The sequence below is a fragment of the Salarias fasciatus genome, chromosome 22 (genome assembly GCF_902148845.1).
Source record: "Salarias fasciatus chromosome 22, fSalaFa1.1, whole genome shotgun sequence".
Lineage (NCBI taxonomy): Eukaryota > Metazoa > Chordata > Actinopteri > Blenniiformes > Blenniidae > Salarias > Salarias fasciatus.
Window position 1 is genome coordinate 29980888 of NC_043765.1, and position 120724 is coordinate 30101611.

At 51.3% G+C, this 120724-nt stretch overlaps 1 protein-coding gene across 2 annotated transcripts; it reads left to right on the forward strand.

Moving 5' to 3' along the window:
- The first annotated feature begins 45024 nt into the window (after nt 1-45024).
- Nucleotides 45025-104216, forward strand: phf14 (PHD finger protein 14). 2 transcript variants are annotated; one of them, XM_030120955.1, is made up of 17 exons: nt 45025-45121; nt 49928-50038; nt 54203-54942; nt 57138-57270; nt 68522-68681; nt 70659-70770; nt 71209-71346; nt 71710-71856; nt 71918-72209; nt 73318-73424; nt 83196-83291; nt 89090-89196; nt 89718-89849; nt 93417-93567; nt 100675-100737; nt 101015-101136; nt 103988-104216. In XM_030120955.1, coding segments are annotated over exons 1-17 (2619 nt in total). In that variant the 5' UTR covers nt 45025-45120; the 3' UTR covers nt 103995-104216. The 2 variants fall into 2 exon arrangements, with proteins under 2 accessions (XP_029976815.1, XP_029976816.1); XM_030120956.1 differs by having other exon boundaries at nt 71939-72209.
- Nucleotides 104217-120724: the final 16508 nt, after the last annotated feature.

The window sequence follows — 120724 nt, forward strand, 5'->3', positions numbered from 1 at the left end:
TCAGTATCAGTAGCAGTAGCAGTATCAGTAGCAGTAGCAGTATCAGTAGCAGTAGCAGTAGCAGTATCAGTAGCAGTAGCAGTATCAGTAGCAGTAGCAGTAGCAGTATCAGTATCAGTAGCAGTAGCAGTAGTAGCAGTAGTAGCAGTAGCAGTATCAGTAGCAGTAGCAGTATCAGTATCAGTAGCAGTAGCAGTAGTAGCAGTAGTAGCAGTAGCAGTATCAGTAGCAGTATCAGTAGCAGCAGTATCAGTAGCAGTATCAGTAGCAGTAGTAGTAGCAGTATCAGTAGCAGCAGTATCAGTAGCAGCAGCAGCAGTAGCAGTATCAGTATCAGTAGCAGCAGTATCAGTCCCCCTACACTCCAGACAGACGTCCCCCTCAGCTTCCTCCTGGGGTCTTCCTCCTCAGCGGCTCTCGGGGTGATGGTTGTTCATCAGTCATGGCGGGTGAGGCTGGGGCCTCTGAATGGGGTAAATAACGCCGCCGCTCACCGCGCAGGGAGACATGCCGTCAAACAAATATGATCAAAACAAAGCTAATGACGTGTAAATGGTTTGTGATGTGTTGTGAAATGAGCGCGCCCAGCGCCCTGGCTGGCAGTAATCACAGACACCAGAAAGACACAATCAGGAGGAAATGAATATGAGCGCAGCCCGAATGGGGCAAGGTGTGAGATCCAAAAGTGAGCGTGCAGCGGCGGACGGGTCACACGTGGCCGCCGACAGACAGAGGCTGCTGGAGGAGTGAATTACTGCCATGAATGTGTTCCTCCGCTTCACAGAGGAGCAATCACAGTGCTGAATGGAGGGCTATTTGTCAGAGGGGGCAGCTGTATTGAATTTCCTCAACCAGCTGCTATTGTGCACTGATTCAATAAATGAACTCCGAGGGCTTCATAACAATACACTTCAATTAGACAACACACACACTGCAATGCAAACACACCAAACTCTTCAGCCGAATCCACCCGCCTGGGAACGCCCGCTCACAGATCTGTTCTACTTTTCCTGGACAGAAAGGTTCGGTTTTCATAGGATTCCGAAGTTTTCTCCACAATCATTTAGTATTTCCGAGCAGTAGAAGCATAGACTCGGCCGCTGTGCTCGGGTATATCCTTCAGCGGAGCACGATGCCTGTGCAGATCTGTGTGCATCAAAACGCTATTTTAAGGGATTGAAAAGAAAACACGTCTTTTAAAATGCTTTATAACCATTCGGGTTTACTTGGCGTGCTAACACGCCGTCCCCTGGACCACTGGAAGGAGGATTTTGTCCACTTTCTCAGTCTGGCTCTGTCTCCTCTTTACCTGCCGTAGTTGAGCTAAGCTAACTACGATGCTAACAGCTGTTAGCCAGGCACTGGACGAACGGACACAAAAAGGTATTTATGAGCTTATCTCACTCTGTAAATGATCGGGATAGGGCGTGGGTCCAAAATCTTCGGAGTATTCCTTTAAGGTGAGTGTATCTGACCTGAAGACGTTCGCTGAGCGGTTTGTTGTAGCTGGTCAGTGCCGGGTTCTACGCTGCTGCTGGAGAAGCCTTGCTCCCCTGAGATCCTCCGAGGCACTTGGTGGTACTTTTTGCACTTCATATTCTTTTGCACAAGAAAAAAGTGAGAAGTGAACCACTCAACCTTTGACTCATCTTCTCTTGGTGCTCACCACTCCACCACTCGAGCTACACTACTTACACAACAAAATGTAACTGTAATCCTTTACTGGTTACTGGTCGATACACCTGTAACCAGGTGTATCGACCAGTAACCAGGTGTGATCAGTACAGGTGTGATCTAATCTAACCTAATCTAATCTAATCTAATCTAATCTAACCTAATCTAATCGAATCAAATGTAATCTACCGTATCGGCCCGAATATAGTACGACTCTGATTATAAGACGAGCTCTATTTTTCAAATATCATTTTGTGAAAATAAAAATATGTTGAAGACAATAAGGTAACTCATAAGAGAACTTTTTATTGTACAATTATTCTAAATGCAAAAACTCACAACAGAGAAAACATTTCACCTGATTTAAGATAAAAAATATCACTGCATTATTAAATCAAAAATATATTCTCCTTCTCAAAATAAGCAACAATAAGCAACAATTAAGAACCTCAAAGGTTCAATAGCTGCATTAATGATGTAAATAACTTTATAACCATCAAATTCAAGTTCTATTCAACTTCATGAACATTAATAATTCAGCCCTCCTCAATGTTGGGTTCAGTTTGGCCTGTAGAGAACAGTTCTTCAGAGAGAAAGCAGGAGGTTTCAGCTGCTCTGAGCTTTTATTACTTTCTCCTGACGGCTGTAAAACTGAGACAAACCAGATATACGAGGGTGAACCCAAATGAAACCGGAATTTGGTCATAAAGTACTAATAATAATGAGTTCCGACTTCTGGCCGTCAGATGTGCTGCAGGTAAGCCTCGTGCACATCTGTGAAAAAGCTGAGCTCCCAGAGCGACACTGACGCCTGTCAGGCGCTATTTATAGTAACAGAGTGTCGCCCCCCCTCTGCGATTTCTCCACAATGGCGACAGTGACTGTGAAGCCAGAGCAGCGCAAACATTAAATTCTGCTTTTTGCTGGAAAAACAGCAGCAGAAACACTCAGCTTGTTGCAGCAAGCCTACAAGGATGCTGCTCTGGGGAAGACTCAGGTCCAGGAGTGGTCCGGGGGTTTGAGAAGGGCCAGATGTCCATTGAGGATCAGCCCACATCAGGACGACCCTCCCCCTCCCGCACAGCCGACATTGTCGGGGAAATTGAAGAATTGAAGCAGCTGTGATGGCAGATCGACGCCGGGGCGTTGGAGAGGTGGCTGATCTGACGGGGGTCTCCTGGGGTTCCTGCCAGAGGATCACAAGCCAGGATTTGGGGCCGCGCCGGGTCTCTGCCAAAATGGTGGCACGCGGCGCTGCGCGTCACGCAGTTTCTGACAGAGAATGGAATGACTGTCCTCCCCGATCCGAATTATTCGCCGGGTCTAGCCCCGTGTGACTTTTTCTTGTTCCCCAGGTTGAAGAAGCAGCTGAAGGGACGGCGGTCTGCAGACGTGGAGGAGGTGACCGACAAATCGCAGCGGCCCTTAAAGGCACAATTACGCACGAGTTTGCCGACACATTTGTGAAGTGGGAAACACAGTTGGAGCGTTGCATTAATGCGAATGGAGATTATTTTGAAGGCGACGGTGGTGTTTTATTTTGAAATGTCAGAAATAAAAAGTTACAACCAAATTCCGGTTTCATTTGGGTCCGCCATCATACATATGAGTGAACAAATACACAAGATGGACGACAGCATACATCACTGTCTAAAAACAAAACAAGTCAGTATTTAAAATCAAAGCTGCTAGCTCAATGCTAACTATTAATGGAAATGCCATTGACATGCTAATGGAATTAGCATCTGTGTTGAAACTTCAAAACGAACAGACAAACTCACAAGTATCAGTTCCACCTCCATCCTGAACATCAACTAAGTATACTCGAGTACTTACAGGCAGGTATTCTCGATGCTGTTTGAGAGGAACCTTAGAAAAACCACCAGCAGCCACACTGCTCAGTCTTCTTCTCTCACTGCTGCAGGCTGATACTCTGTCCAGCTCACCAGCTCCCCTAACGGGGGGCGGAGCCACTGCATGAAGCAGAGGCAGGACAGCTCCCCGGGACTCTGGCTCCATCCAGTCCTCCATTAGAGCACCACCCCGTTTTTTAAAATACCATTTCTGGAAAAAAATCTCGTCTTATATTCAGGCCAATACGGTACATTTATTTATAAAGCACCTTCAATACTACAATGAAAACAACTCAAAATGCTTCACAGCGGTGTAAACAAGGATCAGCGCCCGATACGATTAAAACAGTAAAGGCCCGTCCATGCTTCACATGTCCGAGTTGCGCATTGGTCCGCGTGACGTAAAAATTGTCATGAATTCCTGTCCACTAGGGTCCGAGGGGACCGATCCACGGACGTCCACACAGCAGCCAGATTTTGAGGCCGTGTTGCGTGTAGGTCACAGTGGTGTGCGCCTGCACCAGAGCACTACAGCAAACCAAACATGACGGTAAAAGTGAAAGTAGACGGAGCTCCAGCCTGATGGCTCCACTCAAAGACACCGAAAGAGTGACAAACTGGTGGAATTGCGTGGAGTGTGTTGTGGTCAGCTCTAGTGACAAACGGACCGGTTGTCCATATGAAGGATTTCTTTTAAGCGGCTTCAAAATGACCTGAGAGATCTTCCGAGCACAAAATAGAGACTGTCCATGCATGAATGAGAAGACGCAAAGCGGAGAGTCCCTCATTTTCGACTCGTTCATGATGACAGAGTTGGTGTATAACTCTGTAGAGACAGCGTATCCTGCTCTGGGCCCGGCCGAATTGTGCATTGACCCACTTGAAACCATTTTCGCGTGTGGTTTGTTTTCTTTTGTCTTTTCTTTCTTTCTCTTTTTTTTTTGGGTTCTTTGCCTGAGGAAGATCGACAGCGGTCGAAACCTAGCGCGAAAATAAGATAAATAAACAAAATATTAAGTCAAGAGGATCAGCAAACCTTTTAATGCCTCATGTCTGCTGTATTAATGCCTCAAATCAGGTTTTAAAATGTATTGAACTTTTTACAGTGCGCGTTTGCGCAGCGTCACCTCTCACTCACACTCCGCGCACTCATTTCCCTGATAAACACGCACACACACGCCAACACACACAAAATAGTTGTATTATTAACCGTCAATAATAATCAAGAACATATTAAAATTAGCAAAATAAGTCTCCCCGGCTGCGCACCAGGACGGACCCCCCCCCCACACGGTCCGTCCTCACCCTGCTCAGTTGATTCTGGGACTGCAGGCTCCACAGGACAAAGGTATTTATTCAGAAAATATGTTCGTTCTAAAATTAATTTTTGGAAACGAAAAATACATGGTTTGCTGTACTTTGATGGAGGATATAATATTTTACCTGAATCTGTAATTGGCACATCTGGAGACGCTGCAGTGCTCCTGCTGTCAACTACAGTGTTCACTGTTGTGTTGAGATTTATTACATTAGTTGATTTATTTTTTACACCATTTATGCTATTATTATTTAGTTGTAAACTGACAGCAGCCTGCAGTAATTCTCTATATCTGGAGGTGACGCGTGAGCGCTTCATGCTCCACTGCAGGTTCTGCTGGACTGTACAGCAGCTGGAGGTCGATTGGGTATTTTTGGGGCAGGATTACATTTTTTTCGCTGTTTGGCCCGTGGCTGTTCTGACTGTGATTCAGAACTTTCCTCCTCTTCACTCCAGTCAAGATCGCTGATGTCCGACACGTCTCCGCCATCCGACTCCCCCTCACTGACCTCCTGTATCATTGCTAAAGCTTCTTCCACTGAATATCTCTTATTTATGCCTCTTTTTATTGTCTTTCTTTTGGGATTTGGTTGATATTTTTGGCCGCCTGTCTGATTATCTGCTGTCAGAGCTAGCTCCCTGTTCAGATGCGAGCATGAACCAAAACAAATCAAGAGCAGAAAAAAAGCCCCGCGAAGTGCATCTTTTTTTATCAGCACTCTGTGAGACTGTTGGCCTTTGGAGGTATAAATGCTTTGTAATATTATGTGTGTCATTGTTAGGACCTTATTTGCTTCAGAAAAACATACAAGACACATATTTAGGAAAAGCCAAAGAATTAGAGGACAGGGGAATTATTTTAATAGATTTATTTGAATTCTAAAAACCCAAATGGTCTGTCAGACCGTCTTGGCTGCTCTAGTGTTAAAGAAGATAATAAAAACAATTATGTGCTTCATGAGTGATTTTGTGTATCTTTCATGACACTGACAAGCTGAAATCCTGCCTCTGAGGTTTTCTCAGACAAATTATCATCGGATCCTCCTCCCCAGCCTGCTCACACCTTCTGGTAAATGGACTACACTTTGTATAGCGCTTTTTACCCTGCACTGACAGAGCCCAAAGCGCTTCACACTGCAATATCACATTCACCCATTCACACCATACTGGGTGGTGGTAAGCTACTATTGTAGCCGGTGATCAACGGCCAAGTTGCGCCGTCACATTAGAGCCTTTAGTCTGGAGGGAGGAGAGGGTCTGCTGACAGAAGTGAAAGTAACTAATCGCCCCGCGATTCAGAAACAGAAAAAAAAGGCTAAATACATTTTATTCCTTAATGATAATGTACTGACAATGTACAGTATGTGCTTAATGTTCTCTAAATAATCTGTAATAAAGGAGCAGATAAACAGTCTGTAGTGCTGGAAAAGTTTCTCCAGGATGCGTGGATCAGTGACCTGAATGGAACGCTCACAGCTGAGCCCAGAGTGCATCCTGGGAGAAAGCGCGTGGCATCGGTGACGTGGGAACGTGGACATGTGAAGCACTAAGACACTCACCACCACACCCTCACCACAACCGCACACACACACACACACACACACACACACACACACACACACACACACACACACACACACACACACACACACACAGAGTCCAATTTTCATCACTTACAATAAGGAGACGTCATGGCACTGAGCATCATGGGAAACTCCACCAATGTGGCCGTCCATACAGGTCAGGTCAGTCATGGGTCAGGACTGCCGGGGCTCCAGGGTCTTGGTTCTGATTCTGGTCCTGGTCTGGATCAGAGGCCACTGCCAGAGCACCCCTGGGCCCTGAGGGTCTGGATGGTAAAATCCGATGGGCTAACTAAGAAGGAGCGAGAACGTGAAGACCTTTAGAACTCGTGAAGAACCTGAAGTCCAGCTTGTGGTGTTGCTGGTGTTGATGGGGCGCAGCTCACAGTTCAGTGTGTATTGATCTCCCTCAGCAGTGTGTGTTTGCTGTGTAGAGTTGTCACCACACTGAGAGGACGACACAGTGTGTTTGTCCTTGTCTTTATTTATGTTTGCTGGTGAAGTAACTAAGAGTGATCTGGTGTGTTGCTTTATTTCAGCAGTGATCTTATCAGGGCTGTTCTGTTATCGTTTCTCTTGATCAGTGTTGTCACAGATTACTTGAAAAGGTAATCCAATTACTGATTACTGATTACTCATCAAAAAGATAATCTAGTTACTTTACTGACTACTTCAGTATCAAAGTAGCTAAGTTACTTTAAAAGTAACTTAGGTACTTTTTACCGATTTCCTCCCTTTGCTGCCTCAACATAAGAATGACAACTGGTTGTTTAAATAACACGCTGTTGAAAGTGCAGAACCTGAAACATGAGCATGTTTTTTGTTTCTGTTTCATCGGCTTTACAACACAGAACCTGGTGTAAAACAGACAGTGTATGAAATGCAGACTGAAGCATAACACCACATGCATATCAATACAAAACCAGCCAATTATATCACAGGAAAACAAAAAATGACCTTTGCAATATGTGAACAATAATATCTGAAAAATTCACATCAAGAAAAACCCAAAAACAATGTGCTGTAGAAAAGCACAATGAAGATAAATGTTCATGTTTCAGAATAAAAAATTGCCAAATGTCACAGAAATAGTAACTGTTTGCCGTTCGGTGCCTCATTCAGCAGCACTGTGCGGTTACGCTCAAAGATGTCTCCCAGCTGGATGATGCCTCAGTCACGCGTAACATATCGTTCGAAAGCTTGCAAGACGTACAACGTCAGCAAACTTTATTTAAACTCCTAAAATTAACGACAGGCCCACAAGATGGCGACAAGGGGCAGCAGCATGGCGCTCTTTCACTACTCCAGAGGATTATGAGGTTAGTTCTGGTCAGAGGAGCGCAGATTGATGGGAAATGATCACAAAACGGTGAGGAAATAAAACATGCTGTGTTTGGAGTGAACAGCTTTGAGATTTGGTGAAGAATGTGTGAGAAACATGATCTGAGCTGCTGCTGTGAAATGTGAAGCTGGGTTCTGGGTTTGTTTTGCCGCTGAGGGGAGCTGCTCGGCTCAGAGAAGATTCTGATGTCTCTTAAAGTGTAGATTTTCTAGTTTCATTTGATATCCAATATGTTGCGGTGGAGCAGACGGATCTTGTGTTCTGTTGCGTTTTGTCTGGAGGTGTGGGGGAGGGGGGCGTGTCCAATCGTTGCATCTTGATTTTAAAGTTGTTCTAAAACAAACACTCGGTGTCAAAGTGCAGCTGGAGCCTCAGTCAGTGAGATGAAGGCTTCTGGTTTGAGACACAACTGAAAGAAAAAGTCCACGCAGCACTTTAGTCTCTTCTGACACCTGGTGACGTGGCGCACAGCTGTCGGTCCGTCGGCCCAACGGGTTAAATAAATGAATTAAATGAAATCATAGTCGTGATGCGTGACCCGGCGTTTTGTCCTCCCCTGGGAAAACGTGACATGCGGCGTCACTCCCAAATGCAGGAGAAACATTTTCTCTTAGAAATTCACTCCTACATATATTATGAGGCAGTAACGCACAGTCACTTGGGAAAGTTACTTTAATCAGATTACTGGTTTGGAAAGATGAACGTGTTAGATTGCTCGTTACTGACAGAAAGTAATCTGATTAAAGTAACGCGTTAATTAGTAGCGAGTTAGTGACAACACTGCTCTTGATTGACTGAAAACTGATCTGTTTCCGCTTGTCTCTGATTCCTGGTGGCCAGGGACATGCCCGAGTGAAAACAGCTTCCTCCTCAGTCCGTCACAAGGAAATGCTTTCAATCCTTCTCCTGCTGTATCTTGACTTTCGTCAAACCATTTTTGTGATTTTGGAAGCAACAAGAAAGGATATGGAAGTTATCAAACATGGCTGCTTTTCTGATGATGGCTTCAGCTCCAGGAACCCATGAGCACCAAGTCAGCGCCGATGGAGACGAGTTCAAATCGCGCTCCATCACATCATGCCAGTCTGTTTTAGGCTGAGCTCGCTGATGGTTTCAGATGAAGCTGACTGCAGCCCCTCACTGTCTCCCTGCTCAGCAGCTCCCAGAACATCATGGAACCCCGAGCCGCTAAGGGCCACACAGTTTCCTCAGGAGTGATCAGAAAGCAAAGCAGTGGAGCCTCAGGAGGAGCCGGCCTGGGGGGGCTACAGGTACTGGACTGCAGATGGTTTGGCAGATGTAAACATTATGAAACAGTTGTTCATATCCCGTTGGTACATCAGGCTCCCATGTGGCCTGACCGAAGACCCCTCTCTTCACCCCTTTACGGATCTGAGATGGCGTCTGTCGGGTGTCGGGTTTGATTCCCATAACTGGCTGACTTTGCAGCATGCTGCATTTACATTTAAAGACGTGAACTGCTTCAGTCCTACTGACTGTGCTTGGTAACAAAGTTGAATTTCATTGGAAATCAATGGTTTTATGATCAGTTTCATGGTGGAAACATTCCTCATGCACTGCGGGAGCGACGGGCTGCGACGCCACAACGGCTCCAGTCAGCAGCAGTGAAGCAGCTCCTGTAGGTCTGTGTTGATGGTCCAAGACCCCCGGCAGAGCCTCCTCCTGGACCTCCTCCTGGACCTCCTCCTGGACCTCCTCCTGGACCTCCCCATCCATGCTGTCAGCGCTGCTTCGGTGGTTTTTCTGTCTTTCTTTTTCTCTCCGGCGTTTCAGATCAAGTTTGAGGATTTCGTCTTGGAGGACGAGATTCTTGATCAGCATTGAGAGAATCCGAGAGATTCGTTACGTGTGTGTGTGTGTGTGTGTGTGTGTGTGTGTGTGTGTGTGTGTGTGTGTTCTTGTATTTCTATCCTTGTCGGGGCCAAATGTCCCCACAAGGATAGCAAAACGTGGAACGACGTGCCTTGTGGGACCTTTTTCCGGTCCTAAGTAGGAGAAACAGTGTTTTCTTGACCATGTTGTTGTTACTGAAAAAAGTAAAAGTGCAAAAACATTTCTTTAGGGTTAGGCTTTGTTGTGGTGTGGGTTAGGGTTAGGGTAAGGGTCAGGGTTAGGGGCTAGACATGAATGGGAGTCAATGGACGGTCCCCACAAGGATAGAAATACAAGACTGTGCGTGTGTGTGTGTGTGTGTGTGTGCGGACAATATCAAAGCACACCACACAATCCAGCTGGATGGTTTGTCTTCCTGTGTGAGGTCTGGTAGAGATGAGAAATCTCTGGAGATTTTCTAAGTCTTTCTGTGTGGCCTGGTTAGGTTGTCAGAGTAACAGAGTATCAGAGCTCCAGCAGTAATGGAAAAATCCAGCAGGTGTGTCTGTTGCCATGGAGACGAGCGGCACTCAGCAGCCCTGACAGTGAATCAGTAGTTTTTCATCCGGTTGGTTGGGGTGAAGAAATGTTTCTCAAGAACCGAGAGGTGAATTTTAAAAGAAAAACATTTTCACTGTGAGCGTCAGAAGACTTTCATGGATTTATCCTGAAGCTTTCATGTCTGTGTGATCATCCGTATAGCGAGAATCAGTTCATAAAAATGTGTGCACTTTTGGTTTTCAGGGAGGAAATCTCTCTAAAAATGCGTTGGAGCACATTCTGCTCTCTCGTTTGGTGGAGACTCCTCAGTTCCCAGCAGCCCTGCTGAGTGAATGGATGACTGTGGCGATTGCTTTTATGCAGCTTTCGATCATGTGGGGTTAGTCTGTTCTCCCCTGTGTGTGCGTGGGTTCCAGGGATGGGAATTGTTAAGAGTTCAGCAATTCCAATTCCATTTTCAATACTGCTTATCGATACGATTCCTTATCGATTCTCATTGAGTGAAAATTAAACAATACCAATGGGTGTTTACATGAACTCTTTAATTTCTTCATCCTGAACAGAGAAAAAAATATCCATGTCATCAAAGCTTTGCAAGCGTCCCAAGTCGCCCCAGTTTCATCTTTTGGTGTGAAATCCAGCCAAACTCCGGAGCTTCTTCCTGACGCCATGTCGGAAAACTCAAAACCAAATTACAGCGGCCTCACACCGGATGCCCGTGCTGTCCAGTCCGGCTCCGGTCCGGCTCCGGTCTGGAATTACCGCAGCTCTGCCACTCACACTTCCTCTGTGCTTCTGCTGTCCGCTGAGGGAGGATGCCAGATCTGCCCCAAACATAATGTTAAAACTGTCCAGCAACAGAAAGAAGCCCAAATCTCCATCTGTGTAGAAAATACATGTTAAAACCATAAAAATCAGATTTGCATAATAAAAAAAATGTGTCACAAGCACATAACCATTTCATCAACACACCCATCGGGTTCAAAAGAAGCCTGATCGTGCAGAAATCTGGCAACACAGCCGCTCCGGTCATAGAGCTATTTTTTGTGCAATTCTGGTGTCGTTTGACTTTCCTACAACGAGTAAGTACATCATTCATTCTTCTTTTAGATCTGGGGACCAGCAGGCCTACACGAGTGCACGAAGCAACCTGAGGAGGCCATCAGAGAGGCCGAGCAGGTACTTCAAAAGTAACAACCGCAGAGGCCCGTGGCAGGGAATGAAGTCCATCACCGGCTACAAGGACAGCCCTGCAGCGACACCCTCCACAGACAGCACCGATCCAGACGCCCTGAACCACTTCTTCGCTCGCTCTGACAGGTGGAGCAGCGACCCGGGAGACACCCTTCAGCCTGCAGCGATGGCGGCGGACCCCCCATACAGCTGCACCAGAACCAGGTCAAGGCAACTCTGCGTAGAGTCAACACGAGGAAAGCCCCTGGTCCAGACAGCGTTTCAGGAAAAATCCTCAAGGACTGTGCAGACCAGCTAGAAGCGGTTTTTACCTCCATCTTCAACCTCTCGCTCCAACAGTCCAAAATTCCCACCTGCCTGAAAACAGCCCCCATCGTCCCAATACCACAGAAGAAGACAGTCAGCTGCCTGAATGACTTTGGCCCAGCTGCTCTCACTCCCATCATCACAAAGTGTTTAGAGAAACTCATCATTTCTCACTTTAGATCCGCCGTCCCTGCTGACCTGGACCAACAGCAGTCTGCTCATCAGGCAGACCGGTCAACAGAAGACGCTGTGATCACAACTGTCCACACAGCCCCGACTCCCCTGGACCAGAGGAACATGTATGTGAGGATGCTGTTTGTGGATTTCAGCTCAGCCTTTAATACTGTTGTTCCCCAAAAACTGGTCAATAAACTGAGCAGCCTGGGCCTGGGCAGCTCACTGTGCGCATGGATAAGGGACTTTCTGAGCAACAGACCACAGCATGTCAGGATGGGGGGCCGCACATCCTCCACCCTCATCCTGAACACGGGGACACCACAGGGATGTGTCCTCAGCCCCCTCCTGTACTCCCTCTTCACCCATGACTGCATCTCCATCCACTCCACCAACACCATCGTCAAGTTCGCCGATGACACCACCGTCGTAGGACTCGTCGCAGACAACGACGAGACGGCCTCCAGAGAGGAGGTCCATCTTCTGGTACGGTGGTGCCACAATAACAATCTGGACCTGAACACCGGCAAAACCAAAGAACTGATTGTGGATTTCAGGAGGACCAAACGCCCGGAGCACCCGGCCCTCTGCATCAATGGAGAGGAAGTAGAGAGGATCAGAGCTTCAGATTCCTCGGTGTGCACATCACGGCTGACCTCACCTGGGCCGTTAACACCTCCTGCCAGGTGGGGAAGGCACAACAGACTCACAAGAAGGCACAACTTTATTTCCTCAGGACGCTGAAGCAGCTCTCCTGCCCCAACAGCTGCTCATCAGCTCCTAAGAGCCCCCCCCCGGAGAGCCTCCTGTCCTGCTGCACAGCGCGGTCCGGCAGCTGGACAGCAGAGGACAGAAGGAACCTTCAGGGTCGTCAGGGCAGCCGGGAAGACCATCGGTATCACACTACCCCCCCTCAAAGACACTTTACTGGCCGCATACAGAAGAAGGCCTCCAACATTGCAGGGGACCCCACACACCCAGGCCACCTCCTGTTCTCCCCCCTCCCCTCAGGAAAAAGATACCAGACTATCAAAAGCCGCACAAACAGACTTAGAAACAGCTTCTACCCACAAGCTGTGAAAGCCATTGCCCCACCACCACCCCTCTCCCGGCCTGATTACCCCCCCCAACTGCCTCCAGCGCCCCCCCAGTCCCCCATATAGCACTGAGCCACTTTACATGTGTGCATTTACCTTGTGTCAGCTCTCCTTTTTGCTCTGCACACCGTTTCACGTTTGCTCTTTTCTTATATTTATATTATATGTATGTATATATGTTTTTATAATGTCCTCACGCTGCCACAGAGGACGCCAAACAATATTTCACTGTACGAGGGGGTACCGGAAAGTTCCCGGACTGTGTTTATAAAATTAAAACAAGAATGATTTCAGATTTCTGGTTGTTGATCTCGCTACAGCATGTTCTTGTGCAGATCTCTGCAAATCATCGTCTCACAAAGTTCCACAGGGAAAGCACAAACAGCGCCAACGTCAGCACAGCAGGACCCCCTTCTTCAGAAAAGCACAAAACAACGGAACACATCACTAAACGCGATCAGCGCGCAAGCATCAGATTTTTTTTTTTTTTTTTTGCTGGGAAAACAGCGTCAGAAACACTCAGCATGGTCCAGGAGGCGTATAAAGACGGTGTCCTGGGGAGAACGCAGGTTTCTGAATGGTATGGCGCTTTAAAAGGGGAGAAATGTCCACTGAAGACCAGCCCCGCTCCGGACGAGCCGCATCCTCAGGCACGCAGGAGAAGATCCGCAAGGATCTTTTTTTTCTGAAAGCCAAACACAGCGAGTCTGAGCCGCCTGGCAGTCTGTTCACCAGGACCACTACATCCAGGTCCTGAGGGGCTCCGAGGAGCAGTGAGGCAGCAGCGTCCGGAGCTTTGGTGGGATGGTGAGTGGTGGCTGCACCACGATAACACGCCGGCGCACCGGGCCCTGCGCGGAATGCAGCTCCTGGAGAAAAACAGGATGACCTGCTGCCTCATCCGCCCTATTCGCCGGACCTAGCACCGTGTGATTTGTTTCTCTTCCAGAGAAAAAAGAAAGAGCTGAAGGGGCAAAGATTTGAGGACGTCGAGGAGGTTAAACAAAAATCGAAAGACGCACTGAACGATATCATTACGCACGAGTTTTCAAACGTCTTTTAAAGCTGGAAAACACGGAAGCAACGGTGTATTCAAACCAGCGGGGATTACTGTGAAGGTGACAGCTTTGAAAAAGTGTTACAATTAAACACATTAAAAGTTATAACCAGTGTCCGTTTTTATTTCCGGTCCTCCCTCGTACATACCTGTTGCCGAACAAGTTTTCATCGTGACAATAAAGATCTATCTATCTATCTATCTATCTATCTATTAGGGATGTGGAGATTAATCGATATCGATCGTGATCGAGATACATACGTGCGAGATACGAGTGTATCGATTCATTCAGTGTGTATCGATGCGATGACGGCTTATAGTCATGATGCATCGTTCGCTGTGTGCCTAATCGGTAATCTTCAAAGTTGCATCGGTTTGTACACGTTGTCCTGCCTTCTGTCTTGAGTTTCCGAGGCGTCTTGAATGCACCATCATTCCCGAAGACGGACGGAAGCCGTATGCGCATGCGCACACACACACACACTGTGCTACAAGCTACAACAACATGGCGGAGTGCAGCAGCGGCAGCGCTACGTTACAAGAGAATCAGATCTTTAAAGACATACTGGAGGATCCTGCGAACCAGTCAGCGCTGTATGGTTCCAACTCGTACTTGGGCAGTCACCATGCCAGTCAATCTGGGAACGCGTTTGCGTGATGACATATCATGTCGAGTCGCCGCCTCTGTGCGCGCTCTTCCGCTCATATGTAGTTCCCAAAGGGTTATTACTGACTGATGAAGAGTCCGACATGATTACAATGTGTTTTAATCCTCTGCTAAAAGACGAAGCTCCAGCTGCGTCGATGTAAACAAACTGACATGCGGCTGACGTGCGCGCTCCCGACAGTCCTCATGGAGGGAGCCGCGCATGCGGCGGAGAATCCTCGAATCGTCTTTTAACGCACCCTCAGAGTTCAAATCCATCGTTTGGAAGTACTATACGTTTTACAAGAAAGATGGAAAACTTGACAAGACGAACGTTGTTTGTAAAGAAGGCCGAGCTTCTGAACTGTCTGGGAGACGGGGAGACGGACGCTGCAAAGCCTCACTTGAAGCCACTCATGGAGAGTGATGTGGTGTTACTGTTACTGTTCCGTTTACACTTACTCTTATAGAAGTCTTTTACTTGTTTTGTTTTACTCTTTTATTGTTACAGGACAGTAATACATAGTAAGTCATACATAGTACTGGTAGAGAGATTACCAGGAATATTTGTTCAGACAATAAGCACTTTTTTGTTCCATTTTCTACTTCTAAGGAATAAACCCAGCCTATTTTAACATACTGAATGAATTGCCATCTTCTTATTTTTTTTGTTTGCTTAATAGATAACATATGATATATTTTTTGCTTCACATTGAACTGCATTTGACTGAACTAGTTTATTAAATCACATCGCAACCAGGTGTATCGCATCGTATCGGGAACAGGGCGAATCATACATCGTATCAGGATGAGGGGTGAATCATATCGTATCGAACTGGGATGGAGGGTGAATCATATCGTTTCATATCAAAAACAGGGATTAATTGTAAGTATCGTATCGGCAGGGATTCAGTGTGTCACAAATTATATCGTATCGTTGGCAGGGCATCGAGATGCATATCTAATCGCCACAGTCATGGAGATCCACACCCCTACTATCTATCTATCTATGTATCTATCTATCTTCTAATGCATGTAGTGATTAGACGGCGGTGTTCTGTATCCTACCAGCAGAGTTAAAATAAACAATGTTAAGACAAAAACACGACACAGACATAGCGCTCCGGAAAAAAAGGATCCTTGCTTAAAGTTGCGTCGTCACACACACAGTGGAACCGATAAGCAGACAAACTCCAGTCACTGGGAACCGGTTCTACAAAAGAAAGGGTTCTGGGCTCCCATCCCTAGTGGGTTCCCTCCGGGTTCTCCGGCTCCCTCCTCTTTCCAGGTGGACCAACCTGCAACCGGCAACGCTGAGCGGATACAGAGAATCAGTCTGTCTGTCCTATAGTATAAATTAAAAAAACAAAAACCTTGCTGTCTTTGGTGCTGCATAAATCAAGTTGAGTTGACCTGAATTGGACCTTGTGGTTTTGGCCCTGATGCTGCAGAACCGGACTGCTTTCCTTCACGTCTGAGTTCTCTGGAGGAGCTCGGCCTGCACTGCTGTTCACAGCAGAAGGTTGAGGCTGGGCTCAGAGGCAGCTGTGGCCGTTCATCCTCCGCCCTGATGGCCGGGATCACGCCGGGCGCTCAGACCCGTCATCAGCTGAAGCCGATTCTGGGCTGACTGAGCCGACTGCTTCCTGCAGTCCAGAAACATGTGTTTGAGGTTAAGTGATGGATCTAAAATTAGCAGTGAGTGTGAACGGCCTGAATGCTCTCAGCTGCCACATCCTACAGTTAGCTCACACTCTACCAGACCAGTGGCAGTACGGCTCTCACCATCATGAATCACAGGATACCAGCAGCGAGCGTCGGCGCCGCTGCTGTCATCCACTCAGTCCTGCTGGAAAAACTTACTTTATCACGTTCTTCTGCTGTAGCGCCGGCTGATTCTATCATGCGTGGATGTAAAGGGTCTGAGTATTGTGAAAAGTGATGTATAAACAAATGATTATTATTGTTCTTATTAGTATTATGATCATCATGCATTGAGACAGTATAAGCATTTGTCAAACATCCAGTAAGAAACCAGACTGAAAGATGGTCACATGCTGCTGCTTACTGATTCTAAACTCCATAAACGTATAAATGTGTGTGTGTGTGTGTGTGTGTGTGTGTGTCTGTGTGTACTCATATTTCTATCCTTGTGGGGACCAAATGTCCCCACAAGGATAGGAAAACCTGCACGATGTGCCTTGTGGGACCTTCTTCCGGTCCTAATGAGGGAAACAGTGTTTTCTTGAACATGTTGTTGTTACTGAAAACAGTCAAAGGTCAAAACATTTCTTTAGGGTTCAGCTGTGTGGTGGTCTGGGCCAGGGTCAGGGTCAGGGTCAGGGTCAGGGTCAGGGTTAGGGGCTAGACATGAATGGGAGTCAATGGAAGGTCCCCACAAGGATAGAAATACGAGACTGTGCGTGTGTGTGTGTGTGTGTGTGTGTGTGTGTGTGTGTGTGTGTGTGTGTGTGTGTGTGTGTGTGTTTGTGTAAATGTATAAAACGTAAATACAGAAAATGGTCAGTTTAAAAAAAAAAACAAAGAAAGGGTCACATTTAGCAGAAATTCAGACGTAAATTTGTCAAATTACAGAAATGGCCAAGCTCGAGCTGCTGGAAATATGAAAAACATAAATATATCGCATTATAAACGATCAATCCAAATGAACGAGAAGGCCTCCAGGTAATTCAGTAGGTGCTGCTGGCGCCTTCTTTTGTTGTCTTCAGAGGGGCAGCTGCACCGCTAACTGCCTCCGTCTGGTGCAGGGGGGGCAGCTGCACCGCTAACTGCCTCCGTCTGGTGTCGGCCGTCTAACAGATCAGTCCTGTGGACCATCTTGGCATTCATCCCCCGTCCTCTGGCTTTAGGGTCCCATGTCCCCCTCCGTCCCCCGTCCTCTGGCTTTAGGGTCGCCTTGGACTTGCGACGAGGCTGTCCCCCTCCGAGGGGCCGACCGCTTCTGCTGGTTCCCCCCTGAAGTGGAGACGGACCGGGGTCCACTGTTGGATGTCCAGGGTTGGGGGGACAGACAAGTCTCTCTTCTGGCTGTCATCCCCAGAAGAACGGGCTCCGGAGAGGCTCCACCAGGACTCTGTCCTTCAGAAGCTCGTCCCCGTCCCCGTCCAGACCCCTGCTGTAACTCACTCTGTAGCTGAGTGGCAGTGAACTGCTGCTGCTGCTGCTGCTGCTGCTGCTGCTGCTGCTGCTGGAGCTGCTGCTGCTGCTGCTGCTGCTGCTGCTGGAGCTGCTGCTGCTGCTGCTGCTGCTGGAGCTGCTGCTGCTGCTGCTGCTGCTGCTGCTGGAGCTGCTGCTGCTGCTGCTGCTGCTGCTGGAGCTGCTGCTGCTGCTGCTGCTGCTGCTACTGCTGGAGCTGCTGCTGCTGCTGCTGCTGCTGCTGCTGCTGCTGGAGCTTCTGCTGCTGGAGCTGCTGCTGCTGCTGCTGCTGCTGGAGCTGCTGCTGCTGCTGCTGCTGCTGCTGGAGCTGCTGCTGCTGCTGGAGCTGCTGCTGCTGCTGCTGCTGGAGCTGCTGCTGCTGCTGGAGCTGCTGCTGCTGCTGCTGCTGCTGCTGCTACTGCTGCTGCTGCTGCTGCTGCTACTGCTGCTGCTGCTGGAGCTGCTGCTGCTGCTGCTGCTGCTGCTGGAGCTGCTGCTGCTGCTGGAGCTGCTGCTGCTGCTGCTGCTGCTGCTGCTGCTGCTGCTGCTGCTGGAGCTGCTGCTGCTGCTGCTGCTGCTGCTGCTGCTGCTGCTGCTGCTACTGCTGCTGCTGCTGGAGCTGCTGCTGCTGCTGCTGCTGCTGCTGCTGCTGCTGCTAGAGCTTCTGCTGCTGGAGCTGCTGCTGCTGCTGCTGCTGCTGCTGCTGGAGCTGCTGCTGCTGCTGCTGCTGCTGGAGCTTCTGCTCCTGGAGCTGCTGCTGCTGCTGGAGCTGCTGCTGCTGCTGGAGCTGCTGCTGCTGCTGCTGCTGCTGGAGCTGCTGCTGCTGCTGCTGCTGCCGTCCAATGTCCTCGTTAACTGTTCACTCTCTTCTTTTTATTCAGTTACTGGCTGCTGTGTCAACCAAAGTGTTACCACTGTGAGGCAATACATGGAATATCTGGCCCGGCCCGGCCCGGCCCCGTCCCGTCCCGTTCCGTCCCGTCCCGTCCCATCTTGTCTTGTCTTGTCTTGTCTTGTCTTGTCTTGTCTTGTCTTGTCCTGTCCTGTCCACTCTTGTCCAGTTCTGTCTCGTTTGGCTCTGTCCTGAAAATACCGCTGTATAATCACAGTTAAGGTCTGAGTGTAAATGCCAAACGTTCTTTAATCAGCAGATCCAGATCTACAGAGCTGTTCTCACATTGACAGAAAACCAGGGACTTTGTGGGATATGAAAGATAAAAACACGATGAACGTCCACACATCTATAAATAATGAATGGATGAATATGGCTTTAATGAAACTAGCTTCCAATCAAATCAAAGTAAAGCTGAGTGTGAGGAGAAGCTGTGAAGACCAGAGCGCAGCTCGGGATCCTGCAGCTGGCAGATAATTACTGCTGAAACGGTTAAATTAACCCTTTTACTTTTAACAACAACCGTTAAACGGAACAGACTCTGGCTGTTTGAATTAGAATGACTGTTTTCTGTGTGTATTTGTAGATTGTTCTGAAGCTCGTCAGGCCGGACTAAACCCCGGAAACATTCTCAGCTCTGTCCCTGATTGTCACAGTCGTTTCATGGATGGCGGTGCTGTTTGCCAGGAGGGTGTCCAGCCTGTACCTCCGCTGTGGGCCGCCGCCGCCGCCAGCGCTGCCAAGACGGTGAATTACCAACGCTAATCCCGCCGGCTGCAGCCGCGGATCTGACATCGGAGAACAAAAGCTCTATTTCCACAGTCTGACGGAGGCACAGGCGCAGCGCAGCTTTAGCAGGGACCGCAGGGTCCTGCCCAGGAGGCCACACACACACACACACACACACTTTCTGCAGAGATGATAAGGAAATTCTGCACACGAGGAAAGTAACAAAAGAAGACATATATTGTGGGGACGGGTCAGAATTTAAATACTGCAGCTTTTCAAGGAAAACAAAGAGACAACATGAAGACGACCCCGCCTCCGAACCGCCGCTCAGAGGGGACCGATGGTGCAAAAGGTCAGATCTGGCCAATAGCCTGACATGAGCAGATAAAGAAAACCCTATATATAATCAAGCACACATTTCATTCCCCGAAATATCAGAGCAACACCAAAAACCCTCCAACTACACCCAGTCCAGCAACATGTGGAGCCTAAGATCTGATCCCGAGAGAAACGAGAAAACACTCCCTCATTTTATAACTGAGCAAAGGAAGTGGCTCAAAAGGTTGAAATTCAGAACAGGTGCGAGAAGAGAAGCATCGCTTCACTTGACTGCAAACAAAATACTGTTAATAAAACTTAGACAATGAAGTACAAGACCTCCTGTGGTCCAGGTCTAGACTCCTCAGACCTCCTGTGGTCCAGGTCTGGACTCCTTAGACCTCCTGTGGTCCAGGTCTGGACTCCTCAGACCTCCTCTGGTCCAGGTCTGGACTCCTCAGACCTCCTGTGGTCCAGGTCTGGACTCCTCAGACCTCCTGTGGTCCAGGTCTGGACTCCTCAGACCTCCTGTGGTCCAGGTCTGGACTCCTCGGTGCTCCGACCCCGGGTCGGTGGGGGTTAGGGGGAGTGGTCTGTGGTGCTGTGCCGCTGCTCCCGCCTCCCCCCTCTGCACAGGGGCTCCGGGTTCCGGTGATTGCTCCGTGGGCCGGTATGAAAGCCAGATGCTCTGGGTGGTCGTCGCCGCCGCCCCTCTCCTCTGCCGCTGCACCTGATGGCGTCCTCCTGCGGCGGCCCGTTCCTGCTCGCCGGCTGCGGGCTCCTGTCGGCCTGACGCCGTCCACCGTGCACTTTTGAGTTATGGATCTGGATCTTTTGTGTACTTTATTCCTTTAAACACTTCCTTTTACGCAGGTTACCCGGTCTCTGTCTCCCTGGTTTTGTTGCGGCTCTGAGCCGGCCGGAACATCAGACCTCCTCTGGTCCAGTCCTGCTGGTCCAGGTTGTGGTCTTCACCAGATGTTAGTGAAGCTCCCAGATGTTGTTCTTCACCACAGGTTGGATCCAGAGCTTCTTTGACTTCCTGTCGTCTTCTGTCTCCTCCATCCAGCCTGTCCATTGACCTCTGACCTCTGTCTGCTCGCTGCAGATCTTCTGTGGTTCTCTGGAAGCAGGAGACGGTTGAAGTGAAGACTCGGCAGAGCGGACTCAGACCGGCAGCCGTGGCGGCTCAGCGTCGGAGACACGACTGTCCTCCAGTTTGGCCCCCCTGGTCGGCGGACTCCCTCCAGGCTGAGACGTTAACAAGCTTCTCTTTCAGTATGTGTTCTGTCACTTCAGGATTTTTTAGTGATCTTGAATTCTGACAAAGCCTCTGTTCTGGACAAAGCCCCGCTGAGCAGCAGACCCGCCGCTGCGGCGGAGCCGGGAGTCCTGGAGGAGCTGAGGGCTCAGCCTGCCGCTGCTGGACGTCTCTGGGAACGGATCCCGCGCTGCGCTGGCAGGAGTTAATTCAGCGTGGCGCAGATATCCTGCTCCGCCGTACCTGTTTTGATATCGATGTAAATGGTGTGTTTGAAGGCTGCAGGAAACATGATTTCTCCATACCATTTGTTGCTGCAACAGATGGATTTTCCCCCCTCCAGGATCTGAATGAAGCAAAGGAACATTCAGGATGTAATTACCTTCCGCAGACATCGTCACGCTGCTGTCAGGAATTCAATATGCTCCCATGACACCGCTGCTGCACTGCAGCGGCCAGAAGAAATGTTTGTTTGTGTCCAGGGAAGAGGGCGAGGAGCCGTTCATCACCACCAGCTGGAACTCCCGGCCTGTGCTCGGAGAGGTCGACACACACTCCCCCGACACCAAGGCGCTCCTCACACACTGTTTGTAATGGCTGTGTGGGATTTTGTCGCAATATATTTTTTATTCTTATTAACTGCTCGGGTGCAATTTATTTTCCTCTCAGGCGATGGAGGAGGCTGGGAGAGAGGGCGGCTCTGGTCGCAGCTGATAAGCCGGCGCTCACACGAGGCCCGCTGGCGGCACGAGATTTACCACCCAGACAATGTCCACCAGGTCAGACGCACACGGGCTCACACACCAGGCACACACACCCGGCACACACACCAGGCACACACACCAGGCACACACACCAGGCTAACACACCAGGCACACACACCAGGCACACACACCCGGCACACACACCAGGCACACACACCAGGCACACACACCAGGCTAACACACCAGGCACACACACCCGGCACACACACCAGGCACACACACCAGGCACACACACCAGGCTAACACACCAGGCACACACACCAGGCTAACACACCAGGCTAACACACCAGGCACACACACCAGGCACACACACCAGGCTAACACACCAGGCACACACACCAGGCACACACACCAGGCTAACACACCAGGCACACACACCAGGCACACACACCAGGCTAACACACCAGGCACACACACCAGGCTAACACAACCGGCACACACTGAAGAACGTCTGTTTCTAAAACCTGGTCTACCATTAAAAAAAACAAACGATGTGATAATCAGCAGCAGCAGTAGCAGGAGTAGCAGTAGTAGTAGTAGCAGTAGTAGTAGCAGTAGTAGCAGTAGTAGTAGCAGTAGTAGTAGCAGTAGTAGCAGTAGTAGTAGCAGTAGTAGTAGCAGTAGTAGCAGTAGCAGTAGCAGTAGCAGTAGTAGTAGCAGTAGTAGCAGTAGCAGTAGTAGCAGTAGTAGTAGCAGTAGTAGCAGTAGCAGTAGTAGTAGCAGTAGTAGTAGCAGTAGTAGTAGCAGTAGTAGCAGTAGCAGTAGTAGTAGCAGTAGTAGCAGTAGTAGTAGCAGTAGTAGCAGTAGCAGTAGCAGTAGTAGTAGCAGTAGTAGCAGTAGCAGTAGCAGTAGTAGTAGCAGTAGTAGCAGTAGCAGTAGTAGCAGTAGTAGCAGTAGCAGTAGCAGTAGCAGTAGTAGCAGTAGCAGTAGTAGTAGCAGTAGTAGCAGTAGCAGTAGTAGCAGTAGCAGTAGCAGTAGTAGCAGTAGCAGTAGTAGTAGTAGCAGTAGTAGTAGCAGTAGTAGCAGTAGCAGTAGCAGTAGTAGTAGTAGCAGTAGTAGTAGCAGTAGTAGCAGTAGCAGTAGGAGTAGCAGTAGTAGCAGTAGTAGCAGTAGCAGTAGTAGCAGTAGCAGTAGTAGTAGCAGTAGTAGCAGTAGCAGTAGTAGTAGCAGTAGTAGCAGTAGTAGCAGTAGCAGTAGTAGCAGTAGCAGTAGTAGTAGCAGTAGTAGCAGTAGCAGTAGTAGTAGCAGTAGTAGCAGTAGCAGTAGTAGTAGCAGTAGTAGTAGTAGCAGTAGTAGCAGTAGAAGTAGTAGTAGCAGTAGCAGTAGTAGTAGCAGTAGTAGCAGTAGTAGCAGTAGTAGCAGTAGCAGTAGTAGCAGTAGCAGTAGTAGTAGCAGTAGTAGCAGTAGCAGTAGTAGTAGCAGTAGTAGCAGTAGCAGTAGTAGTAGCAGTAGTAGTAGTAGCAGTAGTAGCAGTAGAAGTAGTAGTAGCAGTAGCAGTAGTAGTAGCAGTAGTAGCAGTAGTAGCAGTAGTAGCAGTAGCAGTAGTAGTAGCAGTAGTAGCAGTAGTAGTAGTAGTAGCAGTAGTAGCAGTAGCAGTAGTAGTAGCAGTAGTAGTAGTAGCAGTAGTAGCAGTAGCAGTAGTAGTAGCAGTAGTAGCAGTAGCAGTAGTAGTAGCAGTAGTAGCAGTAGTAGTAGTAGTAGCAGTAGTAGCAGTAGTAGTAGTAGTAGCAGTAGTAGCAGTAGCAGTAGTAGTAGCAGTAGTAGTAGTAGCAGTAGTAGCAGTAGCAGCATCTGTCTGAGTGACTCGTAGAATGTGTCTTACTTTAACCAGGGCAGCAGAGGACGAGGGTCTGGTTTCCCCTCTGAGGTGCAGAAACAGAGACTCTGACTCCAGCCCCCCCTGCACCTCCATCAGTAGAGACTCAGTCCAGGGCCTGAAGCCACAGAAGAGCTCTACATCGTCTGACCGATGGCTGAAGGGTCCCTGGACCCAGACCACATGGTTGCTGTTGGGTGGGACGGGGGCACTTGGACAGGTGGTCCCTGCTGTACCGGACTGCTGTGGTGAATCAGAGCCCTCTTGTGGACTGGCTGGTCTGCCTCCACCCCCACATATAGCTGTTCATGTCTGCATGTATTTTGCTGTTGTGCTTTGAGGGGCTGAGGGGACACGGTCCACTATGGAGGGTCTACATCATGGGGATCTTTGCGGTTTCTCCTGGATGCTGTCCCCTTGGACTGGATGGAGCGTGGGTCCTGGTCCCTGTCTGTCACACTGGATCATGTCCTCTGGGGTTGTGCACGTGCACTGCCACTCCCTCTGTTGGAGGTTGCGGCATTCTGGGTTATTTGCGTTGAAGGTGGTGTTTCAGAGGGAACTTGTTGCTGAGGACAGGGCGTTGACCTGCCCGGTGTCTTTCAGGGCAGGTTTCAGTGCTGTGGTGCTCACGAGTGGCTGTCCCTGTCTGTCCTGACAGCAGACGTTGGACGGGGAGTCCGTGCATGGTCACGGGGAATGTTTCTGCGGTCAGCGTATTGACGGAAACGTGAGGATTGCTCCATCAGGTGCTGGGCACCGTGCGGCCTGGTGTCTGCTCCTGACCTGAACACAAACCCTGTGCAGCGGAGGTGTTGACCCTGTCATGGTGAACTCACCGGGCCGTCAGACACGAAGCTGTGTGCTCTTCTGTGGACCGAGTGTCAAAGCGGAGATCACAGCTGACGTAGTGCGTTCACCAGAGAGAGGTTGTGTTGGCAGTGCCATCCAGGAACAGTGGGAGGTTTGAACTCGCTGCCTTGGCGCTGTTGCATGCTGCCTCTGCTAACTCCTTACAGTTATCACTCGATGTGGAGGGTAAGAAGAAAATGCTCCAGCTGTGGCGACTTCAGCATCTGGGTGGCCTCAGTGCAGAATGTTGATGATGTTCATGATGGTGCCATCCTTCACTCACTTGATTTCTGTCAGAGAAGAGCCTGAGGATGGGCTGCAGCTCACTGTCCCCTGTGAGTGGCTGACCAGAACCATGCTAACAGGCTAACATGTCACTGCAACGCTACAATAATACCCCTTTTCCCACTGGCCCAAACACCCGTTTACACCCCGCTAATACCCGGCTCCTCGTGGCAGTGGGAATGGGTTTAAGCCTTTCGACCCGGGTCGATCGACCCCGCAAACGACCCGGGTTTTAATCGGCTTGCCTCCGCTCGGCTTCAGCGGGAAAAGCCTGCCCCGTGTCGATGCTGTGATTTACGTGATGACGTCACCGTAGCGTGGCTACGCTAGCACGCCAGTTGTTTATGGACACAGCGTGAGACATCCGTCATCAAGATGGCCCAGCATTGGCAAGATATTAGGTGCGTTGGACGTGAGAAAGCCAGAGGCAGACTTTTAAGACTTCTGAGCCGCCCCGCCCAGATTTGGCCCGGCGTCACTGATACGTAGGACCTACGTAGGGCATCGAAAACTCACAAGACCCGAACGAGATCGGCCACAGAGGAGCCGTGTGAGCTGCTGGAGAGCAACTCACCGCTGCCTGGCCCAGCGCTCTGGTCCATACAGGCAGGGGATTGGACCCCAGCCCTCTCCTCATCAATGATAACATGCTTCATTTGCATAAATACACCCCCCCCCCCCCCCCCCCCCCCCCCCACGGTGGGAGTCATGAGAAACACAAACATGGAGAGCCACAGGGTTGTCTGAGTTGGAGGCAGACTTATAACTCCGCCCCACAGCTGTGCCGTCTACTTCATCTAGCTCCGCCTACCTCTGGCTTTGCCATCGTGAACGCACCTGTTGACAGGCTCATGACCGGGTTCTGCTCTGCTCTGCTCTGGAGAGAGCCTGAACATGCATAGAGCCTCTGTCGGACTGAACCACTCTGCGGCTCAGGGCCTCTGTTGGACTGAACCACTCTGTGGCTCCGGGCCTCTGTTGGACTGAACCACTCTGCGGCTCCGGGCCTGTCGGACTGAACCACTCTGCGGCTCCGGGCCTCTGTCGGACTGGACCACTCTGTGGCTCCGGGCCTGTCGGACTGAACCACTCTGCGGCTCCGGGCCTGTCGGACTGAACCACTCTGCGGCTCCGGGCCTGTCGGACTGGACCACTCTGTGGCTCCGGGCCTGTCGGACTGAACCACTCTGCGGCTCCGGGCCTGTCGGACTGGACCACTCTGTGGCTCCGGGCCTGTCGGACTGAACCACTCTGCGGCTCCGGGCCTGTCGGACTGAACTGAGGATGAGAAATTAGAGGCAAAGGTAAATATGTAGATTGTCATTTTTAACAGTGTCTGGTGTGAAATGAATGAACCATATTTTGATGAAGTGAACATATTCAGAAGGGCGTCAGGAAGCTCTCCTCTCCGCTAGGTGGCCTGTCGAGGCAGCCACATCTGTAACGCTGGAAACAGGAGAAACAGTAGGGTGTGTTACTCTGGGAACGCACAATGGTTAGGTCAAGGTTCAACTTTTACAGCTGTCTCCTCATTTAAAACCTGTTTTTATTCCACTGAGCAAAGCAGGCAGCATGGAGACACGTTTCACAGTAAAGGATTACTGCCTGGAATCCATCGAATCTGAACTTCAGTGTAAATGTAGTTCCTCGAAATGTTTGTCACAGTGTGTGACTGTCTACGCTCACTGAAATCAATGTATACATATTTTAACAAAGAGCCGAGGCCAGACGCCATGATACTCAGAGAGCTCCTCCACCCGCCTCCTCCACCTCCTCCTCCTCCTCCTCCTCCACCTCCTCCACCACCTCCTCCACCTCCACCACCTCCTCCACCTCCTCCTCCTCCTCCTCCTCCACCTCCACCTCCTCCTCCTCCTCCTCCTCCTCCTCCACCTCCTCCTCCTCCTCCGCCTCCTCCACCCGCCTCCTCCACCTCCTCCTCCTCCTCCTCCTCCACCTCCTCCTCCTCCTCCTCCACCTCCTCCTCCTCCTCCTCCTCCTCCTCCTCCTCCTCCACCTCCTCCTCCTCCTCCTCCTCCTCCTCCACCTCCTCCTCCTCCTCCTCCTCCTCCTCCTCCACCTCCTCCTCCTCCTCCTCCTCCACCTCCTCCTCCTCCTCCTCCTCCTCCTCCTCCACCTCCTCCTCCTCCTCCTCCTCCTCCTCCTCCTCCACCTCCTCCTCCTCCTCCTCCACCCGCCTCCTCCACCTCCTCCTCCTCCTCCTCCTCCACCTCCTCCTCCTCCTCCTCCTCCTCCTCCTCCACCTCCTCCTCCTCCACCTCCTCCTCCTCCACCACCTCCTCCACCTCCTCCACCACCTCCTCCACCTCCTCCACCTCCTCCTCCTCCTCCTCCTCCTCCTCCACCTCCTCCACCACCTCCTCCTCCACCTCCTCCTCCTCCACCTCCTCCTCCTCCTCCTCCTCCTCCTCCTCCACCTCCTCCACCACCTCCTCCACCTCCTCCTCCTCCTCCTCCTCCGCCGGCGGAGCCTCCTGTTAAGGAGGAGGCCGGACGCGGCGGCGTAGCGATGAGAGAAAACTCCAGCCTGCAGCTCGCGGTGAGCGGCGCCGAGATGCGTCTGAAGTGGAAGAAGCACCGCGGCGTCGGGACATGACAGCCAATCCATCAGAGAAATGGAGGCTGTCTAAAGCGCCAAGGACAGAGCGCCGGCAACTTTTATAAATAGTTGTGCCTTTTAAGGGAAATTGGAAGTTGTCAGACACATGCCATCTGCATTTTTTTGAGAATATCTCCAATGGAGGCAGTCTTTGAGCATGACTGAAACATCATCATATAGGAAGCGGCGGGGCTGAGAGCCTATCTGGAAAGGACTGCATCTCTAAGAGGAGTCTATTTCAGCGGCTCCGCTGATGAATACCGGCCCCGTGACATCTATTAACCTTGCTTACACTCGCTGTTTGTGTGTGAGTGTGTGAGGAGCTGTGAACGAGTGTGTGAGTCGCTGTGTTGAGAGAACATCTGTCTTCTGGAGGACAGCTCCAAAAAAGCAAATCCTCTAAACGACGGGACCTCGATAGCAGGAGTCCAGGGTCAGAACGGGGAGGTCCTGCTGTCTTGATGGAAACACACACAGCCGAGCCGGGAGCCCGACGGGGAGAAGAACCCACAGAAAGAGGTGAAGGTCCTGTGAAGGTCGCGCCTTTTAAAACTACAACGAAGAAGCCACACTCACTGTAAACCAGGTCAGCAGCCCAGCACACACCCCTGCAACGGCCAGCTCAGGGGCGCGGTCTTCATCCATCCATCATCCATCCATTTATCGTCCATCCATCATCCATCCATTTATCGTCCATCCATCATCCATCCATCATCCATCCATTTATCGTCCATCCATCATCCATCCATCATCCATCCATTTATCGTCCATCCATCATCCATCCATCATCCATCCATCATCCATCCATTTATCGTCCATCCATCATCCATCCATCATCCATCCATTTATCGTCCATCCATCATCCATCCATCCGTCCGCAGAGAGGCTGCTCTGAGCCTGGGTCTGCAGGTTTCCTGTCCTCGGGCTCTTCCTGCTCTCTGCTGGGTTCTCTCTCAGGTCTCTTGGACTGACTGTTGTCATTTAATAACTGAAGCTGAATTGAACCGAAAAGGCTCTGTGCTCCAGCCCGTCAGGTACTTCTGGTTTCCGTCACTTATCCTTGTTACTAAATAAAATGTCAAGGATGCTTCAGAAGTTTGAGAAGACGGAGCGTGGTTGGAGGTGAGGAGGCGCAGTCTGCTGGTAAAACCGCTTGAAACAGCATTAAGCTCCACACCAAGTTGTTTGGAGATGAGATGTTTTGTCCTGATTTGCAAAGGAGAAGCTGGAAGTGTGATGAAACCGTGTTCAGGCCAGGAAGAGTTCAGACCGGAGTTCACTGAAACGTTATTGAGCAGTCAGACATCCAGCCCTGCTCATCTGACTGAATCATCACATTTGTTTCAGATAAAAACGAGACGCTCTTAAACTCAGTTTCTTCTGCCTGCCCGGGAGTCATTTTTCAGCGGTGAATAATTTACTGCTCAAACACTTGGCCCGACGCTGCCGGCGGACGGCGTCACTTTCTGCCTCCTGCAGACGGAAATGAAATGTAAGAGCAGTGAAAGATAAACGCAGAACATCGCCGTCCTGTGATTTACGCCACGTGAAGGAATAAATATTTCAATTTAAATGCAAACGCGCGGAGGTGGCGGAGGCCAAATAGATCACACAGACATTTCACTCTCCTGATTCATAAATAAAAGCGCCGGTAATCGCTCCTGTTCAAATGAGAGTTAAAACAGCGGACGGGTCTCTGCCGTTCCATTTCCTAAACTCTCTGTTATTCTTGCTCTGGCTGTAATTGCGTCTGTCCTGCGGCTCATCGGGCTGACGGATGTCTGGGTCGGATCGCTTTCTCCACACCCTCAGCTCGTCCCGCCTCTGCTCCTAGATCAGGTTCACATCTGTCCCCATTCAGTCTGATGGCTGCAGGGATTTCAGCGTGGATTCACTCCAGATGCACAGCGCAGCAGACGCTCCGCAGCCTTTCAAAACCGAAACGCCGACACATTCCAACCGCCGACACTCTGCTGATGAGGACGACCCCGCAGGGGCCGACAGGCCCTGCAAACCCAGCAGCGTCTACTGGTCACATGACACACCAGGACCCTGGAGGGTCCACCTCGAGGTGCTGGACACAGTCCCAGGACACTGTGGACGAGGACAGGACAGGTAAGGACAGGGACACCTGGACAGGTGAGGACAGGTGAGGACAGGTGAGGACAGGTGAGGACCCCGGAGCCCCACTAGTCCTGGCTCATGACTTCTCCCGGTGTGGTGGAGTTTCTCAGTCATGGATGCACAATTGAAAGAAATCAGCACCATGGGACAGTGACAGCTGGAAATACCTTCCTGCCAAACAACAATCCTGGTCCAGGCCGATCAACCAGGGAGGCAAAAGACAATCAGTGGCCGCAATGTGTCCAATCAAGCTAAACTAAGAAAAGAAAGAAAAACCATTAAAATCAGCAAAACATTGAACACAACAATAAAACACTGAACATCTGGTCGTTCTCAACATCATCAATCAGTCATCAATGTCAGTGTTAGTTTGTTAGTAAGTTAGTTTGTCAGTCGTAACACAGTCACAGTCACATTCACCCAGATTCAGTTGAGCAGATATTTCCAAGGTTAAAGTAAAACCACAGAACATGGCTTCACACCCCGACCCCCTGCTGACAGGCACTCTGTGCTTTATTCACCAGCAGCAGAATGTGACACATGTACCACGCATCCACCGTCCTGCACCAAAACCTGCTGCAGTGATAATCTCTGCTGGAGCATCAGCTGCTCTCAGACTGTTTAGGAGCCCAGGAACCCAGTCAGGAGTCTGCAAGAGAAACAAGCATCAGGGTGAAACCGTGATCCATGATCCGAACCAGAATACCTGTAGAGAACCGTCCTTTCTCCTGGAATAGAGATGACAGGGCGGTCTGTAGCCAGGTAATCCCAGACCAGAGGCTGATGTTTAGTCTTCCTCCAGATGTTGACCCTCCTGTGACCTGGTCTCTGTTCACTCCAGTCCTGCAGAAACATCCTTGTGTGGTTGTTCTGAACACAGAGTCTACAGCTGCAAACCAAACATCCAGTGACGACAGCATTCTGCCAGACCTAGAAAAGACAACGTCTCCTCCCTTAGTCTGTAGCAGCAGATTAGACCACAGTCCAGGTCTTCCCGAAGACCAGGACCGGTTCTTCTCCTCAGAACATGTCGAAGGAACGTCACTTTCAGCTGCAGCTGGGCTCAGGATGCTCGGTGGCCTCCCTCAGGAAGACGGTTCGGGAGTAGAACAGTGTCAGGCTCTTCAAGCTTCCTTCAACCTGTTGGTGTGAAAACATCAACCTCATACTGTATCAGAGTTCCACCTGACAGGTCCAGATCCAGATCCCCTCACTGCCGATGCACAAACTCCCAGACCAGAGACAAAGTCCTGGGCCAAATGTGAAGCAGTATTTACCTTTTTAGGTGAATGCAGGTAAATATTGCCTTTCAGGATCCAATCTGAGTGAAAATAATGCAGCAGACAGGTCAGACAGGTCAACGACTGGACAGCAGCATGAGTCAGAGGTCCAAAAGACAAAATGATTTTAAAATCAGCAGATTGTGGAGTAGCAGATAGTACAGTTCAGCTGATTTCTATAACATCTTGGAAAAATGTCCACCCATCAGGTCCTCCTCATCTTGGTGTAGAAAGAGTCGGTACGCCGTTATCACGGTAGATGTTCTTGCTTCGTAATCAAACCCACCGCCTCCACAGCCTCCTCCCAGCAGCCACCAGGAGCAGCCGTCTCCAAGAATGCGTCCACTGCTTCCGCAGTCACATCTCCTCTCCTGTATGGAAAGTCTCAGCAGAACAGAAGGACAGAGAATCACCACACATGTCATCATCATAGAAAAACAATTTCCTCACTAAAATCTGAGTTTCGTCACTCCTGTGTGTGTGTGTGTGTGTGTGTGTGTGTGTGTGTACTTCCCGCCGCTGACAGAGCTCCCCCTCCTGGCTGGCTGGTGCAGTGCAGCTGGCCGTGAGGATCGGGGCTGTGGATCGGAGCGGCGAGCGCCTGTACAGGACTTTATCACAAAACAAACACTCAAGAGAGAAAAACACATCAGTATATTATGGTTATTTTTGTCTATCAAACAGTGTGCCTGGTGGACCTTCGTCTCCATTCTCTCACTACTGCTGATATTTTCTCTGGATTGTTTCCTGTTCAGGGTCCTCGGCTCCTCGGCAGTCTGATGAGGAGGAACCACTTATGTGGTGGCTCAGCGCCATGTCTCCCCAATGGAAGTGAGGAGCATGGGAATGTGTGTGTGTGTGTGTGTGTGTGTGTGCGCGTGTGTGTGTGCGTGCGTGTGTGAGTGTGTCTGTGCGTGCGTGCATGCGTGTGTGTTGGTGTGGTTATACAGGATTTCTGATTTGGTTTTCTGGGTTATTCCTTCATGCACTTGTTTTGTTGAGTTCTTGTTCTGAACGTGAAGAGCGCCTCATAATAAAGTTGGATTAGATCTGATTTGGCAGCAGTGTGCCGCGAACAATCAGAGAGCAGGATTTACAGGGAGCAGTGATGGCTCTGGTCCTGATGAGACCTGGTCCAGGACCATCCATCATGGAGCCCGGATGGCGGGGATCTTCCCCCGAGCGCGCCGGCCCATCCGTCTTCCTGCTTCCACGTATCACCATCAGTCCACACCGATTTATTTTAATTGTCTCTTATTTGCTAAACTGGCAAAGTCGACGGAGGACGAGAGAAACAAGCAGGGTTTTGTGAAAATGAGCCAAGATACAAACAGCTGCATGTTTCCAGAGGAACCTCCTCCCTTCTTCAAGACAGGAAAACCGTTGAGCTGCCCAGGAGCGGCAGGAGAAGCAGCAGAAGCTTTATTTTGATCAGGTAAACAACAAAAGTGAAGTATCAGCAAGTAAAGAAAGAACAGCATCACATCCAGTTACATCGGCAGAGCAGAAGAGACGAAGCCTCGGCTCTCTGACCGTCTGAGCTCAGGTCTGACCGGAGACTGGAGCTTTACCGGGCTCGCCTGTCCCACCAGCTCAGCGCTCCAATAAGGTGTGGATGAACATGGCGGCTGAAACCCATCGTCATACACGTCATGCACTGTAATAGTCGTGCTTCACAAGCCCCGCCCACTGAGGTCAAACAGGAGAACCGTGGCCCCGCCCACTGAGGTCAAACAGGAGAACCGTGGCCCCGCCCACTGAGGTCAAACAGGAGAACCGTGGCCCCGCCCACTGAGGTCAAACAGGAGAACCGTGGCCCCGCCCACTGAGGTCAAACAGGAGAACCGTGGCCCCGCCCACTGAGGTCAAACAGGAGACCCGTGGCCCCGCCCACTGAGGTCAAACACAGGAGAAACGTTGGCAAAAAGGTTTCCGAGCTGGAAGTTGATCCTCAGGTCTGAGGTGGAGGTAAATCAGGACGAGCTCTTTGGAAGAATAAAAACTGGAATTCAAGGAGCCAGAAACACTGTCTGGAAGAAGATCACAGCAGCAGTGAACAGCATCACCGTGGACGAACGGACACCGGCTGAGGTCTGAATGAAGTAAAGGTGGTTTAATTTAACCCTGTCAGTATTGATGATTACACATAATGAGGCTGACACGTTACACAGGCCACATTTTGAGTCTTTCATTTAACGACGTCTCAGAGCCAGACAGCAGCGGCACAACGGCCAGGTGTCCTCCTCAGGGCGGTGACGGCCCCACTGAGACACATCCAGTGAAAGGGTCTGGACCCGGGGCCGAGCTGGACCCGGCACCTGGGCTAATGCCATCTTGTCCCTGTGCTGGACCCAGACCGGCCATCATCACTCAGACATCCTGGAGAGACAAACAGAAATATCCTCTTTATTCGCTGCAGTAGTGACCAGGCTTTAGGCAATCAATAATCAATCACACACTGAACAGTAAGGACAATTTAAATGGACAAGATCTGTGAAAAACTACACCTGCATTTCCAGTTTATTCAATGCTAACGGGCCGTGAAGCATTAAAAACCTAAAATAACAGGCCAATCTGCGTATCTGTCTGTTGCCTTAACAGGCTGTGTGCCACAGAATTTGTTGCAGTTTGGGGTCCAAATTTCCCGCGCAATTGTGGGGATGTGACGTAAATTGACGCTGCATGCGCGCTGCCGAACAGGAAGAACATGGCCGCCGTGAACACGGACTCAAACGCTGCATCCCTGGTGCAGTGCTGTGAAGACGGACAGTCTGTAAAAGCCTCACGCCTGGTTCGGAAGCGGCAGCACCGCACACCGAGTTTCGGATCGGCGCCCCGGTTAACCTATCTGACGGTTCGTACAGGAGGCGCTCTGCAGCGCGCCGCTCTGCTCTATTTTCTCCCCGAGCGCCGAGAGCGCCATTTGTCAAGCTGGATCAACAGATCGCACCAGATAGAAAGTCGGGAACGGAAAATACGAGAGAATCTGGTCAATTTTCAAGATAAAATAAAGTAAAATAACACAAATTCTGTTGCTTTTTGGTTTTCCTTTTCAGATAAACACACACACACACACACAGGAAGAGGGGGCGAGAGAGAGAGGGGGGTAGAGATTCAGGTGATGTCCAGGCGCAGTTCACCAACAAGATGATGGAAAACACCGTGCTGCTTCCTTCTTTTATTGACTGGATGAACCCAGAAGAGAGCAGGACTCTCCTCCTCTCCACGGGCTCAGTCCATGTCTCCGGCGCGCAGAGCACAGCAGAAAAGGCTTCCGGCGGTGCCTCGGCGTCCTGTGTGAACCAGGCGTCAGTATGCTTCCCCGTCACAGCGACGCCGTTCCCACGCCGTGTACGTAGCACCCCACGCCGCGCCGTAGCAGTGAAATTGCAGAGGAGGGTGTTCCCTTGACGCAGAAGCAAGATATGTTCAGTAGCGGCATAGGAACGATGTCGCTGCGACGGGGAAGCATACTGAGGCCTCACGCTAGGACTTGACGCGCACCGGAAGTGTTTGTGCGCTCCTGTGCTGCCTTGGCTGGTGGCTGCAGTTCCCCACAGCGCCTATCGCGGCAGTACTGAGGGAAATTTTGCAAAGTTGCCTTAAGTCCCTTTGAAGAAGTCTCCGTAAGGTGTTTAACTAAATGTCCACTGTCTAGATTTAGTCTCCGTTGGCCAACACACTGTCTCCAGGCTGCATATTTTTAACTTTTTATTTCATTGTTTTTTAAATACAAATGAACAAAATATGTTGTCAGAGACAGGTGATCAAACTAGACAAATGCGCAGCATGTATGCATTTATACACACTTATACACATACTCTAAAAAAAGGACAGATTCACTTTATGTCAGGGCTCATTTTAATCTCTAGTAAGTTATAGTAATAACGATTGATATCATCAGATATTCCGGTAACACTTTATTTGAAGCCCCCCTGGTATAACACATTATACAACACATTTATAAAGCATCATAATGCCACTATAACACGTGTACCTGTAGTTATAAACATTCATAGATGATCACAATGCCAGGACCTAACCCTAACCCTAACCCTAACCCTATGCTGTGTAGTGCTGTATAGTGAGTTATAAAGTATTGTGATCATGTATGAGTGTTTATAACTACTTATAATGTGTTATACTGGGTGCTTAAAGTAAAGTGTTACCAATATTCTATGACTGAGTGCCATCTCTGGTTGAAAATGTCCATTTCCATCTGTATGATGCTGTCATTTGTTCCAGTATGCAGACCTGCTTCAGCTTTTGCTTCCATTCACTTACAGTTGGTGGTTTAACATTCTTCCAATTCAAAGTTGCAATTTTCTTTGCATCCAGTAGTAATATTTGCAGTACATATCTCTGGTCAGCACTGAAGAGGTCAGCCGGTATGACACCTAGCAAGTAAAACAGAGTGTTTGAACTGACTTCTGTCTTTAAGATGTTTTCAGTTTCTTCTTTAATTGTTTTCCAGTACTCATGTATCTTTGGGCAGTCCCAAAATATATGTGCGCGATCACCTATTTTACCACATTGTCTCCAACACATAGATGCTGAGGGGTTTTCAAATTAATTAGAAATGACCATGGGGGTATGAAAATATATGATTTTAAGTTTCCAGTTAGATTCTTTCCATTTCTGACCAGCGACGCCTCTATGACCAGTGGTGGGCACAGCTAACCAAAAAGTTAGCTTCAATAACCTTTCTTCCGCCAACTGAAAAGTTAGCTTCGATAACGCTAAACCAATAAACTGCTAAAATATTTAGCTGATGCTAGCAATAACCGCTAACCGCAAACTTATATGAGTGACTTGTAGACGCTGTCTATGGACTCAGTAAACGGACAAGTTAGCACTCAGGACTCCATTGACAAGCCGGCGCGTCAAATAGGAAGTCACAGGAAGTCACTATGCTACACATACAGCCGTTTGGAGTTGCTCTCCTTAAGGGATAATCCCTACATCACTGATGAAGTGTGGATCTCAAGTATTCCTGCAGAGATACTTGCTACACCTAAACCAGCAGACCAGCGCTGGTATCACAAACCGACTAGCAAACAACATTTGCTATAATTACTATTGCAACAACACATCATCAGTAGGGTAAAACTAACCTGTCTCACGACGGACTAAACCCAGCTCATGTTCCCTGTTAGTGGGTGAACAATCCATCTGCTCTGCAGGTTCAGGAAGCGCCCATACCGGCCACCACCACCAGCACTGCTTCTCACCAATGTCCGATCAATCAGAAACAAAATAGATGAACTGTTCCTCCTGCTTCAACAAGGACAACAGAGACTGCTCTGCCATCTGCCTAACAGAGAGCTGGCTGGACCACACTGTACCTGACCAGGCTATCACTCCACCCGGCTTCTCTGTACACCGTGCTGACAGGTCAGTGAGGCCATCAATGAAAGCCAAAGGTGGCGGTGTCTGTCTCATGATCAACCAGAGATGGTGCAGTAACAACACGATTCTTACCAACTTCTGTAGCCCTCATCTGGAATACATCTGTGTGAAGTGCAGGCCATATTATCTTCCCAGAGAGTTTGCCTCTGTTGTTTTCATAGGCGTTTACATCCCGCCGTCAGCTAATGCTAACGAAGCCACTTTAGAGTTAGCAACTTCCTTCAAGAGTCACAGGACCTGTATCATGCTTTTTTAGCTCGTCCAAACCCTATTATTGGCATTAACATGGTAACAGTTTATTTTTGGCGCTAAGCAAAAGTCATTTTGTGTGAAATAAAAGATTTTCTGGGGCTAATTCTGAAACCCGGAAGAGAAAACACTCTGGTTCACTGAAGATCCCACCTCTCCCCCAGTGGACTTTGACTGACAGCTACTTCAGCCAATTGGAGCTTCAAAACAAATACGTCATGCGTTAGCTTCATTAAGCGTTAGCTTTAGCTCTTTAGCTCTAGCTTCTCTACACGCAAAGACACACGAAAACGTCTTTTCCTGTTAGAAACTCACCAAGCGCAGACCCTTCAGACTCTTGCTTGATTGTTGTTTTCAGACGATGGTTAAAGTTTATCTCCGTAATCGAAGATACAAAAAGCAGCAACGCTGATTGCCGAGGCCCTGCGGGAGGGGGGGGGGGGGGGGGGGGGGTCTCCTCAGTGGAAAATGTGAATCAGCTGCTGCTGGTCAGAGGAGAGTGGCCTGTTGTCTGCGCGGGGGTGGGGTGGGAGAAGAGTGGTGGGAGGAGTTCAACTTTTGTGACGTACTTAGGTTTGAAGAGTTTCAAACGAGCTGTTTTCTACCCGAAGGGAGGGGCTGCTGTAGAGAGCAGCAGACTGAAAGAGATTACTCAGACATGCGTGGATGAAGGCAAATAACATTTTGGGGGTGGTTTTAAAGGGAAATCAACTTTGAGGCATGATTAAAACCTGAAAAAAGTGGATTTTGCATGATATAGGTCCTTTAAAGCAATTAGGTCATCATTAACTACAGAGGCAGCCAGAGTTTTTATGCATGCAATGTTTTTTTTCTCATTTTGAATACGAGTTCACTAACTGGTCATTCACTACCAAAACTGTGCTTGGTCAGGTGGAGTCGCTATACAAAAGAGCAGTAAAAATACTAGACAAAAAACCAGTAACACATCACTATTGTCATATACTTAAAAAATATGGTCTTCTTAGTTTTGACAATTTCACAACTTTAAAATATGCCTGTGCATAAAAAACTATAATTGTGATGTATTGTAAATGTTTTGTTATGATGTTTCTCTGTTCTTTTTAAAAAGAAGTAAAACAGGAAGCTCTGTAACAATTATAATTATAATTATATTTTATATAATACTTGTATTTTCTTCCTTTATCCTGTCTGTTTTTATATTTTTAGCTAGGGAAAATTAGGGAACCAATGGAACCAATGGAAATTAGCTTGGTAGCTAGAATTGGGTACATTTACATTTTATTTTTCTTAAAGTGTGTATGAATGTACATTGTCCCTGTGTCAAAAAAACTAAATTGACATTGAAACCTACATCTCCTCTGTGGGGCGACAGTAGCACAGATGGTAGAGCAGGTCGTCTTATAACTGGTAGGTTGGCGGTTCGATCCCTGCTCCTGCAGGTGTAAAACTGTTGTTGTGTCCTTGGGCAAGACACTTCACCCACCTTGCCTAGTATGAAAGTTGTGAGAGTGAATGGTTGGTGGTGGTCGGAGGGGCCGACGGCGCAGAGTGGCAGCCTCGCTTCCGTCAGTCTGCCCCAGGGCAGCTGTGGCTACAGTAGCAGCTTACCACCACCCAGTATGGAGAGAATCAATAATGCAATGTAAAGTGTCTTTGAGTGTCCTGAAAAGCGCTGTATAAAACCAATGCATTATTATTATTAAAACTGTAATCCCGACGCGTCTGTGATTGTGGTGGGCGATTTCAACCACGCCAGTCAGTCAAAGGATCTTCCAAACTACATCCAGCAAGTTAGCTGTCCAAGCAGAGGTGCCAACATCCTCGACCACTGCCACGTCCCCATCAGCGATGCATACCGGTCCTTTCCGAGGGCACCGCTGGGCAGGTCGGACCACGCCATGCTGCTGCTCGTCCCAAAACACAGACAAAAACTAAAATCCAACCGTGTATGATCCAAGGTTGTCCAGTGCTGGTCAAGCGCGGCCATCGACACTTTGAGAGGCTGTCTGGAGTGCTCTGATTGGGATATATTTCGTGCAGCTGCGGCTAGTTTGGATGAACTGACGGATACAGTGACGTCATACTTCTGCGTCGGGATGTGCATCCCCACCAAAACTGGGAAAATTCACAGTAACAACAAGCCTTTTTTTTTACGGAGGACATTCAAACCCTACGCAGGAAAACATGCTGTGCCTTTGCTGAGGGTGACATGGGGCAATACAGGGCAGCCAAGTACGAGCTCAGAGCTGCTATTAGGAAAGCTAAATCTAGGTATGCACACAAATTGGAGCAGCAGATCGCCACAAATGACGCCAGGGCTGTCTGGAAAAAAATTAAAACGACGACCAACTACAAAAACAGTTCTGCTCCCATTTCTGACACTGACAAAAACCTCCCAGAGCAGTTAAACACCTTCTATGCGAGGTTTGAGCACCCACCCATTCCTACCTGCTCCCCTCCGTCCCCCCTGCCGTCGCCTCCTTTGTCCATCCAGGAAGAGGAGGTGAGAACATGGTTTATCAGGACAAAGAAGGGAAAAGCTCCTGGTCCTGATGGTGTAAGTCCATCTGTTTTGAAGCACTGCATGCCAGCTAGCCCCAGTACACACCGACATCTGTAACAGCTCTCTCATTCAGTGCTCAGGTCCCAGATGTTTCAAGGACTCTGTCATCATCCTGGTCCCAAAGAACAATAAAATATCATGTCTGAATGACTACAGACCAATCTCTCTCACATCTGTCATTATGAAAGCATTTGAAAGAATGATCCTCTCTCACCTCAAAGAACTCTCCATCCCCCTCATGGACAGTTTCCAGTTGGCATACAGGGCCAACAGGTCAGTGAAGATGCAGCAAATCTGGCTCTTCACAGGATCCTTCACCATCTTGAGACCCCCGCACCTACGCCCGTGATGTTCATTGACTTTAGCTCCGCCTTTAATACCACTGACCCGGTCAATCTATTCAATAAACGTATGGACATGGACACTGACATTTCGTTATGCCACCGGATCAGGAGCTTCCTCTCTGAAAGGACACAGAGAGTCGGGATGGGCGGTCTCTTATCCCGACCTCTGACCCTCAGCACCGGGGCCCCTCAGGGTCGTGTCCTATCGCCCTGGTTATTCTCCCTCTACACAAACACACTCACATCCTCACACAGCTCAGTATCCATCCTCCAATATGCAGACGACACCACAATAATTGGACTTATCTCTGACAATAATGAGAAACACCATGGCGAGCAGGTCACCCAGGCTCCCTGGTGTCAGACTGAACCTTCAGCTCAACGCATCGAAAACAAGAGAACTGATCAGTGATTTTTCACGCTCACCTGCTCTCAAAGCACCATCTCCATCAGCTGACGTTATAGACATTACCCACTCATTTAAATTCCATGGGACACACATCAATAACTCACTCAAATTTAAGCAGCACTCAGACGAAATTTACAAAAAAGTCAATAAAAGACTATTTTTCCTGAGACAACTCAAGAAATTCAAAGTCAGACACAACATCCTCATTCAGTTTTACACAGCCATCACTGAAAGTATTCTCACCTCTTCTATAACAGTCTGGTACGGAAATCTGGACAGTCACTCACGCACAAAACTCCAACGCATAATCAACTAGAATTTGGCACTCAGAGAGCGCAGACCTCCGCCACAGCTCAAATCAGTCACCAACAACAATAAAAAATTCCTGGATCCAGACAGTGATCCAGATCATCACCAAAATTTAATGGATTCTAAGTTAGCCCAAGACCCACCTTTCCACAAAGTTTCATTGCAATCCGTCCATTACTTTATTCCTTAATGTTGCTAACAAACCAACAAACCGATGTGATTATATAACCTCCTTGGAGGAGGTAATAAACCCTCCAAAACCACTGGCCACACTCTTCCATCCAGAGACACACCGTACTGAAGACGCATCGCACAGTGAGCAAGGAAAACGACCTCAGACACACACACCCTGCTCACCACCTGTTCACACTCATGCCCTCCAGGAGGCGCTACAGCTCTCTGACAGATGAACCAGTCAGACTTAAAAACAGTTTTTTTCCAATAGCTATACGGACTTTAAAGCTCGGGTCGACGATCTTGGAAAACTAGCATGTAGCACGAATGTAGCATCTCCCCAAGGCTCCGCCCAGCTCCCACCCCATTGGAGGAGCTCCCGTTGGGAGATAACGCACTGGACACGGAAGCGCCGAGCGCGCCGAGTTTGTGATCGCCTCCAGTGTTATGAACCTTTCTGACTGCCGCACACAACGTGCATAGGAGCGCAGCGCACCGCTCCGCTTCCTTCTATTTTTCACGCGAGCGCCGAGAGCGCCTTGGCAACGCACTCTGAACCAGGGCCAGTGCACGCCATTGAAATGAACGCGCAGGGGGCTGGTAGAACGGTGAAGGGATTTGATTGGTTCCTGAAGAGCGGTCCACGCCTTACGATTGGTCGGAGTTTTTACTGTCCTGTGGCCGCTACAGTGATCAGATTTTTTCCGCACTTTTTTCCGTCCACATAATGTATTGACTTCTCCCAGGGGGGAGGAGCATTTCACTCAGTATGACAAGAAACGTTTTTGGACAACATCGCCTACCCTAACTTTAAACCAATCATTGCCTTGATGTAAACTGCTGTATAATCATCAGTGTTGTCACTAACGCGCTACTAATTAACGCGTTACTTTAATCAGATTACTTTCTGTCAGTAACGAGCAATCTAACACGTTCATCTTTCCAAACCAGTAATCTGATTAAAGTTACTTTCCTAAGTGACTGTGCGTTACTGCCTCATTATATATGTAGGAGTGAATTTCTAAGAGAAAATGTTTCTCCTGCATTTGGGAGTGACGCCGCATGTCACGTTTTCCCAGGGGAGGACAAAACGCCGGGTCACGCATCACGACTATGATTTCATTTAACTCATTTATTTAACCCGTTGGGCCGACGGACCGACAGCTGTGCGCCACGTCACCAGGTGTCAGAAGAGACTAAAGTGCTGCGTGGATGTTCTCTTTCAGTTGTGTCTCAAACCAGAAGCCTTCATCTCACTGACTGAGGCTCCAGCTGCACTTTGACACCGAGTGTTTGTTTTAGAACTACTTTAAAGCTATAGTGCGTAACTTCGGTCGCCCTCTAACGGAATTCTGCGTTCTTACAACAATAAAGCCGGTGCTTCCACATGACGTACGCCCAGGTGACCCCCCTCCCCCTCTCCCCCCAACCGCTGCAGGGTGATTTGCGTTTCCACCGCTGGAAACGGTTTTTATTCTGTGTGAATAACAGCTGGTGAAAAAAAGGTGGACTCTTCCAAAGAGGTAATTATTGTTTTTTCGCTACAGAAACGCAAATAGCTTATTACAAACGAGAGACAAGGTGCCTGCTAGTCTGTAACTGACAGGTTAGAGGATGAAAAGACCCAGTGGTCGTCAGAGGAAATCATTTGTTGTCCGTTGTTCTCCAGTAGCTGCTTCTTGATGAAAAACGAAGTGCTACAGACAAAGTACAGTGTTTCCTGCAGGACAAGAGTTTGGCCGGGGGGGGGGGGGGGGGGGGGGGGGTGTCGCTGCTAACGCTGCTAACGCTGCTAACGCTGCCGGTGTTCGACCGTTGGAGGGTTTTTTTTTTTTCCTCCTCTCCGTTTTCCAGGCGCTGCACAGTTTAGCGCGGGCGGCGCCCGGACTGAAAAGGTCTGGCAGAAACCCTGACAGCATGTGGCTTCCTCGGTCTGCCTGAGACTGTGAGCTGAGCCTGAACCCTCCGCCCGTCCTCCCCCTCCCTTCTTGTTGTGACGTAAAATGCGTAATTTCCTCTGCGCCAGCGCGGGAATGTCGCCGGTCGACACGCAAAGCAATTATATATATTGAAAAATCCTGCGACATGTTAGAGGAGCCGATCGGCTTAATTTGCATTTTGTCATCTCCACTAGTAGTGGCTTGGCTAAAACAGACATTAATAGACATTTAAAAGTTACGCACTATAGCTTTAAAATCCAGATGCAACGATTCGACACGCCCCCCTCCCCCGCACCTCCAGACACAAAACGTAACTAACGCAAGATCGGTCTGCTCCACCGCAACATATTGGATATCAAATGAAACTAGAAAATCTACACTTTAAGAGACATCAGAATCTTCTCTGAGCCGACCAGCTCCCGTCAGCGGCAAAACAAACCCAGAACCCAGCTTCATATTTCACAGCAGCAGCTCAGATAATGTTCCTCACACACTTCTTCACCAAATCTCAAAGCTGTTCACTCCAAACACAGCATGTTTTATTAGGGACCGAGCCCTCCGGGCATGGTGGCCCGGAGGGCTCGGTCTCTATTGTTCTTCGTTCGTTTTTTCTTCTGAGATATTATTTTCGTCACCACTCATTTGATCTCAAATTTGACCCCCTAAACATGCACGAAAACTCACCAAATTTGGCACGCACGTCATGACCGGCGAAAAATTTTATAAAATGGAAAAATTAACCCCATCTGCTCTCTAGCACCACCTAGAAACAGTAAAATTTTTGCCATGGCCCGCAGGGATGTCGTAGAGAGATGAAACCAACGTTCACGCGTTCGTCTCATCAAGATCTACATTTCACGTGCTGACACCCCTGACCTAAATCAACAGGAAGTTTGCAATTTCCCTTTCAAAGTAAAATTTTCATTAAAATCACTCCTCACGAAAAAATGATCTCCTCCGAGACCGTTTGTCACACAAACATCAGAGTCACACGGAGTGATAGAGGACAAATTTCTCTACAAACGTTTTGAACAACTTTGTCAAAAGTCTTACGGTGTGGATTTTATTAGCGCTCAAAGTTGGAAGTCTGAAATCTTGCCTTGCTCCTGCCCTCATCCGTTATAATGGGGGAAAAAAAACAAAAACTTGCCTTTTTTCAGCACCTCGAACAAGTGGCCACTGCGGCTAAACCGTGACTCCTATCAACAAACCGAGCACACGTAAACCCTCACCAGGTTCCCCCGAACAAGACGATGTAACATAAGTACTGAAAATATCATGTTATATGTATGTTTTCACAGGTATAATAAGGTGAATGAACAGAAGCTTTAATTTTCTCCGCTCTCCACTCTAACTCACATTACCATATATGGGCGTACAGTGCAGTTACACAGCTGACAGCAGCTGTCAATCAAACTCTGACACTAACAGCTCCATGTTAGTGGATGGGAGATGCTAACTACTCCATGTTAGTGAATGGGAGATGCTAACTACTCCATGTTAGTGAATGGGAGATGCTAACTACTCCATGTTAGTGAATGGGAGATGCTAACTACTCCATGTTAGTGAATGGGAGATGCTAACTACTCCATGTTAGTGGATGGGAGATGCTAACTACTCCATGTTAGTGGATGACAGATGCTAACAGCTACTTGTTAGTGGATGGGACATGCTAACAAGTTCACTGTTACAGATGCTAACAGCTACATGTCAGTGGATGGGACATGCTAACAACTCCATGTTAGTGGATGACAGATGCTAACAGCTCCATGTTAGTGGATGGGACATGCTAACAGCTCCATGTTAGTGGATGGGAGATGCTAACAGCTACATGTTAGTGGATGGGACATGCTAAAAACTCCATGGTAGTGGATGACAGATCCTAAATGCTCCATATTAGTGAATGGGACATGCTAACAACTCCATGTTAGTGGATGAGAGAAGCTAACAGCTACATGTTAGTGGATGGGACATGCTAACAACTCCATGTAAGTGGTAGACAGATGCTAACAGCTACATGTTAGTGGATGGGACATGCTAACAACTCCATGTTAGTGGATGGGACATGCTAACAACTCCATGTTAGTGGATGGGAGATGCTAACAATTACGTGTTAGTGGATAGGACATGCTAACAGCTCCATGTTAGTGGATGAAAGATGCTAGCAGCTACATGTTAGTGGGTGGACGTCTCAGTCGCGGGCTGGCGGGGAGGCTCGGTCCCGACCAATGCCGCTTGCGGCTTTAATTATAATTATAATTATAATTGCATTTTATTTAAGTTCCTAAAATATTCAAATAGTGTAGCTTCGATTTAGCACTACAATGTAGTTGCATTAACAACAAGCAGGTTATTTACATGTCTTCTAGGAAGATGAAGGAATATGGCTAAGTCCAGCGAACTTAGCTTCTCTGATAATAACACATGACTCCCAGATTTGATCATCTGTCTGGAAGTACTACTTTATCTCACCTGAACTTGCATCTGCATTTCATCCAAACGTCGTCCTCTGAAAACGTTGATCCATTTTTCTCTGATTTATCTTGGAATGATTCCAGGAGCCACATTTGGGTTGTCTGTACATTACTGTCTACACTAACCTTGCCGGCAAGCTGAATTCTCGCGTATTTGTTCTCACACACCACGAGAATCCTGAATGAATCCTGAGAATGACATGTGAAGCAATTTGTTGCTGCACATGTCAATATGGCTTTTGCCAGGTTATGCCTACACCTGGTAAATATCAAAAGTTCAGCTTGAAACACCTGATGCGCTCCCTCAGCTGTCCACAGTGCCCGTGTAAGCCTAAAAATACAGATGAATATAAATGAAGTTTCCGTTTTCCTTTGAATTGGCCCTGATCGTCTTCCGTACAAGCCTCACGGTTCCCATAGCAACAACATCCAGCCGTGCTACGTCACTGCCGCGCTGCCATTGTCTGCAGAGCATGCAGCTAGCTAGCTGCGACCGGAGCTGCCGTATTCCGCCTTCTAGAGACCGACCGAGAGTGAGTGTCCGCTCCGCCCTGCCGCTGCTTCTCCCGGTTCTCTCCGTGGTGTTCAGACGCGTCTGGGCGGCTTTAATCACCTCGTCTGTGCCTGATGATGCGAGTGAGCAGCTAAGCTAACGGAGCTAGCTGCAGCTAGTTGTGCTCGCGCTGTCACTGGACGCTGTTCTTCTGACTGGTTTCCGTCCCTGTAGTCACTTCGTTAGCTCTTCACAGCTGTTTGACCTCGGGCTCAGTTTGAAACGGGTTTTCAAATGACGGTAGAAACGCTGCTGTTGAGGCGAATGAATGGAGCTAATGTTTAGCATCGGTAGCCTCGCCGGGGGCGTGAGGCGGCGACACAGCTGCGGGAGAGAGCGGCTGAGGTCCCGGTCAGTCGGTAAACACGACTGACTGACTGACTGTCTGTCTGACTGTCTGTCTCCCACTGTGTCTGACTGTCTGTCTGACTGTCTCTCACTCTGTCAGTCTGTCTGTCTGTCTCTCTCTGTCTGTCAGTCTGTCTGTCTCACTCTGTCTGTCTGTCTCACACTGTGTCTGACTGTCTGTCTGACTGTCTCTCAGTCTGTCTGTCTGACTGTCTGACTGTCTCTCACTCTGTCTCTGACTGTGTCTGTCTGTCTGTCTCTCACTGTGTCTGACTGTCTCTCTCACTCTGTCTGTCTGTCTCACACTGTGTCTGACTGTCTGTCTGTCTCACACTGTGTCTGTCTGTCTGTCTCTCACTGTGTCTGTCTGTCTCTCTCACTCTGTCTGTCTGTCTCACACTGTGTCTGACTGTCTGTCTGTCTCACACTGTGTCTGACTGTCTGTCTGTCTCTGACTGTGTCTGTCTGTCTCTGACTGTGTCTGTCTGTCTCTCACTGTGTCTGTCTGTCTCTCTCACTCTGTCTGTCTGTCTCTCACTGTGTCTGACTGTCTCTCTGACTCTGTCTGTCTGTCTCACACTGTGTCTGACTGTCTCTCTCGCTCTGTCTGTCTGTCTCACACTGTGTCTGACTGTCTGTCTGTCTCTGACTGTGTCTGTCTGTCTCACACTGTGTCTGACTGTCTGTCTGTCTCACACTGTGTCTGACTGTCTGTCTGTCTCTGACTGTGTCTGTCTGTCTGTCTCTCACTGTGTCTGTCTCTCTCACTCTGTCTGTCTGTCTCTCACTGTGTCTGTCTGTCTCTCTCACTCTGTCTGTCTGTCTCTCACTGTGTCTGACTGTCTCTCTGACTCTGTCTGTCTGTCTCACACTGTGTCTGACTGTCTGTCTGTCTCTGACTGTGTCTGTCTGTCTGTCTCACACTGTGTCTGACTGTCTGTCTGTCTCTGACTGTGTCTGTCTGTCTGTCTCTCACTGTGTCTGTCTCTCTCACTCTGTCTGTCTGTCTCTCACTGTGTCTGACTGTCTCTCTGACTCTGTCTGTCTGTCTCACACTGTGTCTGACTGTCTGTCTGTCTCTGACTGTGTCTGTCTGTCTGTCTCACACTGTGTCTGACTGTCTGTCTGTCTCTGACTGTGTCTGTCTGTCTGTCTCACACTGTGTCTGACTGTCTGACCCTGACCCTGACCTGTCGACCCCGAGCTTCTGTCTGCCAGGTGCTGGACTTGCTAGCCTTCACAGCTGGCTAACAGCTAGCTCAGTGTGGAGCCTCACGGCCACATCTGGACCCACAGCTGCTGGTGGACACCAGGAGTTCAGTCAGCCTCTGGTGCTCAACATGCAGCCCGCGGCCCAAAACAGGTCCCGCAGAGGGGTGACTGTGCCTTCTGATGGTCAGATAAAGCCACTCTCTACCACGATGGACGGCGGTCCCAATGAAGTATGAGATGAGAAGACATAGTGGAGAGCAAGGCCGGTGTACCGCTGCTTTTGTTCACCGCCTGAATATTAAATGACAGTTTAATGTCTCATCTGGCTCACCTGTAGAACCTTTACTGGGCTCAAATGTGCCTCAAGTCAAGAAAATCACCAATCACGTCCATTGATTAGAGTCTGTTTGTATGTCATTGTACGATAAAAGTAGTTTAAGTCCACATAAAGCAAAATCAAATGCAGCTTACTTCCAAATAAAAGAGAATATAAAGAATTAACAGCGACACAATTCATCAAAACACCAACATTTCTATTGGAATGTCTGGCTGGGAGGCATGGGGGGTTTTCACCAGTCACTAGTTATCCTCATATTCATGATTGTGTGCCAGACTTGTGATAATCGTGAATTGTTTCCTTCATCCATGAAGTTGTGTGATGTAGCTGTGTTGTGCTGCTTCCTGCTGGTCTGGGTCCTGCTGGTCTGGGTCCTGCTGGTCTGGGTCAGATGTTTCCAGGCGGGGTCCACAGGGCGTGTGGGGCGCCGCGAGGAGGTCTACACATTTAAAAAACTACAGACCAGGGTTCTTACCTATAGAGCTCGCTGCACAAAACGAGCCCCAAACTCTGCGCCACAGCAGCTACCGCTACACATTTTGCGAAGGGAAAAGTGCGTGTGACTTTGCGGTCCTCACCGTCAACAAAACAGCTGCCGTACAGGACCGCACAATTCAGAGAAACTACGTGGAGACGACAGAGCAGAAGGAAACGGATGTGAAAGTCCTTTATTTGTCCCGCATGGGGAAACTGCAGGGTCGCAGCAGAAAAGTAGAAAAATACAAAGCCCAACCAGACATTGAAAGTTAAATATCATTTGTATGTAAAATTAGATATAATTAAATAACAGAAATATACTGACCGACACAACTAATTATTAAATATAAATTAAATATAACGGAAATACAATCAAAGACACATATAATCAAATAATAGATAAACTGACAGATAAACGGACAGATATGAACACTATACTAATAACAGATATAAGTTCCTTATAGTTTAAATCTACATTCAGACAGACAGTGAGTGGTGATGAGCACATGAGGGGAGACACTGAGGAAGTCACGTTTCCATCCTGAACCCTCACCTTTCTACATCTTCTACAATAAACACTACATCAATAGTTCAAAGGGAGAATCAGACACACCACGGAATAAAAACACCTTCAATGTCTTTGTCTCTGCTCTACAAACACACACTGTCACTAATGCCATAATAATTCTTCTCATGATACACACTTCAAATTGTTCTCAATTAAATGACAAATTGACACAAAAAGTGTTTGCTGTGTAGCCATGGCCATGTCTGACCTCTGAACCCGAATCCTCCGGGTTCTCAGCCTCTCTGAGCTGCAGAGCGTTAAACCTGTCGACTCCAGAGGAAAACTGTCCTGATGAAGCCTGGACGCTCCGTCAGGCTGTGAAACCAGTTCACTACATGTTGATGTTAAGTTTGTTTTAAGGTGTTTCTGCCATGTTGAGACTCTAAGAATTATTTCAACTCTCCTTCAAGTGGGACGCTTTCCTTCCCTCCAGCAGTAGAGTCCCGATGGCTCTGGTCCTGCTCCACTCAGTGTCTCCGTCTGTCCCTCCACTGCTGTGTCCTCCAGAGAGGACGGCAGCCCGGCTGTCCTCCTCACCATGAGGGCCCAGCATCAGCTCAGACCTCCACAGCAGCAGGTCCTCCTGCGGCGGCGTCTCGCCTGCCGGAGACTCTGGTTCTGCAGCCAGACGCTGAGCGGCCTTGTTTTTTTTGATTTGAGTGCTTCAACACAACCCGCCCGAATGTCATTAAAATCTTAATTTTTCGACACGTCATCCGCCCGATCCGCGGTTATCTGCAGGCTCCGCCCATTGACTGAGTCTTGTTTTAACATCTGCTGCTTCCAGCATGTGTTTACAGGAACCCGTCACTCGTTACCATGGGAACCAGTTAATCTGTCACACCGGGCGGCGGTCCGCTGGTAGTCTACCACCGAGCTCTTTCAACACCTGCCTCCAGCTCTCCTCTCCAGTGTTTGTTCTCTCAGGGGTTTTGTTAAAAGTGTTTCTCAGCCACCGTCCAGTTCTTCTGCTTCCTGTTTCCTACTTCCTGTTTCCTGTCACGTCACCACGTCACTATGTACGAGGGAACGTATGGCAGAACCAATAATCCCCGTTGAATCCGCTCCGCTGTCAGGCAGCGTTTATATGAGACAGAGCGGATTACTGATGGGTGTCGACACCTGGATCAGTCGGATCCCCCCCCGTGGTCCAGGACTCCCCAGGCTGCTGCCTCGGTGGAGGAAGGCAGGTGGCAGTTCACCTGAGCATTGCTCTACGGCACTCCAATCAGAGGTGGACGCTCTGAGGACACGGTGGACGGTCGGACTCGTTTCCTGAGGGACGGTCCGGCTCTGTCTGCTGAAGCAGGCCGGCAGCTCGCCGCCCTCTGCTCTGGGTGAGGCAGTGGCTCCTCTGCTGATTTCTGGTGGGCTGCTGCTCACAGCGCCACCCTCTGGTGTGGAGGGAGCGGCGCTGCAGCAGCGCCACCCTCTGGTCTGGAGGGAGCGGCGCTGCTGCTCACAGCGCCACCCTCTGGTCTGGAGGGAGCGGCGCTGCTGCTCACAGCGCCACCCTCTGGTCTGGAGGGAGCGGCGCTGCTGCTCACAGCGCCACCCTCTGGTGTGGAGGGAGCGGTCCTGTCCGGGTCCTCTGACGGAGGCTGAGTGTTGCTGCTCCACACCGGCTGGAGTGTGGAGGTCAGTGTTTTGACAGCTCTGCTCCTGATGTGATCCCGCTGCAGCAGCTGCTCAGCTGCCTCTGGTGACCTTTGACCCCGAGCCATGTGAGGAAGCAGTGTGCCACTCCTGTGTGCAGTGCTGTGTTCCCGGCAGTGGAACGCCACTGTCTGACGCCCCCTGCTGAGTCCTGCTGGAGGCCCTAACCCGGCTCTCCTCTTCCTCAGTGGACCGCAGCCTGAAGCGCCGGCAGGTCAAGCCGCTCACCGCCTCCCTGCTGGACGCCCTGGACTACGACAGCTCCGACGACAGCGACTTCCAGCTGGGAGACGCCTCAGGTCGGTGGCGCTCCTGCTCCTCCTGCTCCTGCTCCTCTTCCTCTTCCTCTTCCTCTTCCTCCTGCTCCTCCTCCTCTTCCTGCTCCTCCTCTTCCTCCTCCTCCCCCTCCTCTTCCTCCTCCTCTTCCTCCTTCGTTACAGTATCTAACCTACCTTATGTTATTTTCTGAGAACATTTGAACATAACAAAGTATTTTTTCAAGTGAAGCGTTAAAGTGTGATTATTTCTGACGTTGCTTCTGGAAGGTTCCAGACTGAATGACTCTTCCTCAAGGAGCTTATAGGTTTAAAGCTCCTCTTGAAAATATGATTTCTGACTTTATTCTATTGATTGGAATGCTGGTACTTGATGTTGATGGAGCTGACAGGACAGAAAGACAGGAGGACAGACAGGCAGACAGGAGGACAGACAGACAGGAGGACAGACAGACAGGAGGACAGACAGGCAGACAGGAGGACAGACAGACAGGAGGACAGACAGAGACAGGAGGACAGAAAGACAGGAGGACAGACAGGCAGACAGGAGGACAGACAGGCAGACAGGAGGACAGACAGGCAGACAGGAGGACAGACAGACAGGAGGACAGACAGAGACAGGAGGACAGACAGGCAGGAGGACAGAGAGACAGGAGGACAGACAGGAGGACAGACAGGCAGACAGGAGGACAGACAGACAGGAGGACAGACAGAGACAGGAGGACAGACAGGCAGGAGGACAGAGAGACAGGAGGACAGACAGGAGGACAGACAGGCAGACAGGAGGACAGACAGACAGGAGGACAGACAGAGACAGGAGGACAGACAGACAGGAGGACAGACAGACAGGAGGACAGACAGGCAGGAGGACAGACAGACAGACAGGAGGACAGACAGGCAGGAGGACAGACAGACAGGAGGACAAACAGGAGGACAGACAGGAGGACAGAGAGACAGGAGGACAGACAGGAGGACAGACAGGCAGGAGGACAGACAGACAGGAGGACAAACAGGAGGACAGACAGGAGGACAGAGAGACAGGAGGACAGACAGGAGGACAGACAGGAGGACAGACAGAGACAGAAGAAACAGACAGACCGAGTGTGGAGAAGGAAGACAGCAAGGATTCCTTCATTAGAACCTGAACAGAGAGAGCAGAGAACTTCCTCCGGACTGCAGCTGGAGAACCTGGTCGTGAAGCTGAGGATCCAGGTGTCAAATTACAGAGCAGGGCATCAGGAGGGACCTGATCCAGATAGCCATTAGTCTAACACCCCACAAGACAACAAGGGGACTGATCATGACCTCTGACCTCTGAGACGGCCAGAAGCAGGCCAGAGAGGCCCTCAGGGCCCGGACAGCCGGCGGCCATCCTAGATCCCAGGACCACGTCTATACATTGGTCCAGAAGGGGGCAGAGGAAGGCCCCGGGCCCCGGGCCCCGGGGGACCGACACTGGGAGGGGCTGACCCCTGCTGTGAGGAGCAGAGAGGAGTCAGGACTCTGCTCCAGGACTCTGTCTGGAGGACTGGACATGCAGCTGGCTGGACGCTACATGGACAGACTGTGACTGAACGATGCTCCAGGTCCAGATGTCCTCCAGCCTGTCTGAGGCTCTGAACCTGGTTCTGGACAGGATCTGATGTTGATCTGGACTGAGGCAACAACAGTAAACATGTGTTTACAGAAAGCAGAATATTAGTCCACTAACATGTTGATGAGAGGATGAAGAACTGGAAGACTTCCCCTTTAATGGATCCCTTTAATAGAGTAGATCAGAACTGAACGGATTCCTCAGGAGTCGGCTATGCAGTGAAGCAGATTACTGTACAAATACTTCAAATAGTGATACAAGCAACAGATTCGGCACAAATGCTCACTAGAACCTACTTTTTCAGAAAAGGGCATTAGCCACGCAGAAATTCGAGATGGCAACCATTTTTCAAAATGGCCGCCATCCACGATTAAGATTTGTTGCATAATGGTCTAAATTCACTCAAATATGCACAAATGTTTGACACAGAACCCACTGATTGGGGACATACATTGCAGTGTACACTGTCATTTCTTCAGAGAATCCATATATGGGTCAAATTCAAGATGGCATCCAACATGGCCACCGCAAAATCTAAGATATCCAATATTTGAGCAACTAATTGAGATGGAAACATTATTTTTGTCTGGTTTCTGTGTTCAAAGTATTCAACAAAAATGCTTATTAAACTGCCATCGAATAAAAGATTACCACAGGGACAGTGTTGAGTAGGAATGAAAGAAGCCCACTCCACTCTGTCACTCAGTTACCTTTGACCCGCTGCTCATACTTGATCTGCAGTTCACATTTGCGGGTACAAAGAGTTAGCGCAGTGGTTAGCGTTCTTGCCTCACAGCAAGAAGGTCCTGGGTTCAATTACCGGCCGGGGCCCGGGGCCCTTCAGTGTGGGGTTTGCATGTTCTCCCCCTGTGTGCATGGGTTCACTCTGGGTTCTCCGGCTTCCTCCCACGGTCCAAAAACCTGCATGTCAGGTGAATTGGTCACCCTAAACTGCCCCTAGGTGTGAGTGTGAGCGTGAATGGTTGTTCGTGTGTGTCAGCCCTGCGACAGACCGGCGACCTGTCCAGGGTGACCCCGCCCTCGCCCGCAGAAGCTGGGATCGGCTCCAGCCACCCGCAACCCCGAAAAGGAGAATTCAGCTTCAGTTCAGCTTTATTTATGAAGAACCAACATGGTGGTTTCTAGAGACTTACAGAGAAACCCAACAGATCCACATGAGCAAGAACCCTGCAGAACCAGGCTCAGAGGAGAACCCTGCAGAATCAGGCTCAGAGGAGGAGAACCCTGCAGAACCAGGCTCAGAGGAGGAGAACCCTGCAGAACCAGGCTCAGAGGAGAACCCTGCAGAATCAGGCTCAGAGGAGGAGAACCCTGCAGAACCAGGCTCAGAGGAGGAGAACCCTGCAGAACCAGGCTCAGAGGAGAACCCTGCAGAATCAGGCTCAGAGGAGAACCCTGCAGAACCAGGCTCAGAGGAGAACCCTGCAGAATCAGGCTCAGAGGAGGAGAACCCTGCAGAACCAGGCTCAGAGGAGAACCCTGCAGAATCAGGCTCAGAGGAGGAGAACCCTGCAGAACCAGGCTCAGAGGAGAACCCTGCAGAACCAGGCTCAGAGGAGAACCCTGCAGAACCAGGCTCAGAGGAGGAGAACCCTGCAGAACCAGGATCAGAGGAGGAGAACCAGGCTGAGAGGAGAACCCTGCAGAACCAGGATCAGAGGAGAACCCTGCAGAACCAGGCTCAGAGTAGTACAATGAAATTACATTGAAAGGAGAGAAGGAGCAGAACTGGGAGCCGGTTCCACATGGTAGAACCCGGGGTTCAGCCACTGGGTCCGGGTTCCTCCATTAATCAGTGGAGCAGCTGTTTTGTTTGAAGCCAGTTAGAATCCACCCATTGAAGCGGTTTAGAAGATGGATGGATGGATGGAGGCGCTGTGTGGCATGTTGGAGAAGAGCGGCTTTGGTTGGTGGGATTCCCTCATGGTGTCGCTGTTTCCTGGCAAATAATTCCAGCCTGGCCTTGTCCACAGTGGCAGTAGTGCTGGATCCGTCATGTAAGACAAACCTGTCCAGGATGTCCACGTCACTCTGCTCCACCGTGAGAGGGTACTGGCTACGTTTGGTGTTATGTTATATTAATGTTATATCTGTTGGTGCATCATATCATTTTGATAATAAGAATGAGAGTCTTCATTTACAGGCCTACAGGAAGAGAGAATATCATTTCAAAAGCAAAGGCGTGCATACATAAAGCAAAATGCATACATTTCGCGACTTAACTGGCGGCCATCTTGAAATAGGGCCACCATATTGTTTTTTTTGCGTGGCTAATGCCCTTTTTGCAAAAAGAGGACTATGAAGAATATGTGTGCCAAACCTGTTCCTTGTAGTTGAATTCCAGTTGGATTATTTTTATGATATATGCAATAATCCGCTGCACTGATGTGAATAATCTGAACAGTGCGATCTGAGCCTGGACAGCACGTGGTGTTGTCTGGACAGGAGTTTGTAGTTTTATGTCGATGAATACTCTGACTTTTGTTGTGAATTTCAAATGTGTAAAGCGTGACACTGAGAGAGCCGGTGCTGAGAGCGTCTTCCAGAGTCGTCCACCATGCTGTCCCCCACAGGCTCCGACGGGACGGGGAACGGCAGCGATGACGAAGGATCCAAAGTGAGCGCCGCCGGCTCAGAAAGCGACTCTGAGAACGCAGCCTCGGCGGACGACGCCATCGACGAGGAGGAGGCCAAAGACCTGGCGGCCGAGGACAACTTGACGGAGGACGAAGCCAAGAGCAAGCAGCAGGGGTCCTCGGACGCCCCCGCCGTCACGCCGCCAAAAGGCCGGCGCAAGGCCAAGAAGCCTCCGGAGCCGGAGCCGGACCCCGAGCCCCAACCACCCCAGGAGCCCGCCGCCCCCGAGGCCGCCGCGTCCGCCTCCGCCTCCACCCCCGCCGGCGCCACCGAGGAGTCCCAGGCCGAGCCCAAGAAGTGGAACTTCCGCAGAAACAGGCCCCTGCTGGACTTCACCACCATGGAGGAGCTGAACGAGATGGACGACTACGACAGCGAGGACGACAACGACTGGAGGCCCACCGCCGGCAGGAAGAAAGGCAAGACGGCCGCGCAGAAGGGGGGGGCGGAGGGGGAGGAGGGGGGCAGCGCCAGCGACGACGACAACGACGACGACGACGACGACGAGGACGACGACAACGAAGACGACGACGACGACAAGGAGGACCGGGAGGACAACAACAACAGCAGCAGCGACAGCGACAAGGACATGAAGAAACCCAAGAAGAAGAGCAAGAGCAGCAGCTTCGACGAGGAGCTGACCAACGACAGCATGTCCCAGGGCAAGGGCAACGAGGTGAGTCCCGGTCCGCCCCGCCCGCCCCGCCCCCAGAGTCCGCCCCGCCCCCAGAGACCACCCCGCCCCCAGAGACCACCCCGCCCCCAGAGACCACCCCGCCCTCAGAATCCGACCACCCCGCCCCCAGAGTCCACCCACCCCCAGATTCTACCCCGCCCCCAGAGTCCGCCCCGCCCCCAGAGACCACCCCGCCCTCAGAATCCACCCCACCCCCAGAGTCCGCCCCGCCCCCAGAGACCACCCCGCCCTCAGAATCCGACCACCCCGCCCCCAGAGTCCACCCACCCCCAGAGTCCACCCCGCCCCCAGAGTCCACCCACCCCCAGATTCCACCCCGCCCCCAGAGTCCGCCCCGCCCCCAGAGACCACCCCGCCCTCAGAATCCACCCCACCCCCAGAGTCCGCCCTGCCCCCAGAGACCACCCCGCCCTCAGACTCCGACCACCCCGCCCCCAGAGTCCTCCCACCCCCAGAGACCACCCCGCCCCCAGAGACCACCCCGCCCCCAGAATCCACCCCGCCCCCAGAATCCGCCCCGCCCCCAGAGTCCTCCCCGCAACCAGAGACCAAACCACCCCCAGAGTCCACCCACCCCCAGAGACCACCCCGCCCCCAGAGACCACCCCGCCCCCAGAGACCACCCCGCCCCCAGACTCCACCCACCCCCAGAGTCCGCCCCGCCCCCAAAGTCCGCGCCGCCCCCAGAGTCCGCCCCGCCCCCAGAGACCACCCCGCCCCCAGATTCCACCCACCCCCAGAGTCCGCCCCGCCCCCAAAGTCCGCGCCGCCCCCAGAGTCCGCCCCGCCCCCAGAGACCACCCCGCCCCCAGAGTCCACCCACCCCCAGAGTCCGCCCCGCCCCCAGAGTCCACCCACCCCCAGATTCCACCCCGCCCCCAGAGTCCGCCCCGCCCCCAGAGACCACCCCGCCCTCAGAATCCCCCCCACCCCCAGAGTCCGCCCTGCCCCCAGAGACCACCCCGCCCTCAGAATCCGACCACCCCGCCCCCAGAGTCCTCCCACCCCCAGAGACCACCCCGCCCCCAGAGACCACCCCGCCCCCAGAGTCCACCCCGCCCCCAGAATCCGCCCCGCCCCCAGAGTCCTCCCCGCAACCAGAGACCAAACCACCCCCAGAGTCCACCCACCCCCAGAGACCACCCCGCCCCCAGAGACCACCCCGCCCCCAGAGACCACCCCGCCCCCAGACTCCACCCACCCCCAGAGTCCGCCCCGCCCCCAAAGTCCGCCCCGCCCCCAGAGTCCGCCCCGCCCCCAGAGACCACCCCGCCCCCAGATTCCACCCACCCCCAGAGTCCCCCCCCCCCCCAAAGTCCGCGCCGCCCCCAGAGTCCGCCCCGCCCCCAGAGACCACCCCGCCCCCAGAGCCCACCCACCCCCAGAGTCCGCCCCGCCCCCAAAGTCCGCGCCGCCCCCAGAGTCCGCCCCGCCCCCAGAGACCACCCCGCCCCCAGAGTCCACCCCGCCCCCAGAATCCGCCCCGCCCCCAGAGACCGCCCCGCCCCCAGAGTCCTCCCCGCAACCTGAGACCAAACCACCCCCAGAGTCCGCCCCGCCCCCAGAGTCCGCCCCGCCCCCAGAGACCACCCCGCCCCCAGAGTCCGCCCCGCCCCCAGAGTCCGCCCCGCCCCCAGAGTCCACCCCGCCCCCAGAGACCACCCCGCCCCCAGAGACCGGCCCGCCCCCAGAGACCGCCCCTCTCCCAAAGTCCGCCCCGCAACCAGAGTACGTCCCGCCTCCTGACTGCCCCCTGAGTCCTGTCAGCCCCGCCCCCTGAGTCCGTCCCGCCCCCGTCCCGCCCCCGGCGGCGTCCATAACCAACCTCCTTCTCAGCGTCTACCACGCTGGGTCAGATCTCTGCTGATCCACTGACGGCAGGTTCTAGGAGGTCCGGACGGGTTGTGGATTTCGTGCTGGTCTGTCTCAGTCCTCTGCACAGCAGCATAGAGATGGTTGTAGCATTAGCATTAGCATGTAGCAACAGCAGCTGCAGCAGCTTTTTCAGAAGATGTAGCGTCAGCTGGCATCCAGACCGTCTGCCTCCCTCCCTGAGGGGCAGCAGTCTCTCTGAACCGGCTCTCACTTTGGAGTTGCGGTGTGGCCCGTTTCCCCGTCCCGTTAGTGGCTGATGGCAGCGCAGCGTGACTGTCTGGGTTGTCCCGCTCCTGCAGGATGCTCTGCTGGACCGATCCCAGACCTGGAGCGCCCAGCACATCCTGATCTGCTGCGTCTGTCTGGGAGACAACAGCGAGGACGCCGACGAGATCATCCAGTGCGACAACTGCGGCGTGACCGTGCACGAAGGTGAGGGCCGCCGGCCGCACATCTGGAAGCACTGCGGCTCAGCTGCAGAGCTTCGCTCGCTGATAACAGAAGCTGTTGAGTCTCGAGGCTCGGAGCTGACCCCCAGAGCCCTGCAGCACTCGGGATCCGGGCTTTTTGAGCGGTCTGCTGTGAACTGGAGTCCTGGCAGGCCGAGCAGAGGGACAGCAATGCGGCCTGGAGGTCCGAAATACCTGCTGTTAAAGACTTTGCAGTCCATTCAGTCGGGCTGGGCGGTATAAACGGTACAAACCTCATGTGCTATGAATTTGGCCCACGGTAGGGATTTTGGTCATACCGCCCACCCTGATAGCACATTACATCCTCTAGGTGGCAGGAATGCAACTTTTTAGACGCTCGGTTCCCTGAACAGCAGCGATGGCGGCGAGCAGTAAACCGAGGAAGAGCTCATGAAACGATTGGTGCAACATCTATAACAGTGGTCGACAACTGGCGGCTTTTGGCCTGCGAACAATAGTATGTGACCGCCAGATGATTTTGAGAATGTGAGGCAGCTGCTGGGTGGAGGCAGTAACTCCGTCCTTTAAGCTGTCAGTATCAGCTCCTCCTGAACCTCCTCCATTACCTGTGGAACACCTGGAACCCTGATTCAGAGAACAACCTGCACCATGCACCAGGTAACGCTGACTTGTATTGTGAAGCTGTGGAGTGAAAGCTCTGCTGCGCGGACTGCTCTGGAGATCTCAGACGGCCTGTTGCTGGTCGGCTCGCACCATGTGACCCAGGGAAGATTTCCTCCGCTGTGGCGTCTGGCAGAGGAGAGGCTGGCCGAGCAAGCCCGAGGATCAGAAGACGGCCCCTCCCGCTGCCGCCCTGCCTCTGACCGCAGACTGCAGGACCGTCCCTTCAGCCCTGCTGCTGCCTCTCCTGCTGTCCCAGCAGAGTCCTGTCCTGCTTCAGGTCCATGCAGAGCCTCACCCTCCTTCTCCTGTAGATTTCAGCACATGGGACCCGCCGAGGACGCGCTCCATGTGGTTACATGGTGGTTTTATCTCGGAATTGGTTTGTTCCAAACTAAGTAATTCAGAAATATATTCCCGAGCTTGGTGTTTTCATGGGAAAGATGAAGGATTAGCTCCTCTCTCACGCCGGGGCCTGTGAAGCAGTAAACTGAAATGTAGCATGTAGCATCCCTGGTGTGAGAGCCTGGAGCTATTCAGCATGTAGCATGGCTCAGAGTTATGTCTGGTTTATTCAGATTTAAAGATGAATTAAATAATCCCTCCATCATGGAAAACCCTTATTCAGCTGGTTCTGCTCCTTCTCTTGTTCTGTCGCTGTGACGCTCATATTCCAAGATGGCCGCCCGAAGCAAGTGTTTGAATTCAACGGAGACGATTTATTGAATAGAAGAACTGGATCTACTGAAGAGTGGACGGATGGAAGCATGAAAATGTGAACCTTTCTAAAGCATCAAAGTGAAATGAGACAGAAAGGGAAAAGAAACAGGAAGTGGGGGTTGTTTACTTCCTGTAAATACATCACTTCCTACTTCTGTCCAATCAGAACCCGTCACTGCATCCGGGTCTGAAGAGGAATGAAATGAATAAGAGTAAAGGAGTTGTGATACAGAATGAATGTTTCCATGTAAGTAGAGAACCCAGACCGGATCCAGCACGGTGGAACCGGCCGCTGAGGCACGGTGGAACCGGCTGCTGAGGCTGAGGCACGGTGGAACCGGCTGCTGAGGCTAAGGCACGGTGGAACCGGCTGCTGAGGCTAAGGCACGGTGGAACCGGCTGCTGAGGCTAAGGCACGGTGGAACCGGCTGCTGAGGCACGGTGGAACCGGCCGCTGAGGCTAAGGCACGGTGGAACCGGCTGCTGAGGCTAAGGCACGGTGGAACCGGCTGCTGAGGCACGGTGGAACCGGCCGCTGAGGCTAAGGCACGGTGGAACCGGCTGCTGAGGCTAAGGCACGGTGGAACCGGCTGCTGAGGCACGGTGGAACCGGCTGCTGAGGCTAAGGCACGGTGGAACCGGCTGCTGAGGCTAAGGCACGGTGGAACCGGCCGCTGAGGCTAAGGCACGGTGGAACCGGCTGCTGAGGCACGGTGGAACCGGCTGCTGAGGCTAAGGCACGGTGGAACCGGCTGCTGAGGCTAAGGCACGGTGGAACCGGCCGCTGAGGCACGGTGGAACCGGCCGCTGAGGCTAAGGCACGGTGGAACCGGCTGCTGAGGCTAAGGCACGGTGGAACCGGCTGCTGAGGCTAAGGCACGGTGGAACCGGCCGCTGAGGCACGGTGGAACCGGCCGCTGAGGCTGAGGCACGGTGGAACCGGCCGCTGAGGCACGGTGGAACCGGCCGCTGAGGCACGGTGGAACCGGCCGCTGAGGCACGGTGGAACCGGCCGCTGAGGCTGAGGCACGGTGGAACCGTAGGGAACAGGATTCCTCCAGACTGCCTTGGGTTGGGCTGTGGATGGCGAGCAGTGGTTTGCTTGGTCCTGGAGCTGTTGGTGGAGGCCCGGGCTGGTCTCAGCAGTGTTCGTCATCAGGAGACACGGCGTCGGCTTCCATAGCTACGCTGATGATACTCAGCTGTTCATCGCCGTGTCTCCTGATGAGTCAGGGCCAATAGAAACCCTTTTTAACTGTATTTCAGACATCAGGCAGTGAATTTCCTGAAACTCAACCAGGACAAGACTGAATTTGTAGTTATCGGTCCCGAAGGTCAGAGAGAGAAAATTTTACCTAAATTATCAAATGTATAGCACTGACAGAGCCCAAAGCGCTTTACACTGCAGTATCACATTCACACCATTCTGGGTGGTGGTAAGCCACTACTGTAGCCACAGCTGTCCTGGGGCAGACTGACGGAAGCGAGGCTGCCAGTCTGCACCATCGGCCCCTCCAACCACCACCAACCATTCACTCTCACACTACTTTCATACTTAGGCAGGTGGGTGAAGTGTCTTGCCCAATGACACAACAGTTATACGCCTGCGGGAGCGGGGATCGAACCGCCAACCTTCTGGTCAGGAGACGACCCGCTCTACCATCTGAGCTACTGTTGCCCCCATTAGATATCAGATTTTAAACCATCACTATTAGTTAAGAACCTGGGCGTGATTTTTGACTCTGAGCTAAATTTTATTCCACGCATTAAAAACATAACTAATATTGGATTTTATCATCTTAAGAATAAAGCCAGAGTCGCCCGTTTCTCTCTCAGGCCAGCAGGAGGCGCTAATGCAGCTTTTATCTCCTGTAGATTAGACTACTGTAATGCCTTGCTCTCTGGTCTTCCCAAAAAGAATATTTCAAACCTCCAGTTATTACAAAATTCAGCCGCCGTGCTGACGAGGACCAGGGGGCGGAGCCACATTACAGCGGTTTTACAGTGGCTGCATTGGCTCCCTGTCCGCTTCAGGATGGGTTTGAAAGTTCTCTTATTAGTTTTTAAATGTCTTAACGGCCTTGCTCCTTCTTATTGAGCTGATCTGTTTTTACTAGGGGTGTGGATCTCCATGACTGTGGCGATTAGATATGCATCTCGATGCCCTGCCAACGATACGATATAATTTGTGACACACTGAATCCCTGCCGATACGATACTTACGATTAATCCCTGTTTTTGATATGAAACGATATGATTCACCCTCCATCCCAGTTCGATACGATATGATTCACCCCTCATCCTGACACGATGTATGATTCGCCCTGTTCCCGATACGATGCGATACACCTGGTTGCGATGTGATTTGATAAACTAGTTCAGTCAAATGCAGTTCAATGTGAAGCAAAAAATATATCATATGTTATCTATTAAGCAAACAAAAAAAATAAGAAGATGGCAATTCATTCAGTATGTTAAAATAGACTGGGTTTATTCCTTAAAAGGAGAAAATGGAACAAAAAAGTGCTTATTGTCTGAACAAATATTCCTCGTAATCTCTCTACCAGTACTATGTATGACTTACTATGTATTACTGTCCTGTAACAATAAAAGAGTAAAACAAAACAAGTAAAAGACTTCTATAAGAGTAAGTGTAAACGGTACAGTAACAGTAACACCACATCACTCTCCATGAGTGGCTTCAAGTGAGGCTTTGCAGTGTCCGTATCCCCGTCTCCCAGACAGTTCAGAAGCTCGGCCTTCTTTACAAACAACGTTCGTCTTGTCAAGTTTGCCATCTTTCTTGTAAAACGTATAATACTTCCAAACGATGGATTTGAACTCTGAGGGTGCGTTAAAAGACGATTGGAGGATTCTCCGCCGCATGCGCGGCTCCCTCCATGAGGACTGTCGGGAGCGCGCACGTCAGCCGCATGTCAGTTTGTTTACATCGACGCAGCTGGAGCTTCGTCTTTTAGCAGAGGATTAAAACACATTGTAATCATGTCGGACTCTTCATCAGTCAGTAATAACCCTTTGGGAACTACGTATGAGCGGACGAGCGCGCACAGAGGCGGCGACTCGACATGATATGTCATCACGCAAACGCGTTCCCAGATTGACTGGCATGGTGACTGCCCAAGTACGAGTTGGAACCATACAGCGCTGACTGGTTCGCAGGATCCTCCAGTATGTCTTTAAAGATCTGATTCTCTTGTAACGTAGCGCTGCCGCTGCTGCACTCCGCCATGTTGTTGTAGCTTGTAGCACAGTGTGTGTGTGTGTGTGCATGCGCATACGGCTTCCGTCCGTCTTCGGGAATGATGGTGCATTCAAGACGCCTCGGAAACACAAGACAGAAGGCAGGACAACGTGTACAAACCGATGCAACTTTGAAGATTACCGATTAGGCACACAGCGAACGATGCATCATGACTATAAGCCGTCATCGCATCGATACACACTGAATGAATCGATACACTCGTATCTCGCACGTATGTATCTCGATCACGATCGATATCGATTAATCTCCACATCGCTAGTTTTCACCCTATCCACCCTCGGGGCCCTGAGGTCCTCTGGTAGCGCCTTACTGTGTGTTCCTAAAGCCAGAACCAAGACTCATGGCGAGGCGGCCTTCAGCCACAACGGCCCCGCCTGTGGAACAGCCTGCCGGAGAACCTCAGGACCGCAGAGACTGTTGATAGTTTTAAAGGGAGGTTAAAAACACACCTTTTTAATCTGGCTTTTAACTGACCTTTTATAGTTCTTATCTCCATCATTTCTATTTGTTGTCATTTTTATTTTTAATCTACTCATCCTATTTATTCGTTCTATTTTTATTATCTACTTTTAATTTATTTTACTTTTCTACTTTACAATATTATCTTACTTATTTTTTATTAGCTTTGTATCATGTCTTTTTATGTTTTTAGCTGCTTAACGCCAGTGTTTCCTGAGGGGGGTCCTTCACTCTGAGGGGGGTCCTTCACTCTGAGGGGGGTCCTTCACACCGGGAGTTGGTCCTGGTCCTCTGCTGGGGTTACTGTGCTCGAGTCCTCTGGTCCCGGCAGGCCTGGGGGGCTCCACACCTCGGTGTTTGGGTTCCCCTTGGTCTGGCGGGGTCGGGGGTCGAGTGCTGGGGCCCCAGTATTAATGACCTTCGCCTTCTCCTGGTGTGGACGCCCCACTGGTAGTGTTTTCCCATGATGCTTAGTGCCATGCCATGTATCCTCTGCCTTGCTATGGGCAAAAATTGTGTGTGTGTGTGTGTGTGTGTGTGTGTGTGTGTGTGTGTGTGTGTGTGTGTGTGGGTTTTGGTGGTGCGGTTTTTATTCTTTTGTTTTTATGACTGTTTTTTACTGTTCAGCACTTTGCGTTGTTTTTATTATCATGAAAAGTGCTCTACACATAAAGTTTGATTTGATTTGATCTTGTTTCCGCCCATCTTGGAGCATGTTTCCCTCACTGTATGTTTGGTGTGGACACAGCTGTACATTCGTCCCTAATGGACTCGTCTTCATTAGAGGCGAGCGAGGGAGCGAGCCTCTGCGGTAAACCCCATAACGGTTAAAAGTACTTCTGTCAACTCCACCTGCTTTTCCTCCCTCTGCCAGGCTCGTCATTCCTGACCGGATAATCTTTCCTTCAGGGATTAGAAAGCTATCCAGTCGTCATCACTTTCCGTCAGCTTAGCTCCTATTAGCCAGCCGCCGCTGGCTTAGCGGCCCGAGCTCTGTATCTCAGTTCAAAAGGAACAGCGCAGATTTGTGCCACGGGTCAGCCGTAAGTCGGTTAAACCGGCATAGCGGTGGCTTCCGCTCCCGCTTCCACGCTCCAGAGCCCAATCAGAGCAGATGAAGCACCCAGCTGTGGCCAGAGGTTTTCTGGTAATAGCTGGGCCGCGGGAGGTGAAGGTGGAGTGGAGCTGGCGGCGGTTAGCCTCCGGCGTTAGCCTGGTGGCAGGAAACAGGAAGTGGCAGGAGTTGTGCTGTCACAGTCTGAGTACATTTGGACTCTGGAGGGCTGGAGAGCCTCCAGCTGTGGTCCCAGTCCCGGTCCCAGACAGGTGACCTCCTGTCAGTCAGATCCTGTGAGAGCATAGTTTAGATCAGCCAATTGGCCCCTGACCCCTGACCCACAGCCAGCGGTGTGTGATTGAGTAAACAGCCCGGCTCCGCGACGTGGCCTTCCAGCCTGGGGCCGAAGCGGGTCCAGCTCCTCCCCCTCCTGAAGGCTGAACCAGCAGGCAGAGCGCTGCCTGTGTTCACCCCACCCTCATTGGGAGTGAGCGGCACGTCCGCCGGGTTGATCGGCTCGCAGACACACCGCGCTCCAGTAATCGTTCAGGCAACCCGAGAAAATGAAACCACAACATTAAGATGCGCTCACCCCGCTTCTGCTGCTGGCTCCAGGGCAACGCTTTGATCTAATGTTCAGTCTGGCTCTGCAGTGCCACAGAGGAGTGACACAGGAGTGACAGAGGAGTGACAGCTGTAGACCACAGAGGAGTGACACAGGAGTGACAAAGGAGTGACAGCTGTAGACCACAGAGTAGTGACACAGGAGTGACAGCTGTAGGCCACAGAGGAGTGACACAGGAGTGACAGCTGTAGGCCACAGAGGAGTGACACTGAAGTGACAGAGGAGTGACAGCTGTAGACCACAGAGGAGTGACACTGGAGTGACAGAGTAGTGACAGCTGTAGAACACAGAGGAGTGACAGCTGTAGACCACAGAGGAGTGACAGCTGTAGACCACAGAGGAGTGACAGAGAAGTGACAGCTGTGGACCACAGAGGAGTGACAGCTGTAGACCACAGAGGAGTGACAGAGAAGTGACAGCTGTGGACCACAGAGGAGTGACAGCTGTAGACCACAGAGTGACAGATGAGTCACAGCTGTAGACCACAGAGGAGTGACACAGGAGTTACCGTTGGTTGTTCTGATGGTTGGTTGGCTGGTTGGTTGGTCTTTTGGTTGGCTGTTTGGTTGGTCCGATGGTTGGTTGGTCTGTTGGTTGGCTGGTTGGTTGGTCTGATGGTTGGTTGGTCTGGTGGTCGGTTGGCTGGTTGGTCTGGGGGTTGGTTGGCTGGTTGGTTGGTTGGTTGGTTGGTCTGTTGGTTGGTTGGTTGGCTGGTTGGTCTGGTGGTTGGTTGGCTGGTTGGTCTGATGGCTGGTTGGTTGGTTGGTCTGTTGGTTGGTTGGTTGGCTGGTTCGTCTGATGGTTGGTTGGTTGGTTGGTCTGTTGGTTGGTTGGTTGGCTGGTTCGTCTGATGGTTGGTTGGTTGGTTGGTCTGTTGGTTGGTTGGTTGGCTGGTTCGTCTGATGGTTGGTTGGTTGGTTGTAGGGCTGCACAATTAATCGAATTTTGATCATGATCACGATTTTGGCTGCTGCGATTAAATTTAGATGATCGTCGCGATTTTTAAATTGAAAAAACGGGCTCTGTTGCGTGTCAAATCAAGCACTTTTTTAATCCAACAATCAGCCAACCACCAGGGGGGGACCGAGGTTAGGGCCTCATCATTACGCCGCCTAAACAGCAAGTGAGTGAACCCCGCAGACAGAGACAGTGCTGAGGCATCTGGAGGCGAGGAGCTGCTAGCACCTCCTAAAGGAGCATCATCTACTGCAGCGGTCGGCAGCTGGTGGCCCGATGCCACTTTTGGCCCGCGAACAACAACATCTGGCCCGCCAGATGATTTAGAGAATGTGAGGCTCCTGCTTCACGGAGGCAGTAGCACCGTCCATTCACCTGTCAGTATGCAGCTCCTCCTAACCCGCCGTCATTACCTGTGGAACACCTGAAACCCTCTGCGTCAGTGAACAACCTGAGCCGTGCAGCTCCTGCTGCCTTCAGGGACACTCCGTAAAAGTAGCTGCTGATGGACGCCACTGCGGTGTCTCAGTCAGCTGTTAGCTTAGCTGTTAGCCACCGACGAACTAGCTGGCTTTGAACAATTCCTTCATGCTCAAACATCAGTCGATGGAACGCATCTCAACTTCTGTACCGGTGGAAAGAAGATGTAAACGCTGAGCGTCTCGGACAGAACGGGAAAAGCTGTTATTGACGGACAGTTCAGGATGTGAGCGGCGTAGCGGCGGCTTGGAGAGAACGAGGGAATCATTGTTCTGGTAGGTTTCATTTCTGGGTTTAGCGTGGCTGTTTACTGTTCTCTTGTTGTTTTATCTTCATCTTGTTGTTCAGTGATCATCGTGTTGCTCTCAGGGGTTAGAATGCAGCAAGTGACGGTCGCTCAGCTGTGAGGCGTTCAGGTTCCAAAGTCATAATCCGGCTCTTTTCAGAACAGAGGTCTGGTCAAACATTTGTAAAAACTCACAGTCGGCACATCTGTATGTTCGTTCACAACATTGACATGGTTCTAAATAGTTGTTTAGATTCTAATTAAAACATCTTCAATTATGTGCGCATGCACACCGGACTTCACTGAAGTGCTGAAGACGCACATCTTCAATTTGACACTTGTTTGTTTAAAAAAAAAAGTGCAATAAAAAGGTATGTTTGACATAACATAATGAATAATCGTGATGAATAATCGTGATTACAATATTGACAAAAATAATCGTGATTATCATTTTGGCCATAATCGTGCAGCCCTAGTTGGTTGTTTGGTCGGTTGGTTGGTCTGATGGCTGGTTGGTTGGTTGGTTGGTTTGTCTGATGGTTGTTGGCTAGTTGGTTGGTTGGTTGGTTGGTTGGTCTGTTGGTTGGTTGGTTGGCTGGTTGGTCTGATGGTTGTTTGCTTGGTTGTTTGGTTGGTTGGTTGGTCTGATGGTTGGTTGGTTGGTCTGTTGGTTAGTTGGCTGGTTGGTTGGTTGGTTGGTTGGTTGGTCTGTTGGTCTGTTGGTTGGCTGGTTGGTTGGTTGGTCTGATGGTTGTTTGGTCGATCTGATGGTTGGTTGGTCTGGTGGTCGGTTGGTTGGTTGGTTGGCTGGTTGGCTGGTTGGTTGGTCTGATGGTTGTTTGGTCGATCTGATGGTTGGTTGGTCTGGTGGTTGGTTGGTTGGTCTGATGGTTGTTGGCTGGTTGGTCTGATGGCTGGTTGGTTGGTTGGTTGGTCTGATGGCTGGTTGGTTGGTTGGTTGTTTTATTGGTTGGTTGGTCTGATGGCTGGTTGGTTGGTCTGGTTGTTTTATTGGTTGGTTGGTCTGATGGCTGGTTGGTTGGTCTGGTGGTTGGTTGGTTGGTCTGATGGTTGTTGGCTGGTTGAGTGGTTGATTGGTCTGTTGGTTGGTTAGTTGGCTGGTTGGTCAGTCTGATGGTTGGTCGGTCTGATGGTTGGTTGGTTGGTCTGATGGTTGGTTGGTTGGTCTGATGGGTGGTTGGTTGGTTGGTTAGCTGGTTGGCTGTTTGGTTAGTCTGGTGGTTGTTTGGTCAGATGGTTGGTTGGCTGGTTGGATGGTTGGTTGGTTGGTTGGTTGGTCTGGTGGTTGGTTGGTTGGTCTGATGGTTGGTTGGTTGTTTGGTCTGGTGGTTGGTTGGTTGGTCTGATGGTTGGTTGGTTGTTTGGTCTGGTGGTTGATTGGTTGGTCTGGTGGTTGGTTGGTTGGTCTGATGGTTGGTTGGTTGGTCTGATGGGTGGTTGGTTGGTTGGTCTGGTGGTTGGTTGGTTGGTCTGATGGGTGGTTGGCTGGTTGGTTAGCTGGTTGGCTGTTTGGTTAGTCTGGTGGTTGTTTGGTCAGATGGTTGGTTGGCTGGTTGGATGGTTGGTTGGTTGGTCTGGTGGTTGGTTGGTTGGTCTGATGGTTGGTTGGTTGTTTGGTCTGGTGGTTGGTTGGTTGGTCTGGTGGTTGGTTGGTTGGTTGGTTGGTCTGGTGGTTGGTTGGTTGGTTGGTCTAGTGGTTGGTTGGTTAGTCTGATGGTTGGTTGGTCTGATGGTTGGTTGGTTGTTTGGTCTGATGGTTGGTTGGTTGGTCTGATGGGTGGTTGTTTGGTTGGTCTGGTGGTTGGTTGGTTGGTCTAGTGGTTGGTTGGTTAGTCTGATGGTTGGTTGGTCTGGTGGTTGGTTGGTTGGTCTGATGGGTGGTTGGTTGGTTGGTTAGCTGGTTGGCTGTTTGGTTGGTCTGGTGGTTGTTTGGTCTGATGGTTGTCTGGTTGGCTGGTTGGTTGGGTGGTTGGTTGGTCTGGTGGTTGGTTGGCTGGTTGGTTGATTTATGTGTGGGTTGCTGAGCAGGAGGTCCGTCGCCCTGCGGTTCGTCCTGACAGTGGTGGCAGGCTAAAGAGATGTTTGAAGTGATTTGTTTGAGTGAGATCTGTATCACTCTCTCTTCAGGCACACAGTCTCTCTCTGAGCTGCATTATTGTTCTTCTCAAGTTTTCAATTAATTTTCAGCATTTTAATTTTTACTTTAATAACAAAATGCCACATAAATAACCTTCTGAGCTTCCTCCTCACTGTGGCGGTAACGTCCCGCTCAGCTCAGCTCAGCTCGCTTTGATTTCCTGCAGCGACGATAATTAAACTGTGATACAACCAGATCATGTTGGATAATATCAAACTGTGTGTGTGTGTGTGTGTGTGTGTGTGTGTGTGTGTGTGTGTGTGTGTGTGTGCGCGTTCGTGCGTGTGTGTGTGAGAGAGAGAGAGAGAGAGAGACATTCTGTCCTTATGTCAACAACAAATCTAGTGTAATTGATGTGGATTACATCATTTAGCGTTTCATCAGTCCCTGCTGCTCTCATGGAGAACTTCCTGCTCTTCTTCTTCAGTGGCAGCAAACTGCAGCTGGTTTGTGGTGATTCTGCAGAACCGGAACGTTCCTCCCAGGAGCAGCAGACCCACGTCGGTCCCACGTCAGGTTCCTCCAGGTTCAGAGCAGGTCCCAGTCTGACCCGGTCTCCCTCCGCAGGGTGCTACGGCGTGGACGGCGAGAGCGACTCCATCATGAGCTCGGCCTCGGAGAACTCGACGGAGCCGTGGTTCTGCGACGCCTGTAAGAACGGCGTGATGCCCAGCTGCGAGCTGTGTCCCAACCAAGACGGCATCTTCAAGGAGACGGACGCCGGCAGGTGGGGACGCTCGCTCCGGGCCGAGACACGTCCAGCCTAATGACCCGAGCTGGCAGCCGCTATCTCCACCCCCCAAATATTCAGCAGTGGGCAGAAAGAGCAGAAAGAGGAGCTGGATTAAGAGGTGGGGGTGGGGGGGATGAGGGATGGAGGGAGGAGAGAGATAGAGGAAGAAGAGAGTGTGTTATGTGAAGCGTGGAGACTTGAGCCACGTTATCGCTGATAGTGCTCCTCAGCCAGGCTGCACCCGAATTTACTACTTCACTAGAGCATGAAAAACACAGCAAATTAAAGTGTGGAGCGCCGGCTCGCCACAGATGGATATCTTTATATTGGACTTCGGATTCTCTTCCCTAAAGTCCGCATTTGAAATTGTGTCACACAGACTGCAGCTGCAGTCCCGGCTCCATAAATCTATGCGGCTGATTCTCTGTTTGAAGTGTTGAAGGAGCCGAGCATCACAGCAGCGTTCTCTTCTCCACACGAAACACAGCAAGCCGAGCACACGCTGCAGATCTGAGCCAGTCCTCCAGCGCTCTGAACCAGTCCTCCAGCACGGCAACGAGCCGGAGTTCAGCGGCTTCTTCAGGCGCTCAGTACCTCCAGAGAGCTCAGTACCTCCAGAGGGCTCAGTACCTCCAGAGGGCTCAGTACCTCCAGAGGGCTCAGTACCTCCAGAGGGCTCAGTACCTCCAGAGGGCTCAGTACCTCCAGAGGGCTCAGTACCTCCAGAGGGCTCAGTACCTCCAGAGGGCTCAGTACCTCCAGAGGGCTCAGTACCTCCAGAGAACTCAGTACCTCCAGAGGGCTCAGTACCTCCAGAGAGCTCAGTACCTCCAGAGGGCTCAGTACCTCCAGAGGGCTCAGTACCTCCAGAGGGCTCAGTACCTCCAGAGGACTCAGTACCTCCAGAGGGCTCAGTACCTCCAGAGGGCTCAGTACCTCCAGAGGGCTCAGTACCTCCAGAGGGCTCAGTATCTCCAGAGGGCTCAGTACCTCCAGAGGACTCAGTACCTCCAGAGGGCTCAGTACCTCCAGAGGGCTCAGAACCTCCAGAGGACTCAGTACCTCCAGAGGGCTCAGTACCTCCAGAGGGCTCAGTACCTCCAGAGGGCTCAGTACCTCCAGAGGGCTCAGTACCTCCAGAGGGCTCAGTACCTAAACTCAGTGGGTAGCGTGGTCAGCGTAGAGCAGTGCTTGTCAGTTATTTTCTGTTACGCCCCCCTGAGCAAGAAGAAAACAAGTGCCCCACCACCCACTGTCCACCCACTCTCCACCGCAACTATAAACAATAGCATTTGTCTATAAAACCGTTCTAGGTTCACCTCTGCATAACATCCTTGTTAAAATTAAAGAAAACAAAAAAGAAAGATATAGTTCAACTTGCAAGAGTGACTTCATTAACATTGTTTATTAGTCTGTAAAAGATTTTAAGAGCATCAATTTGCCTGAAATTCAATAAATAATAATACCCTTGTTTAAACTGTAAACATTTTTGACAGACTTATTGCACCATTTGCTGCTGGAAAATAAAACTCAACAAAATCAATAAATAATAACAAATTCAAATTCACTTCAGCAACATTAACCCAGGAGCACAATATATAAAACACCGTAACACTTTCAGGTGACTCTTTTGACTCACTGTCTTCGTCTCTCTCCGCCTTTCTTTTCATCCCTGTTAAAAATGTTTCCACGTTGTCTCAGGGTTTGTTTACTGCGCTTCACATCGCAGCTCCTTGCAAAAAAAAACCTACACCACAGAGCTCACACTCACTGCGCACACTCTGACAATGAGAGCGCCACTGCCAACTACTGGAGTGGATGTGCAATTACACTTTATTGTAGTACGGCGGGAAAAAAGCATGTTCCCCTGGGTGTCACGCGCCCCACTATTTGAGAAGCACTGGCCTAGAGAGTCGGAGTCCCTTGTGCCTGACAGGAAGTCATCGTTCCCCCCTCCGTGCGTGTGTGCAGGTGGGTGCACGTGGTGTGTGCGCTGTACGTTCCTGGAGTGGCGTTCGGAGACATCGACAAGCTGCGTCCCGTCACGCTCACAGAGATGAACTACTCCAAGTACGGGGCCAAGGTGAGTCCTGACGGGCTGCGGTGGGCCGGTGGGCGGGGCCGGTGGGCGGGGCCAGGGCCTCCCCCTCATCACGCACAGCTCCGAGTGCGTTTCATTGGTGTCAGGTGTCATGAGTGGTGTCAGGACAATTCAGGTTCTCCATGTTCTCCAGAGAACCGTGGAGTGGGGGGTTCTGACCTGGCAGCTGTGCTGAGGAAGCCTTCTGATGTCTTGTGTTGTTGGAGGTCAGAGGTCAGAGCTGCAGAAAACCCTTTCCAGTGTTTCAGTCAGTGTGGCACAGAAAGGAAACAAAGTCCATGATAAAGAAGAACGTCTTTAGATCTATGGAGGGATGAAGAAGAGAAGCGGGTCGTTCCTGTCTCTGAAGTCCCATGATGCATCACTGTCAGTTTGTCTGTGTGGCTGAGCTCTGAGTGTGTGTCTCTGCTTCCTGTCCAGGAGTGCAGCTTCTGTGAGGACGCCCGCTTCGCCCGGACCGGCGTGTGCATCAGCTGCGACGCCGGCATGTGCCGCTCCTACTTCCACGTGACGTGCGCTCAGAGGGAGGGGCTTCTGTCGGAGGCGGCGGCCGAGGAGGTGACCGCCCGCCGTCCTCGCCCGGTCCCCGAGGGACACGACACTGTTCCAAGCTCCATGGGTAGAATCCCACTCTCTACTGAGAGTGAGGCAAACCCCACTGTGACTCACTACTGCCCCCTAATGCTCACACTGCACATCTGCACACTGCTCATTTCCCTGAGGACATGAAGTGTCTGTCTGTCTGGACAGCACTGCTCTCCTCTTCTGCAGTCACAGCTCCAACCTGTCCTCATGTCCAACCTCTCCTCGTCTCTCACCTGTGCTCATGTCCAACCTGTCCTCGTGTCCAACATGTCCTCGTGTCTAACGTGTCCTCGTGCCTAACCTGTCCTCATGTCCAACCTGTCCCCGTGTCTCCAGGACATCGCAGATCCCTTCTTTGCGTACTGTAAGCAGCACGCCGACCGCTTTGACCGGAAGTGGAAGAGGAAGAACTACCTGGCACTGCAGTCCTACTGCAAGGTGTCGGTGCAGGAGAGGGAGAAGCAGCTGACCCCCGAAGCCCAGGTAGGCTCAGTCACCTGCGTCCCGCGGATCCCGGGGTCGGCGGTGGACTAACTGTCAGAAGTCGGTGGTGTCTCACCCCCAGGCCCGGATCAGCACCCGCCTGCAGCAGTACCGGGCCAAGGCGGAGCTGTCCAGGAACACCCGGCCCCAGGCCTGGGTGCCCCGCGAGAAGCTGCCCCGACCTCTGACCTCCAGCGCCTCGGCCATCAGGAAGCTGATGAGGAAGGCGGAGCTGATGGGCATCAGCACCGACATCTTCCCAGTGGACACGTCAGACACCAACGCCAGCATCGACGGGCGCCGCAAGCACAAGCAGCCGGCGCTCACCGCCGACTTCGTCAACTACTACCTGGGTGAGGAAATGCCGCCTCCTTCCTGTTGCAGAGCTCTTTCTGTTAGAGAGCACTTCCTGTTAGAGAGCTCTTCCTGTTGCAGAGCTCTTCCTGTTGCAGAGCTCTTCCTGTCAGAGAGCACTTCCTGTTAGAGAGCACTTCCTGTTAGAGAGCTCTTCCTGTTGCAGAGCTCTTCCTGTTGCAGAGCTCTTCCTGTTGCAGAGCTCTTCCTGTCAGAGAGCACTTCCTGTTAGAGAGCTCTTCCTGTTGCAGAGCTCTTCCTGTTGCAGAGCTCTTCCTGTCAGAGAGCACTTCCTGTTAGAGAGCACTTCCTGTTGCAGAGCTCTTCCTGTTGCAGAGCTCTTCCTGTTGCAGAGCTCTTCCTGTTGCAGAGCTCTTCCTGTTAGAGAGCACTTCCTGTTAGAGAGCTCTTCCTGTTGCAGAGCTCTTCCTGTTAGAGAGCACTTCCTGTTAGAGAGCTCTTCCTGTTAGAGAGCTCTTCCTGTTGCAGAGCTCTTCCTGTTGCAGAGCTCTTCCTGTTAGAGAGCACTTCCTGTTAGAGAGCTCTTCCTGTTGCAGAGCTCTTCCTGTTGCAGAGCTCTTCCTGTTGCAGAGCTCTTCCTGTTAGAGAGCTCTTCCTGTTAGAGAGCTCTTCCTGTTGCAGAGCTCTTCCTGTTGCAGAGCTCTTCCTGTTGCAGAGCTCTTCCTGTTGCAGAGCTCTTCCTGTTGCCGAGCTCTTCCTGTTAGAGAGCTCTTCCTGTTAGAGAGCTCTTCCTGTTGCCGAGCTCTTCCTGTTGCAGAGCTCTTCCTGTTGCAGAGCTCTTCCTGTTGCAGAGCTCTTCCTGTTGCCGAGCTCTTCCTGTTAGAGAGCTCTTCCTGTTAGAGAGCTCTTCCTGTTGCAGAGCTCTTCCTGTTGCAGAGCTCTTCCTGTTGCAGAGCTCTTCCTGTTGCAGAGCTCTTCCTGTCAGAGAGCTCTTCCTGTTGCAGAGCTGTTCTTGTGGTGACCTTGGGATCAGCCCCCTCAGCCTGCAGCTGGCCTATCTGCCATCACCGCGCTGTCACTGCTGTGTTTTATTCCTTCAGTGTAGATTGTGATCGTTCTATTGATTTTTGTCCCATTGCTATTCAGAGCGCAACATGCGCATGATCCAGATCCAGGACAACATCTCCGAGCAGAAGAGCCTGAAAGACAAGCTGGAGAGCGAGCAGGAGAAACTACATGTGGAGTACAACAAGGTGAGTCCAGACCCACCGAGCGCCACGGGAACCAGGCCAGGAGCGGGACCAGGACCGGGACCAGGACCAAGACCAGGACCAGGAGCAGGCCTTTATTATCAGCAGTATTTTCAGGACTGATGTTGTTTCAGCTGCCCCCATCCAGCTGCAGCAGCTGAGTCCTTCATGGTTGGTAGTTGGAGTCTGGAGGTGACCTGATGGTCAGGGATGAGACCAGCTGTAGGTTTTCAAACCGGATCTGATGTGAAGTGAACCTGGGTCGTCCTGAGACTGGAGCCAGATGAAGCCCGAGATCCTGGACTCTGCAGGGCTGAAAGGAGCAAATCAGCCAACAGATCATGTTGAGAACAGCCAGCACTTCAGACTCACTTCAAGGGAAAATGAGTGAGGGACTAAAGAGAAGGTGTGCCAGGGGGATTCAGAGCAGCCCTCTGGTTCTCTGCCATGCTGTGTTCAGTGTGAGGGCTGCATATTTCCTCAGTACATGACCACAGCCAGCAGGCTGACTGAGCTCTGCTCACTCACAGCGGTGTTCACATGTTGTAATGTGGTTTGATTAAAGCAGGAAATGAAGTCATTGTCGCTCAGTGTTACAATCTAGAACGGCAGGCGATGTGAGTGGAAGAAGAAAAGCTTAGAAGTGTCCCAGGTTTTAAAATTAAGGAAAACATTTATTAGGCCACAACAATAAAACAGCAAGACAAAATGATCAGTCCACCAAATTTCCAAAAAAAAGTCCTACAAAAAGAAAAGCAGAGGTTAATCCAGCCTCCGTGCCACTCTCTCCAGCCTGCAGTCGGCCTGACTGACTGCAGCTGCAGGACGAGCACTGATCACAGAGGAGAAGAAAATCAGCAGATCTGAAAACATTTCACACCAAATCTGTTTTTAAACCAGTCACACACACAGTGCCAGAAGAACAAGCTCCTTCGGCAGTACCAGTGACTTCTATCACCTCATGACAGAAGAACCAGCATTGTTGGTAAGAACTGACCTCACTTCTCATTAATCTGTTTAACTGTTTGCAGTCATCTGATCTCCACCGGACATCAGCTAGCTCTCCATGCTAACGTAGCATCGTTTACTCAGAGACTCTGACAAATCTCAGACATCAGTCTCAGTTAAATCAGCTCAGAAACTCACTTCAGCTTCATATTGAAGTTAAGTTCAGACTGAGCAGGAAACAAACATCTGTAGAGTATTATTAACCAGTCGCCGTGGAACGGCCTTCAGTTTGGAACATCTAACCCGGAGGCGTGCTCTGCTGTCACTTTTCTTAAACCTTTTTTCTGAGTCGTTGAGTCTCAATTAAGATTCCAGTTTGGTTTGTGAACACAGACTTCCTCAGGTTGCCATGGAGACGTGACGATGCAGGACAACCTGTGACTGACACCAGAAAACACCAACATTACTTTTAGTCCATGCTAGCATGTAGAAAACCCCAAAACACTTCTGATGCAAACAGCAGCGGTGGACAGACAGATGAGCTGTTACTGTCAGTGTTACAGTCGTCCTCTGGGTGGTACTGTCAGTGTTACAGTCGTCCTCTGGGTGTTACTGTCGTCCTCTGGGTGTTACTGTCAGTGTTACAGTCGTCCTCTGGGTGGTACTGTCAGTGTTACAGTCGTCCTCTGGGTGTTACTGTCAGTGTTACAGTCGTCCTCTGGGTGTTACTGTCGTCCTCTGGGTGTTACTGTCAGTGTTACCGTCATCCTCTGGGTGTTACTGTCAGTGTTACAGTCCTCTGGGTGTTACTGACAGTGTTACAGTCGTCCTCTGGGTGTTACTGTCAGTGTTACAGTCGTCCTCTGGGTGTTACTGTCAGTGTTAGAGTCGTCCTCTGGGTGTTACTGTCAGTGTTACCGCTGTCCTCTGGGTGTTACTGTCAGTTTTACCGCCATCCTCTGGGTGTTACTGTCAGTGTTACAACCGTCCTCGGGGTGTTACTGTCAGTGTTACAGTCGTCCTCTGGGTGTTACAGTCGTCCTCTGGGTGTTACGGTCAGTGTTACCACCGTCCTCGGGGTGTTACTGTCAGTGTTACAGTCGTCCTCTGGGTGTTACTGTCAGTGTTAGAGTCGTCCTCTGGGTGTTACTGACAGTGTTACAGTCGTCCTTTGGGTGTTACTGTCAGTGTTAGAGTCGACCTCTGGGTGTTACTGTCAGTGTTACCGCCGTCCTCGGGGTGTTACTGTCAGTGTTACCGTCATCCTCTGGGTGTTACTGTCAGTGTTACAGTCCTCTGGGTGTTACTGACAGTGTTACAGTCGTCCTCTGGGTGTTACTGTCAGTGTTAGAGTCGTCCTCTGGGTGTTACTGTCAGTGTTACAGTCGTCCTCTGGGTGTTACTGTCAGTGTTAGAGTCGTCCTCTGGGTGTTACTGTCAGTGTTACCGCTGTCCTCGGGGTGTTACTGTCAGTTTTACCGCCATCCTCTGGGTGTTACTGTCAGTGTTACCACCGTCCTCGGGGTGTTACTGTCAGTGTTACAGTCGTCCTCTGGGTGTTACAGTCGTCCTCTGGGTGTTACTGTCAGTGTTACCACCGTCCTCGGGGTGTTACTGTCAGTGTTACAGTCGTCCTCTGGGTGTTACAGTCGTCCTCTGGGTGTTACTGTCAGTGTTAGAGTCGTCCTCTGGGTGTTACTGACAGTGTTACAGTCGTCCTTTGGGTGTTACTGTCAGTGTTAGAGTCGACCTCTGGGTGTTACTGTCAGTGTTACCGCCGTCCTCGGGGTGTTACTGTCAGTTTTACCGCCATCCTCTGGGTGTTACTGTCAGTGTTACCACCGTCCTTGGGGTGTTACTGTCAGTGTTACAGTCGTCCTCTGGGTGTTACAGTCGTCCTCTGGGTGTTACTGTCAGTGTTACCGTCGTCCTCTGGGTGTTACCGCCATCCTCTGGGTGTTACTGTCAGTGTTACCGTCGTCCTCGGGGTGTTACTGTCAGTGTTACCGTCGTCCTCTGGGTGTTACAGTGTGTTACCGCCGTCCTTGGGGTGTTACAGTGTGTTACCGTCGTCCTCTGGGTGTTACAGTGTGTTACCGCCGTCCTCGGGGTGTTACAGTGTGTTACCGTCGTCCTCTGGGTGTTACAGTGTGTTACCGCCGTCCTCGGGGTGTTACAGTGTGTTACCCCAGGAGAACCAGCTGGACCCAGTAAAACCATCAGAACAGTCAGTCTGGTACAGCGGCTGAAATATCTAAGACTGTTCGCTTCAGAAAGACGTGGAAGCACAACTGGAATAGTTTAAATGACAAAAACATCTTGAAATGTCTCTTTGAAAAAGAGCAGAACTACATCTGGAACAGCTGGAAACGGCTGAACGCTCTCAACTGGAGAACACGTGCTTCAAACCTCTGAGCTCGCCAAACCTCCCAGGCCCCCCTGAGGCCCCTCCAGACCCACACTGGGACCACAGCAGGCCCAGGCCCCTCCAGACCCACACTGGGACCACAGCAGGCCCAGGCCCCTCCAGACCCACACTGGGACCACAGCAGGCCCAGGCCCCTCCAGACCCACACTGGGACCACAGCAGGCCCAGGCCCCTCCAGACCCACACTGGGACCACAGCAGGCCCAGGCCCCTCCAGACCCACACTGGGACCACAGCAGGCCCAGGCCCCTCCAGACCCACCCTGAGGCCACAGCAGGCCCAGGCCCCTCCAGACCCACACTGGGACCACAGCAGGCCCAGGCCCCTCCAGACCCACCCTGAGGCCACAGCAGGCCCTGGCTCAAAGATGGCTGCCGTCTTGGTCTGGGACAGAGAGACGCTGGCCGGGGTAGGACGAGTCCAGCTGTCCCGTGGCAGCGCGCTGCTGGAGGAAGACAGACGCTAACAGGACATGCTGCTGCAAGCTAACCGGACCTTCTTCAGCCTGCTCCGCTGGAAGCGTCCCAGACGTCCACTGCGTCAGACTGCAGGACGACGGGGAGAGAGTTACATCCAGGCCGTCCAGCGTGGACCAGGACCAGGACCAGGGCACTTATGGGATGTAGAAATCACAGAGTCTGGACAGCCTCCAGGACACAGGTGTCCGTCTCCTGTCTACAGTCTCGGTTCTCCGGTAACCTGTCTCCAGTCTCAGGTCCTCGGTCTCCAGTCTCTGGTCTCTGGTCCTCAGTCTCTGGTCTCAGGTATCAGGTCCTCGGTCTCTGGTCTCTGGTCCCTGGTCTCTGGTTTCTAGTTTCTAGTCTCTGGTCTCAGCTCCTTAGTCTCTGGTCTCACGTCCTCAGTCTCTGGTCTCAGGTATCAGGTCCTCGGTCTCTGGTCCCTGGTCTCTGGTCTTAAGTTTCAAGTCTCTGGTCTCAGGTCCTCAGTCTCTGGTCTCTGGTCTCAGGTCCTCTGTCTCAGGTCCTTGGTCTCTGGTCTCTAGTCTCTGGTCTCTGGTCCTCGGTCTCTGGTCTCTGGTTCTCGGCCTCTGGTCCTCGGTCTCTAGTCTCTGGTCCTAGGTCTCTGGTCTCTAGTCTCTGGTCCACGGTCTCTGGTCTCTAGTCTCTGGTCTCTGGTCCTCGGTCTCTGGTCTCTAGTCTCTGGTCCTCGGTGTCTGGTCTCTAGTCTCTGGTCCTCCGTCTCTGGTCTCTAGTCTCTGGTCTCTAATCTCTAGTCTCTGGTCCTCCGTCTCTGGTCTCTGGCCTCTGGTCTCTGGTCTCTGGCCTCTGGTCTCTGGCCTCTGGTCTTTGTTCTCTGGTCTCTAGTCTCTGGTCTCTGCCTCTGGTCTCTGGTCCTTGGTCTCTAGTCTCTGGTCTCTGGCCTCTGGTCTCTGGCCTCTGGTCTTTGTTCTCTGGTCTCTGGTCTCTAGTCTCTGGTCTCTAGTCTCTGGTCTCTGGCCTCTAGTCTCTGGCTTCTGGTCTCTGGTCTCTAGTCTCTGGTCTCTAGTCTCTGGTCTCTGGTCCTTGGTCTCTAGTCTCTAGTCTCTGGCCTCTGGTCTCTGGTCTCTAGTCTCTGGTCTCTAGTCTCTGGTCTCTAGTCTCTGGCCTCTGGTCTCTGGTCCTTGGTCTCTAGTCTCTAGTCTCTGGTCTCTGGCCTCTGGTCTCTGGTCTCTAGTCTCTAGTCTCTGGTCTCTGGTCGCTGGTCTCTGGTCTCTGGTCTCTGGTCTCTGGCCTCTGGTCTCTGGTCTCTAGTCTCTGGTCTCTAGTCTCTGGCCTCTGGTCTCTGGTCCTTGGTCTCTAGTCTCTGGTCTCTGGTCTCTAGTCTCTAGTCTCTGGTCTCTGGTCGCTAGTCTCTGGTCTCTGGTCTCTGGCCTCTGGTCTCTGGTCTCTAGTCTCTGGTCTCTAGTCTCTAGTCTCTGGTCTCTAGTCTCTGGCCTCTAGTCTCTGGCCTCTGGTCTCTGGCCTCTGGTCTCTGGTCCTTGGTCTCTAGTCTCTGGTCTCTAGTCTCTGGTCTCTAGTCTCTGGTCTCTGGCCTCTAGTCTCTGGTTTCTGGTCTTTGTTCTCTCGTCTGTGGTCTCTAGTCTCTGGTCTCTAATCTCTAGTCTCTGGTCCTCCGTCTCTGGTCTCTGGCCTCTGGTTTCTGGTCTCTAGTCTCTGGCCTCTAATCTCTGGTCTCTGGTCTCTTGCCTCTAGTGTCTGGTCTCTGGTCTCTGGTTTCTAGTCTCTGGCCTCTAGTCTCTGGTCTCTGGTCTTTGTTCTCTAGTCTCTGGTCTCTGGCCTCTGGTCTCTGGTCTCTGGTCTCTAGTCTCTGGTCTCTGGTCTCTGGTTTCTAGTCTCTGGTCTCTGGTCTTTGTTCTCTAGTCTGTGGTCTCTAGTCTCTGGTCTCTAATCTCTAGTCTCTGGTCCTCCTTCTCTGGTCTCTGGCCTCTGGTCTCTAGTCTCTGGTCTCTAGTCTCTGGCCTCTAGTCTCTGGCCTCTAGTCTCTGGTCTCTGGTCTCTAGTCTCTGGCCTCTAGTCTCTGGCCTCTAGTCTCTGGTCTCTGGTCTTTGTTCTCTAGTCTCTGGTCTCTAGTCTCTGGCCTCTAGTCTCTGGCCTCTAGTCTCTGGCCTCTAGTCTCTGGTCTCTGGTCTCTAGTCTCTGGCCTCTAGTCTCTGGCCTCTAGTCTCTGGTCTCTGGTCTTTGTTCTCTAGTCTCTGGTCTCTAGTCTCTGGCCTCTAGTCTCTGGCCTCTAGTCTCTGGCCTCTAGTCTCTAGTCTCTGGCCTCTAGTCTCTGGCCTCTAGTCTCTGGCCTCTAGTCTCTGGTCTCTGGTCTTTGTTCTCTAGTCTCTGGTCTCTAGTCTCTGGCCTCTAGTCTCTGGCCTCTAGTCTCTGGTCTCTGGTCTTTGTTCTCTAGTCTCTGGTCTCTAGTCTCTGGTCTCTAGTCTCTGGCCTCTAGTCTCTGGCCTCTAGTCTCTGGTCTCTGGTCTTTGTTCTCTAGTCTCTGGTCTCTAGTCTCTGGTCTCTGGTCTTTGTTCTCTAGTCTCTGGTCTCTAGTCTCTGGTCTCTAGTCTCTGGCCTCTAGTCTCTGGCCTCTAGTCTCTGATCTCTGGTCTTTGTTCTCTAGTCTCTGGTCTCTAGTCTCTGGCCTCTAGTCTCTGGTCTCTGGTCTTTGTTCTCTAGTCTCTGGTCTCTAGTCTCTGGCCTCTAGTCTCTGGCCTCTAGTCTCTGGTCTCTGGTCTTTGTTCTCTAGTCTCTGGTCTCTAGTCTCTGGTCTCTGGTCTTTGTTCTCTAGTCTCTGGTCTCTAGTCTCTGGTCTCTAGTCTCTGGCCTCTAGTCTCTGGCCTCTAGTCTCTGGTCTCTGGTCTTTGTTCTCTAGTCTCTGGTCTCTAGTCTCTGGTCTCTAGTCTCTGGCCTCTAGTCTCTGGCCTCTAGTCTCTGGCCTCTGGTTTCTTTTTTCTAGTCTGTGGCCTCTAGTCTCTGGTCTCTGGTCTTTGTTCTCTAGTCTCTGGCCTCTAGTCTCTGGTCTCTGGTCTTTGTTCTCTAGTCTCTGGTCTCTGGTCTTTGTTCTCTAGTCTCTGGCCTCTAGTCTCTGGCCTCTAGTCTCTGGCCTCTGGTTTCTTTTTTCTAGTCTGTGGCCTCTAGTCTCTGGTCTCTGGTCTTTGTTCTCTAGTCTGTGGTCTCTAGTCTCTGGTCTCTAATCTCTAGTCTCTGGTCCTCCTTCTCTGGTCTCTGGCCTCTGGTCTCTAGTCTCTGGTCTCTAGTCTCTGGCCTCTAGTCTCTGGCCTCTAGTCTCTGGTCTCTGGTCTCTAGTCTCTGGCCTCTAGTCTCTGGCCTCTAGTCTCTGGTCTCTGGTCTTTGTTCTCTAGTCTCTGGTCTCTAGTCTCTGGCCTCTAGTCTCTGGCCTCTAGTCTCTGGCCTCTAGTCTCTGGTCTCTGGTCTCTAGTCTCTGGCCTCTAGTCTCTGGCCTCTAGTCTCTGGTCTCTGGTCTTTGTTCTCTAGTCTCTGGTCTCTGGTCTCTGGCCTCTAGTCTCTGGCCTCTAGTCTCTGGTCTCTGGTCTTTGTTCTCTAGTCTCTGGTCTCTAGTCTCTGGTCTCTAGTCTCTGGCCTCTAGTCTCTGGCCTCTAGTCTCTGGTCTCTGGTCTTTGTTCTCTAGTCTCTGGTCTCTAGTCTCTGGTCTCTGGTCTTTGTTCTCTAGTCTCTGGTCTCTAGTCTCTGGTCTCTAGTCTCTGGCCTCTAGTCTCTGGCCTCTAGTCTCTGATCTCTGGTCTTTGTTCTCTAGTCTCTGGTCTCTAGTCTCTGGCCTCTAGTCTCTGGTCTCTGGTCTTTGTTCTCTAGTCTCTGGTCTCTAGTCTCTGGCCTCTAGTCTCTGGCCTCTAGTCTCTGGTCTCTGGTCTTTGTTCTCTAGTCTCTGGTCTCTAGTCTCTGGTCTCTGGTCTTTGTTCTCTAGTCTCTGGTCTCTAGTCTCTGGTCTCTAGTCTCTGGCCTCTAGTCTCTGGCCTCTAGTCTCTGGTCTCTGGTCTTTGTTCTCTAGTCTCTGGTCTCTAGTCTCTGGTCTCTAGTCTCTGGCCTCTAGTCTCTGGCCTCTAGTCTCTGGCCTCTGGTTTCTTTTTTCTAGTCTGTGGCCTCTAGTCTCTGGTCTCTGGTCTTTGTTCTCTAGTCTCTGGCCTCTAGTCTCTGGCCTCTGGTCTTTGTTCTCTAGTCTCTGGTCTCTAGTCTCTGGTCTCTAGTCTCTGGCCTCTAGTCTCTGGCCTCTAGTCTCTGGTCTCTGGTCTTTGTTCTCTAGTCTCTGGTCTCTAGTCTCTGGTCTCTAGTCTCTGGCCTCTAGTCTCTGGCCTCTAGTCTCTGGCCTCTGGTTTCTTTTTTCTAGTCTGTGGCCTCTAGTCTCTGGTCTCTGGTCTTTGTTCTCTAGTCTCTGGCCTCTAGTCTCTGGTCTCTGGTCTTTGTTCTCTAGTCTCTGGTCTCTGGTCTTTGTTCTCTAGTCTCTGGCCTCTAGTCTCTGGCCTCTGGTTTCTTTTTTCTAGTCTGTGGCCTCTAGTCTCTGGTCTCTGGTTTCTTTTTTCTAGTCTGTGGCCTCTAGTCTCTGGTCTCTGGTCTTTGTTCTCTAGTCTCTGGTCTCTAGTCTCTGGTTTCTAGTCTCTGGTCTCTAGTCTCTGGTCCACGGTCTCTGGTCTCTAGTCTCTGGTCTCCTGTCCATAGATGATAAATTCTGTGGGTAGACCTTTCCTCACGTCCCCCACAGCGTCCCACATCCAGTTGTGCAGACTTCAGCGAGTCCAGCAGGCCGTCTCCCTGAACGTTTGAAACCAGAAGTAAATGTGATTGGTCCCGCCCGTCACGTGACCGCATCACGTGGACAGAGGAGGCGCTGTGATAGGACGATTTATGGAAAACTTTAACTCATAAAATAAAGTCAACAGATGATTTCTGTGCTTCTGGTGAGGCAGCAGGGTGGAGGACCACAGACCGAGACCATTACCTGCTCTGAAACCGGGAGCTTTACCTTGCCTCAACCAGAAAGAGCTGCTGGTCTTCAGTACGTCCAGAACTCAGCCGCCAGGCTGCTGACCGGCACCAACAGGAGGTCCCACATCACACCTGTTTTAAATCCCTCCTCTGGCTCCCTGTTCTGTTCCGTGTCCAGTTTAAAGTCCTGGTGCTGACCTTCCGAGCCCGACATGGCCAGGCTCCTATCTACATCAGACACCTGATTCAGCCATACAGCTCGGCCCGAAGCCTGAGGTCCGCTGATCAGAACCTGCTGAGAACCCCCCGGACTCACTTTAAAACCAGGGGTGACCGTTGCTTCACGTCCACTGCGCCTCGCCTCTGGAACCAGCTCCCCCTAGACCTGCTCCCTGGACTCAGTGGAGGCCTTCAAAAACATCTAAAACACCTCTGTTCCAGAAGGCCTTTCAGACCCACTGACACGGTGTGTCTTGGCGGTACCATATTCTCATTATATGGTTTCCAACACTCTGCTTTTACGTCGGAGTGATGTCTACAATCGCTTATCTTTATGTTACATGCTCTTTTGAATGTTCTTTGATCTTTATACCTTGTTTTTGTTGTGAAGCACTTTGTGACTCCTGGTCTGTAAAAAGTGCTATATAAATAAATGTTACTTACTTTACATGTTTACTCTGAAAACCAGCATTTTGAATGGTTCCAGTGAGACCAGCATCATCGCCCCCTGCTGGAATTTCCCTGGAATTACAGCTTTGTTGCACTTCCGCATTATCTTCATGATTTATGAGCGGAGGTTGGCGCTTGCTCCAGTCCCCGGTCCCAGGTCCTGGGTCTCTGGTCTCCTGTCCCCAGTCTCAGGTCTCGGGCTTTTGGCCTCGGGTGCCCGGTCCCCGGTCTCGGGTCCCTGGTCCCTGGTCCCTGGTCCCCGGTCTCAGGTGTCTCTGTGTCTCTACAGCTGTGTGAGCTGCTGGAGGAGCTGCTGAACGTGAACGGGGATCTGCGTGGGGAGGGCCAGGCCATGTGGACTCTGATGGGGGGCATCGTGGGCCAGGTAAGGACCGGCGGGACGCTCTGCTATCCCGCCGACCAGGTAAACGCTTTTCTCCCACTCTCTTGTTACCGTGGCAACGCCGTCAGGTGAGCGATGGAATAGAGCCAAACAGGCCTCAGAAATAGAGAATTTCTCTCAACATAAAGTAGAATAAACACACTGATCACTGCAGAACCCAGAACCCAGAACCCTGCAGCCGGGCTGAGCTGTAATGACAGGAACCGAACCCAGCACCAAGACCCAGTCCGCTGGCTCTGCTCCGGGAGCAGCAGGGACGTCAGAAATCCGTAGAAAACATGATGGATCTGAGACATGACACACGTCTCCTGGGACAGTTTCCTTGCAGCCAGTGGAGTCATCACTACACAACTCAGTGCTTCAGTGACTCACAACACAGCGTCTCTGTCCACTGAGCTTCAGCCGCAGACAGCTGCTTCCTGCTGCACTGAACCAGCATCAGGGATCCGACCAGGAGATCTGTGACCCTGGATCCACTCCTCCGGGACCCGGCTGCACAGAAGCAGTCTCTGTGTTCCAACAGGACCTTCCAGATCCGTCAGTCTTCATTGGAGGCGTGTTGCGGACAGTCCGAGCGGAGAGACGCTCTCGTGATGTGAATGTGGCAGCGAGGCAGCAGGACGAACAGGAAGTGAGCGGACTGGTGCTGAATCTGCAATGGCCGCCATAAATCACCTAATTATGATCACGCCGGCTTTAAGTAGCCACATCAGTCACGGCGCCGCATGCCTCCATGTCATCGTCGTCTCCTATTTGTCATCCCGTTGCTGCGTTCTAGGCATTATTGATGTCCCTGGACCTGCATCACTCTTCAGCACATCACTGCTTTTGTTCCTGAAGCTCCTGGAAGTTTCTCTGCTCCTGGAAACGGGACAAGAAAACGAGAAAACGCTCCGGAGGGAGCCTTTTGTCACTCCTGCCAGCAGCTGCACAACGCCTGACAGCCTGTGGCTGCAGGTAGAGCCGGACCAGAGGCATCCAGCCGCATCCAGCCTCATCCAACCTCATCCAGCCACATCCAGCCTCATCCAACCTCATCCAGCCTCATCCAACCTCATCCAGCCCCATCCAGCTCATCCAGCCGCATCCAGCCTCATCCAGCATCACCCAGCCACATCCAGCCCCATCCAGCCCCATCCAGCCCCATCCAGCCTCATCCAGCCACATCCAGCCCCATCCAGCCTCATCCAGCCACATCCAGCCCCATCCAGCCTCATCCAGCCTCATCCTAGAGCTGGGCGATATGGCCTAAAATCAATATCACGATAATATTGAGCAGTCCACCTCGATAACGATAAATGGACGATAAGTACTTGGGGGGGGCATTTAATCACAGCTTTCTTGTGACAGTTTACCGTGGGCTCAAGAGTTGCAAACATTATTATTATTTCATTTTTCATTATATGGGGCCAATTTTCTTGAAATCCTATTAGATTTATCAAGATTAGGGTACAGAACATATCTATGTATCCTAACTTTCACAGCAACAGACGTCCAGATCCGACAGAACTCTGCTGGTAATGTAAATGTCTTCTCTGTGGGCTTTAGGGAAAATCTGGTGACTGAAGACTATGGAAAATTATTAATGTTCCGTGGTTCCAGATGTTTCCAGGGTGATGTGGTGTTTTGAGCAGCTGAGAATGGAACACAGCTGGACGTCTACCTGTCCCTGAGCTACAAATGAGCCCAACTTGTTTGTTTACATCTCCTCCTCCGTTTCCTGTCCACACAGCATCGCTTCAGGAAATATCTACATCCACGCAACATAAGGATTCAAAACGGTGTAGTTCACCTGCCAGGCCTTCAGATGGCGCTGTCACTCTGACACAGAAGCTCCCAAATGGAGAAGAAGACACGAAGCACGGACTCGGAGCTGCACATGCAACGTGATATAAACAAACACAACACCAGATGACGTGGCCTGTTCAATAAAACAGCATGAGGAGCTTCTGCAGGAAATATCAGCCAATCAGCTGCTGAGGATTTTACTGTCCAGGACGGTCGACCAGCAGGAATCTGCAGCCCTGCAGGCTGTTAGCCTGTAGCCTGTAGCGGCTAAGCTAGCATGTCTCCATGCTGTGTCCAGAGATCATGTCTGCTGGTTGGGATGCTCAGAGGGTCGAGCGGCGTCAGTCTGCTCTGCTTCAGCTGCTTCTGCTGGCTGCTGGGATGTTAAACAGGAGTGGGCGGAGTCACGTAGTGCAGCGTCTTAGAGGGACACGAGCACAGCCCGCCTCCACAGCTAAAGCCGACTTTTTTTTTAAGTACCGAATTTACCGACATGGGCAAAATGACGTCAGTTATCGTAGTAAACTTCGGTAACGATAAATTTTCGGTTTATCGCCCAGGCCTACCTCATCCAGCCCCATCCAGCCTCATCCAGCCCCATCCAGCCTCATCCAGCCTCATCCAGCCCCATCCAGCCTCATCCAGCAACATCCAGCCTCATCCAGCAACATCCAGCCTCATCCAGCCTCATCCAGCCCCATCCAGCCCCATCCAGCCCCATCCAGCCTCATCCAGCAACATCCAGCCTCATCCAGCCACATCCAGCCTCACCCAACCTCATCCAGCCTCACCCAACCTCATCCAGCCCCATCCAGCCCCATCCAGCCTCATCCAGCAACATCCAGCCTCATCCAGCCTCATCCAGCCCCATCCAGCCTCATCCAGCCCCATCCAGCCCCATCCAGCCTCATCCAGCAACATCCAGCCTCATCCAGCCACATCCAGCCTCACCCAACCTCATCCAGCCTCACCCAACCTCATCCAGCCCCATCCAGCCCCATCCAGCCCCATCCAGCCTCATCCAGCAACATCCAGCCACATCCAGCCTCACCCAGCCTCACCCAGCCTCACCCAACCTCATCAAGCCACATCCAGCATCATCCAGCCTCATCCAGCAACATCCAGCCACATCCAGCCTCACCCAGCCTCACCCAACTTCATCCAGCCACATCCAGCCGCATCCAGCCTCATCCAACCTCATCCAACCTCATCCAGCCTCATCCAGCCTCATCCAGCCTCACCCAGCCTCATCCAGCCTCACCCAGCCTCATCCAACCTCATCCAGCCTCATCCAGCCTCATCCAGCCTCATCCAGCCTCACCCAGCCTCATCCACATCCATCTGAGGCCGCCCAGTGGACCTGGACACAGACGCTAAGCTAGCAGGCTAACAGCTAACCTCGCTTGCTAGTTCGCCGCCTGCCAACCAGACACGAAGCAATCCCAACTTCCAGGACGGTGGAGAAGAGATGGAAGCGCTGCGTCCCGGGCCCAGCTTCAGTCTGAAGGGTGCAGCAGCAGCATATCGAGCTCACAGGCCTGGAGCGCCCTCTCAGGCTGTCAGCGGTAGTGTTCACGCCAGTCAGAACTGACATGTTCTGTATATCCTGATATCTGCTGCACCACCTGTCAGGAGCATGACCAGCCACACTTTGACAGCAGTATGGTCATTTATTGTCATTTAGAGTCCTCGGCTTGTTTTCCAGCTGTATGGTTCTGATTCCTCTGCTTCACGCCACCTTTCTGCTCCCGATGCCTTTCTGCTTTTGGACACTCGTGGGTAAACCAATCAGAGGTCACAGACGGGCTTTACAGCCAAGTCTTGGTCCACAGCAGTGAGTGTTTTAGAGTGCGTGCAGCGTCTGTCATTAGGGGGTTCTCTCTCCGTGAGATCAGACCGAGCTGCAGATATCTGCGGATTAGTCTGGCTGCTGAAGCAGACGGCTGGCGGAGAGGCCGTCCCGCCGGTGCGGAGCAGCTTAAAAGTTGTGTGTTTGAGGAGGATGAGTCTGCTGGAAGTGACAGAAAGTGTCTGGAAGAGCGTTCCCAGTGGAAACCAGATAGCTTGGAGCCTGAACGTTGACTAACTGCTCCGGCTCGCCCTGTAAACTTCTCCATCTGTCTGATAAGGCATGCTAACAGCGAGAGCAGCGCTCCATATCAGCAGCAGCAGAGGGGGAGGGGGAGGGGGAGGGGGGCTCTTCCTCGTGGCCGGATGCCTCAAGACTGTGGTCCAGGTTAACGGAGATAGCCTCGGTCTCCCGTCCCCGTCCTCATCTATCAGGTGTCCCCGCAGGGTCCCTCCCTCCACACTGCAGGCACAGCCGGCGCTCAGATTAGAGCTTCCTCCCCGAAAAACCTTGTCTCTTTAGCAACAGCCTCGGCCCGAACAAGATAAGTTTTCTAATTAACCCGTGTGGCAGCTCTGTTCACCTGGAACACACAGCTGGGCCTCCTGCTGGCTCCACCACAGCCACCGCTAACGCACTGCTAACTGCCCTGCTAACACCACCCGCTAGGGCTAACAACACAGCCACCGCTAACGCACTGCTGACTGCACTGCTAACACCACCCGCTAACTCTAGGGCTAACAACACAGCCACCGCTAACGCACTGCTAACTGCACTGCTAACTGCACTGCTAACACCCCCCGCTAACTCTAGGGCTAACAACACAGCCACCGCTAACACACTGCTAACTGCACTGCTAACACCACCCACTAGGGCTAACAACACAGCCACCGCTAACGCACTGCTAACTGCCCTGCTAACACCACCCGCTAGGGCTAACAACACAGCCACCGCTAACGCACTGCTAACTGCCCTGCTAACACCACCCGCTAACTCTAGGGCTAACAACACAGCCACCGCTAACGCACTGCTAACTGCCCTGCTAACACCACCCGCTAACTCTAGGGCTAACAACACAGCCACTGCTAACGCACTGCTAACTGCACTGCTAACACCACTGACACCACTGCTAATGCATTGCTAACACCACTGCTAACACTGCTAACACCACTGCTAACACCACTGCTAATGCACTGCTAACACCGCTAACACTGCTAATGCACTGCTAACAGCACCGCTAATACCACTGCTAACACCACTGCTAATGCACTGCTAACACCGCTAACACCACTGCTAACACTGCTAATGCACTGCTAACACCGCTAACACCACTGCTAACACTGCTAATGCACTGCTAACAGCACCGCTAATACCACTGCTAACACCACTGACAGCACTGCTTACACCACCTGCTGTCTCCACAGCTAGCGGTCCTTTCCCTGGGAGCCTCCAGGTCTTGTCTTCAGTACCGTTGGTCTCTTGTCCTCACCATCCTGGCTCCGGGGGTTTTCTCCCTCCACAGCCTCCCACAGCTGCCTTGATTGTTTGTTCTTTTTCCAGATTTGTTTCTTACTTTGTACCACCTTCTATTGAGTCATTCAGTCAATCAATAAAAATAATCCAGTCAATCAATGAAAATCATTCAGTCAATCGATGAAAATCATCCAGTCACTATAAAAGTTGCACTGTTGTGTTTGAATCTACAGAACTAGAATTAGAATCATCATAATGCAGCAGCATGTGCTGCACCTTCTCCACTTGCTCCACCTGTCTTTTATTACAACATGAAGCTGTGTGACCTGGTGTGTGTGTGTGTGTGTGTGTGTGTGCGTGTGTGCGCGCGTTTTCCTATCCTTGTGGGGACCAAATGTCCCCAGAAGGATAGGAAAACCTGCTCAATGTGCCTTGTGGGACCTTCTTCCGGTCCTAATGAGGGAAACAGTGTTTTCTTGACCATGTTGTTGTTACTGAAAACAGTAAAAGGTCAAAACATTTCTTTAGGGTTCAGCTGTGTGGTGGTCTGGGTCAGGGTCAGGGTCAGGGTCAGGGGCTAGGAAATGCATTATGTCAATGAGTGTCCTCACAAGGATAGAAATACAAACCTGTGTGTGTGTGTGTGTGTGTGTGTGTGTGTGTTTTGTAGAAGCTGAACACCCCTGCTGTCCTGAAAGCCCCCAAAGAGAGGAAGCCCAGTAAGAAGGAGGGGGGGAGCCCTGGGAAGCCGTCCAGCCTGCCGGCCATCCTCTACAGGTGAGACCCCCCCCCCCCCGAGCAGCCAGGGTGCGCTTCATTTAAATACCACCCAGAGCCGCAGGGTTTCAACACAAAGCAGTGGCGCTGGAAGTGGGTGGGTGGCTTTCTTTCACATTTCATTGACCTTCACAGACAGCAGAGTGGTCCGAGGCTCCACTGTGAGTCCAGCGCTGTCCTGCTGCTCCTCTGCTGCAGTTCAGATGTTCACCTCTTTCTAAAAAACTAAAGTACATAAGCTGCATGATGAAAGGTTAAAATACTGAAGTTGTCTTAGTCTTTCATTTAAAATGGATGTAATGATTTATGAGCATTTTTTTGTGTATATTTTGCCCACACAGTTGATAGTATATAAAATACAGGTGTAGTCCAGTCTACTTTTATCTCTAACCTCACAGCGTCCCCCCGTTTGACCTTTTATTGGCAGATATAAAATCATATGAAGGTGGTGAAAATCCTCTGAAAGCGGCCGCTGATCTCTGACAGGAGTTGAAATGAAGGCTGGCTTTCTCTCCTTCCAGCTGTGGAATCTGCAAGAAGAACCAGGACCAACATCTGCTGGTGCTGTGTGACACCTGCAAGCTGTACTACCACCTGGGCTGCCTGGAGCCCCCCCTCACCCGCATGCCCAAGAAGACCAAGAACAGCTACTGGTGAGGGAGGGGGCAGGGCAGGAGGGAGGGGGCGGGGGTGGGGGAGGGGGCAGGGTACAACAGTCACACTGAACTGAAGACACTGCTCAGGGTAGAACAATGAATCCTGTACATCCAGGCTGTCTTGTCATCAGGACTGTGTCTTGTTGTCCGGGCTTTGTCTTTTTATGATGGCTGTGTCTTGTTACCAGGACTGTGTCTTGTTACCAGGACTGTGTCTTGTTATCAGGACTGTGTCTTGTTACCAGGACTGTGTCTTGTTATCAGGACTGTGTCTTGTTATCAGGAATGTGTCTTGTTACCAGGACTGTGTCTTGTTATCAGGACTGTGTCTTGTTACCAGGACTGTGTCTTGTTATCAGGACTGTGTCTTGTTATCAGGACTGTGTCTTGTTACCAGGACTGTGTCTTGTTGTCAGGACTGTGTCTTGTTATCAGGACTGTGTCTTATGAGGGCTGTGTCTTGTTATCAGGACTGTGTCTTGTTACCAGGACTGTGTCTTGTTATCAGGACTGTGTCTTGTTATCAGGACTGTGTCTTGTTACCAGGACTGTGTCTTGGTATCAGAGCTGTGTCTCATTATGAGGACTGTGTCTTGTCATCAGGACTGTGTCTTGTCATCAGGACTGTGTCTTGTTGTCCGGGCTTTGTCTTTTTATGATGGCTGTGTCTTGTTACCAGGACTGTGTCTTGTTACCAGGACTGTGTCTTGTTATCAGGACTGTGTCTTGTTATCAGGACTGTGTCTTGTTACCAGGACTGTGTCTTGTTATCAGGACTGTGTCTTGTTACCAGGACTGTGTCTTGTTATCAGGACTGTGTCTTATGAGGGCTGTGTCTTGTTACCAGGACTGTGTCTTGTTATCAGGACTGTGTCTTATGAGGGCTGTGTCCTGTTATCAGGACTGTGTCTTGTTACCAGGACTGTGTCTTGTTATCAGGACTGTGTCTTGTTACCAGGACTGTGTCTTGTTACCAGGACTGTGTCTTGGTATCAGAGCTGTGTCTCATTATGAGGACTGTGTCTTGTCATCAGGACTGTGTCTTGTTATCAGGACTGTGTCTTGTTACCAGGACTGTGTCTTGTTATCAGGACTGTGTCTTGTTATCAGGACTGTGTCTTGTTATCAGGACTGTGTCTTATGAGGGCTGTGCTGTGAGCGGGGAGCAGAGTGATCAGTGAAGGTCACTCGGTTCAGGCTGCCTCAACAGAAACACTTGCTTATCAGTGCAGTCGTGCTGCTGCCTTGCTACAGGATGACAGCGACCGGGTCGGAGCATGCTCCCCTGCTCCTTCCTCTGTCTGCTGCTGTGATTCATGGTCCTCGCCTTCTGCAGGCTCCCGTTGCCACAGCTGCTGTCGTCTCCTCACAAACGATCGTCAGCAGAAAGCTCTGCTTCAGCTGAACACACTCCGGCCTCGTCTCACCGGCCCTGTGGGTGACGAATCGGCATTCATCAATATGATGGTCCTGATGTTACGGAAAGATGAAGTCTCAGCTCAGGTCTGACATCCTGCAGTCCGTTTGAGTCGGGGTGGATTTGTGGAGCAACACAGCAAAAGCTGGCGGAGCGAGAACATTTTTACAAAGCAAACCTCAAACATGCCTCATAAAGTTCAGCTGGAGAACAAGTTGGAACAAATCAGATGTCGACGATTCCGCACATTCCGAGTTCGATGTTCAGCAGAGGCCTCTGCATGTGGGGACGCCTCTTTTGGCTTCTACTCTACAGCTGGCCTCCAGGTCTCTTCTACGAAAGGTCTCTCTTCAAATGAACAAGCCGATCAACATGTTCAGGGGACCAAGCACTGCGGTCTGAACACACACTCCGAGGGCCCACTGGGCCCACCGGGTCCAACCGGGTCCAGCTGGGTCCAGGTCCAGCCGGGTCCAACCGGGTCCAGCCAGTTCCAGCCAGGTCCAGCCAGGTCCAACCGGGTCCAGCCAGGTCCAGCCGGGTCCAGCCAGGTCCAGGTCCAGCCAGTTCCAGCCAGGTCCAGGTCCAGCCAGGTCCAGTTCCAGCCAGGTCCAGTTCCAGCCAGGTCCAGCCAGGTCCAGGTCCAGCCGGGTCCAGCCAGGTCCAGGTTCAGCCAGGTCCAGCCAGGTCCAGGTCCAGCCGGGTCCAGTTCCAGCCAGGTCCAGCCGGGTCCAGCCGGGTCCAGCCAGGTCCAGGTCCAGCCGGGTCCAGCCAGGTCCAGGTCCAGCCGGGTCCAGCTCCAGCCAGGTCCAGCCAGGTCCAGGTCCAGCCGGGTCCAGCCGGGTCCGGGTCCGGGTCCAGCTGGGTCCAGCCAGGAGGGGAGACTCAGACCACTGACGTGGCCCTCCTCACAGCAGGGCCCTCATCTCAACAGTGTTGGGATGTTTCAGTGTCTTGTTGAAGCTCCAGACGTGTGTTAGCTGGATGCTAATGAGCTCAGTCACTGGTCTCAACACTGAATTTCCACAGAAGGGAAACACACCCTGTCTCTGGTCACTTCGTCAGACTGATCGTTTTGCCAGCAGTCTTAAACGTTGCCCATGTGACACTGGGTGAATGCTGTGTGGAATCGGTGTGAACCAGTGAAGCAGCCGGCGCTCGTCCTCCAGAGTCCGGTCCGTCACATCGCACCCCTTCCCTGCCGCTGAGAGCCGGTTGGTCAGAGGAAGCGTCTCCTGTTCCCGTAGCGCCGTATTAGGATCCTCACTTTGTTTATTCGTATTACTGCTGACATTTGTGGCCGGGCGGCGGCCGCCGCATAATCAGATGACGGATGCAGAGAGGGTGGAAATGTCACACTCTCCCCTCTTCTTCCTTTTTCTTTTCCCGTTTTATCAGCATCTGTTTTTCCAGCTGCGATGGTTTGCAGATGAAGAAAAGTGGAGCCGCTCCCGCTAAATGAGTGGAATGAAGAGCTGCAGCTGGTGCTGGAAGGCCGCCGGTCCGCCGGCGGAACCGGCAGCAGGCTCCTTCGCTGTATTGGCTGAAGATGAGCAGTGTGGATGCAGACTGGGGCTAATTGCAGAGTGGATGAGCGGCTCTCAGCAGCTGCTGCTGGGAGCCATGACAGCCTGAACGCTCTGCCGCCGACCGCTGCTCAGAGAGCTGCAGAACCGGACCGCCGTCTCCACCTGGAGCCGGTTCCGCTGGACCCTTCTGCTGCAGACCAGTCACATGTCCTCCAGTCTTTTCCTGGAGCTGTTGCATTGTGGGTGTTTTTCCAACCCCCCACAGCGTGGCTTGGAGGCTAGCAGGATAGCAGTCGGCTGGCGTTCGTCTCTCAGCGTCACGCGGCTCTTCTGAACGAACCTCAGTGTTTTCTGTGAAGTGGTTCTGATTGGCTCGCTGCTTTGTTGGGCTTGGAGCCTGTTGGGGGCCGGTTTGAGCCCACGGGCCTTATGTTTGACCCTTTTCACTCTGCAGCAGAGGCACCTGAGTTTTTTAACATCTAAATAATGTCAGTGCTGTTTGCAGTTTGACATCATCTGGAGCGCAAAACGGCGTGATTCCAGAGTGAGTGAGTGAGTGAGTGAGCGAGCGAGCGTGCGTGCGTGAGTGTGTGATAACTGTTCCACCCTCCTCCTCAGGCAATGTTCCGAGTGTGACCAGGCCAGCAGCGACGAAGCCGACATCGCCATGGAGACGCTGCCCGACGGCACCAAGAGGTCCCGGAGGCAGATCAAAGGACCAATCAAATTCATCCCTCAGGAGATGTCGCCCGAGCCCAAGAAGCACCAGGTGAGAGGACACACACGACCCGGGAGCACACCGGGTACACACCAGACACACACCGGGTACACACCAGACACACACCGGGTACACACCAGACACACACCGGGAACACACCGGGTCCGCCCCCCGCCCTCCCCTCCAGATGGCTCTTATCAGAGCTGGCCATGTTCAGAGGCTGTGACATGGTGTCCCCCCGTCCTCCCTGTCCCCCTGTCCCCCAGTCCCCCCGTCCCCCCTGTCCCCCCTGTCCCCCCCCAGTCCCCCCGTCCCCCCCGTCCCCCCTGTCCCCCCCCCGTCCCCCCCGTCCCCTCGTCTCCAGACTGCTCTCTGACAGCTGGGCTGTTCAGAGCTGTCGGCGTGTGACCCCCCCCCCCCCCCAGCCCTCTGCTGCTGCTCCAGGATTAAGCTGCCTTCTGATTTCCTGTCTTTTCTCTCCGTCCTCGTCTCCTCAGCCACTCGGCCAAGACACTTCAGTGCAGCATTTATCTTCAAACGCACGGCGAGCAGAGAGCAGAGTAGAGAGTAGAGTAGAGCAGTGGCGTCACTAGGCCTATTTTAGGGGGGCTTCAGCCCCCCTAAAATAATCTCAAGCCCCCCTAAATAATTTGGTGGGTTTTTTTTATTTCTTTTTTTTTTTTTTTTCAAAAATGTGAGGACAAATTCAATATAAGGTGCCCAGAATATGAGTTGAAATCAACAATCATATAACTTGTCATTATGAACGCAAATATGATCATAAGTCTGTCAGTTTCCCTCTACTTCACAGTGTGAGGCGGAGCCCCGTCAGAGCGTTATCAGTCCGTTCCACTGCCTCATACAGAGTTCGCCCACATCACTTGCGCGTAGAGCTCAGATCCTCAGATCAGGAGGAGATTCAGGAAAAACGGATATACGAAGGTTTTTCAACAAAGTATTTATCCCAGCTGGTGGTAACAGTTAGCTCCAGCCCCTGTCCAACAGCAGAAAGCCCCGTGTATTTAATAAAAAATAAAAACCTGGCTGGCTCACTCCCGATGGGAGAGAGACGTTTCAGCTAGCTAAGTAGCAGCTAAAAACACGCTGCTATTGAGCTAACTTGTTAGTCTTTTATGCAGTGGATAATAATAATAATACACTAACCGTGATCACTCCACCACCCCTGTCGACCTGTAGGAGTCAGGAGGACAGAGCAGCTTAGAGAGAGAGAGGGGAGAGAGCTCTTCTGGAAAGGTGAGTCTAAAGCAGGACTCACCTGCAGGCAGCTGATGATCAGCAGGTCTGAAAACAGCCTCGGTTCCCCCAAGATCCATCTGAAACTCAGTTGGGTTGGGGGGGGGGGGGGTTGTTGTTGAATTATTTTCCCTTGAGTGGATTTAAAAGTAACAGTATTAAAATGAAGAAACAAACAAAAAATACTCTGAAAGTGTGGATATTGTTCTCTAAATAAATGTTCCTGAAATAATACTTTATCCAGACATGTGCCAGATGTGATTTGGAGTGGAGGATATTCAAAGGTGCCACAAAACGATCTCATGTTAAATGACTTTCAATAGCAAAGTGAGTCATGTGACATGTTGAAATATATCTCCCTCTCTCTGACAAGGGGAAGTCCTGCACCTATTGAGTGGCGAATTCTTTTACATACATTTATTTTTATTTTAGGGAAACTATGCAGCTCTTAAAAAAAAAATCATTAAGTTTGTAACAAGTCGCCCTTAACGGCACTCGGTGACCCTGAAGCAGCTCTCAGGGTCAAAAGGTTGATGACCCCTGGTTATATTGTATAAAAAATCTAAAGGTTGCTTAAAACTTTTACATACTAATGTATCTCTGTTAAATCTGTCCAGAAAAGTGGAAAAGCAACTTCTCAGTTTTTGTTTGCTGTTTGTGAGCGTTGATGCTCGCCCACTACATTCGCTCACATCCTGTGCATCTCCTGGGGGCTCAGCCCCCCTGGTACTCTAGTACCTAGTGACGCCTCTGGAGTAGAGAGCAGAGAGAGTGGAGAGGAGAGGAGAGGAAAGAGTAGAGAGCAGAGAGTAGAGTAGAGAGGAGAGGAAAGAGTAGAGAGTAGAGTAGAGTAGAGAGCAGAGAGTAGAGTAGAGTAGAGAGCAGAGAGGACAGAGCGGCGATTGAAATTCCTACTTTGCATTTTTAATGCTTTTAGCAGAGCAGCAGCTCTGACTCTGCTCTAAAGACACGCTCCAGTTTATCAGCTCCGCTAACTGACCGCCTGCAGGACTGTCTGTCTGACTGTCTGTCTGACTGACTGTCTGACTGACTGACTGACTGTCTGACTGTCTGACTGACTGTCTGACTGACTGTCTGACTGACTGACAGACTGACTGTCTGACTGACTGACTGACTGACTGAATGTCTGTCTGTCTCACTGACTGCCTGACTGTCTGACTGTCTGACTGACTGACTGACTGTCTGCCTGACTGACTGACTGACTGGCTGTCTGACTGTCTGACTGACTGTCTCACTGACTGTCTGACTGGCTGACTGGCTGTCTGACTGTCTGACTGACTGTCTCACTGACTGACTGACTGACTGACTGGCTGTCTGACTGTCTGACTGACTGACTGTCTGACTGACTGTCTGACTGACTGTCTGACTGACTGACTGACTGACTGTCTGACTGACTGACTGACTGTCTGACTGACTGACTGTCTGACTGACTGTCTCACTGACTGACTGTCTGACTGACTGACTGACTGTCTGACTGACTGTCTGACTGACTGACTGACTGACTGTCTCACTGACTGTCTGACTGACTGACTGACTGTCTGACTGACTGACTGACTGTCTGACTGACTGACAGTCTGACTGACTGACTGTCTGTCTGACTGTCTGTCTGACTGTCTGTCTGACTGACTGTCTCACTGACTGTCTGACTGACTGTCTCACTGACTGTCTGACTGTCTGACTGACTGTCTCACTGACTGTCTGACTGTCTGACTGACTGTCTGACTGACTGACTGACTGACTGACTGACAGACTGACTGTCTGACTGTCTGACTGTCTGACTGTCTGACTGACTGTCTGACTGACTGACTGACTGACTGACTGTCTGACTGTCTGTCTCACTGACTGTCTCACTGACTGACTGACTGTCTGACTGACTGTCTCACTGACTGTCTGTCTGACTGACAGACTGACTGTCTGACTGACTGTCTGTCTCACTGACTGTCTGTCTGACTGTCTGACTGACTGGCTGACTGGCTGACTGTCTGTCTGACTGACTGTCTGACTGACTGACTGACTGACTGAATGTCTGTCTGTCTCACTGACTGCCTGACTGTCTGACTGTCTGACTGACTGACTGACTGTCTGCCTGACTGACTGACTGACTGGCTGTCTGACTGTCTGACTGACTGTCTCACTGACTGTCTGACTGTCTGACTGGCTGTCTGACTGTCTGACTGACTGTCTCACTGACTGACTGACTGACTGACTGACTGGCTGTCTGACTGTCTGACTGACTGTCTGACTGACTGTCTGACTGTCTGACTGACTGTCTGACTGACTGACTGACTGACTGTCTGACTGACTGTCTCACTGACTGTCTGACTGACTGACTGACTGACTGTCTGACTGACTGACTGTCTGACTGACTGTCTCACTGACTGTCTGACTGACTGTCTGACTGACTGACTGACTGTCTGACTGACTGACTGACTGTCTGACTGACTGACTGACTGTCTGACTGACTGAGTGACTGTCTCACTGACTGTCTGACTGACTGACAGACTGACTGTCTGACTGACTGACTGTCTCACTGACTGTCTGACTGACTGGCTGTCTGACTGTCTGACTGTCTGACTGACTGGCTGACTGGCTGACTGTCTGTCTGACTGACTGTCTGACTGACTGACTGACTGACTGACTGACTGAATGTCTGTCTGTCTCACTGACTGCCTGACTGTCTGACTGTCTGACTGACTGACTGACTGTCTGCCTGACTGACTGACTGACTGGCTGTCTGACTGTCTGACTGACTGTCTCACTGACTGTCTGACTGTCTGACTGGCTGTCTGACTGTCTGACTGACTGTCTCACTGACTGACTGACTGACTGACTGACTGGCTGTCTGACTGTCTGACTGACTGTCTGACTGACTGTCTGACTGTCTGACTGACTGTCTGACTGACTGACTGACTGACTGTCTGACTGACTGACTGACTGTCTGACTGACTGACTGTCTGACTGACTGTCTCACTGACTGTCTGACTGACTGACTGACTGACTGACTGACTGTCTGACTGACTGACTGTCTGACTGACTGTCTGACTGACTGTCTCACTGACTGTCTGACTGACTGTCTGACTGACTGACTGACTGTCTGACTGACTGACTGACTGTCTGACTGACTGACTGTCTCACTGACTGTCTGTCTGACTGTCTGTCTGACTGACTGTCTCACTGACTGTCTGACTGTCTGACTGACTGTCTGACTGACTGACTGACTGTCTGACTGACTGACTGTCTGACTGACTGTCTCACTGACTGTCTGACTGTCTGACTGACTGTCTCACTGACTGTCTGACTGTCTGACTGACTGTCTGACTGACTGACTGACTGACTGACTGTCTTACTGACTGTCTGACTGACTGACTGACTGTCTCACTGACTGACTGGCTGACTGTCTGACTGACTGACTGTCTGACTGACTGACAGACTGACTGTCTGACTGTCTGACTGTCTGACTGACTGTCTGACTGACTGACTGACTGACTGTCTGACTGTCTGTCTCACTGACTGACTGACTGTCTGACTGACTGTCTGACTGACTGTTTGTCTGACTGACAGACTGACTGTCTGACTGACTGTCTGACTGACTGACTGAGTGACTGACTGACTCTCTGACTGTCTCACTGACTGTCTGACTGACTGACTGACAGACTGACTGTCTGACTGACTGACTGTCTCACTGACTGTCTGACTGACTGGCTGTCTGACTGTCTTACTGACTGTCTGACTGTCTGACTGACTGACTGACTGACTGACTGACTGTCTGTCTGACTGACTGACTGACTGACTGACTGACTGTCTGACTGTCTCACTGACTGACTGACTGACTGACTGACTGACTGTCTGACTGTCTCTCTGACTGTCTGTCTCTCTGACTGTCTGACTGACTGACTGTCTGACTGTCTCACTGACTGTCTGACTGACTGACTCTCTGACTGTCTCACTGACTGTCTGACTGACTGACTGACTCTCTGACTGTCTCTCTGACTGTCTGTCTCTCTGACTGTCTGTCTGTCTGACTGACTGACTGACTATCTGACTGTCTCTCTGACTGTCTGTCTCTCTGACTGTCTGACTGACTGACTGACTGACTGTCTCACTGACTGTCTGACTGACTGACTGACTCTCTGACTGTCTCTCTGACTGTCTGTCTCTCTGACTGTCTGTCTGTCTGACTGACTCTCTGACTGTCTCTCTGACTGTCTGTCTCACTGACTGTCTGACTGACTTGGACAGGAAGCAGAATGTCTGGACTCTGCCACCCTGTGAGTCAGGTTGGGACAGCCAGCAGTGTGCATGGTGTGAGGCAGCAGGGGAATCGTGCCGGCGACTGTATTTAGTGCGTACAGGCGGCAGCAGTGAAGTTGATGCTGCGTGGCGGCGGAGTGCAGGGAGCTGCTGGAGAACGGGTGTCACAGTCCTGTTTCCAGTGAGGCTGCTGCTCAGAGAATCAGTCACTGCTGAATCACCACCGGAGCCGTCCTCTGAGGACCCGGCTGGACCCGGATGGACCCGGCTGGACCCGGGCCTCCAGCTGAGGAGCTCTGCCGGTAAACGAGTCTCCGTCAGATGACGGGGGGGAATGTCTCCACCCGGCACTGGCTCCACAGGGGAGCACTGACCTCTGACCTCCTGGTCTCTGGTCTGTCACAGGCTGCAGGCTGACACTCTGACCTCTGCTGGTCTCAGGCCTGGTTCTCACAGGACGCCCCGCTTGTGCAGGCGCTTGGCTGTTCAAACAGGAAGCCATTCCTGCTGCGCTCTGCGCGCCGGTCAGACATCGACTGAGCCCGGCAGCGGTCGGCTGTTTCCGCCTTCTTTCAGTTTTCCCCATTTACGAACGCTTTAAACATGTCTGCCTGATGTGGTGACCTGTGGAGAGCCCTCGCCTCGCCCCCCCCCCCCCCCCCCGTGTCTCATTTACATCACGTGAATCTCTGCCCCTCCTCTCTGTCTCGCTCTCTCTCTCTCGCCCTCTCGTCCTGTGTGTGTGTTTATCTGAAAAGGAAAACTGAAAAGCAACATAGTTTGTTATTTTACTTTATTTTATTGTGAAAATTGACCAGGTTCTCTCACATTTTCCGTTCCCGACTTCCTGTCTGGTGCGATCTGCTTGATCCAGCTTGACAAATGGCGCTCTCGGAGAAAGTAGAGCGGAGCGGAGCGCCCGCGGTCCACGGTGCGAGCCGCTCCGCCTCCTGTATGAACCGTCAGATGGGTTAACAGGGGCGCCGATCTGAAACTCGGCGCACGGCGCGTCCTGTGTGAACCAGGCGTCAGGGTTCCCCGAAGGAACTGCACGGAACACCGGCAGTTCTGAAGAGAGTTCCCAAAGGCCTCCTCCACCTCGCCTACACTCCAAGCAGCGGGTGGAGCACCTCGTTAAGCTGCTCCATGTGGGTGGAGCAAAACATATGGGGCGGGGCAACATACCCATGGGTCTGTTTCCTGACCCTCCTCCATGTTCAGCTGGTCCACTGGGAGCGCTCCAGCCAGTGAGCTGTCCTTGTAGACATGCTCACTTCATTTTAAAGATCCGTCCCTCAGTGAGGCTGGACCCGTCCCTGTGGGCCTGACCCGGGTTTGTCTCCCGGCTTCGTCTCCCGTCCTCTCCTCTTCATGTGGGACAGTTTCCTGTGTCCAGATGGTCGTCTGCAGACAGTTTGCCTCCCGGCCACTAGCTGGAGCTGCAGAGGTCAGCAGGATGTGAAGCTGTGTGACCTTCGTTTGACCTTCATGGGACCGGTCCTCTGTTTCCCCTGTCTCCATGGAGACGGAGTGTTTGTGGGGACAAACGGCGTTTTAACATTCGCCCTCCTCTTCCAGGCTCTTATCCAGCAGAGTTTCCCCCGAGGCTGAAGCTGAATGTGTGTGTTTCAGAGGACTCGAGGCCAGAAGAGGAAGAGAGTTCCCATCTGCGAGGACAGAGAGGACAAGTCTGAGGTTCGTCCCCATCTTCTGCCTGAAGCACCTTGAGAGACACTCTGTCTGGTGTCAATGCTCAGAGGACAGTCCTCTACCTGGTTTGGTTTGATTTTCCCAAAGTCTGAACTTTTCAGCAAAAAGTCATGAACCAGGCGTCCTGATGGAAAACAGCACTTTAAATTCACTCTCACACTTACAGCCGTCTCACACTTAGAGCGGATGAAACCATGAACCAGGAGAGTTCACCTCCCCTGCTCCCTCCGGGAGGTGATCTCATGTAGCAATGTCTCTGTAGGAACCGTTGCCACGGGAACGGCGACAGCGCCAGTCCGCTCTGCAGAAGAAGCCCAAAGCAGACGACAGCCGGACGGAGTGCAGCTCCTGCAAAGGACCCGGGGACAGCGACAGCCTTGTCAGGTGTGTGTGTGTCTGTTGGTAGAGATGGGGGTGTGTGTTAGTAGAGATGGCGGTGTGTGTTGGTAGAGATGGGGGTGTGTGTTAGTAGAGATGGCGGTGTGTGTTAGTAGAGATGGTGGTGTGTGTTAGTAGAGATGGTGGTGTGTGTTAGTAGAGATGGGGGTGTGTGTTGGTAGAGATAGGGGTGTGTGTTGGTAGAGATGGGGGTGTGTGTTAGTAGAGATGGCGGTGTGTGTTAGTAGAGATGGTGGTGTGTGTTAGTAGAGATGGTGGTGTGTGTTAGTAGAGATGGGGGTGTGTGTTGGTAGAGATGGGGGTGTGTGTTGGTAGAGATAGGGGTGTGTGTTGGTAGAGATAGGGGTGTGTGTTGGTAGAGATGGGGGTGTGTGTTAGTAGAGATGGTGGTGTGTGTTAGTAGAGATGGGGGTGTGTGTTAGTAGAGATGGGGGTGTGTGTTGGTAGAGATGGGGGTGTGTGTTAGTAGAGATGGGGGTGTGTGTTGGTAGAGATGACGGTGTGTGTTGGTAGAGATGGGGGTGTGTGTTAGTAGAGATGGGGGTGTGTGTTGGTAGAGATGACGGTGTGTGTTGGTAGAGATGGGGGTGTGTGTTAGTAGAGATGGGGGTGTGTGTTGGTAGAGATGGGGGTGTGTGTTGGTAGAGATGACGGTGTGTGTTGGTAGAGATGGGGGTGTGTGTTGGTAGAGATGACGGTGTGTGTTGGTAGAGATGGGGGTGTGTGTTGGTAGAGATGGGGGTGTGTGTTGGTAGAGATGGGGGTGTGTGTTGGTAGAGATGGTGGTGTGTGTTAGTAGAGATGGGGGTGTGTGTTGGTAGAGATGGTGGTGTGTGTTGGTAGAGATGGGGGTGTGTGTTGGTAGAGATGGGGGTGTGTGTTGGTAGAGATGGTGGTGTGTGTTGGTAGAGATGGTGGTGTGTGTTGGTAGAGATGGTGGTGTGTGTTGGTAGAGATGGTGGTGTGTGTTAGTAGAGATGGGGGTGTGTGTTGGTAGAGATGGGGGTGTGTGTTGGTAGAGATGGTGGTGTGTGTTGGTAGAGATGGTGGTGTGTGTTGGTAGAGATGGGGGTGTGTGTTAGTAGAGATGGGGGTGTGTGTTAGTAGAGATGGGGGTGTGTGTTAGTAGAGATGGGGGTGTGTGTTAGTAGAGATGGGGGTGTGTGTTGGTAGAAATGGTGTTTTTTGGGGGAGGGGTTGTTCTTGTCAGGGGCAGGATTGTTATCGGGGTTTTGTTGGGGCAGGACTGGGGTTGTGTTTGGGGTGTTGTTGGGAGTGAGGTTTGTTTCATGGGGGGTGATTTGGTTGGGGCGGCCGGTGGGGGTCCTTATTGGTAGGGGTGGGCGATATGGCAAACATGTCATATCACGATTTTTTTAAAATCAATGTCACGATCACGATTTTGTCACGATTCTTTTTTATATATTTTTTTTCTAGACTAATTTGCAAGTTTGACCATTTTTTTCCCCAATGTTAAACATATAAAACATATAAATGTATTTAAACATGTAAAACCCTAAAAGAAAAATAAAAGACAATTGAAGACAATTAAAGCCAGAAACTGGCTTTAATTTAAATTGTACAGGTTTTTTTCTAATCAAAATGTGCAGTGAACACAAACATAAAAAGTCATGAACAGCAATAGAGTGCAGTGTTGTAACACAAAAACTAAACACACCAAACAGATTATTAAAAAGGGTCAATAAAAATGCAAACTTAGCTGGTTACCTCTTAAAGGACAACAATTTAGAACAAAAACAATTTAACTTTAATATCTATAACCTGAGTGAATAATACAGCTGCTGAGAACAATTTTTTGTTCAGAGATCTGAGCTTTTATCTCCTTTTAAAAATGAGGTAAAAGATAAAGAACAATAAAGTACACTTTTGTTACACAAAAAACTAAACACATCAAATAGCTTTTTAACAGTTTTAATGGGATATAGTTTTAATAGTTGCGCTATCTGACCACTAGAGGGCTCTGTCTCCATTGAAACACAGCCCCTCATCATCCCATTAAATCAAAGACGTTCCACTAGTGATCAGACTAAAGGGTCGTTTCAGCTGTTAGCTTGATGGTTTGTCCACTAAGTGTCTTTTCACATTTCTGTGATTTGTTGTGTATCAGATCCCTCATGCTAGCTTGTGAACTGCTAGCGGTAGCTCGCTAGCTAGCATTAGCATCGGTGCTAGCTTCAGCGTCTCTCCCTCCAGCTTGTTGAGGTGTTTCCATGGCGGCTGATCTCTTGTAGATCCTGTACTGCTGCTGTAAACCAGCTCTGCCTGACACAGCCTCCACCCAGCCTCCACACAGCCTCCACCCAGCCTCCACCCAGCCTCCACCCAGCCTCCACCCAGCAGCAGCTCCAGTCAGAGAAGCTCCACAGCGCTCTGCTCGCTGTTAGCTGCCTTTGGTCCTGAACGCAGCTCTGGCTGTGGCTGCGTTTTTGTTTTTTTTTTGTTTTTTCTTAATCATCGTTAATGTTGCTCCACATGTATCCATGATGTATGTGGAGAACTGCACTAGAGGAAATATTTAGTTGATATTATCTGAAGCTTTCAGGAAACATCATCACTCCAAAAAATATTATATATAGGTGAAAAAACAACAAGAAGAGCGTGCCCTATAGACGGTTTAATGATCTTTCTGATTTATGAGATCGTCCTGACATTGTAATCCTTAATGATCTTATATCGTCATATCGCACACCCCTACTTGTTGGGTTGTTGTTTGTTGTTGTTGGGGACGGGGTTGTTTGTGGTGGTAGTTGAGGGTAGTTGTTGTCTGGGGGGGGGCTGCTTCCGCCTTGACTCTTTCTGTCCTTGCATTGCACAGGTTGTGAGAGCCGGGGCGGCCCCCCCCCCCCCGCCCCCCCACCTCCCCCAGGCCGGACAGACCGCCGCCAGCTCTGAGACCCACTGACACATTGGGGCAGAAGATCCACCCATTCCCCACAGGCCCCGCCCCTCCGCAACAGGCTCTGCCCCATCCCCACAGGCCCCGCCCCACCCCGACAGGCCCCGCCCCTCCGCAACAGGCTCTGCCCCATCCCCACAGGCCCCGCCCCACCCCGACAGGCCCCGCCCCTCCGCAACAGGCTCCGCCCCATCCGCACAGGCCCCGCCCCACCCCGACAGGCCCCGCCCCTCCGCAACAGGCTCCGCCCCATCCCCACAGGCCCCGCCCCACCCCGACAGGCCCTGCCCCACCCCAACAGGCTCCAGCCCAACAGGCTCCACCCCATCCCGACAGGCTCCGCCCCTCCTGCCCCCTGGCACTGGGACTGATGGACGTGTGAAATGTTCCTCTCTGCTGATGTTTAGTTTTTGCTTCCAGAATGTTTGTCAGCCGATCAGAACCACTCTGTAAACCCGACGTTCCAGCCTGTCTGTCCTGCTTCGTCGAACGCTGCAGGAGAACGTTTGATTTCAGGACTTCAGCCGTGAGCGAGGCTCCACAGTGCGATCTGATGAGATGACGAGCTCCGTCAGAACGTTCTCCACCCTCCTACGTTCTCCACCCTGCTGCTGTCAGAACGTTCGCCGCCCTGCTCTGAGCCCTCTCATCATGCTGTTTGCCTGCCAGCTTCAGACCCGGTGGAGTCGCTGCTCTCATCATTTGATGTATTGATTCCTTCTTCAGTCACTTCTTCTCAAATCACTGAAGCCAGAATACACACTTTGTAGAACAGCTGGAACTCGTTACCCAGACAGACCTCCCTGCTTCTGGCCTAAATCTTCACTTAACTTTAATCATGATCAGATAAGAATATTTCTTGCTCAGTGTGTTGGCAGCATTCTGTTAACTGTGTCATTGCGCAATATTTACTTATTTTACTGATAAATGACGCTGTGCTGTCTTTATTACTGAGATAAGTTGACAGATAAACCAGAAGCCGTCGGGTTTTTATTTTTTTTAGTGCCAGCGTTGTGAAATCCAGCGCTCAGCGCCAGCACCCCGGGTTTGTTAAAGACTGACGCTAACGGGAAGATTTGAGCCAGAATATCAGAAGACAGGAATCTGGACAGAGGGTCTGTGTCCTGCACCTTTCACCCTTCAGGGACAGAGAAGACAGGTTCGGGTTTGTGTTGTCACGGCAGTGGAAATGTTGAGAATCAGTGGAACCGTCTCTCTGCGGCTGTTCTGGTGACGGCTACAGCCGCACTTCCTGTTGTGGAGGACTTCAGCTGCAATCTGAGATCTGAACAGACAGGTGTGAAGAGACGCCTGTCGCCATGGAGACGGATCGCTGCAGCTCAGCGGACCGTGCTTCTGGGCGTCCTGGCCCTCCCAGTCACGTGGTAGTCCGCCTGTTCTCCCCCTCAGGCTGCAGCAGAGACGCTTCCCCTTCATCGTGGACGTTGTGCTGTAGCGTCGTGGTTGACGTTGTTTTTCCACTTTCTTCTCCACATCGTGGTTTTTCTCAGAGTGACTGATGAACTCAGCGTGGAGGGCGTGGCTCTGACCGGGGTTCAGACGGGTTCAGATGGGTGGAGGCGGGTTCAGCAGCTGGAGGCGGGTTCAGGCGGGTGCAGCAGCTGGAGGCGGGTTCAGGCGGGTGCAGCAGCAGGATGTGGGTTCAGGCGGGTTCAGGCGGGTGCAGCAGCAGGATGTGGGTTCAGGCGGGTTCAGGCGGGTGCAGCAGAAGGAGGCGGGTTCAGGCGGGTGCAGCAGCAGGAGGCGGGTTCAGGCGGGTGCAGCAGCTGGAGGCGGGTTCAGGCGGGTTCAGGCGGGTGCAGCAGCTGGAGGCGGGTTCAGGCGGGTGCAGCAGCAGGAGGCGGGTTCAGGTGGGTTCAGGCGGGTGCAGCAGCAGGAGGCGGGTTCAGGTGGGTGCAGCAGCAGGAGGCGGGTTCAGGCGGGTGCAGCAGCTGGAGGCGGGTTCAGGCGGGTGCAGCAGCAGGAGGCGGGTTCAGGCGGGTGCAGCAGCTGGAGGCGGGTTCAGGCGGGTGCAGCAGCAGGAGGCGGGTTCAGGTGGGTTCAGGCGGGTGCAGCAGCAGGAGGCGGGTTCAGGCGGGTGCAGCAGCAGGAGGCGGGTTCAGGCGGGTTCAGGCGGGTGCAGCAGCTGGAGGCGGGTTCAGGCGGGTGCAGCAGCAGGAGGCGGGTTCAGGTGGGTTCAGGCGGGTGCAGCAGCTGGAGGCGGGTTCAGGCGGGTGCAGCAGCAGGAGGCGGGTTCAGGCGGGTGCAGCAGCTGGAGGCGGGTTCAGGCGGGTGCAGCAGCAGGAGGCGGGTTCAGGCGGGTGCAGCAGCTGGAGGCGGGTTCAGGCGGGTGCAGCAGCAGGAGGCGGGTTCAGGCGGGTGCAGCAGCAGGAGGCGGGTTCAGGTGGGTTCAGGCGGGTGCAGCAGCTGGAGGCGGGTTCAGGCGGGTTCAGGTGGGTGCAGCAGCTGGAGGCGGGTTCAGGCGGGTTCAGGCGGGTGCAGCAGCTGGAGGCGGGTTCAGGCGGGTTCAGGTGGGTGCAGCAGCTGGAGGCGGGTCATTGTTCCTGCTGATGGTTTTGTCAGGTCAGTCTGGATGTGAAGGTTTGCTGTTCTTCTCCACGTTGTGTTTTAACTGTCTCCTCTTTATTCTGGATGTTTCTTCTTCACCGAAACCTTTTTTCAGGCGCTTCATGTTCTTCCTGCTTTGATTTGTCATTTTCTTCATATTTCAACTTCATTTCATTTCGAATTGAACCTTCATTTCGTTCCTGTCTGACGGGAAAATGTTTTATTTTCAACGTTTCTCTCAATTAAAACCTTCTTTTCACCAAATGAATGAAAGACCTGCCTGGATGCCTGGCCCCGCCCCCTGCTGGCCCCGCCCCCACCGAGAGCATCGCTCGGTGGGCTCTGATTGGTCAGAACCTGGTGGACACGCCCACTCTGCTCACCTGTGGTCCTCTTGGTTCTGTTGCAATGAGTCTCTGGACGGTTCTTCATGTTCCTGCTCCGGCTGCATTCCTCACTAAACGCTCTGTTTGCTCTGGGATGTTCTCATCGAGACCGACTCCTTCCAGATCGACTGTTTTGATTCTTTTACTCCTGTAAACAACATCACTTCCTCCTTTCTCTTATTCTTTTGACCAGTTGGCTCCATGTAGGTTTTCTCCTCTGTGTGTGTGTGTGTGTGTGTGTGTGTGTGTGTGTGTGTGTGTGTGTGTGTGTGTGTGTGTGTGTGTGTGTGTGTGTGTGTGTGTGTGTGTGTGATCTCATGAATATTGGTGTCAAAGTGTCCTCGCTGTGGTTTGAAGTGACAGGCTGAGTCAGCGGATCCTCGGACCGCCGGCCTGGCCCGGTCTCCGGTGGCCCAGCCCGGCCCGGTCTGGGGTCGTGACCTCCCGTCACAGCTCCGCCCCGGCCGTCACTCGGCCCGGTGCCATGGTAGGAGCGTGTCGTCTGGTGTTCAGTGTTTCCTCCAGAATAAAGCTTTTTGAGTTGTGGTCCCGGGTCCGCCTGAGCCTTCTGTCCCAGGTCCAGCTCCGCCTGAGCCTTCTGTCCCAGGTCCAGCTCCGCCTGAGCCTTCTGTCCCGGGTCCAGCTCCGCCTGAGCCTTCTGTCCCAGGTCCGCCTGAGCCTTCTGTCCCAGGTCCAGCTCCGCCTGAGCCTTCTGTCCCAGGTCCAGCTCCGCCTGAGCCTTCTGTCCCAGGTCCAGCTCCGCCTGAGCCTTCTGTCCCAGGTCCAGCTCCGCCTGAGCCTTCTGTCCCGGGTCCGCCTGAGCCTTCTGTCCCAGCTCCGCCTGAGCCTTCTGTCCCAGCTCCGCCTGAGCCTTCTGTCCCGGGTCCGCCTGAGCCTTCTGTCCCGGGTCCGCCTGAGCCTTCTGTCCCAGCTCCGCCTGAGCCTTCTGTCCCAGCTCCGCCTGAGCCTTCTGTCCCAGCTCCGCCTGAGCCTTCTGTCCCGGGTCCGCCTGAGCCTTCTGTCCCAGCTCCGCCTGAGCCTTCTGTCCCGGGTCCGCCTGAGCCTTCTGTCCCAGCTCCGCCTGAGCCTTCTGTCCCGGGTCCGCCTGAGCCTTCTGTCCCAGCTCCGCCTGAGCCTTCTGTCCCGGGTCCGCCTGAGCCTTCTGTCCCGGGTCCGCCTGAGCCTTCTGTCCCAGCTCCGCCTGAGCCTTCTGTCCCAGCTCCGCCTGAGCCTTCTGTCCCAGCTCCGCCTGAGCCTTCTGTCCCGGGTCCGCCTGAGCCTTCTGTCCCAGCTCCGCCTGAGCCTTCTGTCCCGGGTCCGCCTGAGCCTTCTGTCCCGGGTCCGCCTGAGCCTTCTGTCCCGGCTCCGCCTGCGCCTTCTGTCCCAGCTCCGCCTGAGCCTTCTGTCCCAGCTCCGCCTGAGCCTTCTGTCCCGGGTCCGCCTGAGCCTTCTGTCCCAGCTCCGCCTGAGCCTTCTGTCCCAGGTCCGCCTGAGCCTTCTGTCCCAGCTCCGCCTGAGCCTTCTGTCCCGGGTCCGCCTGAGCCTTCTGTCCCAGCTCCGCCTGAGCCTTCTGTCCCGGGTCCGCCTGAGCCTTCTGTCCCAGCTCCGCCTGAGCCTTCTGTCCCGGGTCCGCCTGAGCCTTCTGTCCCGGGTCCGCCTGAGCCTTCTGTCCCGGGTCCGCCGGGTTTCCTCTGCTCTCTGCAAACAGGTTTTGCCAGGACTCAGTGGAAACAGAGCCTGGAGAGTCATGTGGACAGACGGAGATGATAGAGCTGTCAAAAGATTCGTTTTTAATCAGGATTAATTGCATCATTTCCATCGTTAAAGGTATAGTGGACGATTTTCTCAAAAGTGGAAGCCAAGCGTCTGTTACTCGCTTTTTGAAAAACGCTCATGCTCCAGACCGTCCGCCCTGCTCTGCTGCTCCTCCCGAGGAAACGCCTGTCAATGGCGAAGCGTGCGAGCGCGTCCTCATCGTCTCCGGGCGTGCACGGCTCTGTTTACAGTTTCTGCGATCGGCCTCGCTCATCAAGCTTGTTTTCCGAGACGGTTCCAGTTTCGTCATGTCCGACTCGCCGTCGGTACTGGCTGGAACCGAAGCTCTCGGCTACAGAAACACTCTGAATAACGGATAACGGGAACGAGCGCGCTGACGGCGTGATGCAGGCATTTCTCCAGCGTGGTCGACATGTTGGAGGACCAGTAGCTGAGATTCGCATCCCGCATCCCATAGGCTGAGAACATCGTCCAACCCTTTAACCACAGCCAGTCGCCCTTTGAATTGCATGAATTCATTGTGCCTCCGTCACTGCTGGGCCTCCAGCCCCGGGAGCTGGACCGGGACTGGAACCGTCCCGCAGTGTGAGGAGCTTCCCGGTCCTGACATCAGGAGCCACCAGAAACCCTGAGCAGCAGCCTATCAGGACGCAGCGCTCCAGACCTCTTCCTGCAGACCAGACCAGGGTTCTTACCTATAGAGCTCGCTGCACAAAACGAGCCCCAAACTCTGCGCCACAGCAGCTACCGCTACACATTTTGCGAAGGGAAAAGTGCGTGTGACTTTGCGGTCCTCACCGCCAACAAAACAGCTGCCGTACAGGACCGCACAATTCAGAGAAACTACGTGGAGACGACAGAGCAGAAGGAAACGGATGTGAAAGTCCTTTATTTGTCCCGCATAGGGAAACTGCAGGGTCGCAGCAGAAAAGTAGAAAAATACAAAGCCCAACCAGACATTGAAAGTTAAATATCATTTGTATGTAGAATTAGATATAATTAAATAACAGAAATATACTGACCGACACAACTAATTATTAAATATAAATTATATATAACGGAAATACAATTGAAGACACATATAATCAAATAGATAGAAGCCGGCAGATACAAATCAAACTTAATTTACACAAAGATGCAAGACAGACATAATGAAATAAATAACAGACATAAGTTTGATATAATTTAAATCTACATTAAGACAGACAGTGAGTGGTGATGAGCACATGAGGGGAGACACTGAGGTCACGTTCAGAGACTTTGGAATGTTTCCATCCTGAACCCTCACCTTTCTAAGTCTTCTACAATTAAAGCCGCAAGCGGCATTGGTCGGAACCGAGCCTCCCCGCCAGCCCACGACTGAGGCGTTCATCCACTAACATGGGAGTTGTTAGCATCTGTCATCCACTAACATAGAGTTGTTAGCATGCCCAGTCCACTAACATGGGAGTTGTTAGCATCTGTCATCCACTAACATAGAGTTGTTAGCATGTCCCATCCACTAACATGTAGCTGTTAGCATCTGTTTTCCACTAACATGGAGTTGTTAGCATGTCCCATCCACTAACGTAGCTGTTAGCATCTGTCATCTACGAACATAGAGTTGTTAGCATGTCCCATCCACTAACATGTAGCTGTTAGCATCTATCATCCACGAACATGGACTTGGTAGCATGTACCATCCACTAACAAGTAGCTGTTGGCATCTGTTTTCCACTAACATGGAGTTATTAGCATGTCCCATCCACTAACATGTAGCTGTTAGCATCTCCCATCCACTAACATGGAGTTGTTAGCATGTTCCATCCACTAACATAAAGTTGTTAGCATGTCCCATCCATTAACATGGAGCTGGTGGCATCAGTCATCCACTAACATGGAGTTGTTAGCATGTTCCATCCACTAACATGGAGTTGTTAGCATGTCCTATCCACTAACATGGAGTTGTTAGCATGTCCCATCCACTAATATGTAGCTGTTAGCATCTGTCATCCACTAACATGTAGCTGCTAGCATCTGTCTTCCACTAACATGGAGTTGTTAGCATCTCCCATCAACCAACATGTAGCTGTTAGCATCTGTCATCCACTAACATGGAGTTCTTAGCATGTCCTATCCACTAACATGGAGTTGTTAGCATGTCCCACCCACTAACATGGAGTTGTTAGCATCTCCCATAAACCAACATGTAGCTGATAGCATCTGTCATCCACTAACATGGAGTTGTTAGCATCTGTCATCCACTAACATGGAGTTGTTAGCATCTGTCATCCACTAACATGGAGTTGTTAGCATGTCCCATCCACTAACAAGTAGCTGTTAGCATCTGTCATCCACTAACATGGAGTTCTTAGCATGTCCTATCCACTAACATGGAGTTGTTAGCTTCTCCCATCTGCCTTTGAGAGTCACTGAATGAAGGCAATGAGTGTCAGAGTTTGATTGACAGCTGCTGTCAGCTGTGTAACTGCAATGCATGCCCATATATGGTAATGTGAGTTAGAGTGGAGAGAGGAGAAAATAAAAGTCTTTTTTGGGGAAACAACTGCTCCTTGTTCCTTTGCTGTTTGGCAAAACTGAACAAAAAATATCACGTTTGATAGGAAAATTCGTTGTCTTTCAGTTGGTGAGGCTTTCAGAGCAGTCAGACATTTAGTTTGGACCGTAGAGGCCTCAGTTTGTGAGAAGCGCGAGATTTTTCCCCATCCGGCTCCATTATAACTGAGAGCAAAAAAAATGCAGAGCGCACACCTTTTCTTACCTGTGTAAACATACAAATATCATAATAGTTTCCCCACTTATGTTACATCATCTTGTTCGGGAGAACCTGCTGGAACTTTGCGTGTGCTCGGTTTGTTGATAGGAGTCACGGTTTAGTCGCAGTCGCCACTTGTTCGAGGTGCTGAAAAAAGGCGACTTTTTTCCTTTTTTCCCCATTATAACGGATGAGGGCCGGAGCAAGGCAGGATTTCAGAATTCCAACTTTGAACGCTAATAAAATCCACACCGTTAGACTTTTGACAAAGTTGTTCACAACTTTTGTAGAGAAATTTGTCCTCTTTCACGTCGCGTGACTCTTATGTCTGTACGACAAACGGTCTTGGAGGAGATCATTTTTTCGTGAGGCGTGATTTTGAGCAAAATTTTAATTTGAAAGGGAAATAGCGGACTTCCTGTTGGATTTAGGTCAGGGGTGTCAGCGCGTGAATTTTAGATCTTGATGAGACGAACGCGTGAACGTTGGTTTGATCTCTCTGCGACATTCCTGCGGGCTGTAGCGACTGTTTTAGACGTTTTTTGGGATATAGGTGGCGCTAGAGAGCTGATGGTGTTTGTTTTTGGATTTTATCAAATTTTTCGCCGGTCATGATGTGCGTGCCAAATTTGGTGAGTTTTCGTGCATGTTTAGGGGGTCAAATTGGCGTTTATTTGGGCATTGGTATAATAATAGAGAACGACAACGACGACGACAATAAACGAACGAATAACAATAGAGACCGAGCCCTCAAGGCCACCATGCAGGGAGGGCTCGGTCCCTAATAAACACTACATCAATAGTTCAAAGGGAGCAATCAGACACATCACGGAATAAAAACACCTTCAATGTCTTCGTCTCTGCTCTACAAACACACACTGTCACTTGTAATGACATAATAATTCTTCTCCTGATACACACTTCAAATTGTTCTCAATTAAATGACAAATTGACACAAAAAATGTTTGCTGTGTAGCCATGGCCATGTCTGACCTCTGAACCCGAATCCTCCGGGTTCTCAGCCTCTCTGAGCTGCAGAGCGTTAAACCTGTCGACTCCAGAGGAAAACTGCTCTGATGAAGCCTGGACGCTCAGTCAGGCTGTGAAACCAGTTCACTACATGTTGATGTTAAGTTTGTTTTAAGGTGTTTCTGCCATGTTGAGACTCTAAGAATTCTGACAACTCTCCTTCAAGTGGGACGCTTTCCTTCCCTCCAGCAGTAGAGTCCCGACGGCTCTGGTCCTGCTCCACTCAGTGTCTCCGTCTGTCCCTCCACTGCTGTGTCCTCCAGAGAGGACGGCAGCCCGGCTGTCCTCCTCACCATGAGGGTCCAGCATCAGCTCAGACCTCCACAGCAGCAGGTCCTCCTGCGGCGGCGTCTCGCCTGCCGGAGACTCTGGTTCTGCAGCGAGACGCTGAGCGGCTGGAGAGGAAAAGCTGCGTGACTCTGAATGTGCATTAAATTGTAAATGCCATGATTCTGCTCACTTTGGCTCGTTTGGCTGATCAAAAAGTGTTTTTCTGTCGTTTTCGTTCGTTTCTTTATGTTTGGAATAAGATTCAGAATGTTGCTTTTTTTTTTTTTTTATTTGAGTGCTTCAGCCGCAGCCCGCCCCAATGTCATTAAACTCTTCATTTCTCGACACTTCATCCGCCCGGTCCGCGGCTCTCTGCAGGCTCCGCTGCGCCGCGCCCTCTAATGTACCCAGATGTCATTCCTGAGTTCATTTCATACCCATACATGGTGCCAGGGGGCGGAGCTGGGGGGATTGTGGGCGGGGTCGGCCACCGTCACGTTCTCCACAGGATTTGGAACGGTGACTTGGAAATTTGCGAACAGCTGAGCTGCAGACTTTTTTTTGGCTCCAGAACTTTTTTTTTTTGCAGACAGAAGTTTGCGCTGCGTTCCAGATGTTCCCGCAGAGTTTCATAGGTGAGACCCCGGACCTGTTCCTGCAGACCGGACCTGTCCCTCCAGACCGGACCTGTCCCTCCAGACCGGACCTGTTCCTCCAGACCGGACCTGTTCCTGCAGACCGGACCTGTCCCTCCAGACCGGACCTGTCCCTCCAGACCGGACCTGTTCCTGCAGACCGGACCTGTTCCTCCAGACCGGACCTGTCCCTCCAGACCGGACCTGTTCCTGCAGACCGGACCTGTTCCTCCAGACCGGACCTGTTCCTCCAGACTGGACCTGTTCCTGCAGACCGGACCTGTCCCTCCAGACCGGACCTGTCCCTCCAGACCGGACCTGTTCCTCCAGACCGGACCTGTTCCTGCAGACCGGACCTGTCCCTCCAGACCGGACCTGTCCCTCCAGACCGGACCTGTTCCTGCAGACCGGACCTGTTCCTCCAGACCGGACCTGTCCCTCCAGACCGGACCTGTTCCTGCAGACCGGACCTGTTCCTCCAGACCGGACCTGTTCCTCCAGACCGGACCTGTCCCTCCAGACCGGACCTGTTCCTGCAGACCGGACCTGTCCCTCCAGACCGGACCTGTCCCTCCAGACCGGACCTGTCCCTCCAGACCGGACCTGTTCCTCCAGACCGGACCTGTTCCTCCAGACCGGACCTGTTCCTCCAGACCGGACCTGTCCCTCCAGACCGGACCTGTTCCTGCAGACCGGACCTGTCCCTCCAGACTGGACCTGTTCCTGCAGACCGGACCTGTTCCTCCAGACCGGACCTGTTCCTCCAGACCGGACCTGTTCCTGCAGACCGGACCTGTTCCTCCAGACCGGACCTGTCCCTCCAGACCGGACCTGTTCCTCCAGACCGGACCTGTTCCTCCAGACCGGCCCTGTTCCTGCAGACCGGACCTGTCCCTCCAGACCGGACCTGTCCCTCCAGACCGGACCTGTCCCTCCAGACCGGACCTGTTCCTGCAGACCGGACCTGTTCCTGCAGACCGGACCTGTTCCTCCAGACCGGACCTGTTCCTCCAGACCGGACCTGTCCCTCCAGACCGGACCTGTTCCTCCAGACTGGACCTGTCCCTCCAGACCGGACCTGTTCCTCCAGACTGGACCTGTTCCTCCAGACCGGACCTGTTCCTCCAGACCGGACCTGTCCCTCCAGACCGGACCTGTTCCTCCAGACTGGACCTGTTCCTGCAGACCGGACCTGTTCCTCCAGACCGGACCTGTTCCTGCAGACCGGACCTGTCCCTCCAGACCGGACCTGTTCCTGCAGACCGGACCTGTCCCTCCAGACCGGACCTGTTCCTGCAGACCGGACCTGTCCCTCCAGACCGGACCTGTCCCTCCAGACCGGACCTGTCCCTCCAGACCGGACCTGTTCCTGCAGACCGGACCTGTTCCTCCAGACCGGACCTGTTCCTCCAGACCGGACCTGTCCCTCCAGACCGGACCTGTTCCTGCAGACCGGACCTGTCCCTCCAGACTGGACCTGTTCCTGCAGACCGGACCTGTTCCTCCAGACCGGACCTGTTCCTCCAGACCGGACCTGTTCCTGCAGACCGGACCTGTTCCTCCAGACCGGACCTGTCCCTCCAGACCGGACCTGTTCCTCCAGACCGGACCTGTTCCTCCAGACCGGACCTGTTCCTGCAGACCGGACCTGTCCCTCCAGACCGGACCTGTCCCTCCAGACCGGACCTGTCCCTCCAGACCGGACCTGTTCCTGCAGACCGGACCTGTTCCTGCAGACCGGACCTGTTCCTCCAGACCGGACCTGTTCCTCCAGACCGGACCTGTCCCCTCCAGACCGGACCTGTTCCTCCAGACTGGACCTGTCCCTCCAGACCGGACCTGTTCCTCCAGACTGGACCTGTTCCTCCAGACCGGACCTGTTCCTCCAGACCGGACCTGTCCCTCCAGACCGGACCTGTTCCTCCAGACTGGACCTGTTCCTGCAGACCGGACCTGTTCCTCCAGACCGGACCTGTTCCTGCAGACCGGACCTGTCCCTCCAGACCGGACCTGTTCCTGCAGACCGGACCTGTTCCTCCAGACCGGACCTGTCCCTCCAGACCGGACCTGTTCCTCCAGACCGGACCTGTCCCTCCAGACCGGACCTGTCCCTCCAGACCGGACCTGTTCCTCCAGACCGGACCTGTCCCTCCAGACCGGACCTGTTCCTGCAGACCGGACCTGTCCCTCCAGACCGGACCTGTTCCTCCAGACCGGACCTGTCCCTCCAGACCGGACCTGTTCCTCCAGACGCCACCAGCTTCAATAATCTCTGGACTTGTTCACCTGATTGCTGGTTGATAAACGAGTGTCATGCAGCTAATTAATGGCTGTGAGGCGGCTGGTTGTGCGTGTAATGACCTCTGTCAGCTGTGATTCATCAGGGGGGAGGGGGGGGGGAAGAGGGGGAGGGGGGAGAGGGGGGGATTGGGGGGGGCTCTGCCCCTCTCTTTCCAGTCCTTTCAAAAACATTGAGTTTGGCTGCAGATGTTGAAATGAAACTGTTTGATGATGGGAGGAACGGACGCCGGGGACATGTGCTCCACACCTGTCCTCTGTCCTCCACACCTGTCCTCTGTCCTTTGTCCTCCACACCTGTCCTCTGTCCACTCTGCAGCGGCGCCCGATGTTTCATCCATTATTAACATCAGTGTTGTCACTAACGCGCTACTAATTAACGCGTTACTTTAATCAGATTACTTTCTGTCAGTAATGAGCAATCTAACGCGTTCATCTTTCCAAACCAGTAATCTGATTAAAGTTACTTTCCTAAGTGACTGTGCGTTACTGCATCATTATATATGTAGGAGTGAATTTCTAAGAAAATGTTTCTCCTGCATTTGGGAGTGACGCCGCATGTCACGTTGTCCCAGGGGAGGACAAACCGCCGGGTCACTACACTGTAATAAATGAATCCATGGCCATGTCAATTATAATCAATTTAATAGGTAAATGATATTCAATATTATTATGTTCTTGCTTTTGTTGCAATCATTTGATTAAAAAAAAACAAAAATGTTAGGAGAAATATCTACTTATTTTAGAAAAAAAACAAGCATTTTGTTTCTGTGATTCCAAACACTGAGATAAATCAATGAATCCAACTTAATGTTTTTAAACAGTTTTTAATTGAGAACCACTTCCTGTTGAAGCAGGAAGTTGTCTTTTGAATGCTGCATTACCCACCGACAAGACACTTGAAGGCTTGCATGGTACGTCTCCAGCTTTTCCATATTTCTCTGCAATATGACAATTATTCACTAAGTTGTAGAAATGTACATTATTTTCTCATGTAAAAAGTATCGAAATAATATGTAGGTTGCAGATCGGTTCCAGTTTTCTGCGGTTACCTTTCCTGTGCTTCTTCAATAGGTTTTTGTTAATACATTAAAATTGTGTAAATGACTTTCACCGAGTGAAATGTTGAGAGATGAAGCTGAAGGTGTAGGTTGTCTTGTCTTTCTTTTCTTTTAAGCTTTTTTATTTTTGTCTGTGCTTCAGTTGGCTTACCTCCTCTATATCAGCACGCTGACCAGCCAGGTGAGCTGCTCTCTGCATTGTCGTCGTTTTTAGTAAATGTGTTATGAAAAGAACTGAAATCATTTTTTTATCATTGTAACATTTCATTTGTGCAGCTGGAGCCCATATCTGTCATGCTTATGGACAGAGAGTGTGTGTGTGGTGCAGAGCAGCATAGTGCACGCTGTTACAGTATTCTCAGTGTATGCTTTGGAGACAGTTAATTTATTGACTGAGCTCTCGTTGTCCCAAACACAGTTTTTGGAACTATGGACATTCTTTCGCATGGACACCAAGCAGTACATTCAAATCGAACATATATCTGCATATATGACATATCTGGCGACACCGGGCTGTCATGGAGGAGAGGCTGAGCGGACCGTGATGAAATATTGGTGAAACTAATGAGTTTTTGGACGATTAAAGCCGTTTTAGGAGCGGATATACACATAGCCCCGTCTGCTAACAGTATAGGGATGTGCGCCGCTCCATTTTGGATCTAACTTTCTCCTAAATCACTGTTTGGATCAGAAAAGCCTTCTGGGTGAGGAGATTGTTGTACTTCATTCCATAAACAACGTGAAAACTGTTTAAACCGAACCGATCCTTTAAGTATAGCAGGTTCAAAGCTTTTAACACACTTTGGGATCAGAATTGTGCTCTGAAGTACACATTGTTATGGTGTTACCCTACAGTTTGATTCAGGACCCCCACCCCCCCCACCCCCACCCCCCACCCAACCCTTTTTTCAGCTTTTTTGTTTTCACATGCTGCATTTGTCAATATCTACAGATTACATTGACTGACGATACCTGCGAGGAAGAAAAGTAGTGTGTTCATACGTTTTGCGGAGTGTTTTATTTTCTTGATTTTTATTATTGATATGGTCTCCATGCACTTTGTTACTCTTTCATTTCATTGGATGATTTCTGTATATTTATTTTACTCATCATTTAACTACTGCCTTTTGAAAAATAATGGACAGAAAACCGAGGATGTGTCAGTTTAGGTATTCTAATGTTGGGTTGTATCATTTGCACTATACTGTGGTCAAGCATAGTTTCAATTTTAGGATGCTGGTGACATTTAAAACAAAGTCAAGAGTTCTACATTAATGGTTGAATTTGTGATTAATTAAAAATAAGATTTAATTGATATAATTAAATAAATTCAAATCAATGCATTGATTAATTTAGATGATTGTTACTAAACTGTATATCACTGAAGTGTAGAATTAAATTAATTTTTATAAATACTGCTAAATCATTTCTAAGTTTCAGTTTATTTCAATTCAAAATAATATTTTAGTTTAGTTATCAGTTAATTCACTTTTGTTTCGAATCAGAATTTACTCATTTTAAATGGGTAATTATGACACGCCTTTTTTCACTTAAATGTACTCAATACCAAACATAGTTGAATTTAATTAATAATATTGCTTGTAATGTGTTGCCTTCATTTTATTGAGTAGATAGGGGGTACTTTTTCTTACAGAGTATTCACGACTATGATTTCATTGAACTCATTTATTTAACCCGTTGGGCCGACGGACCGACAGCTGTGCGCCACGTCACCAGGTGTCAGAAGAGACTAAAGTGCTGCGTGGACTTTTTCTTTCAGTTGTGTCTCAAACCAGAAGCCTTCATCTCACTGACTGAGGCTCCAGCTGCACTTTGACACCGAGTGTTTGTTTTAGAACTACTTTAAAATCCAGATGCAACGATTCGACACGCCCCCCTCCCCCACACCTCCAGACAAAACGCAACACAACACAAGATCCGTCTGCTCCACCGCAACATATTGGATATCAAATGAAACTAGAAAATCTACACTTTAAGAGACATCAGAATCTTCTCTGAGCCGAGCAGCTCCCCTCAGCGGCAAAACAAACCCAGAACCCAGCTTCACATTTCACAGCAGCAGCTCAGATCATGTTTCTCACACATTCTTCACCAAATCTCAAAGCTGTTCACTCCAAACACAGCATGTTTTATTTCCTCACCGTTTTGTGATCATTTCCCATCAATCTGCGCTCCTCTGACCAGAACTAACCTCATAATCCTCTGGAGTAGTGAAAGAGCGCCATGCTGCTGCCCCTTGTCGCCATCTTGTGGGCCTGTCGTTAATTTTAGGAGTTTAAATAAAGTTTGTTGACGTTGTACGTCTTGCAAGCTTTCGAACGATATGTTACGCGTGACTGAGGCATCATCCAGCTGGGAGACATCTTTGAGCGTAACCGCACAGTGCTGCTGAATGAGGCACCGAACGGCAAACAGTTACTATTTCTGTGACATTTGGCAATTTTTTATTCTGAAACATGAACATTTATCTTCATTGTGCTTTTCTACAGCACATTGTTTTTGGGTTTTTCTTGACGTGAATTTTGCAGATATTATTGTTCACATATTGCAAAGGTCATTTTTTGTTTTCCTGTGATATAATTGGCTGGTTTTGTATTGATATGCATGTGGTGTTATGCTTCAGTCTGCATTTCATACACTGTCTGTTAAACACCAGGTTCTGTGTTGTAAAGCCGATGAAACAGAAACAAAAAACATGCTCATGTTTCAGGTTCTGCACTTTCAACAGCGTGTTATTTAAACAACCAGTTGTCATTCCTATGTTGAGGCAGCAAAGGGAGGAAATCGGTAAAAAGTACCTAAGTTACTTTTAAAGTAACTTAGTTTCTTTGATATTGAAGTAGTCAGTAAAGTAACTAGATTATCTTTTTGATGAGTAATCAGTAATAAGATTACCTTTTCAAGTAATCTGTGACAACACTGATTAACATAGACCTGATGGGACATGATGGGACGGGGTGGAGGACTTGTTGTTGCCTGGGGACGGGGTGGAGGACCTGTTGTTGCCTGGGGACGGGGTGGAGGACCTGTTGTTGCCTGGGGACGGGGTGGAGGACCTGTTGTTGCCTGGGGACGGGTGGAGGACCTGTTGTTGCCTGGGGACGGGGTGGAGGACCTGTTGTTGCCTGGGGACGGGGTGGAGGACTTGTTGTTGCCTGGGGACGGGGTGGAGGACCTGTTGTTGCCTGGGGACGGGGTGGAGGACCTGTTGTTGCCTGGGGACGGGGTGGAGGACTTGTTGTTGCCTGGGGACGGGGTGGAGGACCTGTTGTTGCCTGGGGACGGGGTGGAGGACTTGTTGTTGTCTGGGGACGGGGTGGAGGACTTGTTGTTGCCTGGGGACGGGGTGGAGGACCTGTTGTTGCCTGGGGACGGGGTGGAGGACTTGTTGTTGCCTGGGGACGGGGTGGAGGACTTGTTGTTGTCTGGGGACGGGGTGGAGGACCTGTTGTTGCCTGGGGACAGGGTGGAGGACTTGTTGTTGCCTGGGGACGGGGTGGAGGACTTGTGGACCTGGGAGGTCAGCAGAGGAGGACGTCTCCTCCCCTCACTGGCTCTGAGCTGCTGCAGTTGTCTGATTTGTTTTGTGTGAGCAGAGGAAGGAGCAGATGGTGGGGAGGGTGGAGGGGGGGTTCTGGGGGCGTGGTGAGGGGGGGGGGTCTGGTGGTGGGGGGGGGGGGGGGGGGGGGGGGGGGGGGGGGGGGCAGTAACCTTTGTGATGATGAGTGCGTTTCCCATTACCGCTCTGACACCAGATCTGCCCACATGATTTAATGGCGGCATTTTGTTTTTGCTGACTTCAGGCTTTTTCCTCCCAATATTAAAAGAGGAACCAGGGGTGGGGGGGGCTGGGGGCT

Excerpts from the sequence above, each read along its gene's own strand:
- phf14 (XM_030120955.1), top strand. Across the intron at positions 54,943-57,137 it reads CCCAGGGCAAGGGCAACGAG|GATGCTCTGCTGGACCGATC; the intron begins GTGAGTCCCGGT and ends CCGCTCCTGCAG. Across the intron at positions 57,271-68,521 it reads CGGCGTGACCGTGCACGAAG|GGTGCTACGGCGTGGACGGC; the intron begins GTGAGGGCCGCC and ends CTCCCTCCGCAG.